We start from the raw sequence: 144,179 nt of genomic DNA, 5'->3' as shown, positions 1-144,179 counted from the left end.
AATACCAAACAGATACACTTATTGAAGTATACGTTCATATTTAAATGAAAATCAGTCTTTTCTAATACAAGTGTACTAAACTGAAAGTGTAAAGTAATTTTCTATATATTTTCCATTCTTCTGTGTGTCTTAGACCAGAATTGTTCTTTTTCCTGGACATTCCCAGAATTTATGCCAGTGACTGGTTTCTTGTTTCCCACAGAGTCTCCAACACTTCTAATTCCCTTCTGAGATATTTACTTTCTGCTTTGGAGTGATAAAAAAAATCTAATTAGGCATTTCTCTCCAAACTCTCTCCATGTTTATGAATTAGTACATTTCCCTGAAATTCACAGCAACTGGACCCTTCTTTATTTGAGATTATTAGGTTCTCTTCATTCTCCCATTTATTCTTCACATCATCTGTGGAGTGAGGTTTATTTTTTTAGTCATAAAACCCTAATATAATCTAGATATAGAGCCCCTGTTCAATCAGGAGTGTATTCTTCATAAAACCTGTTTAATTACTGGCTCATCAATGTCTAGATGATTTTTTTGACAGCTTGCTTGAAGTCATGGCGAAGCTGCAAATATCTGTGTCTTGCTTTTCAAAGCCATGATTTTTCTGGGGTGTTTGATAATCTTTCAGTTTCCCTTTTTCAGTTCTGGAGTTGAATGTTATAATCCAGGTCTTAAACCTACCATCCATTTGGTTGGGTTTAAAATCTGGATCACAGACACACCATTTAAGAACTTTTAGTTTGTCTTGTATCTCATATTCCTCTCCCACTGAATTCCAAATATTAACTTAAATTTTATTATATTGTTAAGTCTTAATTTAATCAAAATAAAACAGATTTGATTGATGAGGTGGCGCTCTGAATTCCGTCTGGCTTCACCTGTGTTTGTAAAAATCCAGTGACCTGTTGATGTCGACTTTAAAGCTGATCTCCGGTTTGTTCTGGCTCAAAACAACAGATCTGCTTTGTGATGTGACACAACTTTTACGCTGGAAGAGAGTAAACTGTGGGACCTTATGTCAAAAACTGATTTATGGCCTTGTCAGCCAATCAGAATTGACTACGTCACTAAGCCCCGCCCCCAATCCCCACCCCTATGACGTCACTATGTCCCGCCCCTGGCCACGCCCCTAACACCTCCCCGGGCCCCGCCCCTGGATCCTCCCCTTGCTCCGCCCCTAGCTCCTCCCCTAACCCTGCCCAAGCCCCGCCCCTAGCACTTCCCCTAACCCCGCCCCAAGCTCCGCCTCCAAGCCCTACCTCCCCTCCCACCCGGGTCTAATATTTTAATGTCATTTTATTTCATGAATTAAAGAACGATTAAAAAAATACCGACGCATAGAGCTCCTCACGGAAACATGACCCCACGGCTGTAATACCTGTTGCAGACGCTAGCTGTGTGCGTGTGTGTGTGTGTGTGTGTCTGGGGGTGTGTCTGTGTGTGTGTGTGTGTGTGCGTGGATTCACAAATTTTACAATATGACGGACAATTATGGGAGGCGGAGTTATTGTACCCCTCAAAGCAAAACTCACATACATATCTCACTCCCAAAAATCTCTTTAAATCGGTGATTCCTTAAAAATGATTAAACAGAAAAACGAAAAGAGTCAGGGGGCTTTTCAGTATCAGACTGTACCGTCGAATTTATCGCGTTAATCGCAGAAATTATGTAGGGGATAATTTCTTCCAATTCTCGTTCAGCCGCCAAATTAAGAGCATCATTTAGCGGTGTTAAACCGACACGGCTTAAAAGTCTCTCTCCGGACTCGATGTTATTTCGAGGCGGTGAATTTAACGCCTCGGGTAATGGGCCATCTGTTCCAGGAGCGCTCCCCGCTGAGTCCATTATTGAAGCGTTTAAATCCAATACACGTCCGAAGTTATTTTCCCGGCCTGAATTCTCTCCTTCCATCTTTTAAAAGCCGTACCAGGATGAATCTACCTCAAGAAAATCAATTAATATACCTCTTCAAAATTAATTCTCCCGTTCCATCGGAATAATAAGAAAAACAAAACAAAACAAAACAAAAAAAACAGAATACACATTTTCAAAAAAGTTACGAGATGAGATTAATCCCAGCTCAGAATATCTTCGAGCCTTGCGTCTCGGTGGAAAATAGACGGTCTCCCTCCATCCGCGAACTGAAAAAAAGAGAAAAACGTTAGTTATTAAATACTTAAAATAAATAAATACATAAACTCCGACTCCTTACCGTGTAAATCCGTGGATCGTTTTACGGTTCTCTGCCGCTGACCCGCTTCTCCACGGGCTGTAACAGAAAAAATCGGGTTATTCCAGAGTTTTAAACGTGATTTAATTTCGGTCGGTGTACTTACATCTGTGTGGTGAAGTCGGGGCTTCCAGCCTTCGAACTTCTTCAGGGGGCTCTGACTTGATTTCTAGAATTAAAATAAATAAAAAAATAAAAAGCAGCACCCTCGCAAGCAGATATTCTGTAATATTTCAAATATATTACCGGGTTCGAACACACTCTGGAGCGTCTGCGTGGTTTTGTCTAAAAAAAAAGACAGTTTCAGACCGCGTGCATCATTTAAAAACAGTCATTTCCATAAAAAAAATAGATTACTTAAATCACTTACCCTGAAAGCTGATGTGGTTTTCGCACTCTGCTCGAAGACGAGAAAACTTAATTAAACAACATGGTTTTTCAGGACCAGGGGATTTTTTTTTTTTTTTTTTTTTTTACCGCAAATTAATTCTATTTTATACCCATCGCGGGGTCCAGGCGCCTTCACACTTCACCGGTCGTAGTGGAAATGAGCGGTGACTCCTTCCCACAGGGGGACGTGACTGAGAAGAAACTTTGTTTTTTCCGCCTTCATCACCTCGGGCGGCATCTCCGATCAGCGGGTGTCCCGCAGCCCCTGATCGACCGCGTAATATCTTAAACTGCATCTATCGTGACTAAGAATAAGCTTTGTTTTTCCGTCTTCAAACAAGCCCAGCGAACGACCCCGTCATCAGGAAATCGGATGTAATAAAACAGTCAAGCTTCAACCAAAGATTCAAGCTTCTCTACTATGTTATAAAAGACCATCCGGCGTGACACACACACACACACACACACACACACACACACACACACACACACACACACACACACACACACACACACACACACACACACACACACACACACACACACACACACACACACGCACACAGCTAGCGTCTGCAACAGGTATTACAGCCGTGGGGTCATGTTTCCGTGAGGAGCTCTATGCGTCGGTATTTGACCGTCTTGCTGCAAAGACTTACAGCCGTTACAGCCGAGAGACGGTTATTTTTAACCCTTCTTTAATTTAAGAATTAAAAAACAGAAAAGAGACGCATTAATTTAAGAATTAAAAAATATTAAAGGCGTATTAAAATATTCGAGTTTAATCACTAAATTGAAGAAAACCTCCCATAATTGTGCAAAAGATACGGGTATTTTTTAATCCTTCTTTAATTGAGGCATTAAAAACCATAAAAGGACACGCTTTAATTTAAGAATGAAAAAATATTAAAGGGGTATTAAATATTAGACACTGATTTATGTTTAATTATTTCAGAAATAGTTAATTCCTTAATATATTAAAAAAGATCTAGGTATTTTTTTAATCGTTCTTTAATTCATGAAATAAAATGACATTAAAATATTAGACCCGGGTGGGAGGGGAGGTAGGGCTTGGAGGCGGAGCTTGGGGCGGGGTTAGGGGAGGAGCCAGGGGCGGGACCAGGGGAAGGGTTAGGGGCGTGGTTAGGGGCGGGACATAGTGATGCAGTCAATTCTGATTGGCTGACATCATAAGGGTGGGATTAGGGGCGGGGCTTAGTGACGTAGTCGATTCTGATTGGCTGACAGGGCCATAAATCAGTTTTTGATATCTCTACTGCCTAAGGGAAGCATGTATAAAGTGAATAAAATCGGTCCTAGCACAGAACCTTGTGGAACTCCATAATTAACCTTAGTCCGTGAAGAAGACTCCCCATTTACATGAACAAATTGTAATCTATTAGATAAATATGATTCAAACCACTGCAGCGCAGTGCCTTTAATACCTATGGCATGCTCTAATCTCTGTAATAAAATTTTATGGTCAACAGTATCAAAAGCAGCACTGAGGTCTAACAGGACGAGCACAGAGATGAGTCCACTGTCTGAGGCCATAAGAAGATCATTTGTAACCTTCACTAATGCTGTTTCTGTACTATGATGAATTCTAAACCCTGACTGAAACTCTTCAAATAGACCATTCCTCTGCAGATGATCAGTTAGCTGTTTTACAACTACCCTTTCAAGAATTTTTGAGAGAAAAGGAAGGTTGGAGATTGGCCTCTAATTAGCTAAGATAGCTGGGTCAAGTGATGGCTTTTTAAGTAATGGTTTAATTACTGCCACCTTAAAAGCCTGTGGTACATAGCCAACTAATAAAGATAGATTGATCATATTTAAGATCGAAGCATTAATTAATGGTAGGGCTTCCTTGAGCAGCCTGGTAGGAATGAGGTCTAATAGACATGTTGATGGTTTGGAGGAAGTAACTAATGAAAGTAACTCAGACAGAACAATCGGAGAGGTTCATTCAGGTACTGGTATGTATGGATCTCATGTTTAGAGTTCCCATTTTTAAAGTATTACTACAACTGAATGAACATCCTCTGAGGCCGGTGATTCCATAATTTTTGCCAGGGGTTGTACCTTGAAGCTATCATACATGCCACATATGAATGACTATGGGATAAACCATAACCCAAACTCTAATCCAAAGCCCCTGTGGGATATTTAACATGGTTACAGATAGAATCTTTATGAATAAAATGATGAAGTGGTCTGCCACTTCATCAATAACCACTTTGTAAAAATATTCACAAAGACAATAAAAGACTTCTTTAACCTAAAATTTTTATTGCACATTTAATTCATGAACGTTCTTTAGATTCAGTCTTCTGGCTGCTCCCAGTCTTCTCTTGGGTCACCACAACCGATATAGCAAGCACTACGTTCAGATTTGGCACAAGCTTTATTCTGGATAGATGGTCATCCTTCCTCTGCCCTTCACACTTTATGATTTCTCCATATTGCTGGTACCTGCAACCGTCCGCTGCACCTCATGTGCCAATTCTCCGAGCTGAAGGCCCAAACTGCAGACGGAAAACACAGCAAAGGTTCAATAACACTGAAGAACAAATACTTAAAGAATAAATCAGTGAATTGAGATTGGACACCAAATGATCAAATGTAAACCAGGTATATATTGCAGTTGCCCAACTCTGAATGAGAACCACTTTGAATGGACAATTTTCAAGTTGTGTCGCCATCTTGAAACCGAGACTTCTGGTTAGGGAGCCTCTCCCTTGCGTGTTTGGCGTCATTAGAAACACCAGAGCTGTGATGTCATCACGCATGAGCAGAGGCGCTGTCTAGCAGCAACTTGAAAATCATCCATTGAGGAGAGGTGCTGATCTGCAAAGTACATTCATGAAGTGGAGTGATCTTGTCGTCACTCTTAGTATTCATTGTGGTGCTTCAAAACACTCAAATCTGTGACTTTTCAGATCAACTTTTTGTTTTGATGCGCTATCATGACATAAGAACCTGTGAAAATATTGACACCTGTGACCAACATCCACATGTAAAACTTGGCATGAAGGCATAAGGAACAATGTGTTCTCACCTATCGATTTGGTTAGCTGCGGCGAGGCGAACCTGCATCTCCTGTGAGTAGACCTTCTTCACTTGTGCCACCTCAGCTCGTGCAGAGTCTCTCTGTTTGAGGAGCTCCTCGTAGGTGGTGTAGCCGTTAAACGTAGCATCCTCCAGCTCTGTGTTCTTAGAAAGCTGCAGGTGCATGGTATTCTGTGGGTTTGGGCTTTGTCGGGCCACCGCCTGGGACTGAGAACATAAACAGAGTTATTTAAGCAACACAGTGATGTCATCCTGTGACTTAAAGCGGGACCTGGACTCTAATTTGTCCTCAGACCAGTTACAGGTTCATAAAATTAGTCAAAGATTTTACCTTAAGCAGGTTGATCTGATCCTCTTTTTTCTGGATCGTCTTCCGTGCCTTCTCCTTTAAGTCACGGCAGTACTGGATCATCTGATCCTTTTCCCTGTTGTCAGCCTCCGTTTGACTCCTCAGGACCAGCAACCTATCCTCGAACTTGCTGACTTTGTCCTCCAGCTGCTCCTTTTTGTGGCTCACATTCTTTGGGGAGGCCGACCCACCCTCCAGCTCTGTGTTCTTCTTATAAAGCTGCAGGTACACGGTATTCTGTGGGTTCAGGCTTTGTCGGGCCGCCGCCTGGGACTGAGAACATAAACAGAGTTATTTAAGCAACACAGTGATGTCATCCTGTGACTTAAAGTGGGACTTGGACTCTAAGTTGTCCTCAGACCAGTTACAGGTTCATAAAATTAGTCAAAGATTTTACCTTAAGCAAGTTGATCTGATCCTCTTTTTTCTGGATCGTCTTCCGTGCCTTCTCCTTTAGGTCACTGCAGTACTGGGTCATCTGATCCTTTGCCCTGTTGGCAGCCTCCGCTTGACTCCTCAGGACCAGCAACTCATCTTCCAACTTGCTGACTTTCTTCTCCAGCTGTTCATTTCTGTGGCTCATGTTCTTCACAGAGGCCAACTCATCTTCCAACTTGCTGACTTTCTTCTCCAGCTGTTCATTTCTGTGGCTCATGTTCTTCACAGAGGCCAACTCATCTTCCAACTTGCTGACTTTCTTCTCCAGCTGTTCATTTCTGTGGCTCATGTTCTTCACAGAGGCCAACTCATCTTCCAACTTGCTGACTTTCTTCTCCAGCTGTTCATTTCTGTGGCTCACGTGCTTCGCGGAGGCCAACTCATCCTCCAAGTTGCTCACTTTGTTCTCCAGCTGCTCAATTCTGTGGCTCACGTTCTTTGGGGAGGCCAACTCATCCTCCAGCTCCTCTCTGTTCTTATTAGAAAGCTGCAGGTGCATGGGATTCTGTGGGTTCGGGCTTTGTCGGGCCGCCGCCTGGGACTGAGAACATAAACAGAGTCATTTAGGCAACACAGTGATGTCATCCTGTGACTTAACGTGGGACCTGGACTCTAAGTTGTCCTCAGACCAGTTACAGGTTCATAAAATTAGTCAAAGATTTTACCCTGAGCCGACTGATCTGATCCCGTTTTTTCTGGATAATCTGCAGTCCCTTCTCCTTTAGGTCACGGCAGTACTGGGTCATCTCATCCTTTTCCCTGTTGGCAGCCACCGCTTGACTCCTCAGGACCAGCAACTCGGCCTCCAACGTGCTGACCTTCTTCTCCAGTTGCTCGTTTCTGTTGCTCTTGTTCTTCAGGGAGGCCAACTCATCCTCCAGCAGCTTATTCTCTTCCTGGAGATCGCTGCACTGTGATGTTTTCTTTTGGAGATTTCGCTGCAGCTCATCAATCTGCAGACATTACAAAGAGAATTTTTGAGGTCAGATCAGTTCTACATTTAGGGAAAAAAATGGGATGGGTCAAACACATCATTAGCACTGCTTCTATCAGACTCTGTGAGAATCTGAAGCCACAAGGTGGCACTGTCTTTTTCAGTTACCTTTCCTTGGGTGACCTCCAGGTGTTGCCCTAGCAACTGATATTCCCTCTGGGCTTGGGTGAGCAGCTTGTCTACAGCCTCCTTTGTTGCACCGGCATAGCTGACCAGCTCCCTCTGAGCCTGCAGAGCTTTTTCCAGCTCTTTGACACCTGCAGCTGCCTGGTCTTTGTCCTGCTGCAGAGTGTCCAGGAGCAGGTCTTTCTCTGACAGCTGCTGTGTTAAATGATCGATCTCCTTCTCCAGGCTGGTTGCACGTTCCTCTGCACTAATCAGCTGCTGAGACAAACTTCTGACTGACTCGCGCAGACTGGCTGCTTCAGCTGCAAAGGATGACACACACACACACACACATACACATCTTCAACCACTTAGTCTAATTAAGGGTCGCGGGGGGGCTGGAGCCTATCCCAACAGTCATACAGCTTGAGGCGGGGTACACCCTGGACAGGACGCCAGTATGTCGCAGGGCCACAAACAGACAAACAAACACAGTCACACACACACACACGCACACCTACGGACAATTTAAAGATTCCAAACCACCTAACCCGCATGTCTTTGGACGTGAGAGGAAACCGGAGCATCCGGAGGAAACACATGCAAACACGGGAAGAACATGCAAACTCCACACAGAAAGGCCACAGGCGGGAATTGAACCTACAGTGCTAACCACTAATCCACCATGCTGCCCGAAAAGGACGACATGACAATTTAATTTAGTACCAGAAATCACAATGTTGGACAGATTGATGCTGATAGAGTAATAACATTTTTAAGAAATTCTTTGATTGCATTATGCTCCACTCAGCATATCTAACCTGTCAGTTGTTTGTGCTCATCAATTTCCTTCAGCAGACTTTTCTCTCTGTCTTCTTGGGCTGCCTTGGACCGTTCAGCCTCCTGTATGACTTCAGACAAGCAGGTCTGAGATGACTTGACCTCTGTCTCCAGCAGGTGACGAGTCTTCTGTTCCTGCGTGAGCTCAGCTGCTACTGTCTCCAGCTGTAACATTAAGGTGAACACCTGTTCATTGCACCTGAAGCCAGTTTCATTTTCAGCTTTTCTCTTCAGCTCACAGTCAGCATCTCCTACCTGTTTCTTGAGGGCCTCGTTCTCCTCCATAAGTTGGTTCTCCTTGAGTTCTCTGCTCCTATTTGAATCCTCCAGCTTCATCTCCAGGATGGTCACCTGCTGTTGCAGTGAAGTATTCCTTTGGAGCAGCTTCTTCTCCCTTTCAGAGGGTGCAGTGATCTGACACGAGAACAACAGCAAATCAGCCTTATTTTACACTTTGTTATTCAATAAATAAATCTGCAAAGTTTCATTCCATCCATCTGTAGCTGAGTTTACATTACAGATATGCACAAAGGTTTCTTGATATTTTCAGACTGTCAATAAAATAGAGTTGGAAAAATGTGAATGAATGCCTCAGTTGGGATCTGTCATCTCACAAGAACTGTAATTCAATCGTCATGGCAACGGATCGTAAGAATGATTAAATACAGCCATGTTTTTTTGTTGTTTTTGTTAAGTCCAATGTTCGTTAACGCCGTCTCTTATAACATTTAACACACTCTCCATCTCTTCATCCACACATAACGTCATGTATTTTAGGATGTCATGTGACTGTTTCCCAACTGTATACAGTGATGGGCACAGCTAATCAAAAAGTTAGCTTCGATTAAAGCTTTGATTACCGAAATCAACATTATTATACACTTTTGTTCATTCTATTCTATGCTTTATATCAGTAGTTCCCAAAGTGGAAGGAAGAATTCTGTGTAAAACATTTTCTTACAGAAAATCAACATTATCTTTCCACTGTGTTTTCCAATTACAGTTTTTTTTCCCAGGATTGTTCTTTTTTTTCCTGTAAGTAATATGGTTTTTATTTAGCAGCCCCATGCTGGTCAGCCTGCACTGTGCATAACAAAATGCTAAATTAGTTTATCAACAAAAACGGTGGTGCCACACAGCATTTTGAACATCGTTTATAATCCACTCGCTCTGTCGCGTTGTCCTGCACAATGCTCTCCTGTTCCAGCTGTTTCTGTGTGTCACTGAAACACACAAAGCTGCATAATTGATACATATAAGACACAGCCTGGTGTTATAACCTACACATGTGGACATACTGAAAATTTTATCAATACAACTTTGCGTCTCTTACCACCTCCTCATATATTCCACATGAATGTCATAAAACTGTGATTACTAATGTCCCAAAGTATTGTTACATTTTTAAAATATGTACATGTATGTATATGTAATTACTATTTATATCAAAAGTCCTAATAAAATCAGTGCACATTTTGTCTAAACAGCTAAATGTGATGAGTTTGATGTTGCTAAAGTTGTTGTCTGACTTAGATGACAAAGATTATGTGATTTCATATATTTGTTTACAGACTCTAAAACTCAACAAGTAGTAGTGACATTGATTAGTATTGAGCAATATTTTTTTCCTCTTCTCTAATTTAAAGTACATGTCATATGACATCACAAAGACAGAATTTTGGGGTAAGTGTCACATTTGCCTACTTTTACCTGAATCTTTGACTGTTGATTCTTGTCCACCTTCCTCTGGTCTTCTCTGGTCTGGTCCATTTTGGTGCCACTGCGTGGTTTGTCCTCCTCCTGTTTCAGTGGGACTCTAAACAAAAGGTATTAATACATATTAAAATAAAGGAATATAGTCATTAAAATATTTGTAATTTTTGCCATCAAGAGACACAAGAGTGATGCACAAAAAAAAAGACAAGATAATGAGTAAGAAAAAGCAGGAAAGAGTTCAAAGTTTCAGTTGAATAATTTGTTCTTACTTGGTGTTTCTGACTTTAGGCTGAAAATTTGTCTGTAATGGTGGAGGGCTGCTCTTTTTCTTTTGGATGGGGGCCTCAACATCAGGAGAAAAGTTTGGCTGCTTCATCTTGTTTATGGGGTCTGATCAATAAGAAAAATGTGAAAAATTACTTAGACAGGTTTTTAATTAGCATTAAACATTTGTCCGAGGAAGGTCAAGTGTATGTGAACAACATCAAGAACAATCATTTTGTTGACGTATTTGCAAGACGAGACAGTGAAGGATTGTCTGAAAAAGAACACGAAACATTTCAGCTATAGTTTGTCAAAAGACAAATGGGAGAAAAAAGCTGAGATTTGATGTGTTTTCTGGTCTTCAAATCCTCCGCTCCACCATGAAGCAGTGACTGCTTTTTACCTATAACACCTTCAAAACTGTCTTGGTGGATTTTCTCACTTGTCTTCTGTCATGATCAGTTAGTTTTTGAGATCTGCTGACTCCAGACAGACTTACCCTACACTACTACACTATTTACATTTTTTAATTATTGAATAAAGACCAGACATATTCACTGACTAGGAAACATTCACATGTCCATCCCCTGATGTGTCTGGTTGTAAAAGTGATGGCTGCTTTAATAATCCTTATATTTAAGTTTGTCCAATTACTTATAGCTTCTGAAAATGGAGCGACTGTGTTAAAAAATAAATAAATAAATAGTAAATGTTACTTTTTGGTTAAACCCTTGAATTACAGTGGAAATTCACACTTAGATAAGTTTATCTTATTTGTTTCATTTTAACTCTTGCTGTCAGAAAGTCTTTGATGTCAATACGAACCTTGAGAGATGTTTTTCTGAGGTACAAGGCTTGGAGCCCTTCTGGGCACTTCAGAGTAAACTGCAAAACCAAAAAAGAAAAAAGGAACAGAAAGATTTTGAAAACATGATACTGTACATCAGCACAGTGTGAGCAAATAAATAAATAAGTAAATAAGAATAATAATAATATTTGGTCGACAAACCTCATCATCTTCTAATGATGACGATTCAGGTTCTTGTGGCTCCGACTCCACTACAGACTCTGCAGCAAATCACAGAAAGTTCTTTTCAGCTGAAGATTACATCTACTTTAGATACATACCATTGTACACATTCCAAAATGAACAGGTTCACCACGTGTCCACCAATGGAAAGCAGCAGCAGAGTCACTCCCATGGAGTGCACAAACAACACAACAATCCTTTACATATAATAATAAGAAGAAATGTTCTATAGTGTGAAATATTACCTTTCACTACTTCACGTGTTGTCATAATCACACCAGTGATAAAGAATAACTTTGACTCATTGTTAGATGATTAAAAATGGTCTCCCTACCATCTGAGTCACTGGCCAATCCTCCAATAACTCTTCCTGGACTTCACAAGAATTGTCCCACTCTTTGTTTTCAGTGTTCCTCTTTGATGACCCGGTGCTCGTCTTTGATGACCTGGTGCTCGTCTTTGATGACCCGGTGCTCCTCTTTGATGACCCGGTGCTCGTCTTTGATGACCCGGTGCTCGTCTTTGATGACCCGGTGCTCCTCTTTGATGACCCGGTGCTCGTCTTTGATGACCCGGTGCTCGTCTTTCGTGACTCTTGCCATGCAGGTTTCTTCACTGATCTGCAGTCAGTCATAAAATTATAACATAATCAGTACAGCAAAATATGATAATAGCTTAAGCCTGAAAATACTTTTGTCTCTTCTGCAAAAATTAAGGGGTTTATTTACATGAACAAAGGATGGAAAAAAGAATTGAATGAAATATATATTACTGGTAATTAAAAAAAAAAAATCTGAAATGTGATTACAGTTTTTCTCAATTTCTAACACACTGAACCCTGTTGTCTGAAACAAATGCTCAGTTGCCTGAACCCACTGATTGAATCAGTCGCTCTTTTGGCAAAACCATAAGTACTTTTCATGTTTAGACACAACTTGCCAACACATTTTCATTGTGATGCACCTGTGTTGCGTCATGAAAAAAGTCAAACCCAGTTAAAGCACTGGTGAAACCGGTTGAACACAACTCAGAATTGACCACACTTGTGGCCAATGATGTGAGGGAACATATACAAGAAGCCAGTTCAGAGGGCACTGGTTTGTGAGGCACCACTACAGTGGATAGAAATCTGAGAGGAGGAGTTGGTGGTCGAGGTGGTCAGCGAAGACAAAGAACAGAAATATCTGATGAAATCAGAGCTACTGTGATTGACCATGTTCTTGTCCACGGTATGAGCATGAGGGAGGACGGACAAAGGGTCCAACCAAACATCAGCAGATTCACTGCATCCACCAGAAGCCAAAGATTTAGAGAAGAGAACAGGTCACGACCTTTTCTGACATTATAGTATGTAAATGTTGACAGGAATTACTGTATGACTATACTATATACTGTATAGTGCCAGTGTGCTGTAGTATTGTAATGGAGGGTTAGTCTAACTGTTTGTAGGCCGAGTATTCCATGTATATTTTTGTACTTTATTTTTACGTAGGCTTACTGTATACAAGTGCTAATGCACATGATTTTTGTCTGGTTTTATCCTGTACAGGTGCTACATGTAAATGCACAGGATTTCTGTTATTTGTGCTTTTGTTTTTACTATGTACAAGCGCTAAATGCACAGTTTTTTTTTTTTTTTTTTTTTTTGCAACATGCATTTAGCCTACAGTGAACAATAAACATTTATTTCTACAGCTTCATGTCCTGATCATTGTATTTTCTATTTTTCTATGTCGTGTTTAGAGACTGCTCAGTAGGGTTTTTAATTTTGATTGACTCGGGACATGATTTGACAACATAGTTCAGTTTTGAGCACAGATTGAACTGTTTTGAGATGAAAGTTTGGTTTTGCCAGAAGAATCGGGTTTTTGTGAATGTAGCTTGAAAATTGTTTTTTGTGTTCACAGTTTAGAGAAAAGGAGAGCAGTTTTCAAGAAATGAGTCTTAACAATTGAGAAAAATTGTAAACAAGAGTGGGTTGCCCCCTCCTGTAGGTTCACCACCTGCAGAGGGGGCCATGGGTGTCGGGTGCAGAGAGGATTGGGTGGCCCGGCGGCCCGGTCCATGCTCACAGCCCCTGGCTGTTGGGACGTGGAATGTCACCTTGCTAGGGGGGAAGGAGCATGAGCTTGTGCGGGAGGTTGAGAGATACCGACTAGAGATAGTCGGGCTCACCTCCACGCACAGCTTGGGCTCTGGTACCCAACTCCTGGAGAGGGGCTGGATGCTTCATTTTTTTGGCGTCGCCCACGGGGAGAGGCGGAGAGCTGGGGTCGCATTGTTCAGCTCAGTCGCCAAGTGTTGGAGTTCACTCCGGTGAACGAGAGGGTCGCGTCCCTACGCCTTCGGGTCGGGGACAGGTCTCTCACCGTTGTCTCGGCCTACGGGCTGAGCAGCAGTGCAGAGTACCCGACCTTCCTGGAGTCCCTGGGAGGGGTACCAGATAGCGCGCCGACTAGGGACTCCATTGTTCTCCTGGGGGATTTCAACGCCCACGTGGGCGGCGACAGTGAGACCTGGAGGGGGGTGATCGGGAAGCATGGCCTCCCCGATCTGAACCCGAGTGGTGTTCAGTTGTTGGACTTCTGTGCTAGTCACAGTTTGTCCATCATGAACACCATGTTCAAGCACAAGGGTGTCCATAAGTGCACGTGGCACCAGGACACCCTGATCCGGAGGTCGATGACAACTTTGTAGTCGTATCATCTAACCTTCGGCCACGTGTCTCGGACACTCGAGTGAAGAGAGGGGCAGAGCTGTCGACTGATCACCACCTGGTGGTGAGTTGGATCTGCTGGGAGGGTAGGAAGCCTGTCAGACCTGGCAAGCCCAAACGTATCGTGAGGGTCTGCTGACAACGACTGGTGGAACCCTCTGTCAGCGAGGTCTTCAACTCCCACCTCCGGGAGAGCTTCTCCCAGATCCCGGGGGAGGTTGGAGACATGGAGTCCGAGTGGACCATGTTCTCCACCTCCATTGTCAATGCAGCTGCTCGTAGCTGTGGTCGCAAGGTCTCTGGTGCCTGTCGCGGCGGCAATCCCCGAACCCGGTGGTGGACACCAGAAGTAAGGGATGCCGTCAAGCTGAAGAAGGAGTCCTACTTATCTTTGTTGGTAGATGGGACCCCAGAGACAGCTGACAGGTACCGGCAGGCCAAGCGTGCCGCAGCCTGTGCGGTCGCAGAGGCAAAAACTCGGGTCTGGGAGGAGTTCGGGGAGGTTATGGAGGAGGACTATCGGTCGGCCTCGAAGAGATTCTGGCAAACCGTCCGACGCCTCAGGAGGCAGAAGCAGCTCTCCACCAGCACTGTTTATGGTGCGGGTGGGGAGCTGTTGACCCTGACTGGGGATGTTGTCGGGCGGTGGAAGGAGTACTTTGAGGATCTCCTCAATCCCATCGTCACGTCTTCCGAAGAGGAAGCAGAGACTGGGGACTCAGAGGCGGACTCATCCATTACCCAGGCCGAAGTCACCGAGGTGGTTAGAAAGCTCCTCGGTGGCAAGGCTCCTGGGGTGGATGAAATCCGTCCTGAGTACCTTAAGTCTCTGGATGTTGTGGGGCTGTCTTGGCTGACACGCCTCTGCAACATCGCGTGGCGATCAGAGACAGTGCCTCTGGATTGGCAGACCGGGGTGGTCCCTCTGTTTAAGAAGGGGGACTGAATGATGTGTTCCAACTATAGGGGGATCACACTCCTCAGCCTCCCCGATAAGGTCTATTCCAGAGTACTGGAGAGGAGAATTCGACCGATGGTCGAACCTCAGATTCAGGAGGAGCAGTGTGGTTTTCGTCCTGGTCGCGGCACACTGGACCAGCTCTACACGCTCCATCGGGTGCTCGACGGTTCATGGGAGTTCGCCCAACCAGTCCACATGTGTTTTGTGGATCTGGAGAAGGCGTTCGACCGTGTCCCGCGGGGCACCCTGTGGGGAGTGCTCCGGGAGTACGGGGTCCGGGGTCCTTTGCTAAGGGCTATCCGGTCCCTGTACGACCGCAGCAGGAGCTTGGTTCGCATTGCCGGTAGTAAGTCAAACCTGTTTCCACTGCAGGTTGGCCTCCGCCAGGGCTGCCCTTTGTCACCGGTTCTGTTCATTATTTTTATGGACAGAATTTCTAGGCGCAGCCAGGGTGTAGAGGGGGTCTGGTCTGGGAACCACAGAATCTCGTTTCTGCTGTTTGCGGACGATGTGGTTCTATTGGCTTCGTCAAATCAGGACCTTCAGCGTGCACTGGGGCGGTTTGCAGCTGAGTGTGAAGCGTCCGGGATGAAAATCAGCACCTCCAAATCCGAGGCCATGGTTCTCGACCGGAATAAGGTGCTTTGCCCTCTTCAGGTCGGTGGAGTGTCGTTGCCTCAAGTGGAGGAGTTTAAGTATCTCGGGGTCTTGTTCACGAGTGAGGGACGGATGGAGCGTGAGATCGATAGACGGATCGGTGCAGCATCTGCAGTGATGCGGTCACTGTATCGGACCGTCATGGTGAAGAGAGAGCTGAGTAGGGGGGCAAAGCTCTCGATTTACCAATCGATCCACGTTCCAATCCTCACCTATGGTCATGAGATTTGGCTCATGACCGAAAGAACGAGATCGCGAGTACAAGCGGCCGAGATGAGTTTCCTCCGCAGGGTGGCTGGGTGCTCCCTTAGAGAAAGGGTGAGGAGCTCGGTCACTCGGGAGGAGCTCGGAGTCGAGCCGCTGCTCCTCCATGTCGAAAGGAGTCAGTTGAGGTGGCTCGGGCATCTTTTCCGGATGCCCCCTGGATGCCTTGCTGGAGAGGTGTTCCGGGCACGTCCCACTGGGAGGAGGCCCCGGGGAAGACCCAGGACACGCTGGAGGGACTACATCTCTCGGCTGGCTTGGGAACGCCTTGGGGTTCCCCTGGAGGAGCTGGGGGAGGTGTGTGTGGATCGGGAGGTCTCGGCGGCTTTGCTTGAGCTGCTGTCCCCGCGACCCGACTCCAGATAAAGCGGAAGAAAATGGATGGATGGATGGATGTAAACAAGAGATTCTTCTATGTTGGATTTGTTAAAGTTCTGATTTGAATAATGACTCATCCTGAGTGTTTTCACAGAGAAAAAGCTGGATTAATTTGGCACTCAGGTATATTTGTCAGAAAAGCACCCTGTAATGTGCAGAAATGGCAACTAGAGCATCAAAGCATTTGTAACATTTTAGCTCCTTGGTTTCTTTGTGTATTGGTATTTTATTATTTCTAAACTACACAAAAGTTATATGAATTATCAACCTGAATATACACACGATACAATAAAATCTTTCCCATTTTCCATAAATCTGTAACAAATTCAACTGTAATTTTAACAAGCAATGATAACTTTGACCATTACACATTCTACACAGTATAGATAAAACTCACAGAATCAAAAAGTAAATTCAAATTTTCAAGCACATGCCGCAGATGAGTTACAAAGGTAACACCACTACATTAAAAAAATAAGTTAAGAAGCACAACTCACAAAAATTTGGGGAGATCAGCTATGTAGTCATCAGCGGTCTGTCCACTGATGTCTTTCAGTGTGCGATCAGCTCCTGAGTCCAGCAGCAGCTGCCACGTCTTCTGACAACCACCGACTACTGCTAACATTAGTGGCGTCCTGCAAGAAAAATTAAGTGTAAATGTACAGTTAAGTCTGAAACATGATTTCACATGGATCAACAGAGTACCATGGTTCACTAGTTACCTTAGCTGCTGGTCCCTAACATCAACGTCAGCACCCTTTTTGATGAGATACTCGACCACCTCATATTGACCATCGAGAACAGCCAGAACCAGAGGCGTATGACCATTCTAAAAAACAGATCACAATTAGTAACATATTCACTTGGACATTGGGAATCAGAGGAGGCAATAAGACAACAATTAAATATCACAGGTTGCAGAAGAAGCTCTGATGTCTTATTTTTGAATGTTCATGAATGTTTGTCATAGTAAATAAACCTGGCAAACGGCATCTTGTTGACTGATTTGCAGCAACAACAGAAACAAAGAAATATAACCGCACATATGTGCAACTGTGGGACGCTGTGTTACGGGCAGTAGACAGGGACAAATGTCCATTTGGACTGACACCAGGTTATGATTAACTTTTGGAACTTTTGGAATGTGAAACATCACCTCTCTAGCAGGGAACGAGTTCAAACTTTTATTTATAAATATATATATATCTAAATCCGACATTTTATCGGGGTAGGGCGGAGCAAACGTTTTTCATAGGGAGGTGATCCTCACTTTGCATAAAAAGAATAGTCAGGGTTAGAAAGTGTGATTGCATAACCTCCAGATTCCTCTTTTTGATGGAAGCGGTATCTGTATGAGTGTGCGCTAACTCAATGTGAGTGGAAGCTCACCTTGTCTTTTGCATGGATGTCAGCCTTTTTCTTAATCAACAGCTCAACAATTCGCATGCTTTTCTTTGCCACTGCTAAATGCAGAGCAGTTCGACCATCACTGTCCACGTGGTTTATGTCAGCACCACTGCCCAGTAGTATCCTGACACAGGACTCCCTCTGGTGCTCGACTGCCTGACATTGTGGAATACAGACATGAATGTGGAAATCAGATATAAAGAAATAAATGCATGATGTAAATATTTAATTATGCTCATTTCAACACGGAGTGTTGTCTTCATAATTAAGACATGCTTTGTCTAAAATATCATATCATTTAGTCTTACCTTCATGAGGGCACTCCGATTATAGTCGTCACAAGCATTGAGGTCGGCTTTGTTTTCCACCAGAAACCGAACCACGGCAACTTTTCCATGTTGACAGGCACAATGAAGTGCTATTCTATAATAGCAAAGGCAATAATATGAAATATAAACATTTTCCTTCAAAAACAACTTCACTAAATTTTAAAAATTTTCAAATATGTAAAAGCTCAAGGGATTCACAAACGTTCAAGATGCACTGTGTGTTATTTAATGATATCAGAAAAAGTATCAGAGCATAAGAGGATACCAGTTTAAGCTGTATTACACTCACTTACCTGTTAAATGTGTCCTTCTCATGAGCATATTCTTGTGCGAGCTTCTTCACGTCCTCCACCTTTCCATAGAACACAGATTCAGTGATTTTGCTCGCGTTGATGCTCTTCCTTTTGGCTCCAATGGGAAGCTTTGGCAATTTCAGTGCTTTTTTCAATCTGTCCATTTTCTAAAGAAACAATGAACACAAATGGAAAAATAACCAAAAACATAAATAAAACAAATAATATGGATAAACATGAGTTTTACTCTAGCACTGCCTTAGCAAACATTAAAAATAACACAGGCACCCGTTTTCGCCCGGGCGAAGAGTAGTTACACAACTGTCAGTATTTTTTTTGTAAGTATAAGCACACTGCAGGAATCAATGTGTTGTGGTCATGTTTCTCCTCTGAAATTTTCATTCATTTTCCAAACCCAATTATTCAAATTAAGGGTCATGGAGGGACAGGAGCCTGTTCCAGCTAACATTGGGTGAGAGACAGGGTACCAGGCTATCACAGGGCCAACACATAAAGTTAAACTGAATTTAATCATTTATATGAGTGAGTTAAAACTGTGTTTAAAGTGAGTGGCTTGTTTTCTGTCAGAGTATGTGCTCTGCACTGTTGTTGATTCTGGGAAATAGTGACAGAGTGAGTGCACTCACACCTCGTTAGCTGTAGCTTAGTTAGCTCTGTTAGCTGTAGTTTAATTAGCTGTAGATTAGTTAATTCTGTTAGCCGTAGCTTAGTTAGCTGTAGCTTAGTTAGCTCTGTTAGCTGTAGTTTAATTAGCTGTGTTAGCTGTAGATTAGTTAATTCTGTTAGCCGTAGCTTAGCTAGTTCTGCTATGTGTAGCTTAGTTAGCGCTGTTAGCTGTAGTTTAATTAGCTGTGTTAGCTGTAGATTAGTTAATTCTGTTAGCCGTAGCTTAGTTAGTTCTGCTATGTGTAGATTAGTTAATTCTGTTAGCAGTAGCTCTGTTAGCTGTAGCTTAGTTAGCTCGGTTAGCTGTAGCTTAGTTAGCTCGGTTAGCCACAGCTTAGTTAGTTCTGTTATCTGTAGATTAGTTAACTCTGTTAGCAGTAGCTCTGTTAGAGGAAATAAATGCATGAATTAGTTTTTCAGCATCACTCTGAGACAAGACCTTTCTAATTTTAGAGATATTGCGCAAATGCAAAAAAGCAGTCCTACATATTTGTTTAATATGCGCATTGAATGACATATCCTGATCAAAAATGACTCCAAGATTTCTCACAGTATTACTAGAGGTCAGGGTAATGCCATCCAGAGTAAGGATCTGGTTAGACACCATGTTTCTAAGATTTGTGGGGCCAAGTACAATAACTTCAGTTTTATCTGAATTTAAAAGCAGGAAATTAGAGGTCATCCATGTCTTTATGTCTGTAAGACAATACTGCAGTTTAGCTAATTGGTGTGTGTCCTCTGGCTTCATGGATAGATAAAGCTGGGTATCATCTGCGTAACAATGAAAATTTAAGCAATGCTGTCTAATAATACTGCCTAAGGGAAACATGTATAAAGTGAATAAAATTGGTCCTAGCACAGAACCTTGTGGAACTCCATAATTAAAACTTAGTCTGTGAAGAAGATTCCCCATTTACATGAACAAATTGTAATCTATTAGATAAATATGATTCAAACCACTGCAGCGCAGTGCCTTCAATACCTATGGCATGCTCTAATCTCTGTAATAAAATTTTATAGTCAACAGTATCAAAAGCAGCACTGAGGTCTAACAGAACAAGCACAGAGATGAGTCCACTGTCTGAGGCCATAAGAAGATCATTTGTAACCTTCACTAATGCTGTTTCTGTACTATGATGAATTCTAAAACCTGACTGAAACTCTTCAATAGACCATTCCTCTGCAGATGATCAGTTTAGCTGTTTTACAACTACCCTTTCAAGAATTTTTGAGAGAAAAGGAAGGTTGGAGATTGGCCTATAATTAGCTAAGATAGCTGGGTCAAGTGATGGCTTTTTAAGTAATGGTTAATTACTGCTACCATTAAAAGCCTGTGGTACATAGCCAACTAATAAAGATAGATTGATCATATTTAAGATCGAAGCATTAATTAATGGTAGGGCTTCCTTGAGCAGCCTGGTAGGAATGGGGTCTAATAGACATGTTGATGGTTTGGAGGAAGTAACTAATGAAAAAAACTCAGACAGAACAATCGGAGAGAAAGAGTCTAACCAAATACCGAATGAACATAATGAATGAACATAACCACAGAAAAAAGGCTGCGTTCAGAATGCTCAGAAGCTGACAAAGACCCAACATTAAAAAAAAACTTCTGGAAAAAAACTGCATTCATGAGATTACCTCAAATAAATCTGGATCAACTAGTAGTAGAGCTAAGCAAATGTTATCTTTCAGGGCTAAATGAAAATGTCAAAGATGTTTTTGTTGCTGTGGGGTGCTGTTAACTTAGCTAATTTTAAATAGAATGTGTAAAAGTAAAAGCAGTCCACTTACCACTTAATAAAGATTCACAATTTGTATAAACAAATCTCAGAGTTGAAGTCCAATAGAGTGATTTGGTTCAGATGCAGGAGATCAGGATATTACTGCTGCTTTAATCAAAACCAAAGAAACGCCAGGACTGATGAAAGGACAGCATCGCACATGTAAAAAAGATTAAAGTAGACAGAAAGTTACACAAGTCAAAAAGATGAATGGAGATACATGTATACTTCAATATGTGTATTTACAAACATAAAAGCAGATCAATGGCTTCAATGTCAGTAGCTTTAAACACATTTTTATATTAAAGGCAACATTTGTGAATTACAAACATCAAAGGCAGCATAGAATCAATTATCTTCAAATGAAGCTGACAATTCTTTACTTTGATCAAAGTGGCATTTTACAATAAATGATTATGTCCACCAAGGATGTAATAAAATCATTGGTGTTATTTATTTCTTTGTCTCTCTGTCTGTTTGCCAGCAGGATTATGTCAAAACTACTTCACAGATTCTCACAAAATTTGCACCACAGCTAGATATTAGGGCATCGAGTACTCCACTGAATTTTGGAGATGATCTGGATCCAGATTCTAGATCAAAATTTCACTTCACATAGGCTTTGAAGGATTACGTCAAAACTACTTAAAATTTGCACTAGAGATAGATATTAGGGCATGAAAGACTCCACTGAATTTTGGAGGTGATCTGTATCCGGATTGCTCTTATTATTATTATTATTATTAGTAGTAGTAGTATTTTTTCTTTGTTTTAAGTTGGTGGAACTAGAGAGATTCTTAACAGGCCCCAGATTGTCTCCTGTGTTCAGTATTTGTCAGTAAACATGTGTGTAATGTTGTGATGACACACACTGTCAGCGGTGGCTCCCTTCACATTTTTTTACTTGAGTGCATGCGCTGCCCTGAGCCCACACACATGATCCCACTATCTCTTTTACCGTTTCATCTTTATTTTGTTTTTCAGGGTCCCAAATAAAATATCCCTGTGTGTCTCCACGTCATCTGCATCTCACACTCTGTATACTTTCTTTTCAGTGTTCATGCTGACTGATTTGGCAGAGAGGAATTCCCAGCGCCCAGGGCCTATTTACATGGATTTACATATTTAAAGCAGGGTATGGACAGGGAGGGGCTTAGTGCATGCATGCTCACTTCCACTTTCAGTGGGAACGTGTGTGGATCCATGCCTGCGCACTAGAGGTGGGCGGATCTATCCTAATATCGATAATATCGATACCAATGCTGGTACTGATATTGAACGATCCTCGTGTAAAAAGATCGATACTCAAGCTTTTTTTCTCTCCCGCACGCACCGACTGCTTCGCATGTAGATTCATCAAAGTCTACTCTGTAAGAGCAGCGCTGCACTGTGTCACACAACACGGAGCAGCGCACCCTTTTATTGTGGTTTGTCAGCCCTCTACCTCAGGAGATTTTGTTTTAAGTTGTGTTGAGTGATATTTTTTTTAAACAAAAATGTTGATTGTGATAATAAAGTATTTTGTTGTCACGTACAATATTTGGCGAAATTCTATCCTAGGTCTTTTGGATCCTTTGGATCTATGAAGCTTAAATATGAAAAAGTATTGGTATTTGTATCGATATCGGCGATAATGGGCCTGTATTTACTTGGTATCGGATCAATACCAGAATTCCCGGTATCGCCCACTTCTACTGCGCACACTTTGATACATCTGGATATTTGTGTGCTTACGCCAGTGTTTGGGTATTGGCAGAGGTGAGACAAAGTCACTGTCAAGTCATTCTCAAGTCATGAATCAGCAAGTCCCAATTAAGTCTCAAGTCAGTGATCACCAATTGTTTGCAAGCTGACTTGAGACTTGACTTGGGACTTGCTGATTCATGACTTGAAAGTGGCTTGATGGTGACTTTGTCCCATCTCTGGGTATTGGCTTGTGCTATGTTTGAGTAGGAAATACACGCAAGTCTTTGTACATGAGGCGCCACCTTGAGTGACTGACTCACAAGGCGGTGCCAGGCAGTTTGGTCTTGAGCATCCTTCTCCTATGTTGAGATGCTGATGTTGCAGGCCTTCAGGTGCCGTTTTAGGCCGTCTTTGACACATAGCTTGGGCCTAACCTAAATTTGCTTGTTGTTTAAAACAACAATTTATTGTAACATTATACAAACTAAAATAAAATAATTGCAAAGTGCTGCCTGGTAATAAGTTAAATAAAATGTTCTCAAATAAATGACAAATGTATGAAATATTATAAAAAATACATTCCTAGTAAACAGCTTTTATAAAACCTTTCCACAAGTAAAGAGCAGAACAATGGTTCCAGCATGAAGCCCTGTTCGATCTTATTCAACCTTCATATTTTTTGCCAGAAAAGTTAACTTGTCCAAAACTGTCACACTCTGTAAGTGATGTAAAAAAAAAGAGAATTAATGTTAAAGAATCCCTTTACTTTTGTACAATGTATTTTATTTTCTATCTCTTTCTTTTAACTGTTCATTCACAGTATCTCTGTGCATTCAAAATTCCATCAATAAAATGCACCTGTGTTCTTCGTCCATAACAGACGCCTGCCCATACCATAACCCCACCGCCACCATGGGCCACTCGATCCACAACATTGACATCAGAAAACCGCTCACGCACACGACGCCACACATGCTGTCTGCCATCTGCCCTGAACAGTGTGAACCGGGATTCATCCGTGAAGAGAACACCTCTCCAACATGCCAAACGCCAGCGAATGTGAGCATTTGCCCACTCAAGTCGGTTACGACGACTAACTGGAGTCAGGTCGAGACCCCGATGAGGATGACGAGCATGCAGATGAGCTTCCCTGAGATGGTTTCTGACAGTTTGTGCAGAAATTCTTTGGTTATGCAAACCGATTGTTTCAGCAGCTGTCCGAGTGGCTGGTCTCAGATGATCTTGGAGGTGAACATGCTGGATGTGGAGGTCCTGGGCTGGTGTGGTTACACGTGGTCTGCGGTTGTGAGGCTGGTTGGATGTACTGCCAAATTCTCTGAAACGCCTTTGGAGACGGCTTATGGTAGAGACATGAACATTCAATACACGAGCAACAGCTCTGGTTGACATTCCTGCTGTCAGCGTGCCAATTGCACACTCCCTCAAATCTTGCGATATCTGTGGCATTGTGCTGTGTGATAAAACTGCATCTTTCAGAGTGGCCTTTTATTGTGAGCAGTCTAAGGCACACCTGTGCACTAATCATGGTGTCTAATCAGCATCTTGATATTGCACACCTGTGAGGTGGGATGGATTATCTCAGCAAAGGAGAAGTGCTCACTATCACAGATTTAGACTGGTTTGTGAACAATATTTGAGGGAAATGGTGATATTGTGTATGTGGAAAAAGTTTTAGATCTTTGAGTTCATCTCATACAAAATGGGAGCAAAACCAAAAGTGTTGCGTTTATATTTTTGTTGAGTGTACATGTACTGTTACATCTTACTATTCATCACTAATTGAAGAAAATAAGAACAACCCCAGGTTTCTTTTCAGCACTGTAGCCAGGCTGACAAAGAGTCAGAGCTCTATTGAGCCGAGTATTCCTTTAACTTTAACTCGTAATGACTTCATGACTTTCTTTGCAAATAAAATTTTAACTATTAGAGAAAAAATTATTCATAACCATCCCAAAGACATATCTTTATGTTTGACTGCTTTCAGTAATGCTGATATTTGGTTAGACTCTTTCTCTCTGATTGTTCTGAGTTATTTTCATTAGTTCCTCCAAACCATCAACATGTCTATTAGACCCCATTCCTACCAGGCTGCTCAAGGAAGCCCTACCATTAATTAATGCTTCGATCTTAAATATGATCAATCTACCTTTATTAGTTGGCTATGTACCACAGGCTTTTAAGGTGGCAGTAATTAAACCATTACTTAAAAAGCCATCACTTGACCCAGCTATCTTAGCTAATTATAGGCCAATCTCCAACCTTCCTTTTCTCTCAAAAATTCTTGAAAGGGTAGTTGTAAAACAGCTAACTGATCATCTGCAGAGGAATGGTCTATTTGAAGAGTTTCAGTCAGGTTTCAGAATTCATCATAGTACAGAAACAGCATTAGTGAAGGTTACAAATGATCTTCTTATGGCCTCAGACAGTGGACTCATCTCTGTGCTCATCCTGTTAGACCTCAGTGCTGCTTTTGATACTGTTCACCATAAAATTTTATTACAGAGATTAGAGCATGCCATAGGTATTAAAGGCACTGCGCTGCAGTGGTTTGAATCATATTTATCTAATAGATTACAATTTGTTCATGTAAATGGGGAGTCTTCTTCACGGACTAAGGTTAATTATGGAGTTCCACAAGGTTCTGTGCTAGGACCGATTTTATTCACTTTATACATGCTTCCCTTAGGCAGTATTATTAGAAAGCATTGCTTAAATTTTCATTGTTGCGCAGATGATACCCAGCTTGAATGAATGAATGAATGAATGAATGAATGAATGAAAACTGTTTATTTCGAACATTTGATACAACAACAATTACAAGATAGATCAGTAAAGACAACAACAAAAAAGTTCCTACTGTGTACCCAACATGTCCGAAAAGGGGTAGGGTGAAGCATCAGCTTATTTATCCCTACCCCTTCTTCCCCACAACCAGTAATACCCTTTGCCACATATACACATAGATTCCTACACACCTAAACCGATATCAATATATATATATATATATATATACATATATATACACATACATATATACATACACACATCAACATACATACACATATATATACACAAACATAAATATACACCTACACATACCTACTTACATACAAAATACTATATATTTACAAGCCGAAGCAAAAAACAAAAACACCCTAACCCTCATTACCCTTCCACCTCCCTATACCCAGAAAAAAACATATTTTGTACCACTGTTTGAACTGGTTCATGCTTGGACATTGCTTGAGCCCCACTCCCAATCTGTTCCACATCCTCACCCCACAGACAGAAATACAGAAACCTTTTAATGTTGTTCGTGCCCACTGATGCTTTAAATTAAATTTCCCCCTCAGACTGTAATCCCCTGATCTGTTAAAAAACATATTTTAATATTTGCTGGAAGTAAATTGTTTATTGCTTTATACACAATTTGTACTGTTTAAAAATGAACCAAGTCTGTGAATTTTAAGAATTTGGATTGTAAAAATAGTGGATTTGTATGATCTCTATAGCCAGTATTATGAATAATTCTTATAGCTCTTTTCTGCATTACTGATAGTGATTGTGTTGTACCTTTATAAGTATTACCCCATACCTCTGCACAGTACTGTAAATATGGTAAAACCAGTGAGCAGTAAAGAATGCGGAGTGAGTTGTGGTCCAGAATATGTTTCGCTTTGTTTAGAACTGAAATGCTTCTTGACAGTTTACTTTGTATATGTTTTATATGAGTCTTCCAGTTTATCTTATCATCTATTATCACCCCCAGAAACTTATTTTCATGTACCCTTTCAATATCTACCCCCTCGACTTGTAACTGAACCTGTATGTCTGTATTACAATAGCCAAATAACATGTATTTTGTTTTACTTAAGTTTAATGATAATTTGTTTCTGTCAAACCATATTTTCAATTTTCCCATTTCTATACTGATCCTCCTCAGAAACTCCTGCAAATCCCCCCCTGAACAAAAAATGCTTGTGTCATCTGCAAATAATACTAATTTTAATATTTTGGAAACATTGACAATATCATTTATATAAATTAGAAACAGTTTTGGACCCAATACTGACCCCTGTGGGACGCCACAAGCATTGTCCAAGCATGATGATGTATATTCCCCCAACTTCACAAACTGTTTTCTGTTACTTAAGTAGCTTCTCACCCAGTGCAACACCAACCCCCTAATCCCATACTGTTCAAGTTTATTGATTAATATGTCATGATTAATTGTATCAAAAGCCTTTTTAAGGTCTATAAATATTCCAACTGAATGTAATTTGTGGTCTATGGCGTTTGTAATCTCCTCAACTGATTCTACTAATGCAAGTGATGTTGAACTATGTGCTCTGAATCCATATTGACTATCAGTAAGTAATTTATGTTTATTTATGAATTTGGCTAATCTATTATTGAATAACTTTTCTAATAATTTGGAAAATTGTGGAAGCAAAGAAACAGGTCTATAATTTGTGAAGTGGTGTCTATCCCCAGTCTTATACAGCGGCACAACCTTAGCTATTTTCATTTGATTGGGAAATTTACCGGTTTGAAATGATAAGTTACAGATGTTAATGGTTCTACAATCCATTCAATGACCTGTTTTACCACCACCATATCAATTTCATTTAAATCGGTAGATGTTTTATATTTACAATTATTCACAATGTCTATAATTTCATTTCCATCCACTGCTGTGAGGAACATTGAACAGGGATTTCTTTCTATGAGATTATTATCCCAATCCTCAGGTTGGGAATCGGGAATTTTTTCTGCCAAGCTTGGTCCAATATTTACAAAAAAATTATTAAAACCGTTGACTACCTCATCCTTATTTTCCTTCTTGACATTATTATCAATGAAATACTGAGGGTAACTCTGTTTTTTATTACCATTTTTGATAATGCTATTTAATATATCCCATATTCCTTTAATATTGTTTTTGTTATTATATAATGTTACTATAATATTCCTTCCTACATACCCGTATAATATTAGTTAATCTATTTTTGTATTTCTTATATCTATTTTCTGCCTCTTTAGTCTTTAGTTTTATGAATTCTCTATACAGTGTATTTTTCTTATTACATGCATTTCGTAACCCTTTCGTCATCCATGGTCGAGCTTGGATTTTTTGTTTTCTGTAGTCTTGTTTAATTGGACAATTTTTATCATATAATGATGTAAATATTTGTAAAAAAGTTTCATATGCACTATCAACATCACTTTCACTGTATACCTTTTCCCAGTTTTGCTCCTGTAAATCTTTCTTTAGTGTGTTCATGTTTTCCTCTGTCCGCACTCGCCTGTATTTTATTTTCTCCTCTGGCTGATTCCGCCGATGGTTTCTATTATAAACGATGAAAACTGGTAGATGATCACTAATGTCATTGATTAATAATCCACTCACAGTGTTATTCTCAATATCATTGCTGAATATATTATCAATTAAGGTGGCACTATGGGATGTAATTCTGCTTGGCCTGGTGATTTTTGGATATAAACTCATACTGTACATTATACTGATAAATTCATCTGTTATTTTATGCTTATTTGGATTGAGCAGATCAATATTTAAGTCACCACAAATGAACACAGTGTTTTGATTAGTTTTTGAGAACATTTTTCCCATACAGTCAGTGAATGTTTCAATACTAGATCCTGGTGCTCTATATATACAGCTGACTAATACATTTTTGCTTTTTTCTTCACATATTTCAATAGTTATACATTCTAATAAGTTATCAATCACAGTTGTCATATTGTCTACTATTTTATAATCCATGTTCTTATCCACATACACAGCCACTCCTCCTCCACTCTTATTTTTTCTGTTTACACAATTAAATTCATATCCATCCAGTTCAAAATCCATTCCTTTATCTTCATTGATCCATGTTTCTGATATAGCAATTATGTTAAATATTTTTTTAAACTGACTTAAATATTCTTTAATGTTGTTAAAGTTTGCATATAGACTTCTGCTGTTGAAATGGATTATTGATAATTTGTTATCCGTTTTAATGATCCGATTAAACTGTTCATCTGTATAATAGCAACAACTGTCATTGATATTTGAGAAGAAATTATTGTCCGGGTCTATATCGTGCTCCAAGTCCAGTACATTGTGGTCTGTGTATTTAAATGTTCTCAGTTCTACTTTTCCATGATCAGCAATCCTTTGAGTTATATCCTTCTTGTCTCCAGATGTAGATGAATAGGTTCCTCTGGTCTGTGTCATGGTGTTGTGATGTGTTTGTGTCCTCATACCTTATTGGTCATATTTGTCTAGATCCTCGCTTTAAGAAACACTATTGTTCATATTTGTCCAGCTCCTCGATGTTCCTTATTGCCATGACTTTTGCTTGTTCTGGTGATCCGTTCAGTTTGATGAATATTTTACAGTTTGAAGTCCATGTGTGCTGGATTTTTCCCTGTTTCTTCAAGAAGCGTGCTTTCCTGGCGATGTCGGCATTCTGTTTGGTGAGATGTTCATTGATGAATACGTTTGTCCCTTTCAGTTTTCTTCCTTGTTTTAACAGTGCTGTTGTGTGTTTTCTGTTGATGAATCTCATGATGACGGTTCGTTTATCACCGTCATTTCTCCGGGGCAGAGGGTGGCACGCTTCAATGTTATTTAAATCCATTTCTATACCTTTAGATAGGAGGAAATCAGCAACCTGTTTTTCCACAGAGCTGACCTCCTGTTCACTGGGCTCCCCTCTGCTCTCATCTGTTACCGCCCGTGCGTAGGACCGTGGTTTGATGTGAAGACCTGTGATGATGACGTCGTTAATTCTGGTGTACTGCTCCAATTCAGCCACTCTATTTTCCAGCTGCACCAGATGCCGGTCTTTCTCGGCGTTCTGGAGCCGTAATGCCTTCACCTCCTCCACCAGATCCATGATTGATTTCTGTTGCTGCTTCACAACAGAAATCTCCTCTGATAGAAAGTCCAGAGATTTTTTAATATCGTCACCTTCCTCCGCTGTCAGAACCTTCTTAGGCCCCATGGTCGGCTTATGAGCAGCTTGTCGATCGCCGATGTTAATAGCCCGCGTTGTTTGTCACCGGGATGGATCTGCACTGCGCTGGTGCCGCGCGGCCTCGGTGTTTCCGCGCTGATGGATCCGCGGTGGCTGCACGAGGCCTCGGGGAAGCGGCACTCGTGACGCGCGGCTCTAATGACGCAGCGCGCGGCCTCAGTGAATTCACCACGTTGGGCCTCGGACGTTGTTGCTGTCCAGTCGCGGGGCTAAGTTGCCGGTTGAGGTGGTATTCCCACTGTCCGGGTTGGCAAACACCGGCGTGGCAGATGGCAACTACAAACACCACCTCTGAAAACTCAGGTACAAACTTTTTGCAGCTCACTCTGACGACACGCAGCTCTGACTGACTGTGACTGAGCTTTATCTACCCATGAAGCCAGAGGACACACACCAGTTAGTTAAACTGCAGGAATGTCTTTCAGACATAAAGACATGGATGACCTCTAATTTCCTGCTTTTAAATTCAGATAAAACTGAAGTTATTGTGCTTGCCCCCCAGTCTAACCAGATCCTTACTCTGGATGGCATTACCCTGACCTCTAGTAATACTGTGAGAAATCTTGGAGTCATTTTTGATCAGGATATGTCCTTCAATGCGCATATTAAGCAAATATGTAGGACTGCTTTTTTGCATTTGCGCAATATCTCTAAAATTAGAAAGGTCTTGTCTCAGAGTGATGCTTAAAAGCTAATTCATGCATTTATTTCCTCTAGGCTGGACTATTGTAATTCATTATTATCAGGTTGTCCTAAAAGTTCCCTGAAAAGCCTTCAGTTAATTCAAAATGCTGCAGCTAGAGTACTGACAGGGACTAGAAGGAGAGAGCATATTAACCAGATATATATAACCAGCTCCCAATTCGGATTAGGGACACAGACACCCTCTCTACTTTTAAGATTAAGCTTAAAACTTTTCTTTTTGCTAAAGCTTATAGTTAGGGCTGGATCGGGTGACCCCGAACCATCCCTTAGTTATGCTGCTATAGACTTAGACTGCTGGGGAGTTCACATGATGCACTGAGTGTTTCTTTTTATTCACCTCTTTTTGTTCTGTATGCACCACTCTGCATTTAATCATTAGTGATTGATCTCTGCTCTCTTCCACAGCATGTCTTTTTCCTGATTCTCTCCCTCAGCCCCAACCAGTCCCAGCAGAAGACTGCCCCTCCCTGAGCCTGGTTCTGCTGGAGGTTTCTTCCTGTTAAAAGGGAGTTTTTTCCTTCCCACTGTCGCCAAGTGCTTGCTCATAGGGGGGTCGTTTTGACCGTTGGGGTTTCCTGTAATTAGTGTATGGCTTTTGCCTATAAAGCGCCTTGGGCAACTGTTGTGATTTGGTGCTATATAAATAAAATTTATTTGATTTGATTTATTCTGCACTCTTTACCTGTATTAATTGCACCTGTTTGAACTTGTTACCTGTATAAAAGACACCTGTTCACACACTCAATCAATCACACTCCAACCTGTCCACCATAGCCAAGACGAAAGAGCTGTCCAATGAGACCAGGGAGAAAACTGTAGACCTGCACAAGGCTGGGATGGACTACAGGACAACAGGCAAGCAGCTTGGTAGAAGACAACAACTGTTATGATTATTTATTAGAAAGTGGAAGAAACACAAGATGACTGTCAATCTCCCTCGGTCTGGGATTCCATGCAAGATCTCACTTTGTGGGTTAAGGATGATTCTGAGAAAGCTCAGAACTACACAGCAGGACCTGGTCAATGACCCGAAGAGAGCTGGGACCACAGTCACAAAGATTACATTAGTAACACATGATGCTGTCGTGGTTTAAAATCCTGCAGGGCAGCAAGGTCCCCCTGCTCAATCCAGCACATGTCCAGTCCAGTTTGAAGTTCACCAGTGACCCTCTGGATGATCCAGAGGAGGCATAGAAGAAGGGCATGTGGTCAGATGAGACCAGAATAGAGCTTTTTGGAATCAACTCCACTTACCATGTTTAGAGGATGGGAACAACCCCAAGAAAACCATCCCAACTGTGAAGCATGGGGGTGGAAACATCATACTCTGGTGGTGCTCTTCTGCAAAGGTGACAGGACGACTGCATTGAAGGGAGGATGGATGGGATCATGTATTGCGAGATTTTGGCAAACAACCTTCTTCCCTCAGTAAGAGCATTGAAGATGGGTCATGGCTGGGTCTTCCAGCATGACAATGACCCCAAACACACAGCCAGGGCAACTAAGGGGGGGCTCCGTAAGAAGCATTTCAAGGTCCTGGAGTGGCCTGGCCAGTCTCCAGACCTGAACTCAATATAAAATCTTTGGCGGGAGCTCAAACTCCAAAACTGAAATATTTGGAGAAGATCTGTATGGAGGAGTGGAACAAAATCCCTGCTGCAATGTGTGATTTGGTGCTATATAAATAAAACCTGGTGAAAAACTACAGGAAACATTTGACCTCTGTAATTGCAAACAAAGGCTACTGTACCAAATATTACCATTGATTTTCACAGGTGTTCAAATACTTATGTGCAGCAGTAACATACAAATAAATTATTAAAAAAAATCATACATTGTGATTTCCGGATTTTTTTTTTTAAGATTATGTCTCTCACAGTGGACGTGCACCTAAGATGAAAATTTCAGACCCCTCCATGATTTCTAAGTGGGAGAACTTGCAAAATCGCATGATGTTCAAATACTTATTTTCCTCACTGTTTGCCAGTTATTTCAGAAAGAAAAAAAATATATATTCCACAATTAATACATACATACATACATACATACACAGGGGAAACTGCAAATACAGTCCCCCATGACTAGAAAATGTTTAAAAAATAATTTGCGTATTATGGCATAGAGCTCCGGGGAACGGGAGGAGGGAGTGGAATGTGTTAGTGAAACGTATCTTAAAATATTTGAATTTTTAAATCCAATTTCTGTGGGTTCTTACACTTAATACTCAACACTCAACAATACTCAACACTCAACAAAAACCTATTTGACTTGTGTATTACAAGTACAGTTCAAAAATTACAATACTGAGGAAAAAGTTCATTATTTTTATATTTTTTGTCAGTTATTTCAGAAAGAAAAAATGTATATATTCCACGCTTATTACATACAGTAGTGTTCAGAATAATAGTAGTGCTATGTGACTAAAAAGATTAATCCAGGTTTTGAGTATATTTCTTATTGTTACATGGGAAACAAGGTACCAGTAGATTCAGTAGATTCTCACAAATCCAACAAGACCAATCATTCATGATATGCACACTCTTAAGGCTATGAAATTGGGCTATTCGTAAAAAAAAAGTAGAAAAGGGGGTGTTCACAACAATAGTAGCATCTGCTGTTGACGCTACAAACTCAAAACTGTTATGTTCAAACTGCTTTTGTAGCAATCCTGTGAATCACTAAACTAGTATTTAGTTGTATAACCACAGTTTTTCATGATTTCTTCACATCTGCGAGGCATTAATTTTGTTGGATTGGAACCAAGATTTTGCTTGTTTACTATTGTGCTTGGGGTCATTGTCTTGTTGAAACACCCATTTCAAGGGCATGTCCTCTTCAGCATAAGGCAACATGACCTCTTCAAGTATTTTGACATATCCAAACTGATCCATGATACCTGGTATGCGATATATAGGCCCAACACCATAGTAGGAGAAACATGCCCATATCATGATGCTTGCACCACCATGCTTCACTGTCTTCACTGTGAACTGTGGCTTGAATTCAGAGTTTGGAGGTCATCTCACAAACTGTCTGCGGCCCTTGGACCCAAAAAGAACAATTTTACTCTCATCAAATCAAATCAAATCAATTTCATTTATATAGCGCCAAATAACAACAAACAGTTGCCCCAAGGCGCTTCATATTGCAAGGCAAAGCCATACAATAATTACAGAAAAACCCCAACTGTCAAAACGACCCCCTGTGAGCAAGCACTTGGCGACAGTGGGAAGGTCGCCAAGTGCTTGCTCATCAGTCCACAAAATATTCCTCCATTTCTCTTTAGGCCAGTTGATGTGTTCTTTGGCAAATTGTAACCTCTTCTGCACGTCTTTTATTTAACAGAGGGACTTTGCAGGGGATTCTTGCAAATAAATTAGCTTCACACAGGCGTCTTCTAACTGTTACAGCACTTACAGGTAACTCCAGACTGTCTTTGATCATCCTGGAGCTGATCAATGGGTGAGCCTTTGCCATTCTGGTTATTCTCCTATCCATTTTGATGGTTGTTTTCCATTTTCTTCCACGCGTCTCTAGTTTTTTTTTTTGTCCATTTTAAAGCATTGGAGATCATTGTAGATTTTTTGCACCTACGTATACGTTTTCCCCTCTCCAATCAACTTTTTAATCAAACTACGCTGTTCTGCTGAACAATGTCTTGAACGTCCAATTTTCCTCAGGCTTTCAAAGAGAAAATCATGTTCAACAGGTGCTGGCTTCATCCTTTAATAGGGGACACCTGATTCACACCTGTTTGTTCCACAAAACTGACAAACTCACTGACTGAATGCCACACTACTATTATTGTGAACACCCCCTTTTCTACTTTTTTTTTTACTAATAGCCCAATTTCATAGCCTTAAGAGTGTACATATCATGAATGCTTGGTCTTGTTGGATTTGTGAGAATCTACTGAATCTACTGGTACCTTGTTTCCATGTAACAATAAGAAATGTACTCAAAACCTGGATTAAACTTTTTAGTCACATAGCACTACTATTATTCTGAACACTACTGTACATACACAGTGGAAACTGCAATCGAACTCCCCCATGACTATAAAATCTTTAAAATCTTTTTTGAGTATTATGGCATACAGTTCTGGGGAAGGGGAGGAGGGGACAATGTGTCAGTGAAACATATTTCACAATATTGAGTAACTCAATATTTATGCAGTATAAATAGAATATCCCAGTCTGGTTGAGTTCACACAGTCATTCAACGGGACTTGGCACCTGTACACAGTATCAAAAATGACTACTTATTGGTAGATGGTAATGTTCACTGTAACTTGGTTGGCTAGAAAGTTTGCAAGACCTGTTATCTATATATTTAAAGCCAAGTGACCTGTGTGTGTATGTATGTGTGTGTGTGTACTTAACTTCAAACATGGAGAAACTGGGGAGAGCTGACATTTGCCGTTTGTTATGCTTTTGCACTATGGGTCAAGGATGAACACCACAAAAATGGAAAGTTGATAGGACTGATATCTTTTGGAGAAATTAGGGATATGAGGTAACAACAGTGTACAATGGACATTGATATCACCATTAATCAGTCCCTGGTAACCAGACAAGCTCTGAACAAAGGAAATATCTCAACCTTACAAGTTGTAAAACATGACATCAACAAAATGTGCTGCCAAATAATAAATACAATTATTCACTTTCAGTTAAAAACATTATACAAACTTTTCATAATTTATTACCATCATTGAAAAGAAATGTCACTTACCTACTTAATAAACACCAACTACCCAACTTGGAATCTGTGGACCCCCACGCGCTTCATGTCCATATTTATCTCGAAAAACAGGATTCCATAGTAATATCTACTTTTAACAATAAGTCAGGGGTCAGCGCGAACGCAATCCCCCCCACTACCACAAATCATGCAGTCGAGATTCTCACATTTGGGTAATTTACAAAGGTCAGTCAGCCGCAGTGCAATGACTGAACCTCACTTTGGGTGAACAACCTTCTTGATCACGGTATCACCCCTGCCAGGTAAGTATGACTTCCTGTGGCTAAACATACTGTACTCCACACACCTACCACACACACTCATAGTACTCACAAACGATAAAACACCATAACTACAACCTTTAGACAGGCACCATAATGACAAGTCCTTTCAACAAAAACTGTCATGTACCTAACAGATATTTTACTGTAAAGAACAATTTTAAACAACTGATGCCTTTCCCATCATGCAATGCTGCATGACCATATCAAACCAAACACTCACTTTATCTGTGTTACATACAAAGTATAAGAACTATCTCAGATCAAGTGATTTAAAAAATTGCTAGTGTGGCATGTTGGTGTTCGGCATACCTTTAAGGTGAAGATGGGCGGTGCCAACAGGGTCTTTAAAGCTCGCAAGGCATGCTCACAGAGATATACCACCTGGAGTGGGCTTGTGGTAGCGGTGTGCTGCAGGTTCTGTGCGAAATTGTTTGGCCACATTTGCATTAGACTCTGAGTGTTCCAGTCGTTATTGCAGGTTAGTTTTGTGCTTTTCTGTAGCCTCGGTTGACATTGGCATTATTTAATTGCATGTGTCTCGGGTTTCAGGGTTTGTTTGATCTCTGGTTGTTAGGAGTGCATGTTGTCGGGCATGCGTCGTGGGCTCGGGGCTCTCTCATGTGGTAAGTTCGTTCATGGTTTTGCTGGCTTGTATGCTGTGTCACAGCTAATGTTAAATTCTGCTTTGGAACCTGAGTTGTTGTGGGCTCTTTCCTCCTCCTTCTGCTGTCCGCGGGTGCATGCGCCTACACTGGCAGGTAAGATTTCAACTACACCGGTTGAGTTGATATGGTTTTTTCTTTTTTCTCTAATTGCCCCTGTTTTTTGTTTAGGCACAAGGAACCATCGTATGTTTGAGTCGCCGCCTCCTATTAAGGGGCCGTTGCTTCGTCCACATTTCATCAGTCGCCAACAGCTGTGTATATTGGTTTGCAGAGGGCGCCCTCTGCGGGTGCTGTTGGCGCACTACACGGGATTTATTTCACCTGCTGTGATTGATGTGGTGGGGTGAGGGGTTATTCCTCCTCAGCTGAGTTTGATGCATGTTTGGTTGTGTTTTTTTTTTTTTTTTTTTGCTGTTCATGCTTTGGTTTGCAGTGTTTTTTTGTATTAATTTGGTTTCTTTTGTCTGAGTTGGTTTCTTGCTCACCCACATTAATTCGGTTGAAGCTGAATAATTTAACTCGGTTAAGTGCAATAGGATATTGATGGAAAGCTGAATAATTTAATTCAGTTAAGCGCAATATAAGATCTGGTTGAAATTGAATGAGACAATGCTGTGTAATACAAGGTGAATGTGAAAAGCAGTACTGAGAGATTTGTAATGTGTTTGTATTTTTAAGATAATTTGATAAAATAAATATACCTTGTGATAAGCGCACCTCTCTTTCCCATACCTTGCGCAGCCTTCTGTTTATAAATTGGGCTTTGATTGGTCCCAGGGCCATATCCCTGGGTGGTGTTGTCGGTCCTTTTAAAATTGGAATTGAATTATAGTGTTTTTAATTAGGATAAATAAACAAATAACCCTAGCCCAGGAGCGAGACTCCATTTCGCCACATTAGTATTAATCGTAGTCATGTCCACCTTTTTAAAGGTCAGAAACATAGAAGGAAAAAAAAAAAATCACAGAACGAAAACAAAGACGCGGCCCCTTGAGATCAAACACTCAAAGCCTTTCCAAGCATTTATACTGCCACCTGTTGATCAAAACTACAAACTACATCAATTAACTTGTGAGGTGTGGCCTCTTGTTGAGCCAATTTCTATTTTACATTTATCAATTTTCTGCATTTTCACATTACTCATTTGTAATAAATACTCTTAAAAAAAAAAAAAAAAAAAAAGACAAGTTGAAATGTTTTGTCTCAGGTTTTCCAGATGGTCAACATTTGCATTTACTTTAAAATGCATACTAGATTGACAGGGTTCAGAAACTAATTTTAATGCATATCAAATGATTTAATTTTGACAATATAAATATACGTATGTGGATCTGGCTGTATCCAATGTGGAAATCCTGGATAAGTGAAAGCAGCCGAAAAGACAACTCAAATGGCGCACTTTTATTAAATGTACAGAAGGAACACTTTAAGAACATATGTAGACAAGCAGGTTCACAATGACACATGGGTTAACTCTAGATAAAAAAAAATCTGTCACTTATTTACCTACTTTTATTTATTCATTCATTCAGTCATTTATTTTAATTGTCAACTGCCACAGCGGCTCCCTTTTTTTTCCAACAAGACTGAAACATTTTTAAATGTTCTTTGTGTAATTGTTCATGGACTCCTGTCTGACTCCAGGTGCCACTCTGAAAAATTAGTTACCAATTTTTGTGGGCTCTTAGTGTTAAGTGTTTCGACACTTGACGTACTACTAAAAACCTATTTGACTTGTGGATTACAAGTACAGCTCAGAAATTACAATACTGAGGAAAAGTTCATTTTTTTTTTTTTTGTCAGTATAGTAAATGTATATATTCCATACTTATTACATGCATACACAGTGGAAACTGCGATTGAACTCCCCCATAAAATCTTTTTTTTTTTTTTGAGTATTATGGCATACAGCTCCGGGGAAGGGGAGGAGGGGACAATGTCAGTGAAACATATCTCACAATATTAAGTAACAAAATTTATGCAGTATAAATACAATATCCCAAATGATGTCATTTTGTCAGTCATATGTATGCAGATCTGGCTGTAACCAGTGTGGAAATTCTGGACAACTGAGAGCAGCTGAAAAGACAACTCAAATGTAGCACTTTTAATTCAGTTGTATGCAAAGGTTTGGGCACCCCTGATGATTTTCCTTTATAAATCATTGGTTGTCTGGATCAGAAATTTCAGTTAAATATATATCAGATGAACACCCTGATATTTGAGAAGTGAAATGAAGTTTCTAGTATTTATAGAAAGTGCACAATTATTTAAACAAAATTAGGCAGGTGAATAAATTTGGGCACCCTTGTCGTTTTACTAATTTGAATACATTTAGCACTAATTATTGGAACACAAAATTGGTTTGGTAAGCTCATTGACCCCTGACCTTGCACAGGTGAATCCAATCATGAGAAAGGGAATTTAACGTGGCAATTTGCAAATGTTTCCCCTATTTGCATTTTTTCTAATGAGTGGCATCATGGGAGGCTCTAAACAACTCTCAAATGACCTGAAAACAGACTGGTCCACATCATGGTTTAGGGGAAGAATAAAAAAAGCTATCTGAGATTTCAGCTGTCAGTTTCCACTGTGAGGAACATAGTGAGGAAATGGAAGACCGCAGGCACAGTACTAGCTAAGGCCCGAAGTGGCAGGCCAAGAAAAATCTCAGATAAGCTGAAGTGACGGATGGTGGGAACAGTCATAGTCAACCCACAGACCTACAGACAACACTATCTTGCTGCAGATAGTGTCTCTGTGCATTGTTCAACTATATAGTAAACTTTGCATAAAGAGATGCTGTAATGCAGAGGAAGCCTTTTCTGTGTACATGCCACAAACAGAGTTGCTTGAGTTATGCTAAAGCACATTTGGACAAGCCAGCTTCATTTTGGAATAACATGCTGTGGACTGATGAAACTAAAATTGAGTTATTTCGACATAACAAGGGGCGGTATGCATGGCTGAAAAAGAACACAGCATTCCAAGAAAAAGGCTTGCTACCTACAGTAAAATTTGGAGGTGGTTCCATCATGCTGTGTGGCCAGTGCAGGTACTGGGAATCTTGTTAAAGTTGAGGGTCACATGGATTCCAGTCAATATCAGCAGATTCTTGAGAACAATGTTCATGAATCAGTGACAAAGTTGAAGTTGCGCCAGGGCTGGATCTTTCAACAAGACAACGACCCTAAACAGTGCTCAAAATCTACTAAGGCATTCATGCAGAGGAACAAGAACAACGTTCTGGAATGGCCATCTCAGTCCCCAGACCTGAATATTACTGAAAATCTGTGGTGTGATTTTAAGAGGGCTGTCCATGCTCAGAAACCAACAAACCTGAGATGTTTTGTCAAGAAGAGTGGTCCAAAATACCTTATTTTTTGTCAGTTATTTCAGAAAGAAAAAAAAAAAAAAAATATATATATATATATATATTCCACATTTATTACACACATACACAGGGGAAACTGCAATCGAACTCCCCTATGACTGTAAAATCTTTTTTGAGTATTTCCTGGACATCCGTGAGAACTGGGCTGCTCTGTCCTGAAGGTGGTAATCTGTGCAAACTACATACAGTACAGCAATATAAAACTAAATATTTCAATATATTTCCCAAAATGCCAGCTGATGTAAAAACAGATTACTTTTTTGTAAAATCTGGTTCAATACAGTAATTGTGGGATGCATGTCTTACCTGTTGTTTTGCTGGGAAGGAGAGTCCATGATTTTGCACATGGTCAGTCACTGTGGGCCGAATAAGGTCATCGGAGACCACAGCTCTTGGCCTTCCTTCCTTCTCTCCCTCTCCTGGCCACTCTTCTTTCTCTACCAACCCCAACCGCTACTCTTTGATCCATATTTCCAAAAGAGAAACAATCAGAAGCCGCTTCTTTTTATATAGTTTCGAATGATGCCAAACACAGATCACCTGAATTGGTTTTCAGCTGACAACTACACTCAGCTGTGTTTGGAATTACATCATCTTTATATTTATTTTTATTGTCAATATTTCAACATGATTTTCTACAGATTTCAATGTGGCTGCAGCAGAAACATGTTTTGTCCCCGTCATTCTATTTAGATTGTGTTTTAAACTGCTTGGAACAAAGTTAGTGCAGCGGATAACTGAAAAAATGCTTCAAATGGTGATGCAAGCACCACATTTGGCACACATACTCCTTAGACATTACTCTTTTAAAAATGCCAGGTACCCACGTGAACTTTCAATAGGCGGCCAACAAGGGATCAATTGAAGTATTACACAGGGGTCAAAATTTAAAAATGCTCCAATCATATTGAAAGGTATTCCATATTATTTGTCTGATCATAAAGTTTCCAAAAAGGTATAGTTTGGACTATCTGTGAATGAATGTTCTGGAGTTATTGGGTAAAAACAGCAAGAACACTGAGAAAGGTCAATTTAAGGTTGTACAGGGGTCAAAAGTTAAAGTTGCTCCAATTTTGGTAAAAAGTGGTGCAAATTACTGGTTGAGCTAATAGGATTAATAAATGGAATAGTTTTGACTGTGTTGCGTGCTTGGTTTGCAAAGTAAAGGTTAAACAATATCAGCATCCATTGGATTCTATGACATGTGACATATGCTACCCTGTAACATGATAACTAAGCATGATACATGATGCAAACTATTCCTTTTAAAAACCGTATTCACCCAAGTAATAATTTGCATCACTTTTTTTTTACCAAAATTGGAGCAACTTTAACTTTTGACCCCTGTACAAATTGAAATTGACCTTTGTCACTGTTCTTGCTGTTTTTAAATCAAATCAAATCAATTTTATTTATATAGTGCCAAATCACAACAAACAGTTGCCCCAAGGCGCTTGATATTGTAAGGCAAAAGCCATACAATAATCACAGAAAAACCCCAACGGTCAAAATGACCCCCTGTGAGCAAGCACTTGGCGACAGTGGGAAGGAAAAACTCCCTTTTAACAGGAAGAAACCTCCAGCAGAACGAGGCTCAGGGAGGGGCAGTCCTCTGCTGGGACTGGTTGGGGCTGAGGGGAGAGAATCAGGAAAAAGACATGCTGTGGAAGAGAGCAGAGATCAATCACTAATGAGTAAATGCAGAGTGGTGCATACAGAGCAAAAAGAGAAAGAAATACTCAGTGCATTATGGGAACCCCCCAGCAGTCTAAGTCTATAGCAGCATAACTAAGGGATGGTTCAGGGTCACCTGATCAGCCCTAACTATAAGCTTTAGCAAAAAGGAAAGTTTTAAGCCTAATCGTAAAAGTAGAGAGGGTGTCTGTCTCCCTGATCCGAATTGGGAGCTGGTTCCACAGGAGAGGAGCCTGAAAGCTGAAGGCTTTGCCTCCCATTCTACTCTTAAAAACCTTAGGAACTACGAGTAAGCCTGCAGTCTGAGAGCGAAGCGCTCTATTGGGGTGATATGGTACTATGAGGTCCCTAAGATAAGATGTGACCTGATTATTCAAAACCTTATAAATAAGAAGAAGAATTTTAAATTCTATTCTGGAATTAACAGGAAGCCAATGAAGAGAAGCCAATATGGATGAAATATGCTCTCTCCTTCTAGTCCCTGTCAGTACTCTAGCTGCAGCATTTTGAATTAACTGAAGGCTTTTCAGGGAACTTTTAGGACAACCTGATAATAATGAATTACAATACTCCAGCCTAGAGAAAATAAATGCATGAATTAGTTTTTCAGCATCACTCTGAGACAAGACCTTTCTAATTTTAGAGATATTGCGCAAATGCAAAAAAGCAGTCCTACATATTTGTTTGATATGCGCATTGAATGACATATCCTGATCAAAAATGACTCCAAGATTTCTCACAGTATTACTAGAGGTCAGGGTAATGCCATCTGGTTAGACACCATGTTTCTAAGATTTGTGGGGCCAAGTACAATAACTTCAGTTTTATCTGAATTTAAAAGCAGGAAATTAGAGGTCATCCATGTCTTTATGTCTGTAAGACATTCCTGCAGTTTAACTAATTGGTGTGTGTCCTCTGGCTTATGGATAGATAAAGCTAAAGCTGGGTATCATCTGCATAACAATGAAAATTTAAGCAATGCTTTCTAATAATACTGCCTAAGGGAAGGATGTATAAAGTGAATAAAATTGGTCCTAGCACAGAACCTTGTGGAACTCCATAATTAACCTTAGTCTGTGAAGAAGACTCCCCATTTACATGAACAAATTGTAATCTATTAGATAAATATGATTCAAACCACCGCAGCGCAGTGCTTTTAATACCTATGGCATGCTCTAATCTCTGTAATAACATTTTATGGTCAACAGTATCAAAAGCTGCACTGAGGTCTAACAGGACAAGCACAGAGATGAGTCCACTGTCCGAGGCCATAAGAAGATCATTTGTAACCTTCACTAATGCTGTTTCTGTACTATGATGAATTCTGAAACCTGACTGAAACTCTTCAAATAGACCATTCCTCTGCAGATGATCAGTTAGCTGTTTTACAACTCCCCTTTCAAGAATTTTTGAGAGAAAAGGAAGGTTGGAGGTTGGCCTATAATTAGCTAAGATAGCTGGGTCAAGTGATGGCTTTTTAAAGTAATGGTTTAATTACTGCCACCTTAAAAGCCTGTGGTACATAGCCAACTAATAAAGATAGATTGATCATATTTAAGATCGAAGCATTAATTAATGGTAGGGCTTCCTTGAGTAGCCTGGTAGGAATGGGGTCTAATAGACATGTTGATGGTTTGGAGGAAGTAACTAATGAAAATAACTCAGACAGAACAATCGGAGAGAAAGAGTCTAACCAAATACCAGCATCACTGAAAGCAGCCAAAGATAACGATATGTCTTTGGGATGGTTATGAGTAATTTTTTCTCTAATAGTTAAAATTTTTTTGTTTTTACCCCATAACTCCAGAACATTCATTCATAGATAGTCCAAACTATACCTTTTTGGAATCTTTATGATCAGACAAATAATATAGAATACCTTTAAATAAGATTGGAGCATTTTTAAATTTTGACCCGTGTAATACTTCAATTGACCCATTCTTGGCCGCTTATTGAAATTTCACGTGGGTACCCGGCATTTTTAAAAGAGTAATGTCTAAGGAGTATGTGTGCCAAATTTGGTGCTTGCATCACCATTTGAAGGATCCCTCAGTAAATATTCACTTATCTGCTGCACTAAGTGTGTTAGCATTTGAAAAACATGCAGTAAAGTATAGTGTTTTGCAGGTGGTGAACTAGTAACTGAGAAGAGTTGATGAATTTTGGTGACTATGGTCATGGATTGCATTTTGTGTGAAAGCAAAGTGATTCACAGTTTGATCCACATGGACTTCTGCTTTGCAGACTGTTGAGTTTTGAACTTCAGCTTCGACCAGTGCTTGTTTGCAATCGAGAACATTAAATACATAAATAAATAATAAAATAAGTCACAGCCACACAAACACACAGAAAACTGAAGAATATAGTCCATGAGCAAGACATCAATTTTGACCTAATCGGTTCCACTGAAGGCAACAATATGACACCTACAATCCTGTCTTTAAATGATTAATTATAAAATGATTTCAGATTCTCATCAGCAGCAACAGCTCAAATAAAAACACGCACTGAGGTAGAACCAAAGGTTTCAAAATTACTTCACCTGTTGTGATGTTTGTTGAATTTGAAACTGGAGACAAACTGATTTTGTTGTTGATGATGCACCAAGAAATCAACAGTTTGTGTTTACAACCAAACTGTGTCTGATCATCCAACAACCACAAACTGGCAGCAGGATCAAAGACAACAAAACTTTCGAATCTTGGTCATAAAGCATCATAGAGTGACAGTTCAGTGTCTCCTAGCACCCCCCCCCCCCCCACCAACCACACCACAGACTTTAGATTTTTTTTTTTTTTGCCCTTACATTTAAAAAATTGAGGTGTAATGAATAATGTGGAAAATAGATCCTATAAACTTTATAAAGCTACTTTTTTCCTTAGTTATATTTCTTAGTTGTGTTAACAATGTAAACATTTCTTGTGTCAATAAAGATTCTTTGAATTAAAATGACAAATTATTCCAAGACACGTCAGTCCATTGGTGACAAACTCAGTTCTAACGTTGTTCTTGCCATACTCAGCAATGCAAGCCTGACAGTGACGAACTTGATTTTGACTTTTTAAATTTTGTGATGAAGAGGTCATTATTGTATAATTCCGGAAGCTTTATCATTAAACTCGTGCTCTACTCCAGATAGATTTACCACACAGCACCATGTTGTTTGTGTTTCCTCATGATTGATATAAATGAAGTCCAACACATATTGAGTGACTTGGACTGTATTGGACTCATCCACCAGGGAGCACAAACCAGTTCATTTCTGAATGTCAGTCCCAAACCCAGATACATGAGAAGGTTTGAATGGGGGAAGATTATTCTGCATAAAGTTTGTCAAGCAGAGCATCCAGACAAATAGGTTCCCTCCTGCATCAGTTGAAGTCCAGATTAACACCAACCACCAGAACTGTCCAGCAGGGTGTTGGTGCAAGCGTGTTGCTTTTCAGTGAATAATGGAGTCTTAACAGGCAGCAGAGGAGGAAGACCAGAAGTGTTGAGGTCAAAGATGGAACCTTAGATTTCATAAATCAACAGTGTGACTGGCAAACCCAGTTAACTTAAACTTGTTTGCTAGATGACACCACTTACAAGTAACTTCTGATCGTCATTCTCAATACCAGTTCTGCAGGACATCCAAACCTTGCTGTAACCTGTCGGTCTACTCAGTGAAATCTTGGCATCATCTGCAAAGACCAGAATCTGACTTCCAGTGTTTTGGGAACAAAAATAATGAATGAGAGGGCTCAGGACCTTTCCTTTAAGATGTCACTTAAATCCTCTGACAATTCTGACAGGACACTTTATGGCAAAACGTGTTTTTGTCTTTGTAGAAATTCAGCCTCCAGTCCATTGGTTACTTTAGATTCCAGTTTTCCCACCTTAAATATGAACATCCTGAGAGGTCAGGTCAGGGAGCATGAGCTCGTGGTACATGTTACCACATCACCACACTACACAACCACCTTTTCTCCTGGAAGAAAACCACCAAGACAAACAACCAGTCCACACATACCCCTCTGAATTAAGGATCCATCTGCAGCTGCCTGGTGGAACATGGCTTTCTCCAGCCACTGGGGTCAACACCCAGTAACTAATACCACATTTGGGAGGTGGGGATGGACCGCTCTTCTGCCTGTCTGGTTACCATCCAGATCCTAAGGTGGTCCTGTGTGGTGATACCAATGCATGCTCCCATACCTGGTATTTGTTCACATTTGGACACAGCTGCAAACATTTGTACTTGACAAAAAGTGAAAAGTAAAAACAGTTTGCAAATATAAATATACATATACGTAGATACATAATACATAGTGATCAGACATAGTGATCCCTACTGGTTTACTGGCTCCTACTGTTCCTCTCCTTCCCAGCCCCTGTCTTCCTGTTACTCCTCCTCCAGTTGTACAGTCTGAGGGACAAAGGGGTTTTTCAGTCTGTTGGTCCTGCATTTGGGAAAGAGCAGTCTGTGGCTGAAGATGCTCCTCTGGTTGCTGATGATGGTGTGTAGAGGGTGACTGGCATCATCCATAATGTCCAGCAGTTTGTCCAGTGTTCTCTGCCGCCATCACCACAGAGTTATTGGAGTCTAAGTCATGGTGGCAGCAGAATAAGAAGCTCATCCCACACCTCCAGCTCCTCAGCCACACTCGATGGCAAGTGTACAGCAGCCAAGCCCACACAGACGGACACAACAAATTATAAACTAAGTATGACTTTATTACTGACATTTATTCTTCATTCATTCACACATTTCGCAAATCACTCATTTATATGTGGCCCATAAAGAAACAACTATTTGGAGCTTAAGGTTCCCTCTGAACATTTTCCATAAGCAGCTGTTTTCCTTCTGGATAAAGTTGGGGAAATAAAAAAAACAAAAAAACAACCAGAATCCAGAGTGCAGAAGGATGAAAATCAGACAGGAGAGGTGTAACTTAAAACTGTGACAACCTCTGGTGATAACCATTGTACAGTGTTTAAATTAACACTGCAGAGTTGATGATGGCAGCCGTTGGTTGTCAATCTGACAGCAAAGTGTAATGTAAAGGCTTCACAGTTCTTCGGCCGGGGTTCCTCCTATGCATTGCTGCTAGCGGCTTCCTCTTCCCTTTGGGTGTTTGGCACAGCAGCTCATCCAGCGTCTGCTGGCTCACCTGTCCAGCCTGTTTCAGCTGAGCCGTTAAGTGTTCCACCTCCATCTGGTATGGCCCATCCTTACTCAGCACGTGCAGTGCATCCAGCTGTGAAACAGATTACTGTGAGACGCCACTGAATCACCCGACAGCTACGTTAATGTTTTCACAATGAAGAACACTTAAACACCAAAACTTCTGACTTAAAATAACTACTTCCTGTAATCTGCAACATGATTAATGGTGCGTTTTCACATAGGTAGGATACGTTATGAATGTCACATTTGTGTCATTCTTGGCACATTTCTGACATTCGTAATGTGATTTAATCCTTTTCTCTCAATTCTTGAAAGGGTAGTTGTAAAACAGCTAACTGATCATCTGCAGAGGAATGGTCTATTTGAAGAGTTTCAGTCAGGTTTTAGAATTCATCATAGTACAGAAACAGCATTAGTGAAGGTTACAAATGATCTTCTTATGGCCTCAGACAGTGGACTCATCTCTGTGCTTGTTCTGTTAGACCTCAGTGCTGCTTTTGATACTGTTGACCATAAAATTTTATTAGAGATTAGAGCATGCCATAGGTATTAAAGGCACTGCGCTGCGGTGGTTTGAATCATATTTATCTAATAGATTACAATTTGTTCATGTAAATGGGGAATCTTCTTCACAGACTAAGGTTAATTATGGAGTTCCACAAGGTTCTGTGCTAGGACCAATTTTATTCACTTTATACATGCTTCCCTTAGGCAGTATTATTAGACGGCATTGCTTAAATTTTCATTGTTACGCAGATGATACCCAGCTTTATCTATCCATGAAGCCAGAGGACACACACCAATTAGCTAAACTGCAGGATTGTCTTACAGACATAAAGACATGGATGACCTCTAATTTCCTCTAGGCTGGACTATTGTAATTCATTATTATCAGGTTGTCCTAAAAGTTCCCTCAAAAGCCTTCAGTTAATTCAAAATGCTGCAGCTAGAGTACTAACGGGGACTAGAAGGAGAGAGCATATCTCACCCATATTGGCCTCTCTTCATTGGCTTCCTGTTAATTCTAGAATAGAATTTAAAATAATTCTTCTTACTTATAAGGTTTTGAATAATCAGGTCCCATCTTATCTTAGGGACCTCATAGTACCATATCACCCCAATAGAGCGCTTCGCTCTCAGACTGCAGGCTTACTTGTAGTTCCTAGGGTTTGTAAGAGTAGAATGGGAGGCAGAGCCTTCAGCTTTCAGGCTCCTCTCCTGTGGAACCAGCTCCCAATTCGGATCAGGGAGACAGACACCCTCTCTACTTTTAAGATTAGGCTTAAAACTTTCCTTTTTGCTAAAGCTTATAGTTAGGGCTGGATCAGGTGACCCTGAACCATCCCTTAGTTATGCTGCTATAGACTTAGACTGCTGGGGGGTTCCCATGATGCACTGAGTGTTTCTTTCTCTTTTTGTTCTGTATGCACCACTCTGCATTTAATCATTAGTGATTGATCTCTGCTCCCCTCCACAGCATGTCTTTTTCTTGGTTCTCTTCCTCAGCCCCAACCAGTCCCAGCAGAAGACTGCCCCTCCCTGAGCCTGGTTCTGCTGGAGGTTTCTTCCTGTTAAAAGGGAGTTTTTCCTTCCCACTGTCGCCAAGTGCTTGCTCACAGGGGGTCGTTTTGACCGTTGGGGTTTTTACCTAATTATTGTATGGCCTTGCCTTACAATATAAAGCACCTTGGGGCAACTGTTTGTTGTGATTTGGCACTATACGAGGTCTATTAGAAAAGTATCCGACCTTATTATTTTTTTCAAAAACCATATGGATTTGAATCACGTGTGATTACATCAGACATGCTTGAACCCTCGTGGGCATGCGAGAGTTTTTTCACTCCTGTCGGTTACGTCATTCGCCTGTGGGCAGTCTTTGAGTGAGGAGTCGTCCACCCGCTCGTCGATTTTTTTCATTGTTTAGGAATGGCTCAGAGACTGTTGCTTTGTTTGATAAAAATTTTTTCAAAACTGTAAGGCACAACTGAGTGGACACCATTCGATAAATTCAGCTGGTTTTCGGTAAAAATTTTAACGGCTGATGAGAGATTTTGGTCTGGTAGTGTCGCTTTAAGGACGGTCCACGGCGCCTGACGGCGATCTGCGCTTCGAGGCGGCAGCGTCTCGCCGTTTCAAGTTGAAAACTTCCACATTTCAGGCTCTGTTGACGCAGTAAGTCGTCAGAGAACAGAGAACTTTCAGAAGAAGTCGGCATGAGGAGTTTATTCGGACATTCCATTGTTAACGGTCATTTTGTAATGAAAGAACGTGCGGGCAGAGTCGCATGTCGGGCTGGACCCGACCGCGGGGGGTCGCGGCAGGAAAAACACCTCCGTTGGAAATCTTAACGGGCAAGTTGGAACATGCCCAAGCTGTTAAACAATTTCTCAGTTACTCACTTGTTGAAAGCCATTAAAAGCCGCCTGAATTCTACAAATGGTTTTCAACACAGAGGTGTTTTTCCTGTCGCGGCGCACACAGATTTGCCGAGTCGTCACGGAAACGACTCGGCGAATTTGCGCGTACGTGTTTCATTAAAAAAATGTCCTTAAACAGTGGAATGTCCGCATAAATTCCTCATGCCGGCCTCTTCTGAATCTTCTCTGTTCTCTCACGATGTCCTGGGTGAATTAAGCCTTAAATTAGGATGTTTTCAGCTCGAAACAGGCCGACGACATCGCCTGGAAGCGCTGCAGGACGTCCCGCTCCGTGGGAAGTCCTTACACCGACAGAAACACCCCATAATCTCTCATCAGCCGTTAAACTTTTCACAGAAAACCAGCTTAATTTCTCGAATAGTGTCCACTCGGATATTCCTCACAGGTCCAGAAAATTTTTTGATAAAGCAACGCGCGCCGTCTCAAGCAGCGTGTGAAACAAAGGAATTCAGCCGAGAGGGCGGGACCACATCTCACTCAAGGCCTGCCCACAGGGAAATGACGTCACCGACACGCGTGAAAAAACTCACGCATGCGCACGAGGGTTCAAGCATGATTGGTGTAATCGCATGTCATTCAAATCCATATAGTTAAAAAAAAAAATAAAAGGGTCGGTTTATTGTCTAAGAGACCTCGTATAAATAAAATTGATGATGATTGATGATAATGCATCTGAATAGGTTTCTTAATAGTGAGTGTTTTTCGTGGCGCATGTTTTTGGCTGTCAAAAAAAATCTTCCACGAATGTCACGCACCACCCTCATTTCGCCTCATGTCGTGGAAGTCACAACTGAGCGTGTTGATCTGTCTTCATTAGTGGTGATCCCTAATAGAGCGTGACAGCATTCTTCTCTGACATGCACACAATTAAACCCTGCTGCACCGCATTCAGTTTCATTGCTGCAGTATGCCAAAGAAGGACAGTGACACCAACTCAGCTAAAAGTTTCATTCCAATGATCCTCAGCGTGCTCCTGCAGGTGTTCCACCTGCTGCTGCTGTGCCTGATGTTTGGGAAAACGTGCGAGACAAGAGCCGCGTGGAGCCACACATCTGGCTCTCTCTGTCTCCTCCTCCTCTCTGCTCCACTCCATGGCACACAGCCCAACTAAGCATGCAATCACAAAGTTTTTCTGCTGTGGATTTTGAGGAGCAAACTGGAGCGACCTGAACTGTTCAGCAGCTGATGGATGATTATGGATGTGTGTGTGTGGAGACAATTCGCCTCATTCACAACATGACAGAATGTAACGATGCGCTGTTACGCGCAATTGCGCGGAACATTATTCTTGACCATGCGTAATGGTTCCTGATAATTCGTCAGCAACACGTGCCATTAATTGTAACGTGTGGTAACAGGTTGCAGCAGTTCCTGAGGATGCCTGACGCCTCTGCCTCAAATCACATTCGTGATCAGCGGCCAAGAATGTACTTCGTGGCATTCGTGACTTACCGTTACGTGTAAACGCAGCATAAAGGATCCCACTATATGTAGCTCCTGCTATTACTCCATTCTCATTTTTAAATGTTTTAAATGGGAGTACAAACATACTCATGTTTGAAACAACGTGAGTACACGCTGAATCTGGATATGTAGACCTTTGATTTGTTTGTTACTATAATTTCCGGACTATAGAGCCCACCTGAATATAAGCTGCGCCCATCAATTTTAAAATGAAAGAAGAAAAAAAAAAAAAACCAATAATTGGACATAAACAGGCTGCACTTGTCTACACAGTAAATTTTGCTGAGTAAAATTTACTCTGCCCAGATAACATTTGGTCCCAGTGTAAACAGAGTAAAATACACTTTATTAAAGAGTGAAATCAGCTCTACTGTCTTGTCAAATCACGTTTCTACTCCAATAAGAGTTGATTTAGCACTGTGATAGAGTATATTTAACTCTATTTGGACTAGGACCAAATGTTATCCCAGCAGAGTAAATTTTACTCTGCAAAATTTATTGTGTATGAGCCGCAGGTGTCCATGTTGTTACATGAGATATTTACAAAGGAAGATGTAAGACAGAAAGATTTTTTAAACTTTTAATTAAATACGTATCATAAATGCTTTTTTTCTGAAGGTGTTACATGTAAATATTGATGAGCGCAGCATCCAGTGTGTGCACGGTGTCCTTCGGCCTCTTCACTCAACGCGGAGGCAAAATTGAATAATTTTAACTTTTTTTCTTCCTGTATCATGAGATAATTTCATTGCGTACAGCCAGAGTCGCCTGGTGTCTGTGGTAAATGAGACGTTAATGTGTGTATTTACTCCACATGAGGAACACAGTTTTCAGCCAATCAATGGACAGCATTGACGTATTTCGACTTATGAGAAAGGCTGTAAAAATCCATAAATTAGCCGCATCATTGTTTAAGCTGCAGTGTTCAAAGCACCTGAAAAAAGCAGCGGCTTATACAGGGCTGTGAAATGAAAATTGTGAAATCCAAGAAAAATTCGAGGAGCCGGGGTCTAGCGCCTTGTGGGGCCCCAGAAACCAAATTAAATTTTCATCTACTGATACATTTTCAACATCTCCTGGAAGAACAAATCTCAAAATTAGTGCATATTTAACTGATCTTAGTTTCAACCTTTCATTTGAACCGTCAATGATCATGTTGAAATAACAAAATATGATGTGGAAGTAGGACATGGTATGATTTTCCTTTTAATTGTAAACCAAATTATGCATTAACTCAGAACAATTAAACTACATGAAATTCATGAAGACTGAAAAGATTGCTTCACAGAACAGTATTTCAGATACACTTGATATACCAAGAAATGGACTGTGTACCTTTTAAATCAAAATAAGACCACAGCAGAGCAGTCAGGGATGTTACTTACCACCTCTTGAGAAAACAACACCTTCTTCACAAATGAAGACCCTTTTGGCAACACTGCTGTAGACAAGAAGGAAATGACCTCCAGTATTGCACCCGCAATTACTAGAATCATCACCTAAATCACAAAAACAAGTATAATGATTTTGGAGCAACGCTGAAACCAAACAATTGCAAAAGTTGTATGATGCATTCTTACGTTGAGATTTTGACACAATCTGCTCTCTTTGTTCATAATTTGGGAATAGAATGACCGAGCCTTTTCAATGTCATTCTGGAACAACAAAAAAGAATAAAACATATTACAGATAACAGTTGCATCTTACCCACACAGTGAGGTTGTGCAGAAGGCTGAACTAACCTGTCGAATTGCCAATGCAACAGCAAAGTAGTAAGCATGTCTGGGGAAAACTGGTTCTTTGTTCTGTCCGTTCTCTATTAGATCAATGCACAACCTGAAGGACTCTGGTGTGTTCTGGTCAAAATAGAACAGCTCATCCAAACAATGAAAAGATGAATTGTGTTCAAAAGGAACCATAAAGGCCTTTACGCACGATGAGTGATTTGATGATATCGAGCTGAAAGGGTTTTCCCAATAGCACTGTGATTTAATTTTTGTGATATTATTAGATTTCAGGGTTTGGTGTGAATCCCAATTTATGCCAGACTTAGTACACTTAACAAAGACATGGCCTGTCTGTGTAATGACGGGTATCTTACTTAAAAAAGCGGTTAGCATACACTGCCCCGCTAACCACAGTTACAAATGCAGTGCAAACACAGAAGCTCAGCATGTATTTATTTATTTTTACTTTAAGAAAGCCTGTAATTATGATGCTGCATTATGCATGAGAAGCTGGTCCCCCTCATATCAAGAAATATGGAAATATCTGGGAAACCTTATAGCCACTAATATTGATAATATGTCAGCAGGAATTATTATTATTTATACAGTTTCACCCCTGAAAGAATTAATTTTTCCCTGTGAATTCTGGCGTTCCACAGGGATGTGCTCTGGGTCTTACACGGTTTAATACTTGCATGGACCGGATGTCCAGTTGGGTTGTGGAAACCAGCAGCTTAGGTGCCTTTTTTGGTGAGGAAAGGCTTTTTGACCTTGATATGGTGGACAATGCTGTGAGACTTGTGGAATCAATTGATAGCCTGATTAATAGTCTTGCTCAGGACTGAAGAGAACCGACTGAATCAGAGCAGCAATGAATCAATGCACATTGTGGTTCAGTACAGATTTTGAACTTCTGAAAAGAAAACCTGCCTGTAAATACTGCATGTAAGGTAACAACAAAATGTTGGGGTTGGACCCTAACCTGATCTGAGAAACAAATACAGATGGCCAGTGATGTGAAAGGCTCAATGAACATATGTTTGAAAAATGAGAAATGATCACCTTTACTTTCTCACCATTAGTCTGTAAAGGCCTTTAGGCTTTAATGCAAAAAAAAAAAAAAACTCACAAAAATCTGTAGAATGTATAAGTATTTGACTGTTACCATTTTGTAGCAGGTCCCACAGGCAAGTGTGAAAGTGTCCTTATTGAATGGTACACCTTGACTCTTCATAGTTTGGAGTACCTCCAGGGCATCTATTAGAAACATTAACAGGTCACTGCAATCTCAGAGGGTAGAAAAACAAAAAACATTAACTATAGTTAGTGTTTAGTTAGTCAAATGGGTCGTGTTCTGCACAACTTGTTTTCATTCACTTTTTGCAGTTATTAAAGTTTCCATATGTTTATCATGAACATGAATGTCATGGTAATATTGGACATGCAATGATGTCCATGAACTGTTCTCTTTTTTTTTTTTTTTTGGTTGGATTGTGTACTTTTAAATCAAAATAAGACCACAGCAGAGCAGTGGTAACAGGAGGACCCCAAGAATTTGCAAAAAAATATCACTCTAGGCTGCAAAAAAAAAAAAGAAAAACAAAAAAGGAAGCACTGACTATATTCATGCTTGTGTTCAATGAGTACTCGCACACGTGACAAAATTCCCAATGAGAAACCGCTTGTTTACCAGACATAGAATATTTCTTATGGATCTGTTCTGTGGTCTGATCTGGTGTTGTGGTCCACCACAACACATTGGAGGTGGATCTTTTTAATTTCATGACAGCACTAATAATCACTCAAATACTGCATTATCAAGCAGAAGCTATTGTAGTAATTAATGCTACTGTACAAAGCAAAACAAACAACAAACTGCTTCTTGTCACTACTGGACAGATAGAAATAATATTAGAAGTGCCCAGATGCATGAACTGCTTCAATGTGGACCTAAATGTGTGTGCATTTACTTCATTAAATGTAAATAAACTTTTTAAAAAGGCGCGTTATACAATTAGCCTTACCTTAGTCTAGCTGTCCTACTCTCTTTAGCAGCACAATTCATCTACTGTGTGCTCAGTACAGGCTCATTCTGTAAAGGTAAGTTCATGTTTATGGTGGACACACTGACCAACTGTGAGTTGGTTGATGTCCAGCTCCCACTGCCCCAAAAAGTATTTGAACATACTCCAGAGACAACAGCAGATGGTCATCACAGTTCATCGCAGATTCAACATGCTGAATCGGTGAAAAACCCGCTGCCAGAGAGTGCAGATGAGCTGACAGTATGTCACACACTGAGCTGACTTGCATCATCATCTCCTGAAGGGACCAGATAGCTGACTGTCGGCTCAGTGTGTACAGACCTTAAGACTCAATCCGTCCTCCTCATTCAGCTAAGTGTACAAGAGGAGTGTACAGTTAGCACACTTGTAGACAGTGCCAGCTTGTGGCCGCAGCTGATAATGCAGTATATTGACATGAAATTGCTTCAAAATATAAGTTGCAGTGAAAAAAAAGGTAATAAATGTGTGACTTCTATTCAGTAAAATATGGTACGTTGGTGAAAAGGTGCATAATATGACCCTTGCAAAGAAACAATGTAAAGAAAAAAAGCCCCTCCCCCCCGAGTGTGCAAATTCAAAATGGACTAAAAGAAGACAAACTACAGTTGTTTCAAACTTGTAGTAGCTGTGCACGACTAGTAAACCTCAGTAATACAGATTACTACAACAATAACAATTAAATCAAAGCTGTCAAAAGGTCTATAGTTATTGTTTAAAGTGGATATGACACCTAAAAATTTAGGTAAAACTGATATAAATATAAAAAATATACATACAGTATAGTAAGTTGAAAGTGGTTTTAATCATTATCACTGAGAAATAAAGTTTGTACAGCTTCTCAAAAGTGTGTTTCTTGGAAAGCGCACTGGCAGCATTCCATCAGCGGTCATGTGATGCCGTGACGTCATAGCGTGTAGAGTCCCGTCTTTGTTATATTGACAACAGGAACAGACAGACCTCAGCATGGACAGTGACGAGATCGAGAACTTTTCTGACTCCTCTTCAAGTGTGGATTATTTCTGTGAGGAATTCGAGACTGATTCTGATCCTGAGGATGTCGCAGCAGTGATTAGACCCTACAGATTTGAGCCGTATCTTTCAGACGAACATTCAAAAGAGGAGCATTCTGGCAGGGAAAATAATGCTGACGGTGCTTATGACGGAGCCGAAGCAGAGGCAAGAGACGTGCCAATTCCGATGGATTTTGAAAGGCTGCAGAATACGGAATGGTTTTGGCTTTGATTTTTGTTGCTGCTATTTATAACACTATAATTATAGCATTTTCGATTCTAGCGTCTGTTTACTGCCTTTGTTATTTTTCTGGAGCTGCGATAGTGTAGCTACTACTTGCGGACTACTGTCATTATCTTTGGGTTTTTGCTGTTTTCGAGTGCCTGGCATTGCATTCATCCGTGTTTAGTTACGTTATTTTCACGAAAGAATAGGAAATAGACGGCGAAAGCTTCAAAAAAGATAGCTGAAAACAACAGTAAACATGCTGCCAACGTGTTTACTACGTATTGCACGGATATTTTTACAAGTTCCTTGACCATTTCAAGATTATTGTGAACATATTATTTGGGGTTGACATTTTAGGTGTTCCTGTGATCGGAGCGAGAACATGGAGACAGTAGAGGAAAGTGTCTGCTGTCGGGGGCAAATGCGGGTGTGCGAGCGGCAGCCTGACATTTCGTGCATCGCACAACACCGCGGCTTTCGATCAATCTGCCTGGACTTGAAAAGGCTAAAACCTTTTGCCCTTGTGTTTGTACAATATGCTGTGACACACTGGTCAGGCATATCGACAAACAAGTTCCTAAGAGCTGTGTTTAATCAAAGTTTCTGTGGCTAAAAAAAGTGTAAACAACAGCTGCCAAGCGCGCAAGCTGATACGGTCTACACGCAGTGACGTATTTCAGGTTTGGTGCTTAGCGGGAAGCTGGTTACGGGGCGTGCACATTTTTCAGTGGCAGGATGTTCAAATGTCGTATATAACGGGAGAACCGCGTCCATTTTATCAAAACGCTTAGGTTGACCGAATTATATAACCTTTGTTACATGTAATAAGACTATGTTGTCTTTAAGTGTCATATCCACTTTAAAATCAGTTAACCACCAAAAATGCAAACTTTTCTTCAAAACACTATCATGAATAATTAACGGGAGTGTATGTAAAAAAAAAAAAAAAAAATGGTATTCCCTTCCAAGAGAATCTGTCACTTACTTTCATATTCACCTTTCGTGAATAGCATGTCAATACCAATGTTAAAGGAAGTCACATCATTGAAAAATCCTCTCATATTCTGTTTGAATAAATGAGAGAAAATGATATCAGCCTCAAATCATTTAACCTCAATATGCAGTTAGTTATTTCATGAGTATTGCAATAATTTACCTCATCAGTAAGCGTAGCAATTCCCATCGTTTCGAGACTAAACTCATAACACAGTCTCATGAAGATGGGACCAAACTTATACTCTCCATGTGCAAAGTTCCGGTTTTCCTCATGATACCTTGTGAGCACAAATTAATTAATCAGTATGCATTTTGATATTAAACAAAACTATTTCTGTATTTTAGATGAAATGACAAGTCCTCAAAGACTAAGTAGTACAAGTTCATGGATGGTTTTGGTGCTCATCTATATTACAACAGTCAAGTGGTCTGTGTGTGTGTGTGTGTGTGTGTGTATGGCTTCAATCATGCAAAAAACCAGGGAGAGTTTGTCATGCTTATGTATTTTGGGTCAAGGATGAACGCTGCGAAAATGGAAAGTTGATAGGACACGTATTTTTGGAGAAATCAGCAATTGTAGATAAACAGTGGACATAGTGCTGCAATGCCCCATGGGAGTTTGGGGGTTTAAAAAGTTATTGTGGTTCATGTTAGTTTAGCAGTGTTGCTAGTGTTACTGATTTATTGTGTTTTTGTAGTTCAGTTGGTTTAGTCAGTTTAGATAAGCGTTATGTTGCTGTTACCATGAGTGAATTCAGTGTTATGTTGGCACCATGAGTGAAAATGTGTAGTGTTTGTAATATCTTCCGCCACCGTCTTTGTTTGTCAAATTAAATTAAAAGCACCTGGATGGATTATATATATATATATATATATATATATATAAAACAATTGCTCTAGTGAACCACAAACAGCAGAGCACAAACACCGAAGTTCTACCATTATTATGTTCATGACATTAACACAGTGATTACATAAATAATGTGGTCAGCATTCACTTCCTCGGCACTGTAGTAGTGGCCGATAGATTTGCACATCAAGGTTGTGTTTTCATGACACGTCCACTTGTTTCCACCTTTTTCAATATGGTGCACATTTATTGTGCATCAAACTGTGGGTATGTGATGCCAGTGTAGGTGAAAGAATACCCCAATAAATGTCTGCATTTTATTGCCAACAGAGGGACAGCGAGTATTAATCTGTAAGTAAATGCTCTACTGTACCTGTAGATGGCATTTTGGGCTGTCACCATGTCATCTGGAGACTGGCACAAGTGAAGCAACTGCTTCAGCTCATGTCGTAAAATCAGCTCATTATTTTTTAGCTTCCGGTTGAACATTCTGATAAAATTTTCTGTAAACAACACAAAACAGACATTTTCTCATCTCATTTCCTAAAGTAATTTGCAGCATACAAAATGAACACATGATTTATGCTGTCACTGTGAATGACAAAGAACTACATCACCTTTTGTTTCATCTGAAAAATGAGCCAATTGGAGCTTTGCTTCTTGAAGGTTTTGAAGTCTGATCACATCTTCGGAGAGCAGGTATCTTTTTGCTGCAGAGATAACAGTTTGTCAGGTTGAAAGAATTTTAGGAACACGGAGTTGTTTAGTGTCGTGTGGTACAAATGATGGTGGTACAACCTTGGCAGTAATCATGGGGCAGAAACCATAAAATAATCAAGGTGTCACTCCAGACCAATAGCAACCCATAAAAATAAATTTAAAATATCACATTAAAAATTGGCTGCTGACTGATAAATGAGTGCAAGATAAAATGTTGTCAAGCACAGACGAGAGTTTCTTCTCAGCCCTACGAGGTCTGTTAGAAAAGTATCCGACCTCTTCATTTTTTTCAAAAACCTGATGGATTTGAATCACATGTGCTTGCATGAGCCAACCTTGAACCTTCGTGCGCATGTGTGATTTTTTTCACGCCCGTCGGTTGCGTCATTTGCTGGTAAGCAGCCTTTGTGGACTTCGTGGACTACAGGAGGTCCAGGAAGACTGAGCACGCTCCTCTCTGCATACATGGAGAGGCAGTGGAGCGTGTAGACAGCACTAAGTTCCTGGGCATCCACATCTCCTCTGACCTCACCTGGACTGTGAACACTTCATACCTGGTAAAGAAGGCCCAACAATGGCTCTTCTTCCTTAGGAAGCTGAAGTGGTCTGGACTCTCCTCTCGGGTGTTAGTGAACTTTTACAGAGCCACCATTGAGAGCATCTTGTGTCTGAGTGTGACGGTGTGGTTTTGTGGCTGCACGTCACAAAATAAAAAGGACTTAGCCCGGGTGGTGAGAACAGCACTGGGGACTGTGGGCTGCCGTCTACCAGATCTGGACTCTGTTTACATTGCCCGAGTCCAGAAGAGGGCTAGACGTATGGCTGCCGATCCCACCCACCCGGGCAATGTATTGTTTGTACCACTTCCGTCAGGGAAGCGGTACAGGAACATCAAAGCCACTACGAAAAGACTCAGGGACAGCTTCTTCCCTAGAGCTGTGAAAGCCATAGCCCCTGCAGTGAACCACTGCATCCCACCCCCCTATAGAACTGTCAACATGAACCTTCCCCCCTTAAACACACACATCTACCCCTATCACATACAGACTCACACCTCCATGTCTACCACGAACACACACACACACACACCCCCCCCTAACAATCAAGACTCGCACGAAGCTGCACTATCTTTTTATCTCCTCACTGTCACCTCCTCTCTCCCCTGTATACTCATTCTCACGTAGATACATACACACACCACTTGTAAATATTTTTTTATTTTAAGTGTGTTTCTTTATCTTTATTTTTTTTTTTACCGTTATTATTTAAGTGTTTTATTTGTGTGTGTGTTGATTTATTTATTATGTGCTTTGCCGGGAGTGTGTAAAATTTCGTTATGCCTGCATAATGACAATAAAGATCTTGATTGATTGATTTGTGTGAGGATGGGTGTAGTCTCTCGTAATTTTTTCTTTGCAAGGAAAAAGAAGACGGAACAACTGGAGCAGCACGACTTCATCAAATTTTGCCACAAACTGGGCAACAGTCAGGTGGAAACCATTCAGATTATTCAGACGGCTTTCGGTGATGATCCTATGGGCATCACACAGATTAAGGAGCGGTACAACCGGTTTAAAGACGTCCGCACAACGGTGGAGAGCGAGCCACACTCTGATCGGCCATCAACACGCTGAAACGATCGCATCATTTCTAAAGTGAACGCTGTGGAGATGTGGGACCATCATGTGATTATCTGAGAAATTGCGGAAGAGGTTGACATCAGCACTTTTTCAGCACATTCCACTGTGACAGAAGATTTTGCCATGAAAACAGTTGCAGCGAAATTCATCGGCACGGAGCTGATGGCGCAGCAAAAGCTGGGCATGTTACAGCATGTCCTGTGAGGCTTCATCACAGAGGCGCTTTTGCTGCGCCATCAACTTCGTGCCAATGAATTTCGCTGCCGCCCTCCGTAAAGCTAGGACATCTTACTACTCATCACTAATTGAAGAAAATAAGAACAACCCCAGGTTTCTTTTCAGCACTGTAGCCAGGCTGACAAAGAGTCAGAGCTCTATTGAGCCGAGTATTCCTTTAACTTTAACTAGTAATGACTTCATGACTTTCTTTGCTAATAAAATTTTAACTATTAGAGAAAAAATTACTCATAACCATCCCAAAGACATATCATTCTCTTTGGCTGCTTTCAGTGATGCCGGTATTTGGTTAGACTCTTTCTCTCAGATTGTTCTGTTTGAGTTATTTTCATTAGTTACTTCCTCCAAACCATCAACATGTCTATTAGACCCCATTCCTACCAGGCTGCTCAAGGAAGCCCTACCATTAATTAATGCTTTGATCTTAAATATGATCAATCTATCTTTATTAGTTGGCTATGTACCACAGGCTTTTAAGGTGGCAGTAATTAAACCATTACTTAAAAAGCCATCACTTGACCCAGCTATCTTAGCTAATTATGGGCCAATCTCCAACCTTCCTTGTCTCTCAAAAATTCTTGAAAGGGTAGTTGCAAAACAGCTAACTGATCATCTGCAGAGGAATGGTCTATTTGAAGAGTTTCAGTCATCATAGTACAGAAACAGCATTAGTGAAGGTTACAAATGATCTTCTTATGGCCTCAGACAGTGGACTCATCTCTGTGCTTGTTCTGTTAGACCTCAGTGCTGCTTTCGATACTGTTGACCATCAAATTTTATGACAGAGATTAGAGCATGCCATAGGTATTAAAGGCACTGCGGTGGTTTGGATCATATTTATCTAATAGATTACAATTTGTTCATGTAAATGGGGAATCTTCTTCACAGACTAAGGTTAATTATGGAGTTCCACAAGGTTCTGTGCTAGGTCCAATTTTATTCACTTTATACATGTTTCCCTTAGGCAGTATTATTAGACAGCATTGCTTAAATTTTCATTGTTATGCAGATGATACCCAGCTTTATCTATCCATGAAGCCAGAGGACACACACCAATTAGCTAAACTGCAGGATTGTCTTAGAGACATAAACACATGGATGACCTCTAATTTCCTGCTTTTAAACTCTGATAAAACTGAAGTTATTGTACTTGGCCCCACAAATCTTAGAAACATGGTGTCTAACCAGATCCTTACTCTGGATGGCATTACCCTGACCTCTAGTAATACTGTGAGAAATCTTGGAGTCATTTTTGATCAGGATATGTCATTCAATGCGCATATTAAACAAATATGTAGGACTGCTTTTTTGCATTTGTGCAATATCTCTAAAATTAGAAAGGTCTTGTCTCAGAGTGATGCTGAAAAACTAATTCATGCATTTATTTCCTCTAGGCTGGACTATTGTAATTCATTATTATCAGGTTGTCCTAAAAGTTCCCTGAAAAGCCTTCAGTTAATTCAAAATACTGCAGCTAGAGTACCGACAGGGACTAGAAGCAGAGAGCATATCTCACCCATATTGGCTTCTCTTCATTGGCTTCCTGTTAATTCTAGAATAGAATTTAAAATTCTTCTTCTTACTTATAAGGTTTTGAATAATCAGGTCCCATCTTATCTTAGGGACCTCATAGTACCATACCACCCCAATAGAGCGCTTCGCTCTCAGACTGCAGGCTTACTTGTAGTTCCTAGGGTTTGTAAGAGTAGAATGGGAGGCAGAGCCTTCAGCTTTCAGGCTCCTCTCCTGTGGAACCAGCTCCCAATTCAGATCAGGGAGACAGACACCCTCTCTACTTTTAAGATTAGGCTTAAACTTTCCTTTTTGCTAAAGCTTATAGTTAGGGCTGGATCAGGTGACCCTGAACCATCCCTTAGTTATGCTGCTATAGACTTAGACTGCTGGGGGGTTCCCATGATGCACGGAGTGTTTCTTTCTCTTTTTGCTCTGTATGCACCTCTCGGCATTTAATCATTAGTGACTGATCTCTGCTCCCCTCCACAGCATGTCTTTTTCCTGGTTCTCTCCCTCAGCCCCAACCAGTCCCAGCAGAAGACTGCCCCTCCCTGAGCCTGGTTCTGCTGGAGGTTTCTTCCTGTTAAAAGGGAGTTTTTCCTTCCCACTGTGGCCAAGTGCTTGCTCATAGGGGGTCGTTTTGACCGTTGGGGTTTTTCATAATTATTGTATGGCCTTGCCTTACAATATGGAGCGCCTTGGGGCAACTGTTTGTTGTGATTTGGCGCTATATAAATAAAATTGATTTGATTTGATTACTATCGTTTGGCGAACCTTTTTTTATACCGTCATACACTGACTGAAACTTACACATTTACATAATACATGGTTACATTTGTCAGGCCATGAAGTTTTATTTCGTTGACACTATGCGACTTTAAATGAAGCCCCCCAAGTGTATCAAAAATGCAGATTATTAGAAATTGAATTACCTTATTATGTGAGTAGGGCTGGGTGATATTCTCCCCCCCCCCAAAATCTTCGATTTTTTAATAAAAAACTCAATTTTTTAATAAAAAACTCTTTTTTTTTTCTTTTTTGACCAAATTATCCTTCCAAGTTTTTTTGGTTAAAAAAAAAAAAAAAAAAAAAAATTAAAATCTAACAAAGGTGATTTGGTATGAAAAACATTACTTTAGTAATCAATGGCATCAGGTTAAAATAAAATAACTTCAATTATATTCAATAATATCAAATTTATTGGTCAATTGAAGTGCAAAGCAAACCACAGTAGTAATGAGAACCACAGTAGACATCTCCCTGTGTTTTAACAAAGTGCAGTGTGCAATTTATGCACATATTACAATTATAAAAGAAAAACCTGTAGAAGAATTTTTAGGTCCATATTTGAACTGTGATGAACTATCAAGTGTCCTGATCCGAACTGTATGTCCTCTGGTTGAACTAGCAGGTGTTCAACCCAAAAAAAGGGCTCTATTAGTCATTAAGTCTGTCAGGGGCTTTCCAAGGCCTTTTAGGTGCTTTCCCGCAGGCCGCGTGCAGGGGCCTCAGGCCAGCTGCACGTGTGGCTGAGGCCACGTGCGGAGGGGGCCTCAGGCCAGCTGCACCTGTGGCTGAAGGTCTTTTAAAAAAATCAGTTGTAAATCCTTCATGTTTTAATGGGAGCGTTTGTCACATTGAAATAATGGCCTAACACCTGCTTAGGGTTCACTAGAGGACGCTTCCAATAGAAAACCATGTCTTGGGAATGAAATAAATAAAAAAGTCGAAGGAGGAGCGATGCCCGCGGGTCTCCAATAAATAGACGAGCGCGGTTGTCATATTCAGTCTCTGTAGAGGACTCAGTTTGTCTAAGCTTTGTGTCGAAGGCTTAAATAAACTTAAAAACTCTGTGCATTTTATCTTGCTTAAGGCTGAATTATTCTAAAGTGTTGAGTCATTTTCTAGCATATCACTTGCAATTAGTTTGTGTTATCTAAAAGACGACATCCTGAGAAGACTAAAGACGAGCCGCGACAGAACTTGGCGAGCCAGCTTCAGGAGGGTCCAGGGGCATTCCGGCAGCCTGGGGCAGTCCAGCTCATCCCTCCAGACCGTAAATAACAGTGATCACGACTAAAAGGTAAGCAGAAACCTTTTATAATTTCTGCACAATCTGGAGGAGTGAGTCGGGATTTCCGCCCAAGTTGACAGGTGATATTTTTAATTGCCTCTTACCCAAAAGAACCTGGACTAAGAAAATTGATAAGAGACTAAAAAAAGATAAGATTGAAAATTATCAGGCCTTGTAGATAAAATGCTCAGAAGGTGTGTGTGTTCCCGGGAAAAAAAGAATGTCTGTGTGAGTGAAAGGTCAGGAATGTTCATGAACTCTGGTGCAGAAAGAGTGCGTGGAGAACTAACCTGGATGCTTGGGGAATAATTGGTGTTGAAATTCATTACTAACGTGCCGGCTGATAGCATGCGCTGTAGGGGTTAATTTAGGGGAGTATACTGACAAATAGATACAAGGTAATACAAGGTTATTTAAAGAGTTTAACAGAGACTGAAGTGAAATAAGTGAGAAAAAAGAGTTTAACAAGAGAATACGTGCAGAGAAAGCACAAGATAAGCACCTGAGGGGGCGCAGTAGAAATACCGTACGTGATAAAGAGATTTAAAGAGAAAAGTGCAAAGAAGCACAGCTGACAGTAAGTAAAAGAGCTCAATAAAGGACGTCATTTTTTAAGAAAAGAGAAAAACTATAAAAAAATAATAAAATAGAGAGTTAGTGCAGAATACATGAGAATTAATGAAGCAGAAAATAGTGCAGTAAGGCACCAAATACACGCTTGTGGGGCGTGGGAGAAGAATAAGTAATTAAGTACACAGTAATATGAGTTTTTTATAAGACAAGAAAAAGAGTATTTTCAGTGCAAAGGCACATTAAGCTCACGAGGAGCTCAGTAAGTGAAGAAAAAAAAAGGTAGAAGAAAGTGCAGAAAGGCACAGGATACGCACGCGAGGCGCAGTAAGGCATAGAAATAAATGAAATATTGTATGCTCAGAAAGGAGCTTGTGAAAATAATATAGTAAGCACAGGATACGCACGCGAGGCGCGGTAAGGCGTAGAAATAAATGAAATATTGTATGCTCAGAAAGGAGCTTGTGAAAATAATATAGTAAGCACAGGATACGCACGCGAGGCGCGGTAAGGCGTAGAAGTAAATGAAATATTGTATGCTCAGAAAGGAGCTGGTGAAAAATAATATATTAAGCACAGGATACGCACGCGAGGCGCGGTAAGGCATAGAAGTAAATGAAATATTGTACGCTCAAAGAGGGCTTGAAAAAAGTAATATATGAAGTTGCTGACAGCGCCGGAGAAGCTGTCTAACGTGAAGAAGAGATACATGCTTAAACAGAACACATTGGTGTTAAGTGAATAAAAAGGTTGTTTAAAGCCGCGGAGTGAAAAGTGGCAGAAGTCTAGATAGAGATATATAGAAAGTTGTTTTTAATAATTTTTGTGTATAAAGCTGTTGAAAATTGTGTGTGGGAGAGTGGAGAGTAAGCGGGGAGGTGCAAGCAAAGCTGTGAGGGCTTGCAAGCTGGCTGACATACAAGATTAATGTGAAAGAGTACGAGGGGGAGGTATTTAGACCCAACAGGAGGACTTGGGAGGTGCATGACAGGCAGAGAGGAAAGTGTGAAACAGAGACAGTGAAGAAAAAGACAGGAGAAGAGTGCTATGTAAATACAGAGAAGGTAGATATTATTTCAAAGAGAGAAAACTAATAAACAAATATAGCAGAAAAAGACTAGAAGCAGAAAGTTAAAAAAATTAGAAGGAAAATAGAAAGTCGGGAGCAAAGACATTAGGAAGTGTTAGGGTTGTAAGAGGATTAAATAAATAAAATTGGTTATAAATCAAAAGAGATAAAGCTTAGATTATAGTGAAAAAGCTGTCAGACTGATCAATGCTTGGGACAGTCATTGATGGGAGACTTAAGTGATGATGAAATAATACTCCCAGAACATTACTTGACTGACGGAGACATCGAAACCCAGGGAATCAGGACACATTTTTGGCTGGAAAGGACCTATTTTGACAGGGTAGGAGCAGAACATTGGCAGGACGAACAAGAGATCAATCAGAAATTATGGCAGATTACTAAGGTAATCAATCTGAAGCAAAAGAAAGAACAATTCCCTGTAATTAATTGGGAGCTGCTGATAAGACGTCTGTGGCATCAGGGTTTAACCCTGTGGCTGGAGCTGCTTTGTGCTGACCCTAATAAAGAACTTAGCATACCATTAAATCATTTAGTAACACTACCAACCGATCCAGGTGAAGAACTGTTTCCTAGGTTGACTCTGACTGTGGTCCCAAGGAAGGTTCGGTGGGAAGCAGGTAAATTTTCATATTTAGTTAAAGAGAAAGAAGACGGGCATAGCAGTTGGAAATTTAATCCTTTTAAGGGTTTAAAATACAAAATAGGTGTTACAGCCAGCAAGTTATTGGTCTGGATCAGGACAGCCCCTGAGGGACTACCAGAACACCATAGAAACACCTCACATAGCGTTTGTCAGGGTTACATGGGTAACTCTCAAGGTCAAGGTCGGGAAAGTACCCCGCTAGACTTAGTACTAAGAAAATATCCAGGAAAACGCACTAAGGCCAACCAATGTATGAGAAAGTGGCACAAAAGGTCACATGGGGGCAGGCAATGGCCTTTGGAGGGATCATTTGATCCGGTGATGTGTGAAGCAGTTGCGGTAGAAATACAGAAAAAAGAAATTAAAGATCAGCAGAAGAACGTAAATAACAACAAAAAACGCACTGAAGAAAAAGAAGTTTTGGCCTTGTTCAAGCAGGAAGCACAGAGGCTACAGCAGAAAAGAGAAAAAATGGCAGAGGAAAGATCCAAAGAGACTAAAGCCAGTGCACCGAGCTGGGAAGCAGAGCCACCCCCAAATAAACGTCATGATATGGGAAGGACAGCTGGACAATTTGTATTAGGAACTCGTGAAGAGGACCAAGGCATGGATGTGGAGGGCAAATTCACACTGACACTAAAAGCTCGAGAGCCACAAGGAGACAGGTCCTCAGTCTGTCAAATGGATCATACAAGGTCTCCAAGTCCGAAAGTAAGTGGTCGCACACCACGACCAGCAGGGGGGGCCACAAATAACAGTGACACGGAGGCAGACGAGGATAAAGAGAGAGACCTGAAGGCTCCGCCTGCACATCGAGGTCCACTGAAAACCGTCCCCTCCCACCATAAGTCAGCCGACTGGACCTTCACAGGCTATAGAGGCTCCGAAGAGTGGCACAAGAGCTTCTGTGACACACTGGATCTGGCCAGAAGAGATAATGAAGAACTAGCAGAGCAACTTCGGCTAGCGAAGGAAAGAATACAAAGACATAGGGACGCCGAGGAAAGAAGAATATTACAACAATCGACGCCCAATCAAGGGAATCACATTATACAGCCACCCACCCGAAAAATTTCTGGTGAGATCATCATTGAGACTGCAAAAGAGGCCCGACTCAGGCAAAGACAACAATGTGTAGCCAAAGACATAGCGGCTTTAGAACAGAATATAACCGACTGGATGGACTGCCTGGAACCAGTCAGTCGCACTCGATCTGGAAGACAGTATGGAGTCCGCACAGAAGAAGAGGAGGACGAAGACCTCATATGCCCATTGGTGGTTAGAAATGGTCATCATGTGTATACCCCATGGAGCTGGACAGACATGGTGGGGCTGGCCAACAGACTGCCAGACATCACCCAAGGAGCTGGGAGATGGATAACTGCCTTAGAAGAAGGCACTGCAGGGGTAACCTTGTCTTTAGGTGACATAAAAGCCTTGCTAATGCATGTCATGGGAAAACATGACACTGAAGAATTAGCAGGAAAGGTTGGACTAACACAAATGATGGGCACTAATCAACATGATGAAGTCCCCTTTAATCGCTATAGAAACTCCATGTGGGAAGGACTGAGAAGAAAGTACCCTGAGGTCTTGGATCCCTCTAAATTGGATGATGAGGAGTGGACACCTGAAGAGTGCCCAAAGAAGTTCCTGCACCGATTCCAGAAAAGATGGGCGGAGGAAACAGGAAATGCATGGAACCATTCTCCAGCAACTGAAATCCTGTTTAAAATAACTGTAAAAAAGGCTCTACCAGATGAGGTTCAGAAAGCCCTAGATGGAGTTGTGGGACTATCGAAAATGAATTGGGCTTTATACTCTGAGCATATTTGTCACCATCTTGAAATCTACAAGAAAGAAAAACAAAAAGAAGAAGATGCAGCAAAATCCCTGACGAAAAAATTGGTGCAGATGCAGTTGGGAGAGCTAACCAAAGTCAAGAAAGAAAAAACAAAGACCCAGGCACCAATGATGACCCCTGTTCCTTCTGAGTCGGCAAGCCTAGCCCCTACGGCAAACACTGCTGCCACCATACAGGCACCTGTGGTAACAGCCGCACAGAGCCCCCAAGGAGCAGCAGGAAGCACTCCTACAGGAGAAGTCTCAGCACCAGTGGAGCATCACTATCACTACCATAGCACTGGCACACCCGGAAATGGACCCACCTACAGTCATGGGTGGAGAGGAGAGTCACGGAACTTTCAAGGTCAAAGAGGAGGGTGGCGAAGAGGATCTCGCCAACCTTCATTTGGAAGCAGATTCCAAAACTCAGCTCCCAGGAACAGTCAAGCGGGACCGCCTATGGGACCAACACCCCCAATAGGGGATCAACCCTCTAATGAGTGTTGGAGCTGTGGACAACCTGGACATCGAATGAGAAATTGTCCGGCCCGACCTTGGGTTGGACCCTCTGCCTATTGGCAATAGGGGGGCCTAGAGAAGACAGAGGGGGAAACGGTGGCATTGGCTATTTCGATGATACCTAAGGAAGAGCCAACCGTCACTGTTAATATACAAAACAGAGATTTCCCTTTCATGGTGGATACAGGGGCAACATACTCTTGCATAGGGAAAATGGGCGCTCATCTCCCCCTCTCTGGGTCTGTAATTAAGACCATCGGCTTCTCTGGGAAAACTCAAATAATACCTTTTACACGCCCACTTCCTGTAACGATTGCAGGAAAAACAATTGAAGCACCCCTGTTATACTCACAAAATACACCTGTGAATTTGCTGGGAAGAGACATTTTATGTAAGCTACAAACCCAGATAGTGTGTACCCATCAAGGACTGCAAATACACTTTCCTGACGAAGCACTCGCCAACATTATGGTGCTTATGGACATGGAAAACAAGGTCCGACCTGTGCAACCCATGGTATACTGGCTGAAGTTACAACCAGAAAATTCAAATCTTCAACTGCAATGGGAAAAATGGAAGCCCTGGGCCGAACAACACTATGAAGCAGTATATACACCTAGTTTACCTTTACATGTCACCCTGATGTTCGATGCCAAACAAGAACAAACTGACTATGCATGCTGCTGGGATGCATTGATGAATCAACGGCTGTTTCACATAACCACCACAGAAATTTATTTAGGCCCCCAAGGGGCCGCAGCTTCTGTCAAGCTAACTTCAGCTGAACAACAATGGTATCAAGTGCCGAATGCCATGCCTCATGTGACCCTTTTAGTCTCAGAAAAGTACGAATCCCATGACCTAGGTCCAATGGTAAAGACAGCCTCAGAAGTTGAAGAATGGCAAAACATGGAAAGTCCACAAGTACATCTGTCAAAAGACCAGCAGTTTATACGAATTAATTTAAAAGTAAATGATGAAGCTATAGCTCAAAAAGTGGAGCTCAATCCTAGACCAGAGGGACAGATGGTGTTATCGGCCCAACAAGAGAAATTGTTAGAGCAAATACCACCAGTGGTGTGGTCCAAAAGCAAAACGGATGTAGGACTAGTAAAAACAGCCTTACCAGTAAAAATAAAAGTAAAACCGGGAGCAAAACTGCCTCACCAAAGGCAGTATCCATTAAAACCTCAGGCTATTGAAGGCATAAAACCAGTAATCAAGGGACTAATGGCAGCTGGAGTTTTAATAAAAACTGCAAGCCCATGCAATACTCCTATCTACCCTATCCCTAAAAACAATACCAAAGAGTATCGGCTGGTACATGATTTGCGTCCTATCAATGCAATAATAGAAATGGATGCACCTATAGTACCTGATCCGCATACTATACTATCAAGCATCCCTGCTGGAGCAAAATGGTACACAGTAATTGATCTGTGTTCAGCCTATTTCAGTGTGCCTGTGCACCCAGACTCACAACATTTGTTTGCATTCACATTTCTGGGACAACAGCTAACGTATACACGGCTACCTCAGGGACTGAACCTGTCCCCAGCCATCTTTAACAAAGTCCTGGCTGAAGATTTACAACACTTTGACATACCCAGTACATTGGTGCAATATATGGATGATCTCCTTATTGCATCAGAGACTCAAGAACAGTGTGAAAAAGATTCATTAATTGTATTAAATGCATTGGCAGATGGAGGTCATAAAGTAAGTAAGGACAAATTGCAGTTCTGCAAACAACAAGTAGAATACTTGGGAAGACAGTTGTGTGGGACCACGCGATGTATAGCCCCAAGCCAAGTGGAGGCTATAATCAAGGCTCCCAAACCCCAAACAGTGGGACAGATGCTTTCATTCCTTGGGATGGCAGGGTACAGTCGGCCGTGGATTTGTGATTATGCTATAAAAACTGCACCTTTGCGTGCCATGATTAGAGCAGTGGGGCAAACAAGCAATGCAGCTCTCCTCGTCTGGACAGATCAGGCAACGGGAGCTTTTGAGGCCCTAAAAACAGACATGCAATCTGCTCCCGCGTTAGGTAACCCAGATTATGGGAAACCTTTCCATTTGTATGTTACTGAAAAAGCTGGTTATGCTTGTGCTGTACTAATGCAGGAAACAAATGAAGGAAAACAACCATTGGCCTATTATAGTACAAAGCTTGACAACATTGAAACAGGATTGCCACCATGCTATCAGGGTCTAGCAGCAGCTGCTTTTGCATTTCAAAAAGCATCATCCATAATCATGGGACATGCAGTAACGTTGTACACGTCGCATCAGTTACATGCCCTGCTAACCAGTCAACGTTTTGTCTTAACACAAGCTAGACGCACTGGATATGAAGTTGTGTTGTCCGCTCCAGAAATAACAATACAACGTTGTCACACGGTGAATCCCGCCACCAAATTGACCACACCGTTAGATGGTACTCCACATAACTGTGTGGCAGAGACAGAGAAATTTTTGAGAGCCAGAGAACATTTGTATAATCACGCCATAGATGCAGATCTAACCCTGTTCGTGGATGGCTCATGCTTTCGGGATGCCGCGGGATTGCATGCGGGTATGGGGATTGTTAAACTAAACACGGATGGCGAGACATTTGAATTACTGGAGTCCCAAGGAATTGATCAGCCTTGTTCAGCCCAACTGGCAGAAATCAAAGCCTTAACTATGGCTTGCCAGATAGCTAAAGATCAACGTGTTAATATCTACACAGACTCAGCCTACGCTTATGGCGTATGTCATGTACATGCAAACATTTGGAAACAAAGGGGATTCCTGAGAGCAGATGGCACCCCTGTCACTCATGGAGAAGCGATTTCCCAACTGTTACAAGCTCTCCAATTACCGTCTGAGGTAGCCATCATTAAATGTGCAGGTCATCAAAAGAATAATAACATCATAGCTCAAGGTAACAACCTAGCAGATGACGCAGCGCACAAAGGAGCACAAGGAGAAAATGTGTTTCCCCTGCTAACCATCCAAGATTGTGCCCCACTGGTTTCACTTGACGCACTGATAGTGGCTCAAAGTAGGGCCAGTGGAGAAGAAAAACGAATGTGGGTTAAACGAGGCGCTATTGAGACACGCAGTCAGGGGCCAGCAGACAAGCTGTGGCGCAGTAGTCATGGACATTTTGTGTTACCCACCAATTTATTACGACATGCAATCATTTGGGCCCACGGACCCGATCATTGTTCGCGAGTCCAAATTATGAACAAACTAAAAGCTGTCTGGTGGTCACCATATATGGCAGCTACAGTGGACCGTTTGTTGAATGAGTGTGAGGTATGTGCACAGTACAATGTCCGGAAATCATTCACAGCCCCTTTAGCCCACATTCCGGTCCCTGATGGGCCATTCAGACATCTTATGATGGATTTCATAGACATGGGAGCTGAAAATCGAGTTAAACGAATGAGATATGTTTTGGTAGTGATATGCAGATTCAGCCGATGGATTGAGGCAGTAGCCTCTGCAAATCAAGACCATAAAACGGTAGCCAAATTCTTGTGCCGAGATGTCTTTCCAAGATTTGGCATTCCAGATACTATCTCATCTGACAACGGTAGGGCTTTTGTAGCCAAGGTTACACAAGAAACATTCAAACAATTGGGTATCAAACAGAAGTTTGGGTGTGTTTATCACCCTCAATCAAATGGGGCAGTGGAACGGGCTAATGGCATTTTAAAGAACAAACTAGCAAAAATCATAGCAGACAGCAATGGCAAACTAACCTGGCTGGATGCGTTGCCGCTTGCTTTATTGTCAATGCGCTCACAAACTAACCGACTAACCCATTTGACACCATTTGAAGCTCTTACAGGTCGGCCGATGCCTATTCCATACCTGAGAGGACCCTACGAAGGACCATCGCTGGAGCAGCTACAAGACGAATGGCATAATTATCTGAGACAGTTAACCCAAATACACAAAACTATCTTTTTGCAGGTCAAAGGTGCTACAGAAGACAGAGAAGCAGAGATTCCACTCGAAAATCAGAGCATCCAGCCTGGTGATCTGGTTTACGTCAAGGTGTTCAAAAAGAAGTGGGACAGGCCCCGCCGAGAAGGTCCTTTTAAAGTTATTCTTGCCTCACGTACAGCAGTCAAAGTAGACGGTAAGGACACTTGGTTTCATTTAAACCACTGCTGTAGGGTTGGTGGCTCAGCGCCCCTGCGGCCTCGGCAAGCTCGTCTTGGCAGAGCCGCCGGGCCAAGGGGGGAAGCAGGAGAAGCCAGAGACCCTACAGCAGCACCGAGGGACGGCCACGCCTCCCTGCAGCCAGAAGAAGCACCGAGGGAAGGCCACGCGTCCCTGCAGCCAGACGAACACTGGCCAAGGCGCTCACAGAGACTGATTGAACAAAGACGACGCACAGCTTCAGAGAGTAGTGGATCCCTGCCAGATAGAGCAGCGACAGACTCAGATGCAGACTGAGAAACAACTGGAGACGCAGGCCAACAGACAGACAGAAATACAGACCGACAGATAGACAGGCCACAGGAGACATCAGACTCGGACAGCAACTCAGTAGATTTACCGACAGAAGAACCGCAGGAAGTACAACCCAGACAAAGCACAGATACACCACACATCCCTAGTGACAGCTCATCTAGTGACGGCTCACTTAGTAGCACATCTAGTAGCACATCTCAACAGTCATCAGAGCAATGATTAAGGAATTATTCAAGGGATTGACAATACTACTGGTGGTCAGTATGGGAGAAAATAGACATCCAAAACATACAACGGACTGTGCCGTGGCCATGGCCGCAATAGCAGCTAAACAAGGCATTCTAAACACAGGAAAAACATATAATTTGGTATACATTAAATCAAAAGCCTACAAGAACATAGGAATACAGGGAAAGCTGGGGGATTACATATTAGGTGAAGCAATTAGCATCAAATGTGAAGAGGAGGGAACACTCAACATAGAGGTAATTTGTGATAAAAGAGGATGCAGGGAAACCAAGCAAGACGTAACTGTTACAGTACATGAAGCCACAAAATGGGTAAAAATCAAACCAAGGAAAAAGAGGACAATTAGAAGCCTAGAAACAAGCAGTCACTTAGGGAGATGGGATCCCAGTACAGACCTAGCCCGCACACAAGGGTTGAAGACCAATTTATTTTACCAATGGTTGAAATTTTCGGCTAGGCAGATCAGTGAAAAGCCTTGCATAGCCTGTCACCGGAAAGGTGTGATACCTCAGGCTAAACCCCTACCTGATATCAACAACTGTTATAGGAGTCCCCAACATAACTCAGACCAAGCAGAATGCTATACACAATGTGTTATGAAAATGGCAGTAGGTGATGAAAAATATGCTGCCGACAGTAAACTTTGTCCAGTGCCCCTAAGTACAGAAGGAACCGTTCCACCTATGATTAAAATAGAGAAAGGGATGATACACCCATTCTGTATAGCTAAAGGCTTAGTAGCACAATACATAAGCGATTGGCAGGTAGGGACGACCCAGCCAAAACACCACATACAGTGTATGCAAAAGCAGCAAGAATACAAACCGGCCAAAACAGCATGGAACATTACCGTCTGTCACACCCTGCCAGCAGCAGGCATACAGTGTGAACAAATAGTACCGGCCACAGGGGGGTCTGTAATTGGACTGAATCTCACCCATGCTTCATGGGTATCTACTCCAAATTTAGCTAAGGGAACGGTACCCTTAGCTGACATCTTTTGGATATGCGGACAAAGAAGGAAACTCCTGTCATCGCTGTCCCCTAATTGGAAGGGCCTTTGTGCTCCTGTGATGCTCACAGGAGCTATAACAGTAATTGAAATGCCAAATTCAATACAACCCATGCCACAGAAACTTCGTAAGAAAAGAGGAATAATGACGTTTAAAACAGACTACAACATCACAGTAAGAAACGGGATACCAGAAGGGATACCCCGACAGTTAGAAGCCATAGACAGTAGCAGAGTTAAAGCAGATGAAGATGCGGATAAATGGGGATGGGCATTGGCTCTGTTCGGGGTTACTCCAAAAATCCGTTCTAGGTTCCAGGAGGTGCAGTGGATTAATTACTTGTGGTATAATCAACAAAGATATTTGAATTAGACATTGGCAGCTGTAGGAGCCTTAACCGAACAACTGCACGCCACCTCGCTAATGACAATGCAAAATAGATTAGCTATCGAGATGATGATGGCTGATGAACAAGGAGTTTGTATTATGATCAAAGCCACCGAATGTTGCACAGCTATTCCCATGCGTACAGGGGAAGACGGAAATTTGACAGAGCTCTTAATCACACTTGAAGAGATGCAACAGGAACTGTTAAGTAACTCCATAGGAGGGAGAAATGAAACTGACGATTCTGGATACATTGTAGGGAATGGAATGAATATTGGCCCACTGTTTTCACTGTTTGGGACTCTAAGGAGAGGGTGGATATCATGGAAAGACTGGTTATACCAGATAGGTGTAATCTTGGCACTAACAGGGGTGGCGGTCTTGCTGGTAATATGTTGTGGTATTCCCTTGATAAAATTTCTGGTCAATAAATTGCTTTCATCCACAGTAGGACAGCTCCCACTGTTAGCCATCCGAGCCCTAGAAGAAAGCACAAACGAAACAGACAGAGAACCAGAATATATGGAAATGGATGAAATACCAATTATCCTCCCCGACAGCCCACAGCTCCCTAATATTGTGGCATACACCCCAGATAGGGAGGACTGGGATGGACCGTGCTTGGTGATATTGTAGACGAGGAAGAAGACATGCACGCACATTTACATTCACACACATGCACCCACAAAAATGAGGGATAGGATAGACAATATCTGAAAGAATGACATGGAGCTGTAATAATGAACGTATATGTATATTACTAGGACACAGGAGTATGGCTGAGAGACCAGACTCCCCTGATCAGGGACCTATGCCTGATCTGCCTCTATCAAGTCTGATTGGACTCTCAGAACTGTTTGGAGAAGAGGATATACAGGAGGGATGGTCGAGACATGATTGGTCGCCACAGCCGCCATCCATCCAGCAGCTAAACCAGTTGGCAACAGAAAGATCTTCATCGTTCCAGCACCTGGCGATGACGGCTTCACAGAATCTGCCTGCAGCAAGAGTCGGCCCGAGGACTCCACCATCACCTGAAGGACCCTTTGGACTCAGGAACACACCCCTTCCGCAGATGCCATGGAGACAGTCACATGTGCCAGTGGCAACGATACCCTCCAGGGGAGGCAGCCAAGGTCGGCCATATGCAGCAACCGCCCGAGTGCATCCTAGACCCAATTCACTGCTAGGACCTGTCCCCAGCTTTCCACCCCCAAGGCAGGAGAGATATTCTGATCAGCCCAGTACCTCTGGAGGAGGATCAGCAGGGGTAGACCTTAGCCGAACTCACCCACCAGGACAGAGGGGAGCTTTGTACAGGCTGCTAAATGCCCAGAGTGTCCCACCCACTTGCCTGTGCGACATCAACAATACTCCCCCCACACACGAAATGCCTTCCCCCTTGTACTTCCTGTCCCCTGGACTGCACAACCTTAATCTGGTCATGGTCACCCCACAGGACATGGCAATCTTGGTTCGAGAGCTTCGTCTTCCACAAGAGTCTGTTCCAAAAACCTTGGAGCAGCTCCTGCCCCTCACAAATCACATTCCCCATGAGCTATTTGAGGAAATCATGCCACAACTAAGTCAGACAGCTGCATACCTGTTCAGGATACACCGTGACAATGCCAACATCTCTTGTGCTCAGGAGGGCCTCCATACTCAACTGTGTGGTCTTCAGTCTAGTATGGACATGCTAGCCTGCATGATGGAGCATATGGAAAGGGAACAGCTAGGGCTGGCCACCACCACCCTGAATGTGGGCAAGAATTCTCTGGGGGCCCTGTACAACCTGGCCAAGCAGCACAAGGAGCTGGAAAGATCCATCAGAGAACTGCACGACTGTCTGAAAGCCAGAATTCCTGATCCTTCCCCCACTACCCCTGAAAGGCCAACCTCCCCATGTTCCCCAACTTCTCCCAAAACTTCAGATGCTGAGTAAATGCTGAGGAGCGCGGACTGACGTAATGGCACTGAACACGGACTATGATCTTGGTTCTTGAGTTTGAATTGCGGACTGGTTTCAGAAATCTGAGTGTAAATAAAACAAAGAAGGATATATGTTAGTAACGAAGGTTGGGTAAATGTCTGTCCTTACCATCATCTGCGTAACACAGATAAAGCTAAATGCATACACATAGATATCACATTGCAAAGTTATAAAAAGGGGACCCTTACACGGCGTGTTTGTAGATTTAGTAGTAAAGATGCACCATAGGGACCCCTTTTTTCTTAAATTATAGCATGCCTCAAGAGACATGCATTGCCTAAATTTGGTGTCTGGCCAAAACGGGCATTAGAAAACAAGCTGAAAAAGAAGAAAAACAAAGTGGAGAATGTTGAGAAATGGCCTATAATGAAAACCATTATACGATTGACTAAGGCAAATGACTTAAGGACGGACATGAAGGGAAACCATTTATTGTGTTTATCATTTAACTAGACATAGCTGCGCTAACCTTAGAATAGTTACTTGATTGGTTGACTAAATAGTGGTAACGTAGGGGTTATTTGATGCATTTAAATAATAAATGTGTGACGCTTTAACAAAATAATATGTAGAACCAAGTATAATGGGTTGGAGCCTCTGGTCGAGTGAGTCAATAGATGCCAGAAGATGATTGGTTGCACTGATGTCAATGTGAAGCCTTTACTTTGCCATGATTAAGAGGTTGATGTAACTTGTTTTATGTGGCCATTTTAAGTGCCTTGAATTACACCAAAACTCAATGTTTGAATGTCACCTTGTGTTGATATAATCCAGCTAATTGATCACCTTGTGCCTTAGTATGTAGGTTCACCTGCACTTCAATATATTTACCGTGTGAAGTATCACTGATATTCATATCCGCACCAGAGTTATCAGTAAGTCGAGTGCTGTGTTTTTCTTTTTTTTATTGCAATGCACAAATGAGGATGTTTTGTCAGTAAACAACCCAAGAGTATAGTTGATGTAATGGGACTCTTTCGAGTCCCAGAGGAGGGACTGTAGAAGAATTTTTAGGTCCATATTTGAACTGTGATGAACTATCAAGTGTCCTGATCCGAACTGTATGTCCTCTGGTTGAACTAGCAGGTGTTCAACCCAAAAAAAGGGCTCTATTAGTCATTTAGTCTGTCAGGGGCTTTCCAAGGCCTTTTAGGTGCTTTCCCGCAGGCCGCGTGCAGGGGCCTCAGGCCAGCTGCACGTGTGGCTGAGGCCACGTGCGGAGGGGGCCTCAGGCCAGCTGCACCTGTGGCTGAAGGTCTTTTAAAAAAAATCAGTTGTAAATCCTTCATGTTTTAATGGGAGCATTTGTCACATTGAAATAATGGCCTAACACTTGCTTAGGGTTCACTAGAGGACGCTTCCAATAGAAAACCATGTCTTGGGAATGAAATAAATAAAAAAGTCGAAGGAGGAGCGATGCCCGCGGGTCTCCAATAAATAGACGAGCGCGGTTGTCATATTCAGTCTCTCTAGAGGACTCAGTTTGTCTAAGCTTTGTGTCGAAGGCTTAAATAAACTTAAAAACTCTGTGCATTTTATCTTGCTTAAGGCTGAATTATTCTAAAGTGTTGTGTCATTTTCTAGCATATCACTTGCAATTAGTTTGTGTTATCTAAAAGACGACATCCTGAGAAGACTAAAGACGAGCCGCGACAAACCTTTGTAAACATCAACATTTGTTTTCACTGTTTACAACCAAATATGAAGTATATGAACTGTGCAACCTCCCACTACAATATATATATATATATATATATATATATATATATATAAATTAATTAATTGTAAACAACATTGTTTTGACTGATAAATTCTAACCAAATGTGAAGTAGCTGAACTGTGCAACCTCACATTCCAAAAATTTAAAATAAACAATTATAAACATCAACATTAACATTTTGACTGATGATAATAATAACAAAATGGGAGGTAGTATAATTAAACATGTTAACAGCATTGATAATGCATGCTTGTTTGTCTTCAAGCATTCTTTGCTAAGAATATGAGCCTGTCTACAACTGCAGGTTTGAGACATGCTTGGTGACAGGTGACAATGTCTCCACCCGCACTAAAAGGCCTCTCCGAGGGCACACTAGTTGCTGGGATGGCCAAGTATTTTCTTGCAAGGCGATTCAGTCTAGCAAAGTTGGGCATGTGGTTTTTCCACCACAGCTGTGGGTCGGTGTCATGGTCCACCTCAGGACTCAATAGGATGGAGTTGAGCTCTGCTTCGATTTTGTCCTTTAGGGACTGTTGGGACAGTGGTGCAGTTGCTGCATTTTTGAAAAAGGCAGCTAGTTTTCTTCTTAGGTGGGGACTGTTTTTTCTTCACAGACCTTTTGCACACCTGCTTCATCTGAGCAGAGAGTTCAGTGACCAACCTTTTCTCAATAAAGTCCAACTTTCCTGGGTCAATGTAGGTGGTACGGAACTGTGGGTCATTAGAGAAGCCATGTCCAAGAGTTCATCATTTTCAGTGTTGCTGTATTTCTCTTCAAGGTAGTGCATGATGTTTCTTTTTATTGTAGCAGTGAGCTCCACATCTTCCTCCTCTGGCTGAAGAAGACTTGTTTTAAACAGATGCAGCACAGGTTTGGTGTATGAAACACTGACATAAGATTCCCCGGACAGGGTGTCAGTGAAGTCCTGGAGTGGCTTTACTGCTCTATTTACACTTGCAGATCTTGCCATGTGGGAACAAGATGGCGAGTTTTTTTTATCTGCACTCAGAACACGAGCTATAGCCTTCTCTTGTTCCAGAAATCACTGTATCATTTTTTGGAGAGAACCCCATCTTGTGGGTGACTGTTACCAGCTGATGAAGCGGAAGACCCAACTCTGCCTGAACTTCTGCCATGTCCCTTCTTTTTTTTCAAGTGTAAGAAAATGAAGAAATTGCCTTTTTGCACACGCCAATGGCACGGTCAATCTGTTCATCTTTTACACCATTCACTGTAATTAAAAGAAAAAATATATATAAGTCAAGCACATGCAATTTTTTTTCACAAGCAAGCACTCCTCACACACAGCATGAGTGTAAAGTATCTTTAAGCTTTAACATGCACACAGACTAAACGTTGGATTATTAGTTCATACAAACTTACCAATAGCATTGTGCAGGCGATATCCAAAGCACTTCAGATTGGGCCATTCATTGTCTTTCATAGCTCCGATTACATTGGTGCCACTATCTGTAGTCATACAGGTGAGTCGGTCCTCTGAAAGGCCCCAGGAGTTGAGGGCATCCTTTAATTCCTGGGCAATCAAAACGCCCGTATGATCCTCTGGGAAATATGACGTTTGAAGACAGATGCTTTGCAGATTACAGTTGTCGATGTAATGTACCATGAGACACGTACGGCTGCATTGTTTGGCTCGACCATAAGTCAGTGGTGGCAGCGTAAAAGTCCAGTCCGTTCAACTCGTCTGTAACTTTCTGGCGTGTAGTATTGTATAGCAGGGGAAGTGCAACGTCAGAAAAATACTTGCGGCTAGGGACGGCATACCGAGGGTCCAGAACTTTTAGCAAGTCTTTAAAGCCCCTCTTCTTGACAGAATAAACAGGCAGCATATCCTTGGCAATGTATAAAGTAATAGCCTCCGTAATCCTTTTCCACCTTGCTCCACTCTTCATATATGGTACACAGTTTGAAAACGTTTGTGTAATAGTTGGTTGCTTTGCAGACTTTGCGCTAATGCTAACGCTACTACTAGCAGCACGGCCTTCATAGCGCTGGAGGCAACACTTCTCCCACTCTGTAAAATGTCTCTGCTTCAAATGTTGGAAGAGAATTGTCGTACAGCTACCTGTGACAGCAACCACTTTAAGGTACAATTTGCAGCGAGGCGTTTTCTGCTCCGTATCAGACAGCAAGTATCCATATCAATTCCAAACTACTGAATTAGATGTATTTTTCTTGGGCTGGAGCTGCTTATTTGCTTCTTCCATGCTGTGTGGCGCTGCCTCTGTGTGTTTGTGTCCTGCACGTGAGGGGGACCGGCTCTGCTGCTGCCTGACCAGCAGTCACTACAGAAGTGCAGAGGAAAGCGACCGGTGGCCAATGCAAATATAATGTTGTACAGAAAAAAATCTAATAAAATTGATTTTCTAAAATCAAAATCGATTTGAACTCAAAACTCGATTTTTATTTAAAATCGATTTTTTTGCCCAGCCCTAAATGTGAGCACTAATTACATTACAGTATGGTGCATATCAGGGCTAGATCTGTGTATATATATATATATATGACACGCACAGAGGGTAAAGTAAGTAAATATATTTCTAAAAATGCAATTGATATGAAATTTTCACCAGAACCCAAGTAATCTACACATACAGGGACGTCAAACCATAGATATCCTTAAATTATGTTTAATCTTGTGAAATGGCACAGGAAAAAAGTATTGAACACATGAAGAAAGGAAGGTGCAAAATGACATGGAAAGTCAAAAAACCAACTGAAATCTATCAGTAATAATTAGAAAGCAATCCTACCCCATGTCAGTGCAAATTAATATCAGCTGGTTCAGTCCCAACTGATGTCCCATAAAAAGGCGTATCATTACCAAGGTGTCACACAAGAAACATCACATGATAGGTACAAGCAAAGAGCTCTCTCAAGATCTTTGCAACCTTAACATACTTACAGAGGGATTTCTAAATTTTTGAATGTTCCATTGAGCACTGTTGGGGCCATAATCAGGAAGTGCAAAGAACATAATTTCACCATAAACCAGCCATGACCAGGTGCTCCTCACAATAATAATAGCAACCTTTATTTAACCAAATAAAAAGCTCATTGAGATCAAAACCTCTTTTACAAGGGTGACCTGGCCAAGAAAGGTAGCAGCACATGTCACAATAGACAGGTTAACATCATGGGAACTTTAATAACAATAAAATACAAGCAATATACACAAGAAAACAATCAGCTTGGTCATTTTAACGATGTATAGGATAAAACAAATTAGAATTTAGAAACACAGGCACCCAAAGGCATTCAAAGAATTCAACCCAGACAGTTTCAATTCAGATTGGAAGATATTCCAATCAGAGGGCGCAGAAAGACTCCTAAAAGACAAGATTTCTGACAGAGGAGTGGAAAGAATCATCAGAAGAGTTGTCCAAGAGCTAAGGACCACTTGTGGAGCACTTCAGAAAGACCAAGAATTAGCAGGTACAATTGTTTCAGAGAAAACTGTAAGTAATGCAGTCAATCACTATGCAAGAATCCATTGCTAAAGAAAAAGCATGTTGAAGCTCATTTAAAGTTTGCTGCACAACATTTAGACAAGCCTGTGGAATACTGGGTGAATAGTCTGGTCAGATGAGACCAAACTTAAACTCTTTGGGGGCACTTTCACACCAAAGGTTGCCTTTTTCTAGTTGAAGGTTCCAAGGGCCATAGAAGGCACAGGAGTCAACAGATCTTGCTCTTTTTCGCACTGAATAGGCATGAGGGTAGGATGAACCTGCATGCCAAAAATCGTTTTCATAGCATCAGTATTTCCGAAAAATTGCTAAATTTTAACGTCTTTTTCACAGAATTTGGAGTCCCAAAATAAATTTCAAAATGTTGCATTCAGTGTCAAATGGTTTCTGTTTTAGAAATGGTAGTGCAGATGTTTCCTTGATATGTGTAGTCATCCTGGCAATACCCGTTTCAAATTTCATGGAAATCGGTCAATTCGTTCAGTTTTTATACCAATTTAACTGAATTGTGTCGTTTCGTGTTAAACAAAATTATTGAATGTCCTCTCCTGAACATGCTTCAGTAACTTATGGTATATAGCACATTATTATTTAGAAAACATAGTTAAGAATGGCTTTAGTAACCATTTAAAGATTCATAACCAATTAAAACCTTTTACACACTGGCATGACATTTTTCGCTGTATCACAAATCTTGACATAGAATCCGTGTTAAAAACCTGTCCTCTCCTGAACAATGGATAACATTGAGAATACAGCTCAGTTTGTGACAACAGCAATTTTTCTGGAATGTTTGGGACCTAACTAAATCAGTCCTACTAGACACTGTCTCATTCAAAGGCATAGTTGAGAGATATTCACTTTAATGTTGTTAAAGTAAATGTCCTCTCCTGAACAGAGTGTCTAATACCATTGATTTAGACATCTCACATAAGAATAGGACACAACTAATTGACTGGAAAAGTCAATTATGACAAGTGCCCTGTTTAAAAATTATAAATAGCCTGACTTCAAGGTCAAGGGTTAACTGAGTGCAATTGAAGAGATAAACAACACAACAGGCAGACAGGTCAAATTTGATACATTGTATCATTTTTCAGTGGCAGCTGATTTGATTGGATTAGAAAAAGGGGAACATGTCCAGTTCACAATTTCAGCAAACCTTTGCACCCAGGCTATCATTAGCCTAGAGCTGGTGCTGCTGCAAGGTTGGGTAGGCCAGTGTTCAGGAGGGGACATCAATTTTTAACAGTCCAAGAATATGTCATTTTAAGGTAAGTTCTATTCATTATTTACACATTTTCATCAAATGTATTGTTTAGGCAGGTGATTTAAGGTCATATCACCTTGTGTGTGTTGTTACCCTTCAAATGAAACAAGGTGAATAATCCTGTGTAATCCACCCATACTGTACAACATCCCCTAGGCCTAGATTTCTGCATTGCAGGTCATGGCTTTGACATGTTTGAGCCTATTTATTCTGAAGGAGTGGTGCAATGGTAAAATCTGCATTTATTTTGTCCTATTGATAGAGAATTTTTTTTTAAGATTCTGAACATTTGATTTTCAGGCCTTTTCGTCACGGACTCCTCGGGACAGCACATTCCAAATGAACGACATTCAAATCTCATGAACACTGACATTATTACCAGCACAATATGAATGAAAACAGTAAAATAACAGTGAAATTCCCCTGGTGTCTGCGCAGAAGACCAGCAGATGAGCAAATCCCTGAGGAAACGACAGGTGCCAGGACAACTGATTACATGCATAGACTTAAAGTGAACAATCCTGTGAAATATCAGCAACTGCTGGACAAAGATCTAGAGAGAAAATCGAAACAATACGTTCCAATTAAAGATTTGACAGCGGTTGAGAAACGTGATCAGCGAGATAAATGGGCCGAAAATAAGAGACAACAAAGAGCTAAGAAAAAAGACAACCTGACACTGAAGAAGAGGCACCCCCCAAAAAAACGATTCAAATACTTAAGTATGGAAGAAAAGAAGGCATATTTCAAGAAAAAGATGTCGGAATCACGCAGCAAAGAATCAAGCCAGAAAAAAATCTGCAAAGAAAAAGAAGTGCAACGAAAGGCAACATCATGATGCTCCAACCACACCACCTGTAGAAGGACAGAGTCATTGGCATGTTAAAATGAGTGTTACATAAGATTAAGAGCAAGTTTGTTTGGTTACTTGTGTTAAAGAAAATCAGATTTTCTTGTTTGGTGAACAAAGGTTTTGAGTAGTGTGTGAATATGCAACCATTTGTAGGTAACTTAGCAAGCCACTTTTTACCTATTGATTAGTTAAAAGGTATTTAGGACAATAAAACAACTTGATTTGTGGGTGAGTTATGTCAAATCATTTGAATCTAATATACCTTGGTCATTCTTACCAATGGATTGTTGAGACGATGCTGTGTTAAACAAAATGTCCTCTCCTGAACTAATGTTCTTATACCCAAAAACTCACTCCACTGTAATTTCTCTGAGTGATTGGACTATTTTTACTTGCTCTCCTTTTAAATCAATAAGTAAAGCTGTGGCTCCAGATCATTGGGGTGTGAATTATAATTCTTTCTCAATTAAATTTGTCATGTAATGTGATATAAAGAATTGTTCAGCCTTTTTTTATTATTACAGTTCATGCAACCGTGAAAAAGTGTTTTATTTTTCAAACAGAAGACATCATTCAGATTTGTTGCTCAGATGTAATCATGTTAATTACATGATTGCAGTCATTTGTTGGAAGCAAAGTGATGTTAAACATGCTGTCCTCTCCTGAACAGAAAACCAAATTATGTGATACAATTTGATCTAAGCCGTGACAAAAAAGTAGAGGCAACTGGAAGCTGAAACTTTCTGGTGACCTAGCATTTTGGTGCATCTTCCTGAAAAAGGCATTTTAGCAGTGAACTTGGGCCTATTTCTCATTTGCACTCAGTTGAAGTGTGAGGTGACCCTTAAAATATTCCTCCAGATACAAAATTTTCAAAAATATATCATCCAGTGTCTGATAATTTGGTCTCTTTGTGTTCCATAAACAGGTCCCTGATTAATTGGTGCATTGTATGGGACCCAAGCCATTTATAGGGTGAACTATGACTACTAATGTGAATTTTTCACAAAATGTCAATTTTACCTTCCTGCAATGTTAGAACTAATTAATTTTGTACTTCCAAGTGACTTCCAGCCTTGATACTTGGCACAAATGTTTCCCAATATACACTCTGTGAAATAACGACAAGACTTTGCATTATATTAAAGTTCATTTTTCAGTGCTTTTGGGACTTTTAAGGCAACCTTTGGTGTGAAAGTGCCCTTGGATGGCATAATACACAACATAAATGACACTACACATCACCCCAAAAACACCACACCAGCAGTGAAGTTTAGAGGTGGCAACATCATGGTGTGGGGCTGTTTTTCAGCATACGGAACTGGAAAACTTCATATAATTGAAGGAAGGATGAATGCAAAAAAAAAAAAAGAAGTACATTCTTGATTTTAAAATGAATAAATAAATAAATAATCTGCTGCAAACTACCAGGATGATGAGGATGAAATGAGGGTGGAAATTTCAGGAAGACAGTAATCCCAAACACACAGCCATTTGTTTTGGTTTGCATGTATGTATAACTTGGGTTGTTACCAACATCTGGTGAAAGTTTCATGTCAATAGCACCTTTACAAATGCATTGAGAAAAATAGAAAAATGGTATGTTCAACACTTGTTTTACCTGCATTTCTGGAAGTCCAAAAGAGTACTTCCAGAAATGCTTCCAACAATGGCAGAACCCCTCTCTCTCTCTCTCTCTCTCTCTCTCTCTCTATATATATATATATACACACACACACACACACACACACACACACACACACACACACACACACACACACACACACACACACACACACACACACACACACACACACACACAAAACCCCTGGTAAAAAGTATGGACTCACCGGCCTCGGAGGATGTTCATTCAGTTGTTTAATTTTGTAGAAAAAAAGCAGATCACAGACATGACACAAAACTAAAGTCATTTCAAATGGCAACTTTCTGGCTTTAAGAAACACTATAAGAAATCAAGAAAAAAAAACTGTGGCAGTCAGTAACGGTTACTTTTTTAGACCAAGCAGAGGGAAAAAAATATGGAATCACTCAATTCTGAGGAAAAAATTATGGAATCCTGAAAAACAAAAGAACACTCCAACACATCACTAGTACTTTGTTGCACCACCTCTGGCTTTTATAACAGCTTGCAGTCTCTGAGGCGTGGACTTAATGAGTGCCAAACAGTACTCTTCATCAATCTGGCTCCAACTTTATCTGATTGCTGTTGCCAGATCAGCTTTGCAGACTGGAGCCTTGTCATGGACCATTTTCTTCAACTTCCACCAAAGATTTTCAATTGGATTAAGATCCGGACTATTTGCAGGCCATGACATTGACCCTATGTGTCTTTTTGCAAGGAATGTTTTCAGTTTTTGCTCTATGGCAAGATGCTTTATCATCTTGAAAAATGATTTCATCATCCCCAAACATCCTTTCAATTGATGGGATAAGAAAAGTGTCCAAAATATCAACGTAAACTTGTGCATTTATTGATGATGTAATGACAGCCATCTCCCCAGTGCCTTTACCTGACATGCAGCCCCATATCATTAATGACAGTGGAAATTTACATGTTCTCTTCAGGCAGTCATCTTCATAAATCTTATTGGAACTGCACCAAACAAAGGTTCCAGCATCATCACCTTGCCCAATGCAGATTCGAGATTCATCACTGAATATGACTTTCATCCAGTCATCCACAGTCCACGATTGCTTTTCCTTAGCCCATTGTAACCTTGTTTTTTCCATTTAGGTGTTAATGATGGCTTTCGTTTAGCTTTTCTGTATGTAAATCCAATTTCCTTCAGGCGGTTTCTTACAGTTCGGTCACAGACGTTGACTCCAGTTTCCTCCCATTCGTTCCTCATTTGTTTTGTTGTGCATTTTCGATTTTTGAGACATATTGCTTTAAGTTTTCTGTCTTGACGCTTTGACGTCTTCCTTGGTCTACCAGTATGTTTGCCTTTAACAACCTTCCCATGTTATTTGTATTTGGTCCAGAGTTTAGACACAGCTGACTGTGAACAACCAACATCTTTTGCAACATTGCGTGATGATTTACCCTCTTTTAAGAGTTTGATAATCCTCTCCTTTGTTTCAGTTGACATCTCTTGTGTTGGAGCCATGATTCATGTCAGTCCACTTGGTGCAACAGCTCTCCAAGGTGTGATCACTCCTTTTTAGATGCAGACTAATGAGCAGATCTGATTTGATGCAGGTGTTAGTTTTGGGGATGAAAATTTACAGGGTGATTCCATAATTTATTCCTCAGAATTGAGTGATTCCATATTTTTTTCCCTCTGCTTGGTCTAAAAAAGTAACCGTGACTGACTGCCACAATTTTTTTTCCTGATTTCTTATAGTGTTTCTTAAAGCCAGAAAGTTGCCATTTGAAATGACTTTAGTTTTGTGTCATGTCTGTGATCTGCTTTTTTTTCTACAAAATTAAACAACTGAATGAACATCCTCTGAGGCCGGTGATTCCATAATTTTTGCCAGGGGTTGTATATATAAAACATTTTATTTATATTTATTGGCTGCCTTGTTTCCTACGTTGACTTGTGTTAAGTGAATCTTTAGCAGTACAAATAGTAAGATTTTATTGGCATTCTCCCAAGAAACAATTTATAGCCACGTTCTGTAGCATTTTTCTCCACATGCGGATAATTTAAGTAACACTGTTAGTTAAACCCGACTTCGATACTGCATCACACGGAAAACAGGTTAACATATATATTTTACCTCCTGTGCGACTTTCAATCCAGTTTTTCGCTTGTTTGTGTTCATGAAGTAATGAACGACAACATCGAACCAACCTTCGCAGCGCCATTCTGTCCGCAAGCTATACCATCACCGCCAACACAAAGGGGAGTGGAGACATTATTACCGAACACATAACACATACTTTTTTGCTCCACTCCCACCCCCCATATAGACTGAGCTGAAAGTTTGTTATTTCTATTATTCTGGGGAAAACAGGCCAACGACATCTTTATTTTTCGAGGTACTACTTTTTAAAAAGCTGTTTGGAAATGGTATATTCCACTATGAATCAACTCTAGAGCGGACATCGTGCTCCTTTCCGTGATATGTTTTTGCCTGCCATCTTGGGAGAGGGATTTTGACGTTTTTATGACCCACTGTTTGTCCAGCGCCATCAAAATGTTACATCACATTACATTACATTTAACTGAAGTTTTAAGCGACTTACAAGTAAAGAATTACAATCAAATTATAGTTCCAGGGGCAATTTGTATATATGGCTGGAAAGCCATAAATTACTTCTGCCATTTGCTCATGCTGTTAAAATATGCTGATAGTTTCAATTTTTTTCTTATCAGTTTTTGTCTCTCATCATTTCTGCAGGACAGTGTAGTAAATATGAGGCATAGCAAAGGATGCTTCCTGCATAAGTATTTGGTCATCCACAAACAAGCAAGATTTTTGGCTCTCACAGACCTGTAACGTCTTCTTTAAGAAGTTCTTCTGTCCTCCACCTGTTACCTGTATTAATGGCATCTGTTGGAACTCATCTGTATAAAAGACACCTATCCATAGCCTCAAACAGTGACACTCCAAACTCAACCATGGCCAAGACCAAAGAGCTGTCGAAGGACACCAGGAAGAAAATTGTAGATAGTCAAGCAGGTTGGTGTGAATAAATCAATTGTGGGAGCAATTGTAAGAAAATGGAAGACATACAAGACCATTGATAATCTCCCTCAATCTGGGGCTCCACGCAAGATCTCATCCCGTGGGGTCAAAATGATCATGAAAATGGTGAACAAAAATCCCAGAACTACACGAAGGGACCTGATGAATGACCTGCAGAGAGCTGGGACCAAAGTAACAAAGGCTGCACACTATGCAGAGAGGGACTCAAATCCTGCAGTGCCAGGCGTGTCCCCCTGCTTAAGCCAGTACATGTCCAGGCCCGTCTGAAGTTTGCCAGAGAGCATATGCATGATCCAGAAGAGGACTTGGAGAATAGCATGTGGTCAAATGAAACCAAAATAGAACTTTTTAGTAAAAACTTAGTCATGTTTGGAGGAAGATGAATGCTGAGTTGCATCCCAAGAACATCATACCTACTGTAAAGCATGGGGGTGGAAACATCATGTTTGGGGCTGTTTTTCTGCAAAGGGGACAGGACGACTGATCCGTGTTAAGGGAAGAATGAACGTGGCCATGTATCATGAGATTTTAAGCCAAAACCTCCTTCCATTAGTGAGAGCACTGAAGATGCAACGTGGCTGGGTCTTCCAGCATGACAATGATCCCAAACACACTGTTCAGGCAACGAAGGAGTGGCTCCGTAAAAAGCATTTCAAGGTCCTGGAGTGGCAGAGCCAGTCTGCAGACCTCAGCCCCATAGAAAATTTGTTGAGGGAGTTAAAAGTCCATGATGCCCAGCAACAGCCCCAAAACATCATTGTTCTAGAGGAGATCTGCAAGGAGGAATGGGCCAAAGTACCAGCTACAGTGTGTGCAAACCTGGTGAAGACTTACAGGAAACATTTGACCTCTGTGATTGCCAACAAAGATTATGTTACAAAGTACTGAGTTGAACTTTTGTTATTGACCAAATACTTATTTTCCACCATAATTTACAAATAAATTCTTTAAAAATCCTACAATGTGATTTCCTGGGTTTTCTTTTTCATTTTGTCTCTCATAATTGAAGTGTACCTATGATGAAAATTACAAACCTTTCTCATCTTTCTAAGTCAGAGAATGTGCACAATCAGGGACTGACTAAATAGTTTTTTTTACCCCACTGTATATGAGCTACTGCTGAGACTACACACTGAAATATAGGTAGAAATGCTTTAAGCAGTTAGAAATTATTACATCAAATTATGCAGATGAATATTACATCCTTTGTTGATGCAGCAGTCTGCTTTGTGCAAGCCTCATCCTGTCAGATCTTAAAAGCTAAGAAGAGTGGGTCCTGGTTAACACTTGAATGGGAGACTGCTTAAGAAGACCAAGTCTGTTTCTCTGTCTAAAACTTGAGTTGCATCAGGATGGGAATCTGGCTTCAAACATTTCAAATCCCAATGTGGGTCTGCGCTGGATCCACTGTTGTGACCCTGAACAAATGGGAACAACAAAGGGACAAACACCAGCTATTGCATCCTTTGTTTGTCAGTAAAATAAATACATAAAACCTAGACTCGTGTAATATATCATTGTGATTAAGTGAGGAATCTTGGGGTGATCTTCAATCCCATGCTGTCCTTTGACCTACACATTACAAGAATCACTAAGATTACTTTCTTCCATCTTCATAACATAGCAAAAGTTCATTCCATCTTGTCAGTGGCTGATGCAGAGATTCTGAGCCATGCTTTTGTCTCTTCTAGACTGGACTATTGCAGCATCCTATTCTCTGGCTTACCACAGTCCAGTGTTGCAGACCGAACGGTGCATCCCTAAAAATCGGCCCGCCTTTTGCATCTGAGCATGCGTCATTTCGGATCTGTAAACCATCAGATGATAAAGGTAAAACCTCAAATCATTCTAAAGTCAGTTTTAAGCAGAAACGCGGCTGTTTTAAGCAGAAACTCGACAAAATTCCGTGACGCCATGAAATGACTGGCACGCAGTGAACACATCGGCTAGCACCTCGTTTAGCCGCGGCATTCTGATCGCTTCCGCCGTCTTTTATGATGAAATAATGCTGAATTTATGTGGAAATGATTGTTGTACAAAAGCTTCAGATATCTGTCGCTAAGATAGATGATGACTGGAGTGCAGTTTGAAGCAGAAACGAGGTGTTAATCCATGAACCGCGTCATCAGGGGGGACCAATTTTTGGGGGGACTGTTCAGTTGGCGACACCGGCATTTGAGGTCACCAACAGGTTCAAAATGCTGTTGCTGGAATGTTGACTAGAGGCAGAAAGCTTGACCACATTACTCTGTTTCTGGCCTCTCTTCACTGGCTTCCTGTCCCTGTGAAGGTTTGATTTTAAGGTTTTGTTACTAACTTACAAAAGCATTCAGTGACTAGTGCCTCCCTACCTAACTGACTGAATTAAACCACATGTACCAGCCCGTGCTCTGTGTTCTCAGGTTGCAGGATTACTAGTGTCCCTAAGATTAAAAAGAACTCAGCAGGCCACAGAGCCTTCTCTTGTCATGCACCTGTTCTGTGGAACAATCTGCCTGTGGAGTTAATACAGTCGGATTCTCTGGAGTCATTCAAGTAAAAGACATCTGTCCTCCCTGTCATATGGTTGGCATACCTGTGTAGAATCAAATTATGCTTCCTCTCCTTTTACATTGTGTTATGAACAATGGAACAAGTCTCAGCCTCACTCTATCTAAATTCTGGGTCTGTTAGTGAAGCATAGTGTTTCTCTGTTGATTTACTGCTGGTGAACTAATGTGCTGTGATTACTGGCTGACTGATTCTTTCTCTCCCTCTGAAGTGTCACTGCTGGAGGCGTGGACCTCGGACTGGGAAGGCTGATGCTGCATGCTGAAGAATTGGTCAAGAATAGACTTTTTTCCTGCTGATGACATCTGCAAAATCCAACAGGAATCAAGAACTTGAGACTCTGTGGGCTCGGCTCTGAGATATAATTTACACCATTACTTACTGATTTGTGTTTTCTGCATTCTGTTGGCATTGTCATGTGACGTTTTTTGTAACTGGCCGAAGCAGTGGGTCCCCTCTCAGAGTCTGGTCTGCTTGAGGTTGTTTCCTCAAAAACACCAGAGGGACTTTTTCCTTACCGCTGTCACCTATGTGCTTGCTCAGGGGGGTTGGTATGGTTAGACTTTACCATTGTGAATTGCCTTGAGAGGCAGCTTTGTAGTGATTTGGTGCTATATAAATACATTGAATTGAATTAAGTTGAATAAAATGCTATTCTAATTTTGAATGCTATACAGCAACTCTGTAGAGCAGGTAGATCAGTATATCAGTATATCAGCTCACATATGAGCTGGCCTGCCCATATGTAGACCTGGGTTTAAATCTTGCTTGTGCTACCCATCTGTGTCCTTGGATAAGACACTTAATCTCCATTGTCTTTGTCCATCCAGCAGGGCTTTGGTAGGGAAGTAACCTTTGTTGGACTGGCATCCAGGGGGAGTTGTAGACTCTCATCTGCTTCACGCTACGGAATCTGGAGATAAGCACCAACAGGCCTAAGGCTGCGTTCACACATACGCGGGACGCATTACGAATGTCATATTTGTGTCATTCTTGGCACATTCTTGACATTCTTAACGTGACTTAACGCATATGAATAGGTTTAATAGTGCATGTTGGTGCGTGATATTTGTGGAGCATGTTTTTCGCTGTCAAAAATCTTTCACAAATGTCATGCACCACCCTTATTTCACCTCATGTCGTGAAGGTCACGCTGTCATGGTCTATTAGCGGTGGTCCTTAATAGAGCATGACGGCGTTCTTCTCTGATGTGCGCACAATTAAACCCTGCTGCACCGCATTCAGTTTCATTGCTGCAGTATGCTGAAGAAGCACAGTGACGCCAAGTCTGCTAAAGGTCTCATTTCAATTCTCATCAGTGCGCTCCTGCAGGTGTTCCACCTGCTGCTGCTGTGCCTGATGTTTAGGAAAACGCGCGAGATGAGAGCCGTGTGGAGCCACACATCTGGGTCTCTCCATCTCCTCCTCCTCTCTGCGCCACTCCATGGCACAGAGCCCAACTAAGCATGCAAACACAAAGTTCTTCTGCTGTGGATTAATCTAAATTTTGAGGAGCAAACTGGAGCGATCTGAATTGTTCAGCAGCTGATGGTAGGATGAATATGGGTGTGTGGAGACAATTTGCCTCATTCACAACGTGACAGAATGTAACAATGTGTAACAGGGTGCAACAGTGGGGAACATTATTCTTGACCGTGCATAATGGTTCCTGATAATTCGCCAACAACACGTGCCATTAATCGTGATGCATGATAACAGGTTGCAGCAGTTCCTGAGGACACCTGACGCCTCTGCCCGGAATCATCACCTTTGTGATCAGTGGCCAAGAATGTGTACTTCGTGGCATTCTTGACTTGTCGTTGTTATGTGTAAACGCAGCATAAGGGTGTAAGTAGGAAAGTAACTATTTGTTGCGTGTGTTCCAGTTCGAGATCTGCACACAGTCTGATCATATTGTGCAAAATTTTCTTATTTTAAAAATTAATTTTACAATTAAATATAGCTTTAAGATAAACATATACGAAGTCCTGCAATTCTGCTTCTGTCAATGTACAAATTCTCCTGCTATCAGCAAAATTTTGGCCTGAAACAGCTTACATGCATTTTTGAGGACAGTGTTAAACGTATCTGTTTTTTGAGACACGTGTATCAAAACATGTTCATTGTGACCCTTCAGCAAGCACATTAACAAAAACACTGCAGAAGCAATATATTTTTATCTTCACAGATAATTTGTGCTCTGAAGTTTATACACATTACATTTATTGCCATAAAATGCTCAATCAATTCTGCCCAAATCTTTAATGCTGAACATTTCCATGTCAGACATGCGAAGTATTAACATCAAAAGTATTAAGTTAATAATCATTTTCACACCTGATATTTTCTGGAAAATTTTGAGATTACAGTGCAGCACTGATGACACTTTTTAATCAAATTATTTTCACTAATCCAGAAGTCATTTGGAGAAGTCACTGTGAGCTGGACTGTGTCCATGGCCATCATCACCGTTTCTCCTGAAGTGCCTCAGCGGATGGAAATGTTGTTTCATCCTGAGAAAATAGGGCTGGGATGGGGAGGTGCCCCACTGTAGCCATGGCAACAAGATCTTAACCCATCCAGCTGAGATCCCCACTTCAGCCAATCAGATACAAGACCTTGGATAATTTATGGCATCCTGCATGGTGCACGTTTCCCTGTGGGTTTCTCTCTCTGTGTGCACGTGCACATTTTCCTGCTTTTATAAGATACATAAATAAATCTATGTAGTTTCCATAGCTACAGGTTGAGTACTTCTGATCGACTTGTACATATAACAGGACAGAGCTGTTTTAGCACTCAGACTTTGATTTCTTTTAAAAAACAGTTTTTGCTTTTAGTCAGCTGCTCGTCTTTGATTTATCCCTGTGTGCACTTCTCTTTAGTTTTGGAAAATGCCTGAGGTGGTCCATCATGATTAATAAATGTCTCTGCTGCAGTTATTTGGCGCAGAAATAGCAGCCTGTGCTGATCGCTGTGAGACTTTACCACATAGAATAAAAGTCACACTACATGGAATTCAAAGCAATTTAGTTTATTTAAACCTTAACCCCAATCAAGCACAATGACATCAGGAAAAACACCTTCAGACATTTTTTGATTATAGGAAGAAACCTCAAGCAGACCAGACTCAGTGGAGGGACCATCTGCTTTGGCCATACTATTAATAACAAATAAAACGAGAATTGTCACTTGTAATAATGCAATCATATACATATAGAATCCACTATTCTCAAGGACTACTGGACTCTACAATGGCTCATGAGATAATGGTTGAACCGCAAAACAGGAAGAACAGGGACGTCACATACTGCAGTGCAGCGTTCTTAAATATTTAGCAAATGATCTGAAATTTCCTGTCATATTCATTTGAAGCACTTGTGGTTTGACTCTGTTACTGTTGATAATTACTTTGACAACTGTGAATGTTTAAGTGACATTATTTTCCTATTTGCTTAGAACATGTCCAGAGTGGTTAGCTTAGCCAGTTAGCATTAGCCTGCAGTAGCCTTAACCATTATTTGGTTGAGAGTTACATGTTACACTAAGGTTGGTCTTAGCTGCATGATGTTGGCAGACAGGGTGGCTCTGTTAGAGCTTGGAGCAGCTTATTTCAGTGGTGTCAGATGTGTCAGGTAGCTATTGCACTCCATATCATTAGTGTAGCATGACCAACATATGATGGTTTCACACTGTGGTCAGGCAGAAGAATGCAAACAATCCAAGAATCTGGTTGTGTTGCCCACCAGCCTACAGTTTTCTTTACCAACTACAGACCTTTTTATTATTTTTGTCCCTGTGAGCCCTTTAGATAGCCCTGTTGGTTTACAGGCCCGTTAACCGGCTGAAATGCTTAAGTGAAAGGGTATTCCATTACTTGCAAAATTAGGCTGGCATCATCAGCTGAAGGTCCAGAGCATCCAACATAGCTTCTCATGTAAGGGTGCTGGCATCATACAAGGTCAGACACAAGGTCAGATAGCAATGATATTAGGATGCAACAGTCTGAGGTCATGAAGACAGACAGTCAGGACTTGTGACTTCGCCAGAAAGATGCGTCTGCATCACCTAAAAATTCTCTCTGATCCCCTCCCCTCCGGGGGAAATGTTCAGGTCTACAGTTACATCCCTAAACAGGTGGCTGGCACAGTTTTCTAGAGAACAGAGATTTACTTTTGTGGATAACTGACCCTCTTTCTGAGGTTTATGTGGTTTGCTGATCCCAGATGGCCTTCACTCTACTAGGGTAGGCACTACCATCTTATCTTGAAACATAAATAGGGATTTAAAGGTAGGATGACATCAGGAAACTACATGAGGCCTCGGAGCATTTGATAAGAGAGCCTGCCAGGCCCACTCTTAATGTAGGTGTGGAATCCACTATATTAGTGGGGGAATTAAAGCAGGACAAGCACTATGGTGATAAGAGTATAGACTGTGTGAAAGAGAGGGAAATTTTTCATAATGAGACCATATCCTGTACCCATTAGCTTAGTAACACATAAGTTCACCTTATAAAAATATAGCGGCCATCAACATGGAATAGTTACATAAGTAGTCAAATTGAACAAACTGATTATTCAACACATCAACAAATCTCAATATCTGTAGGGGTCTTTAGACTTCTGTAAACCTCAAATTGTATGATTCACATTGAGACAAAATCAATCCCTAGTTCAAATGTATCATCTATCAAATCCAGTAAGTGTCTTCAGCTATGCATTATTAATATTAAGCCACTGTCCTCTAAATCCTTGCTGATAAATGATCTAATTTTGGAACATCTTTTAGATATGCCAGCTTTTTCTTTCCAGGCTGCATCTGAGCTCAGAGGTATTATGACTCTAGAAGTGGTTTTTGGCACCCATATGTCTGTCTCTGTGCAAACCGAAGTAGAAACGGTACACCACAGCCTAAGCAAGATAGAAGCCAAAGATTTGCCTGAAATTTCAGGATGGTGCACAGTGTAGCACTGACATCTGCCATTTTGCTGGTCTGCTGATATTCAGGTAAACAAAAAGACAACAGCACAAAAACTTGCTTCTGACAAGAGATTTTATTGTGGTTGTTTCTGAGTGCTTTGCTTTTAAGTGGTGAGTTTTCTTACATGTGTGTTGCCATAGTTTTGCCATACGGTTCGAGGAATATTGCACACAAACATCAGAAAGCACTAAGGAATACTTTCGCTCAAAACTAATCACTATTGATTATATGTGAGTTTGGGGAAAGGGCAGAAACGATGCAAGTTCACAAGACGAATATACCACACAGCTGCAGACAGACATTAATAACAATCTCACAGGAGAAAGGTGAGGAGAAAAGGTGAAGAAGAAGAAGAAGAAAGGAAAAAAGGTGAATTCAAGAGACACGTCAGTTCTGTTTGTTTTGTCGTTGCTTGAAAGTGTGATCACGGTATTAATTTGAGGCTGGTTTACAGTGATATCATGAACATCTGATGCCTTAAAAGCAATAAGCGAGTTCAATGAGTTGACCAAAGTACCAAAGTCTGTAAGTAAGTAATTAAGTCACAGATTTGTTAACGATTTCTTGAGAAGGTGGACTGTCACAGCTGATCTGTGGACCTCTGTAGCTACTGCTGTTAGTTTGGTGTGTGTCACATTTTAAATGCATCTAGTTTTGTTCATCATACTTTCATTTAAAACACGCAAGTCACTCATTCTCTCCTCTGTGCGCGGCAGCACCGAAGGACTTTACCTGAAGCCGTTTCCTTTCCATATGGCTATCAAGCCAACCTCTACTCATCCACACTGAGAGGTGGTACACACGTCATGGCACATCCTTCAAAAATCATAATATGTCCCATATATTGCATCATATTACCTACAGTATATAGCCCTGTTGTTCTTCAAATGTAAGTCTGAACAAAATCCCTTAAAAAAAAAAAAAAAAAAAAAAAAGAAAGAAAGAAAAAAAACCTCTCTAATTTATCACATAACTCGTGCATAACTTTTGGCCACGAAGCTATTTATAATTATAGTACAGTGCTTTAGAAAAACAAGACATTTTAAGATTTATGAAAATATCCTGCTTTGCCAGCTTTAAAATGGGAAAAGGCTCATGTTCCCATATCTCAATAGTTATATAAAAACTGGCTGGAGAAATACGATTTGATTTTCCCATTTTGAAGTTGTAATCTAGAAATAAAACATACACAATCTAAAATGAAGCTAAATACTTTTTAAAAACATGGCGGAAGATTTTCTAGCTCTGACAAAGGCATTCTCAATCATCCTATTGTACAATGACATAAAAGAATAGTAACAGGAAAATAATGTTTTCTTAAGGAAACAGAAAAAAGAGCAGACCTGCAGCATAAGTATCATGCAGTGGGAGTCATTTCAGTGCTCATCAATGCTGAATCCCTTCAAGTAATATTGAACGGCTATTGAACAGTCTGTTTTGTGGTTGACCTCCAGTGTGTTAAGTTACTTGCTGACTATTTGTTGTTTGTTGGTGTATTTATTCCTGTACATTCATTTTGATTTCCTAAGGCAATAACAGAGAACTTGTTTTTTGGCCTTTGGCGTGGATAACAGTAGTTGTTCATAAAATATAATACGTGAATTTGATTTGTTGATGGCTTTCTAACTATTCGATCCGGGTTATCTTTACCTGAGGACAGATGAAGAAAGTCCATTCAAAGCAGCACTTTGGTTGGTATAATTGGAGAATTACAGCTGTTTTTTTGTTTGTTGTTTTTTGTTTCGCCACAATTTTTTTGTTTCTGTTGTTCCTAATTCCCTCTTGATAACAAAGTACATGAATTTATTATACTTGAATGAGTACAAGGAAGGGGCCCTGGAGTTCCTCATAGCTAGTTAATACTGTTTGTCGTCCTCATTGCAGGTATTTATTTTTAGGGTTTGAGAAACAAAGCATGTCTTTTTAGTACATCAGTGTGTAAGTGTCTGCTTAGGTTTTATGCTACACAGATTTGATCCCCCCCACAGATTGTGATCCCTGCTTTTTGTCGCCCACTCACTGCTGGTGAACAGGCCTACATCTCTATCTTACAAGCCGGAAAGGACTCATCCTGCATGACTACAGTGCTGCTGCTTGCCAGGACCATGATGTTAAGCTCCTGCTGCTTGTCGTGGGTTTCTTGGTACCACTCCCTCATCACGTCCGTGTCATGGGTTGGGATGAGAGTAACCTGTTGCCAAGCAAAAAGAAGTTTATTGGTCACACAGAATCGCAATAGAAAAGGTGATGTTGAGAAATGTAAGTCCTTTGCAGTTAAAGTCATGATTAAAGATCTGAAACCAAATGCAACAGCACTTTGTTTAACTTACTATATTGTGCACTGGAAAGGGGGGAAAAATTTAACTCATAGGCTGTACATCCAACATTCTCCCCCCCCCACCACCACCACCAACAGGTTGGGGTCTTTCATGACTCAGAAGGGTAATGCACTTTATTAAACAACTCATTGGCTCTATACCATTTTGCTTTGAATTCCAAAGACAGTCATCTTGTAAATTATCCATGTTTTCTGTCTTGTTAGGTTACTTAAAATATCTCTTTTCATTAGATAGTTCTGGCTGAAGTAGATTTCAAATGAATCTTGAATTCAGCCAAGCGCTATGGGATGTGTTCCTGTAGGTGTGCAATTGTTCGGTGATACTCTTCAGAAGTACAACTCGCACATTTGGTGACTTTCCTCTAGGTTGTGGACATCTGTGTTTTTTAAATAACCCAAATATTGCCATACACCTCTAGTCATGACACACTAGTTTTAGCTACACAAAGCTCACTGATGGAACCATGTGGAATAATTTCAGGTTTGTTTTGATTTTGTTCATAATGTTGGTCGGGAAGTCTTAACAATTTTGCAACATTGCCATTTTAAAAGGGACGTATACCATGAAAACAGAAACCAGTGTTAAAACCCAAGGTTATCCGATCTGAGGAGTTTTTTAGTATTCTGTGCTGTTTAGGGTCTTTTCTGTTTTGTGTGTGCCTCTGTTCCTCCTGCCTCGTGTCTGCGTGTGTTGTGGGCGTGTCCCGGCTGTCAGTGGTATGTATGTGTGATCGTGTCTGCTGTCCTGCATCGTATCCGTGTCTGATGTAAGCCTTAGGTTTGCGTGTGTGTGGGTATGTCCAGTATGCCGTCCTGCATCGTGTCCGTGTCCGATGTTTGTCTGATAGGTTGTGTCTTGTGTGGATGTGTGTGTGTGTTCAATCTTCTGTCTGTCATTTTCGTATGGTCTTTCTCCTCCGTTCGTGATCCTTCCTGGTTTTTGTGATGTTTATTTTCAGTCTTCTTCTTCTTCTTCTTTGTCTTTCGGCTGTTCCCGTTAGGGGTCGCCACAGCAGATCAATCGTTTCCATCTCACCCTGTCCTCTGTATCTTCCTCTGTCACACCAACCACCTGCATGTCCTCTCTCAGCACATCCATGAACCTCCTCTTTGGTCTCCCTCTTCTCCTCCTGCCTGGTGACTCCATCCTCAGCATCCTTCTCCCTATATACCCTGGGTCCCTCCTCTGCACATGTCCAAACCATCTCAATCTCGCCTCTCTGACTTTGTCTCCAAACCGTCCCACCTGAGCTGTCCCTCTGATATGTTCATTCCTAATCTTGTCCATTCTTGTCACTCCCAAAGAGAATCTCAACATCTTCAGCTCTGCCACCTCCAGCTCTGCCTCCTGTCTTTTTGTTAGTGCCACTGTCTCTAAACCATACAACATAGCTGGTCTCACTACTGTTTTGTAAACTTTCCCCTTCACTCTTGCTGATATTCTTCGGTCACAAATCACTCCTGCCACCTTTCTCCACCCACTCCACCCTGCCTGCACTCTCTTCTTCACCTCTCTACCACACTCTCCATTACTTTGAACAGTTGACCCCAAATTATTTAAACTCATCTACTTTCATCACTTCTACTCCTTGTAACTGCACTATTCCACTGGGCTCCCTCTCATTCACACACATGTACTCAGTCTTGCTTCTACTGACTTTCATTCCCTTCTCTCCAAAGCATATCTCCACTTCTCCAGACTAGACTCAACTTGCTCTCTACTCTCACTACAGATCACAATGTCATCTGCAAACATCATAGTCCATGGGGACTCCTGTCTGATCTCATCTGTCAACCTGTCCATCACCACTGCAAACAAGAAAGGACTCAGAGCTGATCCTTGGTGTAATCCCACCTCCACCTTGAATGAGTCTGTCATTCTGACTGCGCATCTCACCGCTGTCACACTATTCTTGTACATGTCCTGTACTACCCTAACATACTTCTCTGCCACTCCAGACTTCCTCATACAATGCCACAACTCTTCTCTTGGCACCCTATCATAAGCTTTTCTAAGTCCACAAACACACAATGTAACTCTTTCTGTCCTTCTCTGTACTTTTCCAACAGTATTCTCATAGCAAACATTGCATCTGTAGTGCTCTTTCTCGGCATGAAACCATATTGCTGCTCACAGATCTTCACCTGTTTTCTAAGCCTAGCTTCTACTACTCTTTCCCATAACTTCATGCTGTGGCTGATCAGCTTTATGTCTCTGTAGTTACTGCAGCTCTGCACATCACCCTTGTTCTTGAAAATAGGAACCAGCACACTTCGTCTCCACTCCTCAGGCATCCTCTCACTTTCCAAGATTTTATAAAACAATCTGGTTAGAAACTCTACTGCCATCTCTCCTAGACATTTCCATGCCTCCATTGGAATGTCATCTGGACCAACTGCCTTTCCACTCTTCATCCTCTTCATAGCAGCCCTCACTTCTTCCTTGCTAATCTCTTTTACTTCCTGATTTACTCTCACCACATCATCCAGCCTTTTCTCTCGCTCATTTTCTTTATTCATCAACTCTTCGAAATATTTCCTCCACCTTCTCAGCACACACTCCTCACTTGTCAGCACATTACCATGTGCATCTTTTACCACCCTAACCTGCTGCACATCCTTTCCAGCTCTGTCCCTTTGTCTGGCCAATCGGTACAAGTCCTTTTCTCCTTCCTTACTATTCAACTTCTTGTACAGCTCGCAATATGCCTTTTCCTTTGCTTTTGCCACTTCTCTTCTCGCCTTACGCCGCATCTCCTTGTACTCCTGTCTACTTTCTTCATCTCTCCGACTATCCCAAAACTTTTTCGCCAACCTCTTTCTCCTTATGCTTTCCTGGACCTCTTCATTCCACCACCAAGTCTCCTTGTCTTCCTTCCACTGTCCAGATGTCATACCCAGTACTGCCCTAGCTGTCTCCCTCACCACATCTGCAGTACTCTTCCAATTGTCCAAAACTGCTTCCCCTCCAACTAGTGCTTCTCTCACCTGCTCGCTAAATTTCACACAACAGTCTTCCTCCTTCAGCTTCCACCATCTGATCCTTTGTTGAGCTCTCACTCTCTTCTTCTTTACCTCTAAAGTCATCCTACAAACAACCATCCTATGCTGTCTAGTGACACTCTCTCCTGCTACCACCTTACAGTCTGTGATTTCTTTTAGCTTGCATCTCCTATAAAGAATGTAGTCCACCTGTGTGCACCTTCCTCCACTCTTATATGTTACCCTGTGCTCCTCCCTTTTCTTAAAGTAGGTATTCACCACAGCCATTTCCATCCTTTTTGCAAAATCAACTACCATCTGTCCTTCCCATTCCTATCCTTGATACCATATCTACCCATTACTTCCTCATCACCTCTGTTCCCTTCACCAACATGCCCATTGAACTCTGCTCCTATCACCACTCTTTCATGCTTGAGCACACTCTCCACCACCTCATCTAACACACTCCAGAAATCTTCTTTCTCCTTCATCTCACCACCAACCTGTGGGGCATATGCACTGATGATATTCATCATCACCCCTTCAATTTCCAACTTCACACTCATCACCCTGTCAGACACTTGCTTAACCTCCAACACACTTTTAACATACTCTTCCTTTAAAATGACCCCAACACCATTTCTCTTTCTGTCCTCACCATGGTACAACAACTTGTACCCACCGCCGATGCTCCTGCTCTTACTTCCCTTCCACTTGGTCTCTTGCACACACAATATGTCTACCTTTCTCCTCTCCATCATATCAGCCAGCTCTCTCCCTTTACCAGTCATACTACCAACATTCAAAGTCCCCACTCTCATTTCCACCCTTCTAGTTTTCTTCTTCTCCCGCTGTTCGTGGCAACGTTTTCCTCCTCTTCTTCGTCGTCGTTTATTTTCAGTGTGATCTGTTTATTGGTTGTACTATGTTCCTACGTTTTTGGGTTGATATTGTTCCTCATGGTGTTTGTGGTTGTTATGGCTCCCTGGTCCTTTGTTGTATTATTGTTTTATGGTGTTGTCCGCATGTCTTTTGGTTAATTGATCATTGCTTGCATTGAATTTTATTATCATGTTGTCTTTTTGTTCTCCTACTCCCAGCCTTTGGTTAAGTCTTGTAAAACTTAGTATTTGTTTTCTTCTGTAAGATTATTCCACGTGCATCCTTAGTTCAGTTTCCACACCTGCTGTATGTCTGGTCTAATTATACTCAACAAAAATATAAACGCAACACTTTTGGTTTTGCTCCCATTTTGTATGAGATGAACTCAAAGATCTAAAACTTTTTCAACACACACAATATCACCATTTCCCTCAAATATTGTTCACAAACCAGTCGAAATCTGTGATAGTGAGCACCTCTCCTTTGCTGAGATAATCCATCCCACCTCACAGGTGTGCCATACCAAGATGCTGATTAGACACCATGATTAGTGCACAGGTGTGCCTTAGACTGCCCACAATAAAAGGCCACTCTGAAAGGTGAAGTTTTGTTTTATTGGGGGGGATACCAGTCAGTATCTGGTGTGACCACCATTTGCCTCATGCAGTGCAACACATCTCCTTCGCATCATCCATGAAGAGAACACCTCTCCAACGTGCCAAACGCCAGCGAATGTGAGCATTTGCCCACTCAAGTCGGTTACGACGACGAACTGGAGTCAGGTCGAGACCCCGATGAGGACGACGAGCATGCAGATGAGCTTCCCTGAGACGGTTTTCTGACAGTTTGTGCAGAAATTCTTTGGTTATGCAAACCGATTGTTTCAGCAGCTGTCCGAGTGGCTGGTCTCAGACGATCTTGGAGGTGAACATGCTGGATGTGGAGGTCCTGGGCTGGTGTGGTTACACGTGGTCTGCAGTTGTGAGGCTGGTTGGATGTACTGCCAAATTCTCTGAAACGCCTTTGGAGATGGCTTATGGTAGAGAAATGAACATTCAATACACGAGCAACAGCTCTGGTTGACATTCCTGCTGTCAGCATGCCAATTCCACGCTCCCTCAAATCTTGCGACATCTGTGACATTTTGCTGTGTGATAAAACTGCACCTTTCAGAGTGGCCTTTTATTGTGGGCAGTCTAAGGCACACCTGTGCACTAATCATGGTGTCTAATCAGCATCTTGATATGGCACACCTGTGAGGTGGGATGGATTATCTCAGCAAAGGAGAAGTGCTCACTATCACAGATTTAGACTGGTTTGTCAACAATATTTGAGGGAAATGGTGATATTGTGTATGTGGAAAAAGTTTTAGATCTTTGAGTTCATCTCATACAAAATGGGAGCAAAACCAAAAGTGTTGCGTTTATATTTTTGTTGAGTGTAGTTTCCGTGTATTCAAGTCTGCACCTGTTCCCTGGTTATTCGCGGGATCCTACATTTTGTGTACGTTTTGCCTTGTGCTCTTTGGTTCCTGCTTCATTGTGGTAGTAAATACTCTCACTCTTAGCCCCTAGTTTCTATAGCTTTGGTTATTGTTTCATTCCCTCCATTTTTTGTATCACCCATTTTATTTTTTGCGTGTGGATTTTTGGAGTGTCTTGTGATTTCCTGACTTTATCCCTCAGGTTCTCCCCACACTGTTTGAGACTGTGGTTCCACGTGTTGGATTTTGGTACTGATTGCTGCTTTCTTAGTAGTGGGTTTGCACAATAAATCACCTTTTGTCAAATTACATCTCCTGTCTCGGCTGCCCTGCGTATTGGGTTCTCTCCTTGTGACTGTGATGGCTATTCATAACATGTAGTTAGTCACTTTATTGCTTTTATTATCATACTTCAATCTCACCTGCATATTATTACCCCACTGGGCCTTTCCTTCCAGCAGAGCATCAAGGACAGCCCTGTTAGGCTCCTGAGCTGCTTGATCATTGCCGCTGGCCACATAATAAGAGGATCGCACTCGTTTGAAGAATTCAGCATCTACATTCTTGGCACTACAGTGATTCGGGATATAAACCAAATCCATGTACATGGGAGGACAGTTGGACAGAATTAACCCACTTGATACCTTTCCACTGCTGGTACCTGATAGCACACAAAACAAACAAACAAAAACAAAAATGTATATTGTTCTGGACACCATCTTAAATTTCTGAGTATATTAAAATATGGAATGATAATGATATTGTACTCACTTGATGCGGCACTTTTTACACCTCTGGATGCAGAGGTATTCGTTGCATTTTTGGCATCTTTCCCTTCTCCTACACTCTTCTTTGGAGATGCGCTTTTTGAGTCCTTGATTTTTGACAAAGCACTCTTCCTCGCAGGGGAAGAGGACTTTTTTGGCATATTTTTCTTCTTGGGCTTTTCTCCTCCTTCTGTGTTAGCATTGTGAAGGTTTTCTTCAGCTTTGAGGGCCTCTGGATCCACCATGCACACATCATGATGATCTGATGATGGAGCAGAATCCCTGAGCGCTACTGGAGGAGGGTCAGCATGTCTGTAAGTTAAGGTCCTGTCAGTAGGGAGTGTCTCTGAGTCATCTTCAGAGTCAATGTTAGCATCTGCTGTAATGGAAGGGCACTCCTCAGTCCCTGGTGGAACATCTGAATCAGTCTGGGAGGGGGCAGATTCACTGATGGATGTAGGTGGAGTCTCCTCACACTGTTTGGTGGAAAGCTTCCCCCCTGGAGGTGGAGGTCCTCCACCTAACTTGGTGATAGGCTTCTCTTCATCCAAGGCATTTTCTTCACTGATGAAGTATTCTAGAGGGTTAGGGTTGATAAAAGAGGGGGATAGTTCTGTCTTGGGGTGACGATACTCACATGAAGTGACTAAGCAGAGGTCCACATCTGTCTTGGACTGACGAGGAGAGGGGGTTTTATCAGTGGAATCTGGGTCCTTGGCACCAGTAGCACCCTTGTAATTACACAAATCAGAAGAAAGCAGATATGATGGTGAAGGAATTTCAGGACTTTTAGGAGACTTTTCTTCTGGTTTAGGATCCTCAATTTCAAAAGGATTAACTTCTTTTTTTGAAGGAAGTGCATCTTCTTTAGAAAAGGTAAGAGAAGATAATGGGGAACTGGATTTAGGAGGTGAAGGTGACTTGTCATATTTCTGCTGTGTGCCACACTCAGTAGAGATGTTCTCCACAGACAGTGAACTTGGGCTGGTGTTGTCTTTTGCTGGGGTTTGTCCTATGTCAGAAGAAGGCTCATTGGAAAGGGGAGAGTGTGTGACAGAGGCTGCTTTTGGGGTGACTGGAGAGTGATCTACCTGCTCTACCGTGGCGGGTGGCATCTCTGTCAGTTCACAGGGGGTTGTAGCAGAGGGAGTAGACTGAGATCCATCTGATGGTGTCACGGAAGTGGCACAAACTGATTCTCTCTCTTCAACAAACAAATGTTCCTTTGTTGGTGAAATATGTTCTTTTACAGTGGGTTTTGAAATGGTTGCCTCTGAAGGGCTGTACTCAACCTCAGTTGGGCCATTTTCTGTAGCACGCAAGCTTTCTCCCACCAGCTGATGTTCTGGAATTTGTTTACTAAAGTCCAGCGCTAAAGAGTGATCAGGAGACTCTTGGCCAAACTCTATTGACATCGTAGAGTGTTCTGGGGATTTTGTATCTTGTGTCTGTGTTATATTTTTTGTCTGCAGTGAGGTGTCTGGGGAGATAGACATGGGTCTGGGGCTATCTTCTTTGGATGGAGATCTCTCAGCCTCATGGAAGGTTGTTGGCGTCTGAACAACAGAGACAGACAGAGAATCATCTACCTCTGTTGAGTGAGGAGAACCTACCTCAGCATGAAGAGAAGGAGAGTCAGTGGTTGGCTCTGGCAAAGAGCTAGTGGCCAAAGAGGCAGTGGATGCTGACGCCAAATGTGAAAATGTGTCTTCTGCAACCACTTCCTCAAGAGGGGTGCCCGATTTGTCCGATGTGGTGCCCTCAGAAATGGACATTTTACTCTCTTCTTTGAAAGCTGCAAATGAAGTAGTGTCTGGTTCGTGTTTGATCGCTATGTTAGATGTGAGTGAACTACAATATTCTTCAATTTTACTATGATCTTCCTTAAAGTGTGACTCTTCTGTCGTTGAAGAATCCGGTAGAGGTGGAGTAGGGCTTTTTGGAGGGGACATTATCTTATCTACTGGAGAGGACTTTTCTTGCTTAGGCTCACTGGGCTCTGGAGAAACCCTGTTGGAGGAGTCTTCTTTGTCACTTGTGACCTCAACTATTATGGGACCCTGTGGCTTTTCTTCTGTCATAGGTGGTAGAGTTCCTGCTTTCTCCTCTACTGGTGACTGATAGTAAGGTGTGTGACCTGATGATCGAGGTGAGTTAGTTCCTTCCAAAGTCTTATCATCTGGGCTGGCAGAAGGTTCAGTGGTAGCTCTGGTGCAATCTGCTAGTGTGGTGGACAATTCTATTGGTGCAGCAAGGGTGGATGGAGAATCAAATCTCTCCTTTTGCTCAACTGAGGGTGATCGAACAAGAGGTGATGTTGTAGAAGTGGAACTCAATCTAACCAAGTCAGTGTCATATATGCCATATGACTCTTGGGCTGAGGCAAACTCTCCAACTTTTCCTTCAGAGGGAAACTCCTTATAGAATTTATCCTCTTCTAGGGGTGTAGGAGGGGATATTGTGGATGCAGAAGGATTATAGACTTGGCCCTCTGTGGCATCACTCTGAGAATGTTCTGATCCTGGAACATCCTGAAGTGGTGAGAGCTTCTTCCTATCAATCTCACCACTTGCATATGTTCCAAACTTGCCAACGTCCTGTGAAGGAGACTCTGTTTCACCATTGGCCGTTTCATCACTCATAATATCCCGAGGTGTCAACATGTCATCCATTGGAGTAGGCACACTGGAAATTTCAACTGTGGACTGAGTGTGACCACAGGTGAAAGTGTAGTAATCGTGGTGATCATCTCTGCTGTCATCATCAGAGACTGTTTCACTCCCGAAGCAACCAACTGGCAACACTTCATCATGGATTGATGCAGCTGGAGAAACTGGTGAAGACACTTTAGGTGAGGCTGATAAAAACGGACACTGTTGCTTTACTTCCTTTTCACTGACATCCTTATTTGTCACATCAATGCTCTCCTCAATACTCCCTTCTAGTTTGTCTGCAGTACTTTTGTTTCGAAGGTCATCTACATCAGGAACAACCTTAAGTTCCAGGGATTCAACTCTTGGTGGTTCATAAACTTCTTCCGTCTCGCCTTTTTCTTCATAATCTCCTCCTTCAAATGTCTCTTCCATTACAGTGCCCTCATCTTCAAACTTCTCACTCACACTGCCACCAAGTTTTTCCTTAAGACCTTGTTCATCTGGAGTTGCTCCACTGTCTCCTTCGGGCTCTGTTGTGGTTATCCCCTCATCCACAGATTCTAATGCCTCTGGTGACTCTTTGCTTTGTGTTATTTCTTCATGGTGGATCATCACAGCCTCCTCTTCCTTGTTTTGGTGCACAGTTGCATCATCATCTACCACCTCTTCAGCTCTGAGCTCCTCAAAGTCCCTGGTGAGGTCCTCCGGTGAGGACATTAGAGACCTCAGTACCCCTGGATCCTCCGCAGCATCAGTTAATCTTGCTGCAGGTTTGCTACTGTCCAGCGCTGCCTCTTTCTTTGCTGCCTTTGATGTTCCTTTGTCTTTTAATTTTGAAGGGACTTCTACATCTTTCTTTGAGGCATCATCTTTTTTATGAGACTTTACTTTTGGTGCTGGAGTCTTTCCCTCACCTGCAGTGGATGTCTTTTTTATGTCTTTGAAAGGTTTCTTAACATCTTTCTTTGAATCCTCTTTCTTTTGGTCTTTTTTCTCTTCCTTCTTCTCCTTCAGTGGAGAATCTCTCCTGATATTGCGTTTTATATCTTTCTTTGCGTCCTCTTTATGCAGTGCTTTTTTAGGTGTATCGTCTTTCTTTGCCACTTCTTTTTTCACATCCTTTTTCTTATCCACAAACTTTTTTGGCTCCTTTTTGATCTTTTCCATTTTAGGTTTTATTTCAGACTTCTTCTCTGGAGTTTCATTTTGCAGCGTTTGCTCTGCCTTCACTTTAGTTTCCTTTTCAGGCAGCTTGGCTTTTTCCTTTTTTGCCAGAACCTTTTCTTTTTTCTCCACTTTTGTGTTTTTTCCTGAGATAATTCTGCGTCTGTCTTTGCCTTTTCGGGAGCTTCGTCCCTTGATTCCTTCCTGAAGCTCTTGCTTGGCGATGGCTTCGGGGTAGACTTAAGGCTCTCTTTGCTGTCTGTTCTGTGTTTCATCTTAGCTTGTTTTAGTGTCGGTGTTGATGGCGTGTTAGAAGACATGGTTTTTAGAGTGACAGCTGGCTCCTTCAAGAAGTCTAAGTGTTTTAGCTTTTCTAAACCTTCAAAGATGTGATGTTGAGTGGCATTTCCAGGAAAGAGAACACGCACAACCTTATCTGTTGGACTGGCGGGGTGCCACACAATTAGCGAGGAAATCGATGTCAAATAAGTGATGGGGAATTCTGATTCTTTTCCATTTGGGAGCAGAATGGAAGCTGTGTCTTTTCACTACCTGTCCACTGTTTCATGAAGTACTGCAGCTCCTTGCTGTTCTTTGATGGATTAAGCACATACATCTCAAGCTTCCCAACACCCATTTTTTGAAAGAGTATGACTGGTTCTATAGTGTTTCCCACGGGCCTCTGTAAGGGCTCCGTCCGCAAATTTAGCTTGACGAGGAACTGCTGCGTCATTGCTGCCTCCTCAATATTCATTCTCACCCTATAATTTGGTTCAGAGTTATCCAGGTTTTCTGGGAGGTTCACAAACACAACGCCGATATCTGGTGATATCATGTTCTTGACCCAGTCACTGTTAGCAGTGGAACCTTGAGACTGTTCTTCTTCAATTTCTGCAGTTTTTCTCTGCAACATGCTGTTAATGCCCGGCAGGTTGTCGTCACCGATGTGTGTTAGGAGGATAGAATCAACCCGGTCCAAATGCCGTACCAGCTTCCAGAAGCAAGACTTCCTGTCGGAGCCCCCATTGATGAGCATGTTGAAGCCATTGACGGCAAACAGAGCAGAGTCACCGTGACCACCTGGGAAAATGTAACAGCATGGTTTGGACAGTTTGAGGAATCCACCTGAGGTCGGTGGTTCTAACATGTCAAATGGAGATGGGATTTCTACCGATTCTGATAAATACTCTGTGAACTCTGAAAGGCCTTCCATTTCAGGGAGTATGAGAGCGGAGTTCAGCTTCATGTTAATGAAGTCTTGCAGGTTGTGTTTGTCTAAGCTGGAGTTTTTCCAGGCGCCTTGTTCTGGGCAGGAGATAGTAAGGTTGGCCTTGTTTGCTGGGTGAATGGTGCTGAGCAATTCACCAATCTGGGAAAAAAAACAGATACATTAAACTTATTGGACTATAAGTTGTTATAAATATAATAATGGATGAAAACTCTGAAGGTTGACCACTAAACATGTTGGCATTATTCACATTGTACCATTTTTTTTAAAATAACATTTTAAAACAGGGGTGTCCAAGTGACTGTCTAGGGGCCAGGTTTGACATATTGAGATAAATAAATAAATAAAAGTTTAAAAAAATTAAACTGACCTACAATGTTTTGTGTTGCTTGTTGGAAAAGTTCTTGTGCTTTATTATTTTTTTTATTATTATTATGATGAGAGAATGTGGAGTTTTCTTTGAATTGATATCATATATGCCGAATACATGTTGTACTAACTTTGCATTTAAGTGTGACCACTTAATGCTGAGGGTTTTTCACGTGAAAAGACAAAAGACAGCTCTCTTCAGGGAAAGAGGTAAGAGAAGGCCACTCTCCCCCATTTGAGAAAAATAAGTCTGGCAGCTCTATTGGAGATGTGGCTAGGGTTATAACTGGCAAAATTGTTGCTAGGAACCCCCCCCCCCCCCGCATGTAATCCAGGCTGGATATATTATGAGGTTTTGCTAATGTGCTTCAGTGATTGCACTCCTGCGGTAATAAAGACTTCAAATTGAAGCAAGCTTCAGGGTGGTTATTATTATATTATTATTTTTCTGACATTGCCTCAACCAATTTGGCTCTGTGTGTCTGTTTGCATCTCAGAACATATTTGAACATTTTCTTATCATTGATTTCAACATTCTTTGTACTTTGGTGAGGTCAAACACCAACCTCACCTTTACTTCAGCAAAACTATCTGCTGTCTTGGGCTAAACTGATGAATGCTGGCTATTGAGAGATGCATGTTCTTATCATTGATTTTCATATTCAACACAAGAGCATTTCTCCATTTGGCTCACCTCTTGGTCAGTGAATATGTCTATGAAGTTGAAGAAGGAGAACGATCCAGACTGAAGGATGAGCTCTCCAGTGTTTTCAGAGCATTGACCTGAGAGAACCAGGAGCTTGTGTCTTGCAGTATCTGAGATCATCAGGCGAACCTGGGGTGGGACAGACATTTTTACAGTATTTTGTATGGAAGGATACATGCTTACACACACACGGAAAATAAAACCTCGCCACAATTAAGACAATAAGTACTGAAATATCATCACTTTCATGTCACTCTAACCCATTAGCTAACTGTCTGAGTGCTTCTCTCGCCATCTGATCTCCTGAGTTCCTTTTCCTACCTCCCAGCCTTTTTCTATTAAGGCAACATCAGCTGTTCAAGGCTGCTGGTCACATCAATCCTGCTGTGCTTCGACATGTTATTAATGCACAGTGTGACAGTGATTATAGTTGAGTGGGGGAAGCAGCAGCACCACAAAAGAAACAACCTTCTCTCACAGCTCGGAATCTATCAAAACCTTATTGCAGTAACAAAGGTCAAAGGTTGCACTTAATATTCTTGTAGTAAATGAGACGTCAGTCTGCCAGCTAGCAGTTATTTATTTTTTTATTTTTTTATTTATTTATTTAACCAAACAGCAGCTCATACGTAAAGGATGGATAACTGGCAAATATGCTGGCTACATATCCATCTAAGGTATGAATTTGCATAGGTATTGTAGTAATACTGTCAGTTGGTTTAACTTGTACTTTCTTTTACGCACCTCAGTACTGACGGCTTCATCTGAAGGGTTGATAAGAACCACCGTCTCCAAGACATTACTTCTGTGGTGAAGACTTCTCTGTCCTGGAAACAAACGTTGCAAGAAGTTACTATTCCAAAATAAATAAACAAGCACTGATTTCACATGCTGTGATATTGTCGAATCCAGCAAAACGACCATTATATTTTGCGTCTAGGGGCCATTCCATGGCATTTCATCAAATACCTCCCGCCTGAATATCTTAGACCGCCTCCCCCCCAAAATGTAACAAATAAATAAATAATCAGGATAGTGCTGGGATAGGCTCCAGCCCTGCCCCTTGACCCTTAACTGCAATAGGCAGGATTAGAAAATGAGTGTGAGACAGATATATACATATCTTGTTGACTCTAACATTTGACTGTGCAACCTCTAGTAATATATATATATATATAAATAAAACCAGCTACATAGGTACAAAGAAATGTAGTCCTTTCAACAATGTACCAAAAGCATGACAGCAGAAACACAAAACCTAAAACGGTACAAAGATTTCTGTCAATATCACATATTTCCAGCAGAAGAGATGAAGTATGGTTCAAAAAGCAGTGATAAATCTCCTCTGATCCCTATAAAGGCCAGATTTATCAACAAATTCATCAAACATAGATGCTTGGTAGTTCTAATGTGCATGTGTAAATGTTAATGTCTCCATGCAGTATCACAGCATTCTTTATCACCAAGATGGATAGAAAACCTTTAGAGATGGAGCAGCAACACCCCCACCTCCAGCTAATTATATAACAACCCCCCCTTAAAATCTACTTGGATATTCCCTGCTCTAGTAGTGCTGTGCGGAGGAAGGGTTGAATATCTGAATTATTCCCAGTGAATATTCATGTTCTTCAGGGATATGTTCTGGCACCCATATTATTTAAGGTGTTGGGTAGGGCTGCGGAATCCAAAAAAGTTCCATCTCAATGGTTTGGGCATTTGCAGAGGAACAATGCAGGGTATATCAGGAGAAGAATGTTGAGGATGGAGATGTCAGGCGGGAGGCAGGAAGATGCAGAAGACAGGGTGATCTGCTGTGGCAACCCTGAATAGGAGCAGCCTAAATATTCCGATGAAACATTTTGATCCCCAGATTGTTCTCACGGAGTTCATCTGCAATTTGTGTGCAAAGGTAATTAATCATTGAACTTTGTGGGTTTAAATACTTGTAATACTTTTTGGTGACTCTTACATTTGTGGAACAAGGAGGTGGGGCCACTTATGCCACTCATCATGTTTTGAAAACAGGCCACTGTCATGTGACAAAAATAGTAACCCATTTAGCATTTTGTCGTACTCCTTATAATGCCAGTATTTTGTCGTACTCTGTTCAGTGGTGGATCGAGCTGTTGACCAAAGGTGTGATTAAAATATAGGAAAGGTCTTGCATAAACAAAGGCTGACTGATGAACACTGCTATATGCAGGATTAGAAGATTTTCAGTGTTTATGATAAAAATTGTGAATTATAAATTATAACTAGACAGTCAGTATTTAGCTTCCCAGATTGCTGTAGAATGCAGGAAAAAAGATGATAGATTTTTAAAAATTTTCCTGGTTGGAACCCTCAAGCAGAGATAAGCTCTTGTCACACCCAACCAATACTCTTCATATTATCAGTTATCAAGTTGTTCACCGATGAATATGGCTTTATACAACCTGAAGAAAACCATACACCCTTCGGTGTATGGTTTTCTATCATATACATGTACATTAAAGGTGAGGTTTTCATCCTGGTCGCGGCACACTGGACCAGCTCTACACGCTCCATCAGGTGCTCGAGGGTTCATGGGAGTTTGCCCAACCAGTCCACATGTGTTTTGTGGATCTGGAGAAGGCGCTCCACCGTGTCCATTGGGGCACCCTGTGGGGGTGCTCTGGGAGTATGGGGTCCGGGGTCCTTTGCTAAGGGCTATCCGGTCCCTGTACGACCGCAGCAGCAGCTTGGTTCGCATCGCCAGTAGTAAGTCAAACCTGTTTCCACTGCACGTTGGCCTCCACCAGGGCTGCCCTTTGTCACCGGTTCTGTTCATTATTTTTATGGACAGAATTTCTAGGTGCAGCCAGGGTGTAGAGGGGGTCTGGTTTGGGAACCACAGAATCTCGTCTCTGCTGTTTGCGGACGATGTGGTTCTGTTGGCTTCGTCAAATCAGGACCTTCAGCGTGCACTGGGGCGGTTTGCAGCCGAGTGTGAAGCATCCGGGATGAAAATCAGCACCTCCAAATCCGAGGCCATGGTTCTCGACCAGAAAAAGGTGCTTTGCCCTCTTCAGGTCGGTGGAGTGTCCTTGCCTCAAGTGGAGGAGTTTAAGTATCTTGGGGTCTTGTTCACGAGTGAGGGATGGATGGAGCGTGAGATCGATAGACGGATCGGTGCAGCATCTGCAGTGATGCGGTTGCTGTATCGGACCGTCGTGGTGAAGAGGGAGTTGAGGAGAGGGGCAGAGCTCTCGATTTACCGAACGATCTGCGTTCCGATCCTCACCTATGGTCATGAGATTTGGCTCATGACCGAAAGAATGAGATCGCGAGTACAAGCGGCCGAGATGAGTTTCCTCTGCAGGGTGGCTGGGTGCTCCCTTAGAGATAGGGTGAGGAGCTCGGTCACTCGGGAGGAGCTCGGAGTCGAGCCGCTGCTCCTCCACATCGAAAGGAGTCAGTTGAGGTGGCTCGGGCATCTTTTCTGGATGCCCCCTGGACGCCTCGCTGGAGAGGTGTTCCGGGCACGTCCCATTGGGAGGAGGCCCCTGGGAAGACCCAGGACACGCTGGAGGGACTACATCTCTCGGCTGGCTTGGGAACGCCTTGGGGTTCCCCCGGAGGAGCTGGGGGAGGTGTGTGTGGATCGGGAGGTCTGGGCGGCTTTGCTTGAGCTGCTGCCCCCGCGACCCGACTCCAGATAAAGCGGAAGAAAATGGATGGATGGATGGATGGATGGATGTACATTAAAGGCAATAGTAATAAATGCTGTGTCAATTGTAATTAGAATTTTATTAAATAGAACATTTCTAAACAGTTGTAATAAGACATTGAGTATAAGACATCTGAATAAACAACAGCAATCGCACGTGCTGTGATGTCACAACATATGTATGGATTGGCTGATTACCAAGGCGACATTCATTTTGTGGGTTTTACTCGGGTGGTATGAAAAATATTACCGGTCCGTGAAAAATATCACAAAGGTGTATTGCTATTTATTTGTTAGTGTTTTATCCAATAATATTGGCGTATCATTTATAGGTATATAATGGTAAGTTCTCCCGTCTCGACTTTATTTGGCTTTTCCAGCTGATCATGCCAATTTTAAAAGCAAGATTCAATCATTTTATGTTCAGAGAGCTTAATTTTCTTCATGTTAAATGCCCTCCTAATTTCTTTCCGTTTCTATGGTTGCTTTGCACGATAAAAGGGCAGGGCATTTCAGCTGCACTTGAATGTGAGAATAAGTATGGTTCGAAATACATCACACAGTGTTACACAAAGGAAAACAATAACCAGTTTTCAGATGGGAATGGAAGGAAAATTAGAATCTCTGGGGAATCAAGGGGGAAAAACCCTCTCTGCATAGCAAGGGAATAATGTGCTTGTAGTAATAATAATAGCTCTTTCAAAATTGCTGCAATGCACTTTACAGCTTCAGCCAGTGTCCCATTTATACAAATGCAACGGTTGATAGACTGGTTTCATTTTATTAATTTGCACGAGCTGTACAGGGAGCTTTGAAACCAGGGGTCTATCAAGGACCGAGGAGATTCCGTCTCCAGGGACGAGATGCTCCAGGACCTTTCTGGCTGTTGGGCCCATCCCTCCATACATATTTCATACAGCAGACTGTCACTGTGGAGCTCAGAGCCATTAACTGTGCTGCTTCTCCCCAGAGGGGCCACCACTCCACATCGAAGCCTTTTTTTTTTTATTCTCTGCTGATATTAGTGGCATGGCTACAATCAGGGGAGCCACTGTTAAATCTATAGCAGCTCCATTTATTTTACAGTTTTAAAATTGAATTTTTCATGTAATTTCAAGTATGGCAATTTTATTGCAGTTCTGAGGCTTTCGAGCCGTCTATCTGTTGCCTCTAACCATTTTGTATTCATTATACTCTTTGTCAAATCTTTGTTTCTTATCATTTATATTATATTGCAGCTGTATGCAAAGCATCCCGTGACCTGATCCTGGATATGCGGTTGAAGATGAATGAGTGAGTGAGTGTATGCACAGTGTAATATTGTGCACAAATATGAAGGCCGGTTTAAATGAACAGTGAAAATTTTAAAGATTTTCTTCTCAGTGTCTCATTGCAAGTGAATATTGATTTTTGTCTTTCAGTGTTTAAAATGGATGATACAGAAATAAATGAAATATGTGTTTAAGGTCATTTGATCTTGAAAATGTAGCACACAGCTTTTGCTTAGTGTTTTCTAGTGTATATGTAATTTCTGTTGCAATCCTGCCAATTCATAATATGCCTTATTTTTTTTTTTATTCCTACAGTATCATAACCCTTAAATTTATTGATGATGGGAACTTCACCATTTTCCTATTGAAGGCACATATATCAGGAGTCTCTCTTCAGTCCATTTTGATGGATCATCTTCAAAACTGGAATGCCTCAGTGTTGGCCAATACATGCTGTGAATCCAGAAAGTATTCACGTCGCTCCACTTTTTCCACATTTTGTTATGTTACAGCCAAAATGGATGAAATTCATTTTTTTAACCTCAAAATTGAAGACACAATACCCCATAACGACAATGTAAAAAAGGTTTTTCTAATCTTTGCAAATTTATTAAAAATAAATCAATAAAAACTAAGAAGCCACATAAGTATTCACAGCCTTTGCCATGAAGCTCAAAACTGAGCTCAGGTGCATCCTGTTTCCACTGATCATCCTTGAGATATTTCTACAGCTTAATTGGAGTCCACCTGGGGTAAATTCAGTTGATTGGACATGATTTGGAAAGACACACACCTGTCTACATATAAGGTCCCATAGTTGACAGTGCATGTCAGAGCACAAACCAAGCATGAAGTCAAAGGAATTGTCTGCAGACCTCTGACACAGGACTGTCTCGAGGCACAAATCTGGGGAAGGGTACAGAAACATTTCTACAGCTTTGAAGGTCCTAATGAGCACAGTGGCCTCCATAATCTGTAAATGGAAGAAGTTCAGATCCACCAGGACTCTTCCTAGAGCTGGCCACCTGTCTAAACTGAGAAATTGGGGGAGAAGGGCCTTAGTCAAGGAGGTGACCAAGACACGGTGGTCACGCTGTCAGAGCTCCAGCATTCCTCTGTGGAGAGAGGAGAACCTTCTCGAAGGACAACCATCTCTGCAGCAATCCACCAATCAGGCCTGTATGGTAGAGTGACCAGACAGAAGCCACTCCTTAGTAAAAGACACATGGCAGCCCATCTGGAGATTGCCAAGAAGCACCCGAAGTTCTCTCAGACCATGAGAAACAAAATTCTCTGGTCTGATGAGACAAAGATTGAACTCTTTGCTGTGAATGCCAGGCATCATGCTTGGAGGAAACCAGGCACCATCCCTACAGTGAAGCTTGATGGTCACAGCATCATGCTGTGGGGATGTTTTTCAGCGGCAGGAACTGGGAGACTAGTCAGGACTAAGGGAAACATGAATGCAGTAATGTACAGAGACATCCTGGATGAAAACCTGCTCCAGAGCGCTCCTGACCACAGACTGGGGCAATGGTTCATCTTTCAGCAAGACAATGACCATAAGCACACAGTCAAGATATCAAAGGAGTGGCTTCAGGACAACTCTGTGAATGTCCTTGAGTGGCCCAGCCAGAGCCCAGACCTGAATCTGATTGAACATCTCTGGAGAGATCAGAAAATGGCTGTGCACTGATGCTCCCCATCCAACCTGATGCTGCAAAGAGGAATGGGCAAAACTGCCCAAAGATAGGTGCACCAATCTTATGGCATCATATTCAAGATGACTTGAGGCTGTAATTGCTGCCAAATATGCATCAACAACGTATTGAGCAAAGGCTGCGAATACTTGTGTACATGTGTTTTTTCAGTTTTTTATTTTTAAGAAATTTGCCAAAAAAAAAAGCAACAACAAAAAAGCTTTTTTCATGTTGTCATTATGGGGTGTTGTGAGTAGAATTTTGAGGGGAAAAAATAATTTACTCTATTTTGGAATAAGGCTGTAACATAGCAAAATGTGGAAAAAGTGAAGCTCTGTGAATACTTTCCAGATGCACTGTACATTGTTTTCACAGCAGTCTTACCAGAATTTGAAAATTTACTGGAGCTAAAATAATAAACAGTTTTTTTTTTTCATAGATCTAGCTTGGTAAGAGCGAGTGCATACCACTGGTTTCTTGTAGTATTTATTTAATTACTAATTCCACAACTGTGACAGTAAAATACCATCATCCAAATGACTTTTGTCCTTGAAAGACAGCAGTGTTATGACTGAGAAAACATCAGTCATCTGTGAATGTGGAATGTGACACAAATATATTCCTGTTCATGCTGCAGAACATCAAAGAAATCTCTAATAGCGATAGAAAATTCTGTTTGTGTGTGTGTGTGTGTGTGTTCCTGGCCTCCTCAGCAGCCCACCTTGACCCTCATCACCTTGTGCATTGTAGCTAACGTATCAAAAATATGACAGATGTGCACTGGAGCTTGCTCAGCCCTGACAGTTACCTTGATCGATATAGAAATCCTTTACGGCCAGTGCAGCGCTTTTCTCTGTGGGAGGTAATGTGACACGCATCACCGAGCACGCTGCTTCAAACCCAACGCAAAATAACCGACTGCTGTGTTCTGCCTCCCACAGACTGAAGGAGACAGGGAAGCATCAGCATCAAAAATAGATGAGAGGAACACTACCATTCAGCTCCTCCTTTGATATCAAAAAGAGCTGGAATGAAAGAATTTTCAGTCAAGTGGGTTCCCTGCACATGTTGGCACAGTGGCACTGTTACCTGAAAATACTACTCATCGGGTCCGAGGGCGTTTTTTGGGCATTCACTCGCCTGGCATAAATGTTTTATTATTGCTGTTAAAAGCTTACTCTGCATCCCACAATCAACTAGTAAGTGTCTTTTTTTCAGGACAACCTGTACTTTCAGAATAGATATGCTATAGTGCTGATGCTATAGTGCTGGGATGAAGATCAGCACCTCCAAATCTGAGGCCATGGTTCTCGACCGGAAAAAGGTTCTTTGCTCTCTTCAGGGCAGTGGAGTGTCCTTGCCTCGAGTGGAGGAGTTTAAGTATCTCGGGGTCTTGTTCATGAGTGAGGAACGGATGGAGCGTGAGATTGATAGACGGATCGGTGCAGCATCTGCAGTGATGCGGTCGCTGTATCGGACCGTCATGGTGAAGAGAGAGCTGAGTAGGGGGGCAAAGCTCTAGATTTACCGATCGATCTACATTCCGATCCTCACCTATGGAATGAGATTTGGCTCATGACCGAAAGAACGAGATCGCGAGTACAAGCGGCCGAGATGAGTTTCCTCTGCAGGGTGGCTGGGCGCTCCCTTAGAGATAGGGTGAGGAGCTCGGTCACTAGGGAGGAGCTCGGAGTCGAGCCACTGCTCCTCCATGTCGAAAGGAGTCAGTTGAGGTGGCTCGGGCATCTTTTCCGGATGCCCCCTGGACGCCTCGCTGGAGAGGTGTTCTGGGCACGTCCCATTGGGAGGAGGCCCCGGGGAAGAGCCAGGACACGCTGGAGGGACTACATCTCTCGGCTGGCTTGGGAACGCCTTGGGGTTCCCCCGGAGGAGCTGGGGGAGGTGTGTGTGGATCGGGAGGTCTGGGCGGCTGTGCTTGAGATGCTGCCCCCACGACCTAACTCCGGATTAAGCGGAAGAAAATGGATGGATGGATGGATGGATAGATGGATGGATATGCTATAGTCGTGTTTTATAAGTGTAATAAAGGTATACAATGAGAAATACAAAAGGAAAAATAAAGCGGAAATAATGTTCACACACATTTATTCAAAACACAGCAAACTATAATAAACAACTGTTTTGACACGTTATAAAGGTAGTTTGGGCTCTTGTATAAAAGAATGTACAAACTAAAGGTTCTTACAATAAACACAAATGCACATTTTGAACAATATATACAAAATGGTTGATGCGTTTTGTTGGTCTTCATGCCATATCTGAAAGCAATTTCTGTCTGCTGTTACACAAAGGGCCACATCATTTACTTTGCACTTCCATGGAGTTGACTCTTCTTTTTGGAGTGTGTTCCTGCACTGAAAACAATCTCTCCTCACACTTTGAGGCCTCCCTCCCCCTCCTTCCATTCATATGCGTAAACGATGCTTTACGCTTCAATTGTTGGAGCCAGAGAGCTCCTATTCAACAATATTCATGGGCCATCTCTTCTACTGACAGTCTTTGGTGCACCACGTGAGATTGCTCTGCTCTATGAGTGGATATTGGAAAACCATGTGACGGTGAACCAATTCATGATTGGACACTCACATTGCACACGTCATCACACAAGTTTTATGAGGACTACAAGCATGGCAGAGGGCTCGTTCGAAAGTCCACGGACTGTATTTTCTGCAAAAAAGAGTATCTAATATCATAAAAAAGTACATATCATTAAATAAAACTTGTATTCCCCCATCGTACACGACGGAGACGACCCCAGAGTTAACAGAGGGTTGAATTTCAAAACATCCAATAGGCTATGAGGGTGATCTTCACCTTGTTTAGGAAATTAAACTTGATTCATTATCATTGATCATCACCTCCTTTGTTGTCTAACAATCATATAAAGCAGGATCTGGAATGGATTTGTGATCTAGGGATAACCTTTTATACCGTGCTAAAGTCAGCAAGCAATGAAGCCTATAAATAAACGTTTATGTTTATAATCCATATTTAAGAAGACCCTTGGGGTCTCATGTCATGTCCCCTCTTTCTGCCTCACTGTGGGATTCGCGTTTATTGTGCCCTTATTAAAGTCTCTCTACAGTGTGATGGATGGAATATCATCCGTCAAGCAGATGGATAATTGCTGTCTTCCATCTGCTGTTTTCCCCTTTTGGCTTCTCTGTGTTTACTGGCCACATTCAAACATATACAGTGAATGTATGAAGTCATCATAGCCTTGGGCTTTTACACATTTTAACTTCTTTAAGCATTTAAAAAATGAATGCTTCTCTGTGTTAAAATACAGTAATTTGTTTGTTCCCTTATTCCTCTTAGGTCCTTCATTCAGTTTCCACCAACCTTGTTATATGTGGTTGAAGGTCAACATCAGAATCGCCCTGAAAGGTTTAGATTTGTACAAAGGTCAAGGTCTTCAGGGTCAAAGGTCAAAAGTTTGATTTGGAACTCTGAGGTCCACCATGACTGGAACAAAAGTGGGTTCTGGAACTGCCCAAGATCATATTTACCAATAGGCAGTCATCGGGATAAAAGATTAAAATTTACGTTTTTCAGTCTAGTGTCCACCAAACATGGCACACAAATGGAGGTGGGTTCCAGAATTACCCAGCAAGGTCAAATCTGCCAAATGTCAGTCACTGAGGCCGAGGTCATGTCTGCCTGTTTGCTGGCCGATTTGTCCCACATCCTTTTTCTGACTTCTACCAAACGTGGTAAGTCACTTAAGGTTGACCCCAAAATTGTCCTGAAAAAATAAATTTTCAAGTCAAGGTCAAGGAATTTAATTTTCAACCTGTTTTGGATCAAATATGGCAAACACTTAGGTGGCTTTCACAACTGTCTTGACTACAAGGTCAGCCAGAGGTCAATCATTCAGGTCCCTGGGGTCAAATGTTAGATTGCTGTAGCCCTTACTCTCTTCTTGTCCACTGGAGATATTACATAGTATGTATTAAGACCATGCTTTACTTTATCAAATTTTATAATCATTTTGTACTTGAATGATCAGTGTTTTTTTTTTTCTGTTTTTGGATTCAGGTTGATAAGATTTGTAATTGAAAATTAATTAGTTTCTTCAATGTAGCTGGGAAAAAGTACACTCCTTTATTTTTATTTTATTTATTTGTTTATTTATTTTTGGAAGAGGGATATTTTTAACCCAGTGACCAAAAAAAAAAAAAAAAAAAACCCAACAAAACAAAAACCCCTAAATTGTAGGGTGCCTAAAACATTTGCGCAGCACTGCATGCACGCATATTTTCAGAGTAATCTAGGATAACAATTTGGGTGCTGACCTAATTAAATTTCTCTGCTCAACTTATTACATGCCTCCATTCCGAAGACATCCAAAGCACAAATGTGTAGGAAATGGATGATAGATTTCAGATGCTCTTTTCCTCTTGTCCTTCCTGGTTTATTTTCATGCTGTAACTTGCCATTGGGGATTCTACACTGATAATTACTCCCAAATCTACGGTGCATCATAGGCTAGTGGTTCCAAGGCAACCATGCACGGAAAGAAACACAAAGAGAAATTGCAACAACAAGGTGGGGTCAAAGAGAAAAAAATTTGCAGTCTCTCTGTTGATGAATTAAATAATGCTTTCAGAGGTATAATCATGTTTTAATGTCTTTTCAACCCATCATATTGCAGTCCAAATATAATTATGAGATTTTATCCTCAGAAACTACAGGAAGGTTAATGTGATCACCCAGCTAAGGCAGGATGGAAAAAAGAAGCCCTGCAACTTGTATACCAGTGCAACCTCCAGTGCTGATAAATAAAGCCAACATGGAAGTGGCAAACCTTTCAGGTTTAATAGGCTGCGAGATCCCAAAATGACCCACTCCCCTTAGAAGCCCATGTTAAATTCTCCACCTTTACAGCAGAAATAAACATGCTTACAGCCTGGTTTATTAAAAATACGAGGGCTGTCAATAAAGTATAGGTCCTTTTTATTTTTTTCAAAAACTATATGGATTTCATTCATATGTTTTTACGTCAGACATGCTTGAACCCTCGTGCGCATGCGTGAGTTTTTTCACGCCTGTCGGTGATGTCATTCGCCTGTGAGCACTCCTTGTGGGAGGAGTCATCCAGTCCCTCGTCGAAATTCCTTTGTCTGAGAAGTTTCTGAGAGACTGGCGCTTTGTTTGATCAAAATTTTTTCTAAACCTGTGAGACACATCGAAGTGGACACGGTTCGAAAAATTAAGCTGGTTTTCGGTTAAAATTTAACCGCTGATGAGAGATTTTGAGGTGATACTGTCGCTTTAAGGACTTCCCACGGAGCGAGACGTCGTGCATCGCTCTCAGGCGCAGTCGTCAGCCTGTTTCAAGCTGAAAACCTCCACATTTCAGGCTCTATTGATCCAGGACATCGTGAGAGAACAGAGAAGTTTCAGAAGAAGTCGGTTTCAGCATTTTATCCGGATATTCCACTGTTAAAGCAGATTTTTTTAATGAAAGACGTGCGGATGGGTCTGCGCGTCGGGACGCAGCCCGCGCGGTGCGGCGGCACAGGAAAAACACCTCCGTGTTGATAACCATTTGTAAAATCCAGGTGGCTTTTGATGGCTTTCAGTGGAGTGAGTATATGAGAAATTGTTTAACAGCTGGACATGTTCCAACTTGTCCTTAAGGCTTCCAACAGAGGTGTTTTTCCTGTGGCGGAGCGTCGCGGCGGCTGCGAGCCGACGCTGCAATCCGCCCGCACGTCTTTCAAGCATGTCTGACGTAAAAACATATGAATGAAATCCATATAGTTTTTGAAAAAAATAAAAAAGACCTATACTTTATTGACAGACCTCGTATAGAATGCAATGCTAAAGTACCCCCGGCCATATGAGCATGTAATCAATGAAAGGGTGTGTATACCACTTCATCATGAAGCTATATAACTGGGGATAAAAAATGCAAAACATGCACTGTGCACAATTTCTCCAATCACAGTCACAGAAGCCTGTAACTTCTTCTGGGTTGTCTGGGTGTCTTGGTGGCTTTCCTCACTCTTCCTTCTTGCAACAATCACTCAGTTTTTGAGAACTGTATACTCCATACAGATTTACCACGAGTGCCATACTGTTTGTATTTCTTCATAGCTGATGTAAATAAAGTCCAAGACATATTCAGTGACTTGGAAATATTTATGTATCCATCCCGACTTGTCTGAAGAAAACTGTCAATAAAACGGGTTATTTACAGGTATTATACCGAAGGGACCCATTTCTTATGCAAGCTATCATCTTGGCTTTTATATTTTGAATTAATTTAAACAAAGTTCTACAGATTTCCTTTGAGTTTGAGTTTAAGGAAAATAATATTATAACTGTTTATATTGAGAAGACTGATTTACTTTTTGTATTTGAAAGGGCATAAATAAATTAAAACGTGTGAAATACCAAGGTGCTGAATACTTTTGCAAGGCACTGTGTGTGTATATATATATATACGAGGTCTGTCCGTAAAGTATAGGTCCTTTTTATTTTTTTCAAAAACTATATGGATTTCATTCATATGTTTTTACGTCAGACATGCTTGAACCCTCGTGCGCATGCGTGAGTTTTTCCACACCTGTCGGTGACATCATTCGCCTGTGAGCACTCCTTGTGGGAGGAGTCGTCCAGCCCCTCGTCGGAATTCCTTTGTCTGAGAAGTTGCTGAGAGACTGGCGCTTTGTTTGATCAAAAGTTTTTCTAAACCTGTGAGACACATCGAAGTGGACATGGTTCGAAAAATTAAGCTGGTTTTCAGTGAAAATTTTAACAGCTGATGAGAGATTTTGAGGTGATTCTGTCGCTTTAAGGACTTCCCACAGTGCGAGACGTCGTGCAGCGCTCTCAGGCGGCGTCATCAGCCTGTTTCAAGCTTAAAACCTCCACATTTCAGGCTCTGTTGATCCAGGACGTCGTGAGAGAACAGAGAATTTTCAGAAGAAGTCGGTTTCAGCATTTTATCCGGATATTCCACTGTTAAAGGAGATTTTTTTTAATGAAAGACGTGCGGGCGGATTGCAGCATCGGCTCGCAGCCGCCGCGACGCTCCGTCACAGGAAAAACACCTCTGCTGGAAGCCTTAAGGACAAGTTGGAACATCTCCAGCTGATAAACAATTTCTCATATACTCACTCCACTGAAAGCCATCAAAAGCCAACTGGATTTTAACAAATGGTTAAACACGGAGGTGTTTTTCCTGTGCCGCCGCGCCGCGTCGGCTGCGTCCCGATGCGCGGACCCGTCCGCACGTCTTTCATTAAAAAAATCTCCTTTAACAGTGGAATATCCGGATAAAATGCTGAAACCGACTTCTTCTGAAACGTCTCTGTTCTCTCACGACGTCCTGGATCAATAGAGCCTGAAATGTGGAGGTTTTAAGCTTGAAACAGGCTGATGACGCTGCCTGAGAGCGCTGCGCGACGTCTCGCACCGTGAAAAGTCCTTAAAGCGACAGAATCACCTCAAAATCTCTCATCAGCTGTTAAAATTTTCACTGAAAACCAGCTTAATTTTTCGAACCGTGTCCACTTCGATGTGTCTCACAGGTTTAGAAAAAATTTTGATCAAACAAAGCGCCAGTCTCTCAGCAACTTCTCAGACAAAGGAATTCCGACGAGGGGCTGGACGACTCCTCCCACAAGGAGTGCTCACAGGCGAAAGACGTCACCGACAGGCGTGGAAAAACTCACGCATGCACACGAGGGTTCAAACATGTCTGACGTAAAAACATATGAATGAAATCCATATAGTTTTTGAAAAAAATAAAAAGGACCTATACTTTACGGACAGCCCTCGTATATATATGTTAGTTAGAGTTAAGCACTGCCAAGATAGTGACATTTAGCCCCATTTGAGCTTGAAAACCACCCTTTAGAAAACCTATGGGTGACGTCATGGAGAATTTGTCCAGTCTATATTTGTATTCAACATGACTCAGAGCCAAGCACATGCTTTAACAGCTGCTGACCGTCATGTCCACTCTGCCCATTGACCGACAACATACCACAGTTTACGACCACTCCTTCAGCGTACCATACTGTTATAAAGGCACCATGAAACAAAATGCTCAACAGGTGTATCCCAGAATACAGTAAAATCCAAGTAATCCATCATAGTTGTTTTACACTGACATTTACTTCAAACATTCTGACATCACACCGTTCATGCCTATGGTTGTGAAATCAATGATGAATAGCAGAGAACCATTTTTTTTCCCTTTCCATTTACCTTTGACATCTGGAGAAAAACGAGCTGAATGGCGGGAGACAAACAGCTTGAGTTCCTGGTCTAGGTTGCACTCGATGAGGTTGGTGTCCCATGAACGGATTCCTGCAGAGGGAACACAGTCCAAAAAAAATCCCCCGTCAATAAGGACATAATAGGCCAAGGAAACATACAAGTTAATCTGTTTTACTGATGTCTTACTGAAATTTAATTGAGAGCATGTATTCAACCTAGTTACTGGTTTGGCATGACAAAAGAAATCTATTACAGGAAACATCTATATCAGTGTTTGTGTTTTTCCATGGGCGGTGGCACTGGTTGCTTCAACAGAGCTGAGTCAGAATCATCCTCTGTTCTTTAAAAACTCATGCACAATAAGAGTATAGAATTGTTTAAAACTTTCATAAGCAGATAAAATCAACCAGTGTTAACATGATGCACCTATAAATGAATTCATGGCATTGACAATAATTTAATAGTAAAACCCTTCTTGCACTGGTAACAGTGTCAGGTTTGGACAGCAAAGATGTTGGTAAGTGGGTGAATAAATCCATTTCACCAATCTTCTGTAGACAACAACTCAAAAAACAACAAATAAATACTGTCATCTTGTAACTCATCAATCAATCAATCAATCAATTTTTTTTATATAGCGCCAAATCACAACAAACAGTTGCCCCAAGGCGCTTTATATTGTAAGGCAAGGCCATACAATAATTATGTAAAACCCCAACGGTCAAAACGACCCCCTGTGAGCAAGCACTTGGCTACAGTGGGAAGGAAAAACTCCCTTTTAACAGGAAGAAACCTCCAGCAGAACCAGGCTCAGGGAGGGGCAGTCTTCTGCTGGGACTGGTTGGGGCTGAGGGAGAGAACCAGGAAAAAGACATGCTGTGGAGGGGAGCAGAGATCGATCACTAATGATTAAATGCAGAGTGGTGCATACAGAGCAAAAAGAGAAAGAAACAGTGCATCATGGGAACCCCCCAGCAGTCTACGTCTATAGCAGCATAACTAAGGGATGGTTCAGGGTCACCTGATCCAGCCCTAACTATAAGCTTTAGCAAAAAGGAAAGTTTTAAGCCTAATCTTAAAAGTAGAGAGGGTGTCTGTCTCCCTGATCTGAATTGGGAGCTGGTTCCACAGGAGAGGAGCCTGAAAGCTGAAGGCTCTGCCTCCCATTCTACTCTTACAAACCCTAGGAACTACAAGTAAGCCTGCAGTCTGAGAGCGAAGCGCTCTATTGGGGTGATATGGTACTACGAGGTCCCTAAGATAAGATGGGACCTGATTATTCAAAACCTTATAAGTAAGAAGAAGAATTTTAAATTCTATTCTAGAATTAACAGGAAGCCAATGAAGAGAGGCCAATATAGGTGAGATATGCTCTCTCCTTCTAGTCCCCGTCAGTACTCTAGCTGCAGCATTTTGAATTAACTGAAGGCTTTTTAGGGAACTTTTAGGACAACCTGATAATAATGAATTACAATAGTCCAGCCTAGAGGAAATAAATGCATGAATTAGTTTTTCAGCATCACTCTGAGACAAGACCTTTCTGATTTTAGAGATATTGCGTAAATGCAAAAAAGCAGTCCTACATATTTGTTTAATATGCGCTTTGAATGACATATCCTGATCAAAAATGACTCCAAGATTTCTCACAGTATTACTAGAGGTCAGGGTAATGCCATCCAGAGTAAGGATCTGGTTAGACACCATGTTTCTAAGATTTGTGGGGCCAAGTACAATAACTTCAGTTTTATCTGAGTTTAAAAGCAGGAAATTAGAGGTCATCCATGTCTTTATGTCTGTAAGACAATCCTGCAGTTTAGCTAATTGGTGTGTGTCCTCTGGCTTCATGGATAGATAAAGCTGGGTATCATCTGCGTAACAATGAAAATTTAAGCAATACCGTCTAATAATACTGCCTAAGGGAAGCATGTATAAAGTGAATAAAATTGGTCCTAGCACAGAACCTTGTGGAACTCCATAATTAACTTTAGTCTGTGAAGAAGATTCCCCATTTACATGAACAAATTGTAATCTATTAGACAAATATGATTCAAACCACCGCAGCGCAGTGCCTTTAATACCTATGGCATGCTCTAATCTCTGTAATAAAATTTTATGGTCAACAGTATCAAAAGCAGCACTGAGGTCTAACAGAACAAGCACAGAGATGAGTCCACTGTCCAAGGCCATAAGAAGATCATTTGTAACCTTCACTAATGCTGTTTCTGTACTATGATGAATTCTAAAACCTGACTGAAACTCTTCAAATAGACCATTCCTCTGCAGATGATCAGTTAGCTGTTTTACAACTACCCTTTCAAGAATCTTTGAGAGAAAAGGAAGGTTGGAGATTGGCCTATAATTAGCTAAGATAGCTGGGTCAAGTGATGGCTTTTTAAGTAATGGTTTAATTACTGCCACCTTAAAAGCCTGTGGTACATAGCCAACTAACAAAGATAGATTGATCATATTTAAGATCGAAGCATTAAATAATGGTAGGGCTTCCTTGAGCAGCCTGGTAGGAATGGGGTCTAATAAACATGTTGATGGTTTGGATGAAGTAACTAATGAAAATAACTCAGACAGAACAATCGGAGAGAAAGAGTCTAACCAAATACCGGCATCACTGAAAGCAGCCAAAGATAACGATACGTCTTTGGGATGGTTATGAGTAATTTTTTCTCTAATAGTTAAAATTTTGTTAGCAAAGAAAGTCATGAAGTCATTACTAGTTAAAGTTAATGGAATACTCAGCTCAATAGAGCTCTGACACTTTGTCAGCCTGGCTACAGTGCTGAAAAGAAACCTGGGGTTGTTCTTATTTTCTTCAATTAGTGATGAGTAGAAAGATGTCCTAGCTTTACGGAGGGCTTTTTTATAGAGCAACAGACTCTTTTTCCAGGCTAAGTGAAGATCTTCTAAATTAGTGAGACGCCATTTCCTCTCCAACTTACGGGTTATCTGCTTTAAGCTACGAGTTTGTGAGTTATACCACGGAGTCAGACACTTCTGATTTAAAGCTCTCTTTTTCAGAGGAGCTACAGCATCCAAAGTTGTCTTCAATGAGGATGTAAAACTATTGACGAGATACTCTATCTCCCTTACAGAGTTTAGGTAGCTACTCTGCACTGTGTTGTTATATGGCATTAGAGAACATAAAGAAGGAATCATATCCTTAAACCTAGTTACAGCGCTTTCTGAAAGACTTCTAGTGTAATGAAACTTATTCCCTACTGCTGGGTAGTCCATCAGAGTAAATGTAAATGTTATTAAGAAATGATCAGACAGAAGGGAGTTTTCAGGGAATACTGTTAAGTCTTCTATTTCCATACCATAAGTCGGAACAAGATCTAAGATATGATTAAAGTGGTGGGTGGACTCATTTACTTTTTGAGCAAAGCCAATAGAGTCTAATAATAGATTAAATGCAGTGTTGAGGCTGTTATTCTCAGCATCTGTGTGGATGTTAAAATCGCCCACTATAATTATCTTATCTGAGCTAAGCACTAAGTCAGACAAAAGGTCTGAAAATTCACAGAGAAACTCACAGTAACGACCAGGTGGACGATAGATAATAACAAATAAAACTGGTTTTTGGGACTTCCAATTTGGATGGACAAGACTAAGAGACAAGCTTTCAAATGAATTAAAGCTCTGTCTGGGTTTTTGATTAATTAATAAGCTGGAATTGAAGATTGCTGCTAATCCTCCGCCCCGGCCCGTGCTACGAGCATTCTGACAGTTAGTGTGACTCGGGGGTGTTGACTCATTTAAACTAACATATTCATCCTGCTGTAACCAGGTTTCTGTTAGGCAGAATAAATCAATATGTTGATCAATTATTATATCATTTACCAACAGGGACTTAGAAGAGAGAGACCTAATGTTTAATAGACCACATTTAACTGTTTTAGTCTGTGGTGCAGTTGAAGGTGCTATATTATTTTTTCTTTTTGAATTTTTATGATTAAATAGATTTTTGCTGGTTATTGGTGGTCTGGGATCAGGCACCGTCTCTACGGGGATGGGGTAATGAGGGGATGGCAGGGGGAGAGAAGCTGCAGAGAGGTGTGTAAGACTACAACTCTGCTTCCTGGTCCCAACCCTGGATAGTCACGGTTTGGAGGATTTAAGAAAATTGGCCAGATTTCTAGAAATGAGAGCTGCTCCATCCAAAGTGGGATGGATGCCGTCTCTCCTAACAAGACCAGGTTTTCCCCAGAAGCTTTGCCAATTATCTATGAAGCCCACCTCATTTTTTGGACACCACTCAGACAGCCAGCAATTCAAGGAGAACATGCGGCTAAACATGTCACTCCCGGTCTGATTGGGGAGGGGCCCAGAGAAAACTACAGAGTCCGACATTGTTTTTGCAAAGTTACACAACGATTTAATGTTAATTTTAGTGACCTCCGATTGGCGTAACCGGGTGTCATTACTGCCGACGTGAATTACAATCTTACCAAATTTACGCTTAGCCTTAGCCAGCAGTTTCAAATTTCCTTCAATGTCGCCTGCTCTGGCCCCCGGAAGACAATTGACTATGGTTGCTGGTGTCGCTAACTTCACATTTCTCAAAACAGAGTCGCCAATAACCAGAGTTTGATCCTCGGCGGGTGTGTCGTCGAGTGGGGAAAAACGGTTAGAGATGTGAACGGGTTGGCGGTGTACACGGGGCTTCTGTTTAGGGCTACGCTTCCTCCTCACAGTCACCCAGTCAGCCTGCTTTCCCGGCTGCTCGGGATCTGCCAGGGGGGAACTAACGGCGGTTAAGCTACCTTGGTCCGCACCGACTACAGGGGCCTGGCTAACTGTAGAATTTTCCACGGTGCGGAGCCGAGTCTCCAATTCGCCCAGCCTGGCCTCCAAAGCTACGAATAAGCTACACTTATTACAAGTACCGTTACTGCTAAAGGAGGCCGAGGAATAACTAAACATTTCACACCCAGAGCAGAAAAGTGCGGGAGAGACAGGAGAAGCCACCATGCTAAATCGGCTAAGAGCTAGTAGCTACGCTAAGCTAGCGGATTCCTAAAAACACGCAAAGTGAATAATGTGTAAATAATTTATAGGTGATTCAGCAGAAGGAGTGCTTTAGTTAAGGCACGTAAAGATTACACTGGGAAACAAATCGTAATCTAGATAACTAGATCAATCTAACTGCGCAGAGTAAACAGCTAACAGATACAGAAAAACACCGCTGTGCTCCGGAACAGGAAGTGATACAATACCGCAGTGAGAGCCAACCACCAGTAGAGGCCTAAACAGGCGCCTCTCATCACATTAAAAGACTACATAATGAGGTGTCTTGTTCAGCAGTGGGGGCATGAGATTGATAGATGATTGAGGCTGCGTCTAATGTCCTGCTGACACTGTTCTGGACCGTCATGGTTTGAGCCAGGAGCCGAAACTATTCTCACCTATGGTCTTCAACTTTGGGTAATCTCAGAAAGAACAAGGCTGCAGATACAAGCAGTGGAAATAACATTCCTCCATCAGATATCTGGGCTTGCACTCCAATAAAAGGTGAGAAGCTCGAATATCCAGGAGGGACTCTGAGTAGAGCCACTGCTTTGTCACATCAAAAGAAACCAGCTGAGGTGGTTCAAGCATCTGGTGAGGATGCCCCCTTGTCTCCCTTGAGAGGTCTTCAAGGCAAGTCCAACTGGGAGTAGGCCCCGGTGAAGACCCAGGGCACCCTGGAGGTATTATTTTTCCCAGATGGCTTGAGAATGCCTGTGGATCCCCCAGGAAAAGTTGGAGGACTTGGCTGAGGATAGGTAAGTGTGGAATTAGCTGGTTCAAGTACTGTCAGTTCAACATGAATGTGGATGAGCAGCATAAAATGACACTGACACTGTATCACATGGCATTTTATTTTATTCTATTTTATGTATTTATTTATTTATTTTTTTAATTTTTCTTTTTGGCTAACTTATTTTCTATGTGGGTTTTTTTGTATTGGGTGGTTATTGTGTTTTGTGTGCCAGTACGCAAGCTGCTGAAACTACACTCAACAAAAATATAAACGCAACACTTTTGGTTTTGCTCCCATTTTGTATGAGATGAACTCAAAGATCTAAAACTTTTTCCACATACACAATATCACCATTTCCCTCAAATATTGTTCACAAACCAGTCTAAATCTGTGATAGTGAGCACTTCTCCTTTGCTGAGATAATCCATCCCACCTCACAGGTGTGCCATACCAAGATGCTGATTAGACACCATGATTAGTGCACAGGTGTGCCTTAGACTGCCCACAATAAAAGGCCACTCTGAAAGGTGCAGTTTTGTTTTATTGGGGGGGGATACCAGTCAGTATCTGGTGTGACCACCATTTGCCTCATGCAGTGCAACACATCTCCTTCGCATAGAGTTGATCAGGTTGTCAATTGTGGCCTGTGGAATGTTGGTCCACTCCTCTTCAATGGCTGTCCGAAGTTGCTGGATATTGGCAGGAACTGGTACACGCTGTCGTATACGCCAGTCCAGAGCATCCCAAACATGCTCAATGGGTGACATGTCCGGTGAGTATGCCGGCCATGCAAGAACTGGGACATTTTCAGCTTCCAAGAATTGTGTACAGATCCTTGCAACATGGGGCCGTGCATTATCCTGCTACAACATGAGGTGATGTTCTTGGATGTATGGCACAACAATGGGCCTCAGGATCTCGTCACGGTATCTCTGTGCATTCAAAATGCCATCAATAAAATGCACCTGTGTTCTTCGTCCATAACAGACGCCTGCCCATACCATAACCCCACCGCCACCATGGGCCACTTGATCCACAACATTGACATCAGAAAACTGCTCACCCACACGACGCCACACACGCTGTCTGCCATCTGCCCTGGACAGTGTGAACCGGGATTCATCCGTGAAGAGAACACCTCTCCAACGTGCCAAACGCCAGCGAATGTGAGCATTTGCCCACTCAAGTCGGTTACAACGACGAACTGGAGTCAGGTTGAGACCCCGATGAGGACGGCGAGCATGCAGATGAGCTTCCTTGAGACGGTTTCTGACAGTTTGTGCAGAAATTCTTTGGTTATGCAAACCGATTGTTTCAGCAGCTGTCCGAGTGGCTGGTCTCAGACGATCTTGGAGGTGAACATGCTGGATGTGGAGGTCCTGGGCTGGTGTGGTTACACGTGGTTTGCGGTTGTGAGGCTGGTTGGATGTACTGCCAAATTCTCTGAAACGCCTTTGGAGACGGCTTATGGTAGAGAAATGAACATTCAATACACGAGCAACAGCTCTGGTTGACATTCCTGCTGTCAGCATGCCAATTGCACGCTCCCTCAAATCTTGCGACATCTGTGGCATTGTGCTGTGTGATAAAACTGCACCTTTCAGAGTGGCCTTTTATTGTGGACAGTCTAAGGCACACCTGTGCACTAATCATGGTGTCTAATCAGCATCTTGGTATGGCACACCTGTGAGGTGGGATGGATTATCTCAGCAAAGGAGAAGTGCTCACTATCACAGATTTAGACTGGTTTGTGAACAATATTTGAGGGAAATGGTGATATTGTGTATGTGGAAAAAGTTTTAGATCTTTGAGTTCATCTCATACAAAATGGGAGCAAAACCAAAAGTGTTGCGTTTATATTTTTGTTGAATGTAATTGCCCCTGGTGGGATGAATAAAGTCGTCTAAGTCTAAAATTATTGAATGAATGAATAATGAGAATGAACCGAATAACTGGTGGTGAACATTGATATACCAGATTAATCCCAAAAGCTCAAAACCTTTTTCTTGCCAATGTAAAATCCCATAGACATATCTACTACCTGCTAGATTGTTCAGAGAAGTGTGATGCCCACTATATGGATATACAGGAAAAAATATCCAACAGAAACCATGAGCAAAGATTGATTAAATGCCACTGATAAAATTCTTCATCACTATTGAAAATCACTGCTATTAATTTCTAAAGGCTATCACCATGTTTCAAACATTGATTATTTTGCCTCCTGATGTAGACACCAGAAGGGTTGCACAATTTTGATTCATAAATAATGTTTCAGTAACAATGGGGAAAAAAAATACAAAAAACAATGTTACATTATTTATGGAAAGGGTCTTTACGTGCACGATCACATATACAGGGTGAACACAAAAAACACTCCCTGCATTCAAATATGTACACTGTAAGAATTAAAATGTTGAATTTAATTGATAAAGGTAATGTAACTTTTTCCACATAACTTTGTCAATTAAGTATAACACAGTATTGGGATTTAAGTAATAATGTTTCATTTGATTTAATTAATGTCAATGACAATGTTGTTTTGCACTTAATTAACAATGTTATGTGGAAAAAGTTACCTTAACGTTATCAATTAAATTCAACATTTTATGCCTAACAGTGTATGTTTCATTTCTAAGAGTGTATAATATCAAAAGTCACATGAATAATTTTACAATTTTGAAGAAGAATCTGCAAAAGAGAAAACAAAACTTGAAGAGTTTCTGCAACTGTTGATACAAAATTGTAAAATTATTCATGTAACTTTTGATATTATACATATTTGAAATCAAGAAGTGTTTTTGTGTTCACCCTGTATTACTTGTTTTTTTTTTTTAGGGCTGCAGTTATAGTGATGAGAAATTTATCAGTTATTACAGTGATTTCAAGTGTTCAGGCAATGTTTCCAATCAGGTAAACAACTGGTCTATTCCCACTTCTTGGAAGTATTAGGGCTTCTCATGAGGCACTCGCATGCTGGGTCATGCTCCCCAAAAAAATGATCCAATACTCGATGGATATATGAGATCTAAAGTGGGTAGGCTAATAGCAAACTTATTGGCTGCTCAATCCACTTGCCGTGTTGTTTTTACCATAATGCTTGAAAAATAGTGCCAGAGGATTTAACAGAGAAGCTCATGTTTGGTTTTTATGTCCTGAAAATTACCACCCATCCTTTGCTGCTTCAACTGCGCGTGGAAAAGGATCATGTGGTCTACATGTAATCAGATATAAAGCAAACCGAGAGCTTTAAACCGATAATGTAGTTCATCTGCCAGTTTGAGACTAGTGGTTTAATCTTTATTTCCTCTTTGTCATCCTTTTTGGGAAGCAGATCAAAGTACATAAGTAGAGGCGGGCACTCGTCTCCACCAGAATAATCAAGGTCAACCGTCATTACAACCACCAACCAATAAAACAGGGCAGTTTGAATTATTTTCCTCAATAGGTCTTCATGATGTCATAAGAATGCAAAAGAAAGCAGCGATGAAAATCCATCTGGCCATATTAAAGGAAGGAAGAGATGAAAGGGAAAATTGAGATGTTGAGCTGGATCACCATGAAAATTTAATTGCCTTTACTCATACACATACTTTTTCCTCATCCACCTCTTTCTAAGACATCTTGCTCACAGTCAAGCAGCAGTGATCGTATAACTGCCACGCCTACTGCGTGCTGTCTATGCGTTCAATTTTTTTTGCAAACTCACTATTTTGAAATTAGTTTTATATTATTGCATATGATTATAGTGTTATAGTGCATTTTAATGTGTATCTAAATCATACCTATCTGCGTTTGCAAAGGGGCATAGCAAATAATTCATTTTGTGGGAGGGGTGGTCAACAATTCGGGAGGTACTGATAATATAGTGTTTTTTGAAAAGATGAATCATTTTAAAAATCAATTGCTTCATTTACTGTTTTAAGTGTTTTGAAACAGTGGGTTATTTTCTTAATTGTTATATTTAATGTTTTAAGTGTTTTCATAATACGATATTGTTTTCTGGTGCTATTTTTTCAACACAGCAAATCCTTTTCTGAATCAATTTCATTTGGTGTTTTGAGAATTTTGAAACATTGGATCATTTTGTTGAGAAATTTTTTAATTACCGTTCTGAACATGTTGACAAATTATTTTCTGGAGCAATTTTTTAATTAATCCATATAATTAATTAATTTTACAAATTTCATGCAATGGATCATTTTCTGAATTGTTTCATCTGCTGTTTCATGTTTCATAACAGTAACACTGATGCATTTGGTTCATTTAAAGCTTCACTTAGTGTTAGTGTTTTAATGTCCATTTCAATACGCGTTGTATGTGGTTAACAGAGGTGTAGCCAGGAATTGTTTTGGGGGGAAATGGGGGACAGCATCCACTAGCTTTTATCATTTGCTAAAATAATTCTCTGTTTATTATGGTGAATGTTTTGACACAGTGGACCACTTACTTGAGCAATTATTTAATTTACTGTTTTAAGCATTTTCACACAACAAATTTTGCAGAGCAACTGGTTCATTTAGTGTTTTGACTGTGAGCATTGTGAAACAGTGGATCATTTTCTGAAGAAATTGTTTCCATTTAAACTCTTTGAGGCTTTTAACACAGCAAATCATTTATGAACCACTTGGTTCATTTACTGTTTTGAGAATTTTAAAACTGTAGTTTATTTTCATCAGAAAGTTTTTAATTTATTGTTCTTAGTATTTTGTTCTAACAAATCATTTTCTTAAGCAGTTGGTTTATTTTGTGTTTTTATCATTTTGAAATATTTACTAATTTACTGAAGGAATTGTTGCATCTACTGTTTGCAGTGTTTCACAAATGACATTTTGTGAAGCAACTGGTTCATTTAATATTTCAAACATTTTGAACACTGGAACATTTTCTTTTGCAATTAGTTTATTTACTGTTTTGAGACAGTAAATTGTTTCCAGAAACAATTGTTATTTAAGGTCTTGCTTGCATGTTTTCTTTACATTACATTTTTTTTTTTTTTTTTTGGCTGCAGCCCTTTGGTTGAAAGTATGAAATCTGGGATCATGCACTGGTGCCATGCATTGCCGCATCCATAATACTACAAAACCACCTTGGGTTCTGGATGGCAACCACCCAGGCAGACAACCGATCCATGCTCACGTCCAAGGGCGTAGGTTTGGTCTCAGCTTTGGTAGGGACAATACCCCCCCGCCCCGGCCCCCCTGCTCACCACCATCACCCCCTAACCCACTCATACCATTAGACGCACAAGTACAGCATAATACATAACATATGACGACATAATGCTGAATAATTTAACACTTTATTTACAATAGTAAGTGTGTAGGCAAACAAACAAATAGCTTAAATAACAAAATTGCACCCAAAATCACGAATCTATTCTATAGGCCTACACCTGAGAGAACAAGACAACAAAAAAAAAAAAATACTTGTGGAGCTAACAAAAAAAAAAAAAAAAAAAGTTTTTGCAAACAAGATGTATAATCTATTCTCTTCATCAATAATGCAGTTGTAGGTATCTGGCAACCTAATTTGCCAAAAAAAAAAAAGGGATTTCCAATTATATATATGGTGTATTACGGTAAACGTAAGCCTGTGATGTCATAACGCAGAGGAAAAACACGGAAGTTTCACACTAGTGCGCCGCTGATTCTCATTACCGTAAGTTCTCATGTAAGCCCTCACTCTGAAAAATTTCAACAAATTTCAATTTCAACAGTGTGCTATATGTTGCATATATTACGGTAAAGTGCGTTCGGTGACATCTGAAACGAGGGAAAAGTATGAAAAAGAGCGCAAAAGTGACAGAAAAGTACATAGACAGACAGCAAACATAAATGTAGTATTTTTTGAGGAAAAGGCAGGGTATTAGTGTCATTTGTGAAGGTGTGTGCAGTTTATTTTAAGTGTGGCGCACAGCATTGTTCGCAACCCCTCCCCCCCGCCCTTCTTGTTTTTCTGCACCGGAGCAGTGTTGCCAGATATGAAATATGAAACTATCGTACCAAAACCTCAAAATTATCGTATTTTGGGAGAAATTATCGTACACAAACAAAACGCATACAACGTAGCTATTTTTGCGTTTTTTTTTAATTTACAAAGAATTTTATGTCACATTTTTAAACAGTAATTATATTAATGGGGAAACTATGGCACAAAAAGAACGCAAATGCACAAGCAAGACTGTGAAGTAACACAAACGTGTTAATTACCAGACTAGAAAGAGTCGAATTCAACCTCGAGGTCGCTGTCGTCATCCGATGCCACTTGTGCAGATTTTGTTGAACACAGAAAAAATGTTGACACCTCCATAAGGAACTTGAACTTTTTTTTATTTTTCTTGTATATCTCTTTGCTCTTGTGTTTTGTTCGTTTGTTATTGCATTTGTTGAAATACAGTTTCGAAAAAGAAAAAAAAAAAGATGTTGGTTGGGGAATCTTCCTGTCCTGTCCTGCAGAGATTGGATGGGAACTCATTACTTTGTATGGGGAGGGGGCGGGCTTTCAAATGACTGTCCCGGCAGCCCAAAGCCAGCAGCAGCCCTGTGTGTGGTGTGTCTTTGATGCCGCCTGAGTGCAACGCCTGCAAAACGATTCTTGGGTGTCAGAGAGAGATGCGTGTTTGGGCAACCAACTGAAATTATCGTACATATTGGGTTTTTTCCCATTATAGATCGTACATCGTACAGATGGCAAAACTATCGTACAAATACGATAATTATCGTACATCTGGCAACACTGCACCGGAGCCACCCATCCTCTGCGCTCCGGGACCTCCCACTTTACAAATGAAGCACTGCCTGCCACGAGATGCGCTTTGTTTACATCCATGTGAGAAGAACGTGAGCCAATGAAATTGCAACATGGGTAACCCTGTCATTCTGGCACGTCGAAAACACAAAACGTGACGACTAAAATTATAGTATCGAGTTCGCAAAAAAATAGTGAATGATTTTGTTATATAAACAAAAATGCTAAATATTGGTAGGGACTATTTTGCCATCCCAAAATATTGGTTGTGACTTGTCCCTATGGTCCATATGCAAACCTACGCCCCTGCTCACGTCTCTTGTCAGAAAGAAATCAGAAAGCTAAATTTCTGTCATCACTATGTGTCAAAGTATTCATGGTGCGGCTGAAAACACAAATCCACACTGAGCTTCACATCACCTGTGGATTTGTAATTGTTCTCCTGATGTGGTCAGTTATGATTATGTCTCATCTTAAAGTTATTTGCGTTTACTGTGCTGCCCACCAACACTTAACGTGCTTCTTCTTCCTATATCGTTTGAAAAAGTGACGGTTTCACTCAAACAGCCGCATATAACTGCGCAACATTGTGCTCTTCCACACACAGCGCCTCAGCAGGTCGGAAACGCGTTGTTCAGGATGAAAATGGTTCTTTGTGGCTTTCCGTAGGGACCGCAGTGCGGACCGGGCCACGCCCACTAGCCGGTGTGGGTAGATGATGGAGCTTGAAGGATGCGGGATGGATGCGCGATGTTGATGGAGAAAATAAGGCTGCCCGGGCGGGCAGCAGTCAACCACTGCAGTGTGCAAAAGAAACACAAACGTTTGTCCTCCAGTGACGACACCCCCTCAACACCACCCCGCTCTCCGCAAACAAAGGGAGCCACTGAAGCCAAAAAGAAACGCGATACGCTGCATTGTTGACGCACCCCATCCCGAATTAATGCTGAATCACTGCTGTCAGATTTTATTAGTGGAGCCGGCCCACGTGTGTGGATGACAGCTGGGCAGACTGACATAAGCAAGAAAGGAAAAAAAAAACAACAAAAAGTATAATAATAATCATGCGTATAAACCCTTTAACGCTGTTGGCACATAAGAGACGCAGCTTCTGCCAGACGGCTGGCACGAGCGCGGCTCATTGTCAAGTCATTGGGAGGGGCCCTTTTGTGAACTGCATCACCACTCATTCAAATATGTAATATTTAGGCCTTGGTTTGTGCTTATCACTTAGTAATTTGTATGCGTAAAGCGTGCGTAAAATCAAGCGCGTCATCCCGCCTGCATGATTTTATTACATTTACGCCCACGTTGTTATGGACGTTCTTCCTTCTCTTACCTTTCTCTATGTCCGCAATGGCACATTTCAGGTGATCCTCCGTGACGATCTCCCCGATAACCACAAGCAGGTAGAATTTGCTGTCAATGAAGTGATGAGAGGGGCTGCAGGATGTCGGAGACGCCACAGTGTTACTCTGGTCCCCTAATGTCTCCATCTCTGCGGATTGTACTAGCGTGGCCATCCTGTGCTCGGAGCTGCCTCCCTTTTCTTCTGCGCACAGGACCTCGTTCTGCCTCCTCCAGACAAGCCGTGTGGAGCCCCGATAGGAGTGGCCCTAGCTTTTTATACCAGCGCACATTGTGTCATATTCGGTAACCGGGGAGAAGAAAGAGCTCCGGGTATTTTTTCGCACACTCACTCTCCAGCTGATGTCATCTGCGACGAATCAAACGTGCCTGATGCGTTACAGTCTACATATTCAGTGCTGAGCATCTTATATTTACAGCTACTTAAAAAAATACCCCAGTAGTGAAATAATTGTTTGCACTACAGCATATAGTGGAGTGGAGGCTATTAACAACAATAACAACAATAATAATTTTTGTTGTTATTATTATTTATTTGTTAACTGCTGTAAAACAACAGTTGCAAACTGAATCCAGATAATGCATAAAGCAATAAACCTATTTTAAAAAATATACTATAAGCTTTAACCTTTAAACCTACAGTGTGTAGAATTTAGGGTTGTTTATTAGCAGAAATGGAATATAACATTCAAAATTCCCTTGAGACCCAGAAAAATAAAAATGCTTTAATTTTTGCTTTTTTGCATTAAATTATTGTCTTGGGAGAGAACAACATAAACTGTCAGAAATATTTTGTATTGATTTACTTATTTATTTTATGGGATGTCCTGTGCAGTGGAGAAAGTATCAAGTGTTGTCCGTGGAGTTATAGATTGTGTACTGTTTATAAAATAAGTAGCTGACATCTTTCAAGGATGGTAATAAATTATGCAAAGTTTTGATAGTTGGAATGGTGGTGTGAGTCCAGAATGTTTTTTTAGAACTTTACACCTCAACAATTTTTAGAAAAACTCAACCCTTTTATTTCCTGTTAATTACATAATTTTTTAATGTTAATTTACTGTCTTAATGTATTTATAAACTGTTTCGTTTCATATCATATACACTATTATTATGAGTATTATTATTATCAGTATTATTGCTATTATTTTATTTTATTATTACTTCTATTTTTCCATTTGAATTTTAAATAGACCATAATGGCAACAAATCTCTTCACTTTCTTATGTCACCCATGTATTTTTTAACATATTTACAATTATATTATGTACTTCATTGAACTTACTAAATAAAATCACACACGGATGCACAATTTTAATATAAAGATGATTTACCTCCCCCTGCTGGAATGGCGTGTGAATGCAATTAACAATGTCCATTGTTCAGTGTTGTTACCTAACATCTGTAGTTTCTCCAAAAATATTAGTCCTATCAACATTCCAAGGTGGGGGAGCCCATCCCCTGCGGTGGACACAGACCAACTGGTGACAGTGGGGCAGCGGAGGGAGTTTTGGGTAGCAAACTGCAAAACAGCGAGAGGTGAGAGAGACAAAGAGCTTTTAAAGTTGGAACCTGCATCGGTGATGCTACTGAGTAACATCTACTTGTGATTAGAGTGCGTGGCTCGATTCAATTAGCCGATTCTGAAAGACACTGAATTGTGAGTCTTCTGACAGAACTATTGCTACGCTGCATTTTTTGGGGGCATGATCCAGCACATAGGTGCCTCAGTGTTTAGAAACCCAGCAGAACCAGGAAAGTCAAGGCAATACCCATGTATCACTAGGCTACATCAGACTGATGTATACTTTTGAGAGATCAGGACTGCCTGGATGTCTTAGGGTGGCACAGTGGCTTAATGGTTAGCACTAATGCCTCACAACAAGAAGGCCGTGGGACAGCTTCTTGCCCTTTCTGTGTGTAGTTTGCCTGTTCTCCCCGTGTCTGCATGGGTTTCCTCTGGGCACTTCGGTTTCCTCCCACAATCAACAACATGCTTATTTAGGGTCTACTCCTTCTCTACATCTGGAGTTAGTCCCCAAGTGCCGGACTGTGGCTGCCCACTTCTCCTAGTGGTTGGATTGTGACTAACTGCAATTAGGATGGGTTAAATGCAGAGGACAAATTTTGTTGTATATATGCATGTACAATGACAATAAAGGCACTTTACTTCCTGGATGGTTGCAACCCAGAACTCAAGGTACGGGCTGAAGGTCAAAGACCAGACTTCAATCATAAAATGCAAAAAGCCATTGCACTATGCAATTTCAAGGTTTGGAAAAACAGTTTGTCTTCATTTAGGGCTTGACTACAGGTGCCCCATTGGTACCCATGCACACACCTTTGTTAAAGGTGGGTGTAGCACACAGAGGGTTGATTGCTAATAACGTAATAATAATAAAAATAGCATGCTGTTTAATAATAATAATAATAATAATAATAATAATAATAATAATCAGAATAATAGTAAAAGTCCCATTACTCTTGAATCTCCAGGTGTGATTGAGGCTGAGTGGATTCCGGGCTCTCTGAATGCTTTCTTGTTTTGTACTAATTTGACAGAGGAATGATGCGACTGTCGGCTTGATGTTTTCACTTTGACTGTGTTTTCTCAAAGCAAATACAGGTCTCCCTGTATTTGCTTTGAGAACAAAGTGCCGATAACAGATAAGGACTTCTATCCAGGTGTCCCTCTTTAATCTCACTCAACAAAAAGGACTTCTCTTCACATGCGAAAAGCTTCTATTGAACAAAGAACATGTCAGCATGGTTTTGTTTCAAAGAAGTACCAAATCAAAGAGCATAAACCATGAATATAACAATAAAAAGATCACAGTAATTGTTGACAGTAAGTCTTTCTGTCTCATAATATGAACATAAAAGCTGCAGATACCACAAGAGGATAATAGAGTTGGTGAACTTCAGAACAGATGATTTTCACAAGCAGGAGCACTGCAAATCTGACAAAGACCAGCGCATGTGTGCGTGCATGTTTGTGCACACGCACGCCCCACCTTTCGAGAATGATTTCCCTCTGGCAACCTTCTGGATGATGTGATTTCTGTCTCGTGCACTGCAGGTACTTTATTGACTTAAGAGGCTATCAGGAACCGCAGTCCACTCAGCAGCTCCTGGATGTCAATATTTCAAGGCCTGTGGGGCCTGGTGGGCGGGGCTTCGCCGTATCCACCTCGGGCTGTGGAGGTCATATCAAACATTCATCACACACAGCTGGGAAGGAACGAAGGCATTAAAAATACAACAGGCATCCACACAAGGTCTGCTCGACTTGGACAACGGATGAGCGTGAGGTGGAGGGCTTGATGGAGAAAACTGATTTAGAATTTTAATGCTACATGTAGAATATGTTTGTGGATAAAGTTCAATAATGAACCGAAGAGCGCTTGAGTAACATTAAAAAAAATAAATCTGTCTGCATAATGTAGAGTTTAAATCCATACAGAGAGAGAGAGAGAGAGAGAAATCTAAATACACAGTCTCTGCTTTGTGTAAACTAGTGCATCGTCCTCCACCAACATTAGTTTCCAATTCCACAAAATTTTACCTTCGATAAAATTTTCAAGGCCAAAGTCCTGTTAGAAGTGTCTTTTCATCAGCTAAAAATAATCCAAAATATAGCTCAAAAGGGCTTTTCAATGTTAAAATCAAATATCCACTAAATTCGCAATACAGATCAGAGGCGGATCAAACTTAGTCTATTCATTAAGAGTGCCAGTTTGCACCTCATTGTCACAAATGAGAGTGACTGAAGCACATTTGATTGAGACATAATGCAAAATATACACCAAATGGGTTTTTCAGTATTAAATTCAAATATCCACAAAATCCACAATCTGGATCAGATAAGCATCAAACTTTGCCAGGTGATAGTGAGTACCAGTCTGCACCTCACTTTCAAATATGAGCATGATTGGGGCATGTTTGGTGAAGATACTATAATGTAAATCATACATTAAATTGAGTTTTCAATGTTAAATTTAAATGGCCACAAAACCATTATCCAGATCAGATCTGGATCAAACTGTCAGTCGATAAAGGATCCCATCCTACATAATAAGGTTGCCAAACATGAAAGAAATATGATCTTTTTTCACAGTTATGAATTTTAGAAAATTTGTTCAATGTTAAAGATAGGGATTTTTTTTCCAATTTCCCAAGGTTTTTACTGACTTTGCCCTTTAACGTTAAAAACTGAATCACTTCTTGCCTATCAGGATATGAATCGTCAGTAAAAAATTTCATAACAATCTATGAAATAATGTGGGGCAAAAACATAACCTCCAACTTTGCTGGCGGAGGTAATAATAGATTTTGATCTCCTTCATATCTATAGGTCTTATTGAATTGTGCCTGTTTTTTTTAAACAGTGATATTATTATATACCCTTTCAATTAGCTAATATAAAACATCAGTTGGCTTAAAAATTGATATTAAAGGCTAAGTTCACTCATTTGCAAAATTATGGTGTCTTCACATGTTGATAGAAAAAGCATCATACCGGTCACCAGTGCAGAATTCCTGTCATCTGTAGCAGCTGATGATAATTGACATGTGATGTGGTCATTTTTCCTGTGTTAACAAAATGGACAGTTTGGTTAATTGAAAAATAGAGCAGAGTTATAGTGTTTTGCACAATGGTATACCACCCCAAATCAGAAAAAGTTGGGACAATATGGTGGGGGGATTGACAAACACCCCTGGCTGTCATCCGTACATTTAGTTATATTTCATTGTAGACACTACTAACTCAAGATATTTCATGTTTTGTGTTGTCAACTAGGGATAGACTGATAATCGGCCGGGCCAATAATCACCCTGGCTGATAATCAAACAATAATTGGCTGAGCCAATTATCGGTCTATCCTTATTATCAACTTCATTTTATTTGTTAATGTGCATCCATTCCCAGATTTAAGGCCTGAAACACATAATGAAAAAAAAGTTAGGATGCTAAAATATTAACCACTTTATAAGGCTGCCATATAACCAAAACATTTGAAATTTTCCAAATATTAATTTTATAGAGTGAGTCCAAGAACCAGCCAAGCCATATTATGGTCATTATTTTAAAAATGTAGATATACACTCAACAAAAATATAAACGCAACACTGTTGGTTTTGCTCCCATTTTGTATGAGATGAACTCAAAAATCTAAAACTTTTTCCACATACACAATATCACCATTT

At 41.3% G+C, this 144,179-nt stretch overlaps 3 protein-coding genes and 1 non-coding gene across 5 annotated transcripts; all 4 read right to left on the bottom strand.

Annotated features, from left to right (window-relative positions):
* Positions 1-17,039: 17,039 nt before the first annotated feature.
* Positions 17,040-18,598, bottom strand: LOC117530047 (ankyrin repeat domain-containing protein 7-like). Its single transcript, XM_034192981.1, has 4 exons — positions 18,435-18,598; positions 18,121-18,235; positions 17,795-17,968; positions 17,040-17,234 (listed from the first exon to the last, which is right to left on the bottom strand). The coding sequence occupies exons 1-4, from the start codon at positions 18,596-18,598 to the stop codon at positions 17,124-17,126; spliced, it is 564 nt and encodes a 187-aa protein (XP_034048872.1). The 3' UTR covers positions 17,040-17,123.
* Positions 18,599-35,212: 16,614 nt separating this feature from the next.
* On the bottom strand, positions 35,213-35,377 carry LOC117530166. Its single transcript, XR_004566204.1, has one exon. It is a non-coding gene; the product is annotated as a U1 spliceosomal RNA (small nuclear RNA).
* A 10,348-nt stretch (positions 35,378-45,725) lies between these two features.
* ptcd2 (pentatricopeptide repeat domain 2) lies at positions 45,726-87,251 on the bottom strand. 2 transcript variants are annotated; one of them, XM_034192790.1, is made up of 10 exons: positions 87,145-87,251; positions 57,712-57,804; positions 57,468-57,597; positions 56,405-56,522; positions 56,234-56,312; positions 53,109-53,200; positions 51,959-52,072; positions 51,797-51,871; positions 51,602-51,715; positions 45,726-46,384 (listed from the first exon to the last, which is right to left on the bottom strand). In XM_034192790.1, exons 1-10 carry the CDS (start codon positions 87,230-87,232, stop codon positions 46,163-46,165), a joined length of 1,125 nt encoding a protein of 374 aa, XP_034048681.1. In that variant the 5' UTR covers positions 87,233-87,251; the 3' UTR covers positions 45,726-46,162. The 2 variants fall into 2 exon arrangements, with proteins under 2 accessions (XP_034048681.1, XP_034048682.1); XM_034192791.1 differs by having other exon boundaries at positions 56,246-56,312.
* A 10,356-nt stretch (positions 87,252-97,607) lies between these two features.
* map1b (microtubule-associated protein 1B) lies at positions 97,608-139,298 on the bottom strand. Its single transcript, XM_034192519.1, is given in 9 exon segments — positions 97,608-97,801; positions 103,718-103,956; positions 104,067-108,011; positions 108,014-108,427; positions 108,430-109,249; positions 110,172-110,312; positions 110,928-111,010; positions 125,087-125,188; positions 138,943-139,298. Coding segments are annotated over 9 exon segments (6,084 nt in total). The 5' UTR covers positions 139,127-139,298; the 3' UTR covers positions 97,608-97,645.
* Between the last annotated feature and the right edge of the window lie 4,881 nt (positions 139,299-144,179).

The sequence above is a fragment of the Thalassophryne amazonica genome, chromosome 17 (assembly GCF_902500255.1).
Source record: "Thalassophryne amazonica chromosome 17, fThaAma1.1, whole genome shotgun sequence".
NCBI lineage: Eukaryota > Metazoa > Chordata > Actinopteri > Batrachoidiformes > Batrachoididae > Thalassophryne > Thalassophryne amazonica.
Note: the sequence above shows the minus strand (reverse complement) of the source record. Positions and strands in the feature narration are given on the sequence as shown.

Coding starts and splice junctions, on each gene's coding strand:
- LOC117530047 (XM_034192981.1), bottom strand. CDS start 18,598: ATGGACAGATTGAAAAAAGCACTGAAATTGCCAAAGCTTCCCATTGGA. Junction 18,236..18,434: donor GAGAAGGACACATTTAACAG/GTAAGTGAGTGT, acceptor TTGCTATTATAG/AATAGCACTTCATTGTGCCT. Junction 17,235..17,794: donor ACATCCATGCAAAAGACAAG/GTGAGCTTCCAC, acceptor TCTGTTTTTTAG/AATGGTCATACGCCTCTGGT.
- ptcd2 (XM_034192790.1), bottom strand. CDS start 87,232: ATGGCGCTGCGAAGGTTGGTTCGATGTTGTCGTTCATTACTTCATGAA. Junction 57,598..57,711: donor TTTTTCAGATGAAACAAAAG/GTGATGTAGTTC, acceptor TGTTGTTTACAG/AAAATTTTATCAGAATGTTC. Junction 51,872..51,958: donor TTGCATTGGCAATTCGACAG/GTTAGTTCAGCC, acceptor TTGTTGTTCCAG/AATGACATTGAAAAGGCTCG.